Source organism: Anguilla anguilla, chromosome 1 (genome assembly GCF_013347855.1).
Source record: "Anguilla anguilla isolate fAngAng1 chromosome 1, fAngAng1.pri, whole genome shotgun sequence".
In the NCBI taxonomy this organism is placed as follows: domain Eukaryota; kingdom Metazoa; phylum Chordata; class Actinopteri; order Anguilliformes; family Anguillidae; genus Anguilla; species Anguilla anguilla.
Window position 1 is genome coordinate 67068079 of NC_049201.1, and position 143778 is coordinate 67211856.

At 40.2% G+C, this 143778-nt stretch overlaps 9 protein-coding genes across 15 annotated transcripts in view; 3 read left to right on the top strand and 6 right to left on the bottom strand.

The window, feature by feature from the left end:
• Positions 1–14859: 14859 nt before the first annotated feature.
• rhbg (Rh family B glycoprotein) lies at positions 14860–26390 on the bottom strand. The gene is made up of 10 exons (XM_035402955.1): positions 26109–26390; positions 21722–21908; positions 20723–20873; positions 20288–20435; positions 19365–19531; positions 18333–18470; positions 17813–17946; positions 17300–17421; positions 16927–17000; positions 14860–16780 (listed from the first exon to the last, which is right to left on the bottom strand). Exons 1-10 carry the CDS (start codon positions 26296–26298, stop codon positions 16703–16705), a joined length of 1389 nt encoding a protein of 462 aa, XP_035258846.1. The 5' UTR covers positions 26299–26390; the 3' UTR covers positions 14860–16702.
• A 15311-nt stretch (positions 26391–41701) lies between these two features.
• hapln2 (hyaluronan and proteoglycan link protein 2) lies at positions 41702–54343 on the top strand. Its single transcript, XM_035394500.1, has 6 exons — positions 41702–42049; positions 44096–44222; positions 44833–45192; positions 45393–45509; positions 48127–48312; positions 49339–54343. Exons 2-6 carry the CDS (start codon positions 44132–44134, stop codon positions 49614–49616), a joined length of 1032 nt encoding a protein of 343 aa, XP_035250391.1. The 5' UTR covers positions 41702–42049; positions 44096–44131; the 3' UTR covers positions 49617–54343.
• Positions 54344–55037: 694 nt separating this feature from the next.
• bcan (brevican) lies at positions 55038–69934 on the bottom strand. Of its 2 annotated transcripts, none has more exons than XM_035394479.1 (13): positions 69202–69934; positions 63882–63964; positions 63199–63621; positions 62601–62775; positions 62258–62385; positions 61127–61414; positions 59107–60720; positions 58119–58226; positions 57726–57884; positions 57312–57394; positions 56640–56784; positions 55991–56173; positions 55038–55422 (listed from the first exon to the last, which is right to left on the bottom strand). In XM_035394479.1, the coding sequence occupies exons 1-13, from the start codon at positions 69204–69206 to the stop codon at positions 55298–55300; spliced, it is 3519 nt and encodes a 1172-aa protein (XP_035250370.1). In that variant the 5' UTR covers positions 69207–69934; the 3' UTR covers positions 55038–55297. The 2 variants fall into 2 exon arrangements, with proteins under 2 accessions (XP_035250370.1, XP_035250380.1); XM_035394489.1 differs by having other exon boundaries at positions 63199–63588; positions 69202–69932.
• A 3322-nt stretch (positions 69935–73256) lies between these two features.
• On the bottom strand, positions 73257–77019 carry isg20l2 (interferon stimulated exonuclease gene 20-like 2). 2 transcript variants are annotated; one of them, XM_035423019.1, is made up of 4 exons: positions 76870–77019; positions 74887–75826; positions 74382–74582; positions 73257–74271 (listed from the first exon to the last, which is right to left on the bottom strand). In XM_035423019.1, the coding sequence occupies exons 2-4, from the start codon at positions 75664–75666 to the stop codon at positions 74158–74160; spliced, it is 1095 nt and encodes a 364-aa protein (XP_035278910.1). In that variant the 5' UTR covers positions 75667–75826; positions 76870–77019; the 3' UTR covers positions 73257–74157. The 2 variants fall into 2 exon arrangements, with proteins under 2 accessions (XP_035278910.1, XP_035278918.1); XM_035423027.1 differs by having other exon boundaries at positions 74887–75779; positions 76870–77011.
• A 47-nt stretch (positions 77020–77066) lies between these two features.
• Positions 77067–82741, top strand: rrnad1 (ribosomal RNA adenine dimethylase domain containing 1). Of its 2 annotated transcripts, XM_035423001.1 has the most exons (9): positions 77069–77276; positions 77477–77632; positions 78275–78393; positions 78486–78702; positions 79203–79265; positions 79416–79553; positions 79720–80699; positions 81277–81461; positions 81749–82741. In XM_035423001.1, exons 2-9 carry the CDS (start codon positions 77486–77488, stop codon positions 81862–81864), a joined length of 1965 nt encoding a protein of 654 aa, XP_035278892.1. In that variant the 5' UTR covers positions 77069–77276; positions 77477–77485; the 3' UTR covers positions 81865–82741. The 2 variants fall into 2 exon arrangements, with proteins under 2 accessions (XP_035278899.1, XP_035278892.1); XM_035423008.1 differs by lacking the exon at positions 81749–82741 and having other exon boundaries at positions 77067–77632; positions 79720–80703; positions 81277–81451.
• A 730-nt stretch (positions 82742–83471) lies between these two features.
• On the bottom strand, positions 83472–98145 carry tlr18 (toll-like receptor 18). Its single transcript, XM_035421803.1, has 6 exons — positions 98080–98145; positions 93798–94782; positions 91880–93053; positions 90974–91381; positions 83891–84052; positions 83472–83681 (listed from the first exon to the last, which is right to left on the bottom strand). Exons 1-6 carry the CDS (start codon positions 98135–98137, stop codon positions 83532–83534), a joined length of 2937 nt encoding a protein of 978 aa, XP_035277694.1. The 5' UTR covers positions 98138–98145; the 3' UTR covers positions 83472–83531.
• Positions 98146–101629: 3484 nt separating this feature from the next.
• Positions 101630–119826, bottom strand: si:ch211-113g11.6 (uncharacterized protein LOC559008 homolog). The gene is made up of 14 exons (XM_035386157.1): positions 119553–119826; positions 116085–116224; positions 115582–115644; positions 114801–114896; positions 114508–114607; positions 110399–110506; positions 109486–109625; positions 109138–109316; positions 108621–108729; positions 107220–107421; positions 106187–106302; positions 105842–106014; positions 105230–105285; positions 101630–105035 (listed from the first exon to the last, which is right to left on the bottom strand). Exons 1-14 carry the CDS (start codon positions 119629–119631, stop codon positions 104689–104691), a joined length of 1908 nt encoding a protein of 635 aa, XP_035242048.1. The 5' UTR covers positions 119632–119826; the 3' UTR covers positions 101630–104688.
• A 3180-nt stretch (positions 119827–123006) lies between these two features.
• Positions 123007–134687, bottom strand: lingo4b (leucine rich repeat and Ig domain containing 4b). 3 transcript variants are annotated; one of them, XM_035407235.1, is made up of 4 exons: positions 134515–134687; positions 131467–131495; positions 127706–127821; positions 123007–127356 (listed from the first exon to the last, which is right to left on the bottom strand). In XM_035407235.1, the coding sequence occupies exon 4, from the start codon at positions 127342–127344 to the stop codon at positions 125512–125514; it is 1833 nt and encodes a 610-aa protein (XP_035263126.1). In that variant the 5' UTR covers positions 127345–127356; positions 127706–127821; positions 131467–131495; positions 134515–134687; the 3' UTR covers positions 123007–125511. The 3 variants fall into 3 exon arrangements, with proteins under 3 accessions (XP_035263126.1, XP_035263134.1, XP_035263142.1); XM_035407243.1 differs by lacking the exon at positions 131467–131495; XM_035407251.1 differs by lacking the exons at positions 131467–131495; positions 134515–134687 and adding an exon at positions 129214–129491.
• Positions 134688–142438: 7751 nt separating this feature from the next.
• The window catches only part of ctsk (cathepsin K), a 7012-nt gene continuing 5672 nt past the window's right edge, over positions 142439–143778 (top strand). Inside the window, exon 1 of one of the 2 annotated variants that reach the window (XM_035392493.1) lies at positions 142439–142584. The gene's annotated coding sequence lies outside the window, so the exon portion shown is untranslated. Of the gene's footprint in view, positions 142585–143127; positions 143266–143778 lie in introns of those variants that run through there. The other variant, XM_035392504.1, reaches the window with a different exon arrangement.

The following is a 143778-nucleotide window of genomic DNA, read 5'->3' on the forward strand; positions in this document are numbered from 1 at the left end:
GCAGGTTAGGCTAATGGGAAATTCTGAACTACCTGTAGGAATGAGCATGTGACTGCATGACATGTGTGCCACAATGTCCAGGTTGTATTCCTGCCTCTTGCTCAATGCATGCTGGGATAAGTTCTCAGCTCCAGCTTCTAAAATGGATTCCACAATCTTCTAAATGGAAGTAATATTTTACCTCCCACAATTGTTCCCAGAAAAGAGTTAGTTTAACTCTGGGCTAGAGTCAATTTGATGGTCATGCATTCATGTACACATTCATTCCAAATACCACAATTTGCTGTGTGTGTGTGTGTGTGTGTGTGTGTGCGCGCGCATGCGTGTGTGAGAGTGTGTGAGACAGAGTGTGTGTGTGTTTTATTTTTTTCCAGGTGGTCAGCCACTCAGAAAAATAGCCAAAACGTGCCAAGTGCACTTATCTGCAGATCTACTTCTCGCCAGTTTTATGAACATTTTGTTGATGACTCTTTTAATTGTTCATATACATTCATTTATTTGCTTGTTTTCTTCGCAGACATATAGAGCTAATTATATAAATATTCTTTTAACGCTAGTCAAGTGACAGTAATTCATAATTTCAAAACTATCCTACATAGTAAAATGTCCAGTTTTTATTCAACTCTGAGTATACTTATAAGACCAATAGGGAACATATGTACCAGTAAGAGTTGATTTAACTCAGACTTTACTGTGTACGTTTAGAAAAAACGAAACTGATGAAAATATACACCGAATTGCGTACACCAGATTATCAATCTGACGTCATCTATATATTACGGAGATAATAAAATGGACATGCATACAATATGTTGCTCATTATGATGTTTCGGTTAGCATATTGTTTGGTTCTCCTTATTCTGGTGATCTGAATTAGATATAATAAACTAGCGTTGGAACAAGACGCTTTAGCTAAAGAGCACGGTATATACACGTCTAGAGGTTCTGAAAGGGATGTGAGAGGAGAACCAAAATGAAGCAATAATAATAATTCCTTTGATGCGAGCGAGAAGCACGTACAGGGTCGTCTTGTTTTCAAATGGAAGTCTATCGGCTCTGTGTCTGTGGTTGGGACAGTCTTAGAAAAACGACAATGATTTTACAAACACGTGAGAGCGAAATTTACAGTATTTATAATGGCAAGGCTGTATTTTTATGTCCCGCTTTACAGTCCCCATCACATTTCGCAAATCCAGATAAAGATAGCACGCCCTCTTCCGGAAACTCGAGAGAAGAACGTCTTTGTTGCTGTCTGGTTTTGGTGTTAGACTAGAGAAAGAGAAAGACATCTCACTAGATGCTATGGCAGAATATAGCCTATAAAATTGGTGTATTGCAAAACAACTGAAAACACTGCTCGTAGCATATCTGTTGCATATTTATTTATATTTATTTTCCCAATAACACATTTACACTAGTCCTGCAGATATTGTATTTTCATGGTTATGTACAGAAAGCCTATTTGTATAATATATGGTACAGATATGTAATGCGTGTATAACTTTAATATATGGCCTTAGCCAGAATTCTTAAAAGTCGTGATTGTTGACTTTTTCTGGTTCATTTAGCAAGGGTTCAGTCATAGCCTATAGCCTAATTCCGTTATATTGGCAATTTTGCGAGAAATTTCAAATGTAGTATTTTGCCGTATTTTCTCACTGGGGATACTCATTCTATGATTTATCTACCCAACACCACTATAGGTTGAACGGTTTTAAGATTCGTCGGGATCAAAAATTATTTCACCACACTGCTTCAGTTTCCCCAGATTAAATCACGTCTAGGGCCACACTCAGTTAATCTATAGGCAATCTCGCCTGCTCTGTGAGATTTTAAATTGTATTTTGATCTACAACAAATAAAATGTATACAATGTGAGATAATCGTCCTGAATAAGTAGTCTAGTTGATTGGTCCACAGTCGGAAGGGTGTGGGCATTAAAACGACAGAAGCAGGCTACTGCTTTTTTTTTTTTTTAAACTGCACTTTTGAAAGGATCCCCTTGACATGGTGGTAGAGCCAGAAATGTCTGGGACTGCTATTCCTAAAATAAATTGCATGAGTCTACAAGTGTCAGTGAATAATCCTTGAAATATTTCATAAACAATTTGAGACCCCAACAAGGTCTGCACTCGTTAACAAAGAAAGACTGTCAGTCATGTCCCTTCAACATTCCGACAAGCTCATATGATGGAATTTAGAACTGAGCCTCTTGCCTGTGAAGGCGGTAAGCTTATGCTTTACACTGCCATCTAACTTTATAATGGGCGAGACTCCATTCCTTTCATTGTGAAGCTTTGTGCCAGTACATTAAACGTACCAGGGACAGCTATATTGCAATCAGTGTTTTTATTTGGTAATCCTGGGACACAAGATTGCCATTGTGGGTACATCATCTTTTTCATTTAGACGAAGACCCTCACTTTCACGTAAATTGCATAGTAGGCATCCTCACTAAGATTAAGGCTTTGAAAATAAAGCCACGTCTCTTCTATACTTTCGCCCTACAACACTTTTGCGTGCGAAGAGGCAGCCTCATTAGAGCATAGTCTTTTGACGCATTCTTACTCTGACAAACACTGGTCCAAAGTTCAGCAATACCGTTTGAAACATTATGACATCACCCCTCCTAAAAAGCAAAGCGGAAGGCTCCCAAGACACGATAGACAAGGGTGAGCTGTGTGAGCACAATTTTTCAATCAAATAAAGATCCTTTGTTTTCCGTCCTTTTCATGCATGTGCATTCGGCAGGCCTAGCAATCGGTTACGGTCATTACCTCAAATTTGGACCCAATTAAAAAATGGGTAAAAAAAAAAAATGCTGTGTCCTTGTACCGCCTACGTTCGTTTATTTCCACGCCAAGATATTGTAGGTCCTAAAACGCGGTCTTTATTATTGAAACAGCAATTGGTAGGCCATTTGCACAGTACAGTCAAATGTTCTCATAGTAATACAGGAAGCTACTCTCTTTATCATATAGGCTAAAATTATAATGCTCAATTCATGGGAGGTCATGAATTTGATTTTGTTGATTCAATAGGGTTATGATTATTGGCTGTTCAAATTCTGTGGTTCACCACGGTTTTGATGGAGCCTACTAAATTATTATCAACTTAAGCCATACATTGTGCATCCCCTAGTTATGTTATATGCACTTCTTCTTCTGCATAGTATTATTATTATTATTATTATTACTCCAGAAATAATGGCTTCTTCCTTACAATCATCATCATCATTAGCACCATCTTCTTTTGGGTAATTCAATGGCCTATACCTTCTGAAACATTAGTCATTGTTTCATCATAACCATTTTTTAAAAATAATTACTTCACAGTAAAGTTGTAAATGGGAAAGTTTTGTAACGTGACAATAATCCAGATTTATATTCATTATTGTAAATACCAAACAGTTTTGCTCTCTAATACTTGAAGAATGTTTGAATAAGCTTGACCGTCTTGTTTGCCATCCAACTATCCAACACACAAACACACGCACACATACACATCTGTGATGTAGGCATAATAATAATAATAATAAGACGAAGAAGAAGAAGAAGAAGAAGAAGAAGAAGAAGAACAACAACAACAACAACAACAACGACAACAACAACAACAATAATAATAATAATAATAATAATAATATTTCCAGTTGAAATTAGATGCAATTATACCATCACTATACACGTTCGCATTAAGATAATCTGACCTTCGTCCTTAAAAGAATGAATTTTCAAAAGGATTGGAATTTAGCTCCAAGCCCATGAACTGTTTACGCCCCTTTATATAAAGAAAAATATTGGCGGAATGGGGTACAGAAGGGAAAAAGAGGGAGGAGAGCCACATTGCTGATGTACAGTAGGCCAATAGCACCACTTTGCGGGTCCTTGTCCACTGAGCGGTGGCTAATGAGAGAAGACAAGCGGCTGACGGGATGACGATGGCTAATTGGCAAGGAATCGTGGGAAACCGTAAACAAACAGCTGCCATTGGCATTTTGTTTTTCCCCCGCACCCCTTTCTCATGAATAGGCGCCTAAGTGGAACAGCGAACTGGCAGCTTGGAGCAGGCTAGCGGACGGGAAACCTAGGTTAAAAAACGCTGAAAGATCAGTCACTTTTCTGTTTCCGACCATGCACTGAATAACCAAGTAATATCAGTTCGTGTTGTTTCGGATACTTTCTTTTTTTATCATGGAAAAATACTAGATATTAAGGGATTCTTGATTCTGTTTGAGTGGCAAATGAGACTGCTGTAGTGACCGCCACATTCAGAAATTATCTCTCTACAAAATGTTCCGTAAGAATACATTTAGCTGTTTTCATGTGGACTGGTGGAACCATTGCATTAGGCTACTGGACTGTGTCACTGTTCGGGCAACTGTTTAAGTCAGTACACATTCAACATGTACGCTATTTACTATGTGACGATGATGATGATAATAATAATTATTATTATTTATTGCAAGAAAACATATTAAATAAATATATTAAATAAACTTTGAAATTACTAACCTTAAATTGTCGGCTTATTTTTTCATAACTTCATCCATAAATAGCAATTTTGAACGTGGAGTGTGTTATGAGGTATTGCATGTTTGTGAATGATTAGCATTGTTTCGATCACCACACATCCTTTGGATATAATCTGAAAAGCAGATTTTAAACAACAATAGACAAAACTTGTACCATATTAACAATACAGTAAAATAAATTCAATCAAATCCAGTCCAATGGAATCTTTACAGAGGGGAAGGTTAGCACGGTGATAGTTATAGGTTGTCTAGGAAACACTATGTGGGCAGTTTCACCCCTGTTCCTCCTCCAGCAGTTTTGACCTGTTGGTCACTTGCTGGAGGGGTCAAGCCCTCAATTACATCAGGACCAAGTGACTGTGTCAAGCTGGACAAACACACAGGACCATGGGTGGATGCACATGTAGTGTTATATTGTCAGTTGATTCCTCTCAAAGTGAAGGGGACCCTCTGCAATGTCAAGTAACATAAGTGGCACTAATAGGAAAGACTGAGATCTGTCCTCTGGCTTGATTTTATTCTGTACGATCCCACTTTAGAATAAGCTCCTACAGTGTATGTGCAGACTGTAGGCCAAAACAAATGATGATTCATTTGTGCATTTTTTATGTTGCAGCTTAAAACGTTATAAGGCGTTAAAATCTGTTTTCGTGATAACTATTGATGCTTAATAATAACAATAAATTATTGATAAAGTTGTATTAATAAACATTGAATTAACTTATCTAGTATTGCTGTTTAATGCTTGTGATTATTTAATAAATAAATCAAATTTGAAAAATAAGAATCCATATTATCACTGGCATCCCTGAATATTTTTCTGGATTTCTGGTAAACGTAACTCATTGAATAATATCACCCAGAAGCCACAGCTTGCTTATTTACATTGTGGTTAACTGTTGGCTAAGTATCATTTCCAATACTGCCCTCTTCAGTTTTACAGTTGTCAGGAAGGCTGACAATTTAGTGGGATTGGGCCTGCCTAAATCTTCCCGTGTGCATCATCAAGTGGTGATAGAAACAGGCCAAGTGGTGAAAGTCATTTTAATCTTTCATAACTATATCCTTGACATTGATTACTGTCAGTTTTCCATGAACCTACCTCACTTGTTAATTATATTCGCTAATCAGTTTGCAAGTGACATCCAAAGTTCTTGACAGGCTTTTCAAATGAATCTCATTGATTATATTTGGCATCTGGCCAAATTTGGCTTGTTGGTTCCTCACTTTCTGACTAGGTAGAAAACATGTTTTTTCCTATTACCTCAATCACTTTTGTTTCTCCAGTTTTAAATATAAGGAAAATTTGCAAATAAAAACAAAAATAAAGAAAACAAAATATGAAAGATTAACTTAAATTCCTTCATCTGCTGTTCCACTCATAAAAATGGCATGACATGTATTCATTTTGACTTATGTTTCAGTTATATATTATCATAATAAAGCCAATCTTAAAAAAAACAGGAAGGACTAATGTTCTCCTACATCATTATCAGTGGACCAGTGCATGAAGCTGAAAATACATTTTCTCAAGCTACAAGCGCAGTCTTTTAGCAGAAAAATTGCGGGCATGGGCTCCACCTTGGCTTTTGTGATTCCTCGCATTTGCAGCAGCAGAGCTAAACGTCCTTTGGCAGTAGCAGAAACTACGGCACTATAGGTGACATTTTCTATTACTGCAGAAATGAATAATTACAGGACTTGGGATGGAAGTCAATCCTTTTGCTGTGCGCAATGAATCCTTTAATAACTTTAATAAAGGTCAGGCCACAATTCAATCCTTTGAGTGTAATGCTTGTAATGGCCTATTCTCAAGCCTGAGAGTGGTAGGGAACAGCCTCCTATATTAATGCAAAAGACCCAGTAAAATTTCAGCTTAGAGAAGCCAATTTAGTAACCTCACCATCCAAATCAGAAATTGTACTCTCTGAGAATGTATCTAATGCACCTCATGAAATTATTAATGCCGATGTTCATTCTACTCACATGATGCTTTGTCTTGAACTTTTAAAAAAATGAATCTAAGTGTGTGTTTCTCATACATTTATTTAGAACACATTAATAGGAGCCATCAGCAAAATGAGGGAAAATTATTCTTTCTGCTAGAATTGAAAAAGTGAAATAACTGCTCAAATTTGTTACCCAGAATGACAGACAAATCAGCATGGCAATAAAGCTGAATTTGAGCCTAAATTTGTATTAGTCAGCTTTGCGTTGTAGGGATGAACTAGCGCACGCAATCTGTGGACTTCCTGACGATAGCCACAACCTGTTAACTTAGCAGAGGGCCGAGCTGTTTTCTCTGTCTGCAGTGAGCAGAGGGGCACGTTCCTCGGGCTACATTTAGGAACCGCTGGAAGAAAGCGATCGGAGCACAATCGAAGCAGTGAACCGTGCCGCGCATTCTCCCTGCGTTCGAGATTTTCTTCAAGACCCCTTTTCTTTCATTTCAGCTTGACTGGAGTCACCGCGGCGCTTCTCAGATGTTAATAATGGACTTGTCCATCACCCACACCCACCCCTGGAGTTAATTGGGACTGTGCAATGGAAGCCGTTTGTTCGCACAGCTCAGAAGTTGAGGCGTCATTAGATCAGTTGGATGTTGGTCTTTTCCCCCACCTGCTCCCGCACGGCCACACTCCTGCTGCACGGACCCTCCCCTCCCCTCTCCTCCCCGCGGCTCCTCGCTCGAGGATCTGAGAAGGCCGACCCCCTCCATTTCACACGCAGCCGGCCGCGTACGTATCACATTGTGCCCGCACGACACCTTCAGCCACGGCTACCGAGTAATCATATACGATTAATACCTTAATTCTGACTTCTGAAAAGCGATGTTTTTCTCAAGCTACCGGTATTTACTTTGGAACAGCGCTCTTAGGATCCCTTGCTGTGCATTGGTACTTTCAAAAATAATGGAAAGGACCAACTGCAAAAGAAAGCAAACGGCACAACAATAATTTGATGATAACCATTTCATTAATAAATTTTTTTTTCTCGTTTCGTGTCCACAATGTTTTGTATTCATGCTTGGTTTGACAGTTACATTGAATTTTTGTTTATTTTCTTTGAAGAATCTTGGCAGACCGCCATTTTAGCGAAATGGGACAAATAATGGCTCACAATAGATTCCTTTCCTCGTCCCAGTTATTTTCAGCACTTAAAAATACTGCAGTTGAGAGGACCGACGTGACAGATCGCGGGGACACGCATCAGTGAGCTCGGTGGACGGCAGCGCCACAAAGGCTCGGGCTTGGCTCCGGTTTCTGTGGGCCGCGCTTACCCCCCAACGCCGCCTGGGCGAGCGAGCGGCCACGCCGCCTCCTTCCTTCACCCCCAGCTTCCTGGGACTAATGGGCACCTCCGCGCGCCTCGGCCAGGCTCACATCCCCTCCAGAGCAGAGGCCTCCGCATTAATGGGCCCATTGACTCTGAAGAATGGCGGCTTTGTCGGGCGGGTTTTGAGTGGGTGCCCGCTCGCTCGCACGCAGCGCCCTCACACGCTGCGCCCGCCTCTGAACCGGGTGCCAAGAGCGGAGGTCCCGCGGCCCGCTTTCTCCCTCTCCTGTGGGAAGTGACAGAAAGACCATCCATATACATTACATACAACACTGGAGCCTCTTTATCGTGCCAGGGGAACTCAATAATGCCGCACAGCGGCGTGAGATAATCTGTCAGTGTTGCATCAACGGCTGGCATTCTGCGCGCGAATTAATTAAATTCTAACTGAACGATAATAGAAAATAAAATACTTACGAGGCTGTTGTAATTGACAAGAAAATAAGGAGATCATATACATATATGATTGATACATGGTTCATTGATACAACATCAGTGACCTGACAAACATATTGTCAGCCTGAAGAAGTAATTAGAGTATATGACTATGAAAAGGTGTAGCTACTAAGGAAATAGGTGCATGCTATAATACTGCAGTGAAGGTTGAAAATATGTTGAATGGGTATTTTGTCTAATCCTCATCCCTGAGATTAGTTACTTTACTGTAATCCACACTTGGATATATTTTATTTGCTTTTATTAATACAGATTTAAATGTATTTTGTGCAGTTACATGTGATGCAAAATGGACACTGCTTGAAGCATCTTGGAGAATTACCTTAGCATTTGAATTCAATCACGCACAATGAGATGCACACAATGAATTGCACATTTTCATTGAAATGGTCAGCTGATGTAGCAGAGATTTTGTTTTAATTACTTGGTGCCATAGCAGTGCCTTGGTGCTGCTATGTGAGATTTACTAGATTTACACATTTCCAGATAGAGGAAAGGAAAGCTCTTCTCCGGAGAATAGCATCAAATAATAAAGAAATTGCTCACAGTAAAAAGGTATTGGAATGAGCCTTAAATGGCTTCTGGCCCAATGGCACAACCTAGTGGACTTTTTGTGTATGAACACATGCAATCAAAAATCTATTCAGGTCACATGGTCTAGCTCCCCCTGAAACGTGGTTCCATACATGCATTGCTCATGTCACTTATTTATTCCCCAGGATGCCTGGCGCTCATTACCCAGCGCTGGCAATCCTCCGCCTCTGTCCGGAAGCCTCTTTGCACACGGCGTATCCTCTCGCCATTGTGGAGAAGCTGAAAATAGTCCCGTTCTTTTTGATGCAACCTTTCCACTGCTACGGCTCCTTAATTAACATGCAGCCTTGGCCCTGTCCCTCTCTTCTTTTCATTTGTCCTTAAGACAAAGGAGGATTGTGTGGGGACATCTTGCTTCGACTGCACATCTCAGGCAGTGGAATCCCAGTGTGTTTGTGTTTGTGTGTTGGGGCGAGGGGGGTGGGGGGTGGGGGGGTGCCTATGCAAAAAACAAAGTGTTGCTGCTTGTCACTTTCATGCAAATTGGCATCCAAAAAAGGTTTCCTGAACCACAAAGCCAGTCTGTAATTTTGGTGCAGGAGAGAATGGCAGAGGTTGGGCTGGGGGTTATGGGGACAGGACAGAGATGGAATTCCCATCGGAGGCTCGGGTGTCATAATGCTAAGTTTTGTCCAGTTTCCTTCTGCTTTTTTTTTTTGTCCACATTTTTCACGTCCTCCCCTAACCCTCATTCCCCCACCCAACCCTGTTATTCTCATATTTACTTATCCACAATTTGTTACTGCTTAATTAAGGCATCCCCAAAACCCTTCTTCCCATTTTTCAGCTTGCTCAGCTCTGCCTTAAATCTTTTTTAAACAGTGATATAATATTGGGCAGAAGCTTCACATACATCTTTGTTATCCTCTAGGGCATGTTACAAAGCGGATCAGTGCAGTCATTTATATGGAGTTTACATAAATTAAGATTACTATTTGTTTTAGGGCTCTCTTCAGTCATGCCATGATATTATTTGTCCTTAATATTTCATAATAAAATGTTACATATGAAGACTATATAAGTTATACAAGAAAATAATAAGGCTATATAAGAAAAATCGTCCCACTATTTGTGTTTGGGCTTTATTCAGTTGTATCATATTATTTGTCATTTAATATTTAATAATGAAAGTGTGCAAGAGTTACTATCTTCATCACTCAGACAATATATTGTGTTAATTTCGTTGCCCTACCTCATAATTCTGTGCACATAATGATAAAAATACCTCTCAATTCTACAGATCAAGACAAAGTGCATTATTACATATTACATTCCTACTGAGTTCAGTCAGTGAAACACAAGTTATGTTAACCCATTCCTTTACACAGACAAAATGGCAGCACTAAGTGATGTGTCAGTGGTCTTCATCGGGGATAGGCTGCTCCTCAGTTAAACTGACTGAGTAACACAAACAAGCACACGGTCACCTAGTAACAACTGGACTATTCACTCAAAGCCCAGCTGGAACATTGGTGATATTTAAAATTGTTAAAATATTTAAAACTGCTAACCAAATAATCCACACAAAATAACATTAAAGTTCAGCAAAACGCAAAAGGTAAATGATAACCATCCATATATTGAGTAAATCAAGCAGTATATTGGAAGGAATATCATATAAAGTAGATTATACACACATTCATAAAACATACTAAAGTAAAGCTTGGAATCATTCAGCAATTGTTCTTGCAGTAAATCACAAATAATTGTGGATAAAACACAGGGGAAAATGTTGGTTGAATCTTAGCCACAACTGCAATGTGTGAGCCAGAAGGGTCATCTACCTTTAGAACTGGTATTTGAGATGAAGAGGACACTTGGGGCCTCCGTTGACATTGTTCTCAATTAGCATAACCACCCTCTGCTCCAGAGGAACTCAGAAACCATGTCCCCAGAGAAAAGGGAACTCAATTAGGAGTTCACAAAGACTGACCTCACTTGACCTCCCCTGACCCAGAGGTCAAACACCCTAAAAAGGCACCAATTTAAAGCCATGTGGCAGGAGCACTATGGTGAAAAGGCTGAGCTTCCTATTTTTGTTTCGGTCAAGTCCAGCTCACCTTCCCCATTCAGGAGGTACAATAAAATATAATGCCTTCATTTCATTCCTGTTGTATAGGCTGCTGTTGAGGTCTTCTTGTAAATACTTGTGGTGGAGTCTGGCCAGTAAGTCAGCAAATCCACTGTGAATGTCAGTTCTTGGAGAAAAAAAATATCTCCAGGACTTTTACTGAAATTTAAGCCAGAAAATTAGCTTTTAATTTTGTTTTTGCATTTTCATTTTAATCTTCTTCATGGAAACACGCTTTAGATAAAAAAATGTTTACTTTTCTATCAGCAGTTACTTTTCTAATTAAGAAAAAACTTTTTTTCTGTATTTTTGTCAATGATTGCAACCAATCAATTAAAAGTTTTTATGAATGTTCCAGCTATGTCTTTACCACTGATCAGTCATTTCACATAGTAACAGTTTGAGAAAAAGCAAATTTTTCTTGGCCTTCATCGTTTCTATCATTAGTTAAGCTAATACTTAAACGGAACCTGGTTAGCCCAATGCTAAATGCTGGTAAAGATGGTGGTGAGTAATGGTCACTAGCATGCCAGGCCATCTTAGGCAATTTCAGATGGCCTGTTGCTGGGGGTCAATTTTGGAACATTATAGTTGACCCTTTATATCGTTGGCAAGAAAACCCAAAGCAAGCATTGTGGGAACTGGGTGACATTACCCTGAGAAGAGGTCTACCTGTTTTAGAGTCTGGAATCTACTAGAGGGGACAATAGACAGCAGAACAAGGGCTATTAATTGGCATGCCACACTGTACGAAAGCACTGGTTTGCAGTGCAGTGATTTGCTATGCTATGGTACAGACAATGACAATGTCATTGGTGCGCATGGCAGCATAGAGTAAGCAATAGCAATACCCGGGGAGGGCAGTTTCAGTCAACAGCATATACAGTGATTACTGTGTGACTATTGATGAACTGCAGATTGAAAATAATCACAGCTGGCAGCATACACCTCACAGGAGCGTATTGGCTCTCCTGAATTGGTAGAGGTTTAAATTATTGGCCTACAAATACAATTGGGTGTACCACATTGGGAGAAAAAGAAATGTGATTAAAAACTGGTCTACAAAAAAAAAGAGCACAATTGAAGAGCCTCAGTCATGTCGATCTCTCATTTTATGATTGAGCACAAGAACCATGTTTAAGAGACTGACAGGTACCAAAATTATTGTGCTGAGCCTCAAAGATTACAACTGGGTCTTTGCAAGGTAATTAAACTGAAGGGAGAACTTGAAGTTCTGTAAATGTAAGTATGTCACTAGATGAGGTTCCCCATAGTTAACTGTTGTTAAATGAACACTGTCTCCATTCTGATCCTCTTGTTCAGCATGGATTCTGACTAGAGTCTTTTATATAAAACCTGCTTTCACCTCTCAGTGTTCTAAATATCTAGTGATGGAAAGGATTCAGTTTGACCCATCAAGCATATGCCAACCTAATGCCTGCACAGAGCATGTAATGAATGTCAGTTCATTCGCAAAATATAAGTGCACACATAATCAGAAATTTATGTTGAATACACAATGACGTTTCAGTTGGAAATACGTGAGAGAAAGCTTCAGGAGCGGTAAAGAGTGTGTGTGCACATTTGTGTGCTCGTTGTGTTTGTATTTGAAAACGCACCAAGTTGCTGTGACTCCCCCCCACTCCCAAAAACCTCCCTATTCCCATGCCCTTTCATCCTCTCCATTTGCCCCAGCAGGTGCTGGGCTGGTCGATTCGGCCAAGAGGTGTGATGAATACGAGAGAGGGGAAGGTCTAGGATCAGGCTCTGCCGAAGTAAATCTCTAATCCCATTAGAACCAGCCCCGAGAGGGAGAAAAAGAGGTCTCTACCATGCCGAGCACTATTGTCCTGATCGGAGGGCTCCAGGAGGTGACATCAGCAAAGGCCCATGTCCTCTGAAAGCTTCTTTATTCCAGTATTCCTGGCTGCTTAAATGCCGGGCAGAGGGGCTTCCTTTTCCTGGTATTCATCCTGTCCGGATGAAAGGTTAACTGTGACCCCCCTATGGGCAGAGTCAAATATCTACTGGCCGGCTGGCCAGTGATCACAGACTCAAGAAAAGTGAGCAAATGAACATAAAGTACCTATCAATAGTGGCTCCATCAAACCCATAGCAGTAGCTTCAAATCAGGCTAAATATATTTACAATCAAAATGCACCTCCTAAAGAAAAAGTCATATTTAAACACAGATCATGGTATCATGTGATCATAATTCTCTTTTAAAGCTGACGAACATTCCAGGAAAAAGTTCAATGGACCTAGTTGGATATTGAGCTACCTACACTGAAAAATGTCCTGTATTTATTAAACTATTACACAGTATGAGTCCAACATGGACCATCTGTATTCTGTAAGACTTGGTGTAACTCTGACCATTTTACAGTTTAATATGTCACCCATTTCTCAACAGATTTTTTTAAACACGCAGAGTCAATATCTTGTTATAGATAGCTGCTCTCGATAGTTACGCAAAATTCATTTGAATAATTATACTAGATCATTATCGTTATCACTTTTTCTTGAATTTTAATTGGAACTACAAAGTGCAATTAAGTTCTTGGTTTTTACCGCCCATTCATTAGCACAGCTGCCCACCTGTCTCATAGTTCATGGGAAAGGACCACTGCATTAGTTCACGCCATGGCGCCATCATAGAGTGGGATTTGTGCGCAGAATAAAAACGGCGCTCTTCTCCCTCCACCATTTCACCATGCAGAGGCCCCAGGCATGGCTAATAACGCCGTATCGAAATAAGCCCCCCCGCTTCCCTTCTGTCTTTTGATCCTACTAAAGTGAAACTGTGTTAATTACACGATGGAAAAACCATCTGGATTTGGGCATTAACCCCTTCCGCACTGATTGTAGCATCATTAAGTATTCATGAGAGGATTAAAGCGCATTTTCCAGGCCGCTTTCATTCTGGAGCTGCAGTTCTGTTTCTTTGTCTAGCACGAATTGGGACGCAGCTTCAACGCCAATGCCCCGGAAATCAAGCAAACCGTGAGATCCATATTGCAAGTCGTCCAATCTATTTCGCAGAAACGATTTCGATAATGGCAATTGTGATAATACAATACGTACAATAAACACTAGTCATTTATAATCCGACTTGTGGCAAAAATCGATGACATCGTATTAATGCTATATTCGTAATCTGAATGATTTCATCGAAAGTAATTCCCCCTATCAACCTGAAGCAGTACTAGAAAGCAAGACATTACAAGCCATTGACAAACGTCGCATACGGAGCCAGGAGAAAGTGTAGGCCAGTGGTGTCAAACTCGTGCAATGGAGGGCCGTGTGTATGCAGGTTTTCATTCCAACCAATTAATGCTGCCTTAATTGAGTCCAATTACTCATTCAGCCATATGCGTTTAACTGCATTGAAGCACAGAATATAAGAAAATTTTTATTTAGACAATGCGGGTCACCATAGACGTCGGGTCACCATTGTGCACAAACCTGCATCCCTAATTCAGCAAATAATTTAACTAATTATATAATCAAGATCTGAGGCTGGAATGAAAACCTGCATACACACGGCCCTCCATGGCACGAGTTTGACACCACTGGTGTAGGCGGAAGTAAGGATGCCCAAATTGATGAACCAACGCAAATGAACCAATACAAGCTAAGTGCTATGTTACTTATTTTCTTGGTAGATATCAAATACAGCGACTGTCATAGATTGCGTTGCTCAAGGGTGTCAAGTGAGTGCCTCCCCTTACATGGAACCAGCATTTAGCGGTTTTATCTCAGGTCCTTGTCCAACGCACACTGTCACAAGTCATATATTCGACCTGCAGAAAAATTTTATCAGTGAAATATCCTCATGTATAACACTCGAAAGAAAGACTACACTCCAACATTCTGGAAAAAAAACATGCTCTTTATTTTCAAATAATAAATTTGAATTCACAGGGATTTGTTTACACTCACGTCGCAAGCAATTAAGGGTTGGCATTGACAAGTGATAATGTTAAAAAACCACAGCAGAGGTACAGGAAACAACCGAAAATAACTAATCTGTTTTACTCAAGTAACTGTTTTGGCCATGTGGAATTTCAATACTTAAAAATGAATTATTCTATCTAGTATTCTTTTAAATTGTGTAGCTATACAATAAGAATATATACTCAGACTATATAACCTAGACTCATGTTGTTCCACTGAAAAAAAGATTAAAATCTTTGGTTCTAAAAAATAAACACATAGCAGTGTGTCCAAGCAGTTGGATATTTCTGACAAATAATGTTTCTAACGTCAATATACACTCTGCATTGTAACACTTGAACTACCGCCAGAAAAATCAAGCCGTCCAAGCATCCCTATAGCAAAGAATTAAAAAAATAATGTATATATACATAAAATGGGCAATTTTGTCTACGTGCTCATTTGTCGTTTCCGCCAGTTTAAAATACGGCTCTTGGTTGCCATCTTGTGGCGATAAATACGAAAACGTAGGAGGCGAAGTTTATATTGGCTGCTGTCAACAATTTATGTGGCGACTTTAGTTGGGAGTTGACGTGAAGGACATGTAAGAAACAAAGGGCCTGATTTTAGTAAGAAAACGTTTTAGCACACGCGAAAGCAATAACACAACCCATGACTGATGCTAAACAAATACCATGACCATGGTCATTGGTTATGTTATGGGTTTTGCATGTGCTTAAAGGTTTTAGCAAAGGGCTGCCAACCCTGTTCCTGGATATATCATCATGTAGGTTTTCATTCCAACCCTAATTTGGCACAGCTGATTTTCCTAATTAGTAGCCAAACAAGATGTCTCTTGACTTAGTTGTGCTTTGGTATGGCTGAAGTGATAACTTACAAGACAGCAGATCTCCAGGAAAATGGTTGGGCAGCTCTGTCTTAATAAATCAGGTGCAAAGGCACTTACATCTACAATTCCTACCTATACAGGAACAGTGGGGTATTATCCAAGTTTAACTGTGTTTATCAATTTTTTAAAAAACACAATTTTTCTAAAAAAACATTTAAAAAATCAAGTGATTCATGTAACATCCAAAAAAGGACAAACTGTGAATTCGAATGGAATAGCATTGTCTCCTAAACACCCATGTGTAAGGTCCATGTTGCACATTTCCTTTCAAGGAATACAGGATATTAAAAGAGAAATTCTGAATACAATCTAGTACCTAATTGAATGAACAGGCACAGAGAGGACATCAAATAGACTGTAGCCCACAGATGACAGTTTTTTGTTTAACTGTTCAGATAGATTAATGTTCCATACAACCAGGCTGACACTCTGCTAAAAAAGGACAGAGGAATGAGGTGATTGTTTCCTTTTCTGTGTCTCTGAGTTAAATGCTTCTGCTTGCATGTACATGTGCTCCGCATATTCACCTTAACAGTCAAAATGTGAACCTACATCAGTACGATAACCTACATGAGATTACCATGTAGGCCCTGGAGTGGTGGGGCTGGTACGCTGACCATATCAGGAAAGGCCACTTTCATGCATGGGGGAGGATTTCAGGATTTAAAAACAAACTGACATATAAACCTGTGTATGAATACGTGTAAATGTGTATGTGTACATGTTTGTGTGCGTGTGTATTTATGTGTGTATGTGTGTGTGTGTGTATGTGCATGTGAGCGTGTCGGTCTGTATATGGGTACGTGATCCATGTCAAAGTGTATGCGCACAAGCCACATTAGTGTCTGCTTCCGCCTGGACAGGAAGCTCAGCCATTAAGGGGTTTCTCCACATCTTCCACGGGCACTGTGGTCATCTCTTCATGGGAGGCCTCCTCACCTGGCACCTGGGGATCCACCGCAGGGTTTATATTCATATCTCGATTTGGTGTACACTGAATTACTTTACCAAAGTACATAGCTTTATCAAGCTGGACGAAACAAACAACTTTGATAACCTGTTAGACACGATTAATGTGTTAATATCACCAACCTCCCAGTAGATTCCGTCCTCAAAGCAGATGGTGTCTGGTGGAGCACCATAGATGGGCAGCTTCAGAATGAAACCTGTCAATCAAATGCGGAGTCAAGTACAAGCAATACAACTGTACAAAAATATGCAGCACCAGCAGAAATGTGTGTCTGTGTGTGTGCGTGTGTGTACATGCCTGCCTGTGTGTAACTGTGTCCTACAAATGAAGCAGAGAGACAAAATGGCGGAAGCTAGGGGAAGGTTTCCATGGAAACACATGGATGGTCAACAGTTATAGGTGAATTGTCACCGCATGTTCATAGACATATGTGCTGGCAGAATGGGGTCCATTCATTCAGATGTATCCAGAAGTCCTCTGTGAACTGGTACTCACCCGCAATCAGACCCCCCAGGAGGGCGATGGCCAGCGTTACAGCCAGGGAGAGAGCCTGGCGCACACCCTGGTAGGAAGCAGTGATCTCTCCTGAGTGGATATTTGGGAACACGTCTTCCATCCTGCATCAGAAAAATAGAGATCTATCTTTACACAGGGATGTTACCTGTCTTTATGCATAGAAATGTACCTTACACTACTCTATATCCCACACATGTCCTATGGCACTGACCTGCACTCTAGCCCTTCACATTGGGGCTAGATGCTCATTTAAAGGCATTCTATTTCAGACTGGAAATTATTTTGATTTCAACATTGGTTTGCATCAATAGACAGTTCAGTATAGTAGTAAACCAATGCAAAGCAATATGCATAGAAATGTTAGATGTGAAAAACTTTGATTAGCCATAGCTACCTTGACAAAGGCATTGGCTTTACTCTGGATATTGTGAGACCGTTTGAGTGTTGACAGGGGAAAAAAAGGTAGTGGTGAGAACATGAACATGCACTCACCCTTCTCCATAGATTTCCTTTGTGGCCGTAGCAGCAGTGACGGCCCCCACAATGGCCCCCAGGACCCCTGGCATGCCATGCAGGTTATGGACCCCACAAGTGTCCTGAATACGCAGCTTTTCCTCCAGAAAAGGCTGAACGAGGGAGGATAGGGGACAGCAGAAGGATAAGCAACATGGTCTGTGTGTGTGTGTGTGTGTGTGTGTTTGTACAAGTAAATGTGTTCACTCCTCTGCATGTATATCTTTAAGTATATACATGTGCTTTTGTTTTTTACATTATTATATATTATACATATAAAATCAATAATTTCTATGAATGAATTATGAATTTATATATTGTTCTGCACTGTTTTGTTTGACAGTGCAGTCAATATTTGGCCACTCAGAAAATCTGGGAAGGATTATACAATTAAACTTCATGTACATGTATACAGTATATGCCAGTCTCTTTCTGCAAAAAGAACATGGATGTGTTGTAGACAAGTGACGACAGGCCTGTGATGCCCACTTGTCCTCACCGTGAGGTACTTGTAGCCCAGGATGGAGATGGTACCAGCCAGGAAGCCTACAATCATGGAGCCGAAGGGTGTCAGCATCATTTCTCCAGCCGTGCCCACAGCCACGCCTCCTGCCAGAGCGGCATTCTGAATGTGCACCTGCAGGGGGCAGCAACAAGCTTTTACACTGGCTGTTTCTAAAATGAGATGGACCTTATAATACAATAACAGAATGTAGTGCTGCAATAGTCATCCTGTGTAAATTAATTTTAAATAATTTAGTGCAGAAAGTCAAAAGGAAAGGTAAATACAAACTATTTTTAAAAATCCTGTCTTTAAAGAGGGACATATGCTTTTTAATTCAGTGTGAAGTTTCTTCCCAGAGTAGTGCTGTGATCTCCCACAGCCTTGTTTACAGGATGAATTTTATTTACACACTTGCCTAAATGTTATACTCCCATCTCCTTCACCAATATTGGGCAGTTTGTCACTGAGTGAAAGGTATTGATGTGCATGGTATTTGTCACTTACCTTGAATGGTTTCCAGTACTGATATGTCTCAAATCTATGTTTGGCTAACTGATGGGACTTGCTTCTTCATTGTGCTATACAAGAAGAGCCATGTGTTTTCTATAGCTCTGACGAATACTGCTAAACAGCACCCTCTGGAGGACCCGAACAACCACTGCTGCTTTATTTGGAATGAGTTCTACTAAGTACATAAACACATACCCATTGTTGAGATAATTAATTTGAACATAGTCACTTGTTCATACATTAATGAGAAGCCACGGTATACAATTTAGTTCCTCAATCTATCAGTGTGAATTCACTTACAACTCTAAAAAGCCTGTAACATAACTGAATTGTGTTGTTACATATTGTATTTAATGCTATACTTTTCATTTCACTATAACTTGCATATATCACTTTATATTTATTCAGGTGATGTATACAAAAATTGTATACTCCCCTGACTCCACCCTCATGCTTTCGCATCATCCTCAGCTTATATTATATGGTACCATAATTCAGTCCTCCAAGCCTCCTTACCATGTCCAGTTTGCCCTCATGGCTGACCAGAGCGGAGAAGCCATACGTGGCCAGTGTACAGGCAGCCAGGGAGTAGTAGGTGTTCATGGCAGTGCGGTGCTGGTCATCCCCATGTGCAGTGATAGCCGAGTTGAAGCTGGGCCAGAACATCCACAGGTAGATTGTGCCTGGCATTGGAACAGAAACACCATACGGATATCATGGATCTGACTTGCATTGGGCAAGAACACCATCCAGATATCACAATCATTGGGTTTTACTGGCACTGGAACAGAAATGCCATAAGGATATCACAATCTTGGGTTTTACTGGCACTGGAACAGAAATGCCATAAGGATATCACAATCATGGATCTGACTGGCATTGGAACCGAAACACCATCCAGACATCACAATCATAGATCTGACATCACTGAGTGAAAATCAGGGTCAGCCTAGGAAGAGCCCAGAAAGTCACTGAAGGTATCTTGTCTTTTCAAAATCATATCAAGGTCATCTTGGCATGAACGTGGAAGATACCAGGTCCTGTTTTGACTGTAATGCTGTACCCTGGGCCATTGATTGCTTTTTGTTAATATCACAAAAATCCAATATTTTGAAGTTGAATTTGAAAAAACAACAGTATTGTGACTGAATGAAAGCAATGTACGAGTTGAGTCCTGACTGAAGATTAGATGGTTATTCAAGACTTTTACTTTGAAGGGATATCGGGTCCATATCTGGAGTCCAGGGTCAATTGCACTTGTAAACTTTCTGTTGCATCATTCCTACATACATCTGCAATCAGTGATGTACCATGCCCTGACCTAGAGCACTCACAGCTATGCGGTATTGCTGTGAATAAACATAAACTCCAGGAAAGGGGGGAAGGCAGAGGAGTCAGTATCAATAGAACTGAAATATGTTTCAAAGGGAGAATCTCACCAATCATGGCAAAGAGGTCAGAGTGGTAGACAGAGCCGTTCTTGTCTTTGCTCTTGTCCAGGTGTGGGCGGTAAAGCACTCGGGCCACCACCAGCCCAAAGTAGGCCCCGAAAGTGTGGATCGTCATGGAGCCGCCCGCGTCCCTGGCCTGATGAACAGACATTTTTTATGAATCCATTTTTCAATCAAAAACTAACATCCAAAATATCACAAATTTTTTAGGTGCAGACATTTTCTGGTAGGTATTTGTGACCCATTCTGGTGTGTATGGTGTTTCTTGGTATAAGTTAGTGAGATCTGCAGTATATTCACTTGTTATGGTGTTTGTTTGTATGTGTTAGAGAGCTCTACGGTGTAACAGTGTGTTATGGTGTTTTTGGTATACGTTAGTGAGCTCTACAGTGTAATGGCATATGCATGGGCTCCTATACTCACCTCCAGGAGAGATAGGATGATGAACTCATTGACAGCAAACAGAGTCACTTCAATCACAGCCATCAGCAACAGTTGGACCGGGCTGGTCTTCCCCAGCACAGCACCAAAGGAAATGAGAACTGAACCCGTGCAGAAGTCAGCGTTGATCATGCTGCAAAAGGAAGGCGTTACAATTCACTGTACAGAAAGTCAGTGTTCCAGTGAATCACAGTATACTCTAATCCAATATTAATGCAATCCTTCACTCAAAATTCAAAACTGTTTCCTCTACAAGTGAGACTGACAGAGCTTCTGAGCTAATGATTTATGGAACATATTTCACAAGAACATAATAGTGTCTATGGACACTTATACTAATTTGTCAAGTATTGATCATCACTAAATATATAATATAGAGTTAATATAGAATGTATAATATTCACTCTGCAATGCGTCAGTGTTGATGTAATGTGACAGATACTGTATATGTTTCCACTTATGTGTGTTAGCATGTGCACATGTATGTTCCTGAGAAAAAGTGAAAGAGAGTGTATGGGTGTGTGTGTGAGAGAGAGAGAGTATGTGCATATCTGTGTGTGTGAGAGAGAAAGAGTGAAATAGACAGCATGTGCATGTTTGTGCAAGAAAGAGAGAGAGAGAATGTGTGCGTATGTGCGTGTGTGTGCGGGCGCATGTGTGTGTGTGAAGAGAGATAGAGAGAGATTGAGAGAGAGAGAGAGAGAGAGAGAGAGAGAATGTGTGTGTGTGTATGTGCGAGTGTGCATGTGTGTGTGAGTACGTGTGCATATGTGTGTGGAGAGAGAGAGAGAGAGAATGTGTGTGTGTGTGTGTATGTGCGAGTGTGTGTGTGCGTATGTGTGCATGTGTGTGTGGAGAGAGAGAGAGAGAGTGTGTGTGTGTGTGTATGAGCGAGTGTGCATGTGTGTGTGTGCGTATGTGTGCATGTGTGTGTGGAGAGAGAGAGAGAAAGAGAGAGAGAGAGAGGGGCAGGCATCTCACCTCTCCACCCCGATGTGGATTTTGCCCCCGTGCATGCCGTGGAAGAAGCCCTGCATGAGGGTGGCCCACTGCAGGGCGAAGGCCGCGATCAGGAAGTTGAAGCCCACGCTGCTGAAGCCGTAGCGCTGCAGGAACGTCATCAGGAAGCCGAAGCCGATGAAGATCATCACATGCACGTCCTGGAAGCCTGCGGGAGGAGAGAGCGGAGCATTGCTCATTAATGCCATCTACACCTGTGTACTGTAGGTGTTTTGCTTTTAATAAATTCCGGTTTAACTAGTTTGTGGTAGGGTGGGCGTGGTTTTGCGTTGGCTGCAGAGAGAGAGTGGGCGGGGCGGCTCTCGGAACTCTGCGCCACAGCTGTTGGGGATTATTAATCAGCACTGATGGTTAATTGTTTGATTGATGGACAATGTGCTGATTACCTTGACACTGAGCCTGGACGCTTAAAAAGCTGGTCTACAGAGACAGAAGCGAACGGACTGGAGACGGAGGAGGAGCTGATGGACAGTCAGCAGTGAATTGTGTATTGCGAACAGAAAGCCGCGTGGAGGCCGTAAAATAAAAAAGACGCAGTCACGTCCAAAAAAATAAACTCGTCTCTCTCATCTCTTAAACGAGCGGTGGCACTCGGCTTGCTACATAGTTCCACAAGCCTTCAGAGCTCGTTCCACCTGGAGCTGTTCATGTAAAGCCTAGTGCAAGGGTGCAGCATGCCAACTGTGACTTGAACCCACAACCTCCTGGTATCATAAAGTGTATTCGATGCCACTGTCCTGAAAAGGGCAAGCATTGTTACAGTTCACTATTTCAAAAACAAATTTGCTTTTTAAGACCCAGCTGTGGATAACCTAGAATAGGTGTAATGTGTATGGTTAAATGGGTGATGAAATTCAGCTGGCCTACATAATTGGACACAGACGGATGTGCCGTCACCTGGACTCTATTCAATTTATCTGTTCCCATTGCTCACTCAGCCAGCTACACTGTAATCTGCCAATTAGATGAAATGCATTCATGGCCTCAGTCTAGATAGTGAGTGAACAATCTTTGTCTGTGCTTGGGCCTGGAAACCGGCTGTTGGCAGAGGGAGCACTGATGGTGCCAGACTCCCTGCAGGCCAACTGTCCCAGATATCCCGTGTCACCTCTTTCACCCACCTTCACTCCTACTCTCACAGAAACACATGAACACGTTGGGGTACTGGGTCATTTACTGGATTTCAATTATACCTGCTTTTTTTCTTCTGTAAAAGTTTACTTCTTTATGCTTTTACTTGACTTGATATGTATTGCCTCTTGTGAAGATGGTATTTGAAAAAGAGCTGTGCAAATACAATTCATTATTTTTTTGTTACGACTCTGATTGTTCAGTTTAACAAGATAAAGACTCACACTCGTGTCTGTTCAAGAACCTGACTATCAGGTTTCTCCCCCTGCATGTGATTGTGTGATGTCAAGTTATGCTTTGATTATGAGATAACAGGCATGCAAGTCTTTCAGATGAGCAACAGATGAAAAGATAATAAAATGGTACTTAACTTCTTATTCCACATATTGTTTTACCACAATGTTCATTGAGTCAAATGAAATCAATATCAAGCTCCTCTGAAAATTCTTCAATCATGGTGCCATCCCAGGATATTTACAGCACTGCATTTCACTGATTTTTAATAACTATCTCCCTTTTTGTTCTTCCTCCAGGTTCTACTCACACAAATTAGACTGTGGTCAGGAGCACAGGTCCCAAACTGCTACCCTAACTTTCCATTCCTCAGGTGACTATTTGCAACTACTCAGGAATCCTGAAACAGTACAGTATGTCACCCTGATAGTGCAGCACTGCATATCCTAGCTTTAGGGCTTACTTCTTTTCAGTTTTACTGGTCTCTTTAAATTTGTGTAGTTAAATCGATATTCCTGGGAATAGTTCTCTTTGTTCTGCATGATTCCCCCATTATGTCATCAGTTTTCTGGAAAAAAAGTTCTTCATCTAAATGACCCGTGGATAAATGAAAACCCTGAGGCTGATCTGACATAATCAGCATAAACTGTCAAAAACAGCCCTGGAGACAATTAATAGAAATAATAGATTCCATTTATCAAACAGCACTGCTGTTTGTAAAACGACTTTCTTAATAGATTTAATCCAGCACTGATACATGCACTTTTATGCCAACACTCCCATCATCTTATTGTATGGATATGCCATTCTCACTGCCTGACGCTGCATGGATACAAACAAGGTTATGCAGGCACTCAAGCCTGAGCTCCATGGACACTCCCAACATCATGCTACCACAAGCCTTTTTTAAAATGAGCCAGACTAAACGCATCATGTGGCCAGGACCCCATGAGAATCACTTATGCATTCACCAGTGACAAATGAACATGTGTATAATACCTCCTCGTATAAGAATTACAACTTACATACTTAGTTACATAGCAGAAAAGTTATGACAAACATTATCGGAACTGTTGCATCGAATAGGCCATTAAACTATGCACTGTGGAATAATAATTTTGTCTTGCTATGGACTTGGCCTTGTACTCAATTTTACTCCCCTAATCAGTAAAACGCCAGAGCAGGTTGATAATAAGTTTCATGCAATGGATTTTGTAGCAAGAGACAATGCATGAGCATTATTCACTCACAAGTTCAGAAGCCACCCGCCCCCCCCGCCCCCCCCAACCACCACACCCAAACCCCTAAACCCTGAGACACTAACCAGTGTGACCTGTCTGAGGGCTGGAAACACTCCCTTTTGCATTGACTCAAATGCGGTTTCCAGTCCCTCACTGCAACCTCTCTCTCAGCCATTCTCACGCTCTTGGAGGAAGGCCCCCATTCTCACTGGGCTGCATTAACGGCTCTGTGGATATGCGCATACAGGCATTCCTCTCTCCCGTTCCCATGCCCACACCACTGTTACAGCCCCTGGCTCTGTACCTGTATGCCAGTAGTAACACCTGCATTAAAATACCCAGTGCTAAGAGGCCCCCAACGGGCATGCCCCCAGAGCAGGTAAGCTTTCAAAAGGGATTATGATTAGCCACGCCCACTCATCCAGCGCACTCCCTTCCCTCTGGCTTCCTGAATCTCATCTGAAGCCTCTCTTAAGGTGGGATTCTAACAGTCCACAGGCTTACCTGCCCAGGAAGTTTATAGATCAGAAAAATATAATGCACATCATTCAGATAAAAATTGTGTACATCTGCGCTATACTGTCGCTCCACACTGAATCTTCTGGTATGAAATGCCCAGAACTATTTAGCAGTCAGTCAACCTCCAGGTATTTGCGTTAGATTTACGTTCGCTTAGTTTCTCATTTAGTATGAATTTCATGAGTTATGCTTTTGCACTAAGCCTTAATTTAATCAATTGTATTTAGTCTGTAACTGACTACCAAGTAAATGCGAGTTTTGGGTTATGTCTTCACAAAAACAGTTTTGTGAGTTCTTTAATCCCCACAAACAACATTCCACTTGTATTTGTTCATAATTGAAATTGCTCTTCTGCATCTTATTTTGATTACATCTGTGCCAGCTACACTTGACTCCAACTGATGCACTTCAACCTGTTTCTAAAAAAACATTTATCGCCTCAGGCACCCGTCATAAATGACAGCTTAGTGAATTTCACTGCCTAATTACTGCATCTGCAATAAATTTAAAAAACTCTAAGTCGATTTTCCTTGCGGCTACCAGCAGCCCCAAAGCAGTAAGCACTAAAGGGCTCAGCCTTTGAGTAGCACAGCTGAGTTTCTGTGCAGCTTTCTATGGGATGTCAGTTTCACATCCAGTCATCACTCCTCGTTAAGTTGTAGAAGTCAAATTAATGCACTTCGCTCCGGTGACCCTACACAATGTCAAATATAGTGCTTCAGAACAAACGTTCTGAGTGCTCTACGGAAAATACAAAAAAAGATTCAAATCTACCTAACTTCTCGCACTGTACATCTCTGGTACCTGGTAGCCAAAGGAAATATGTTCATTTCTCATTAGCAGTAGTCACTCTTTCCTGTCTTCCCCTGCATCATGCATTACGTTCCACATATAGTAGCTAGGAACAATTCATTGCAATATTTCACTGGAGCAATATCTTTGAAATATTTAAAAGGCTGAAAACTCTGGTACAGTCTGCTCTTGCAGGATCTGACTATCAGGCACCTCACTATCACTGTAGATACACCACACAGCAAAGATAAACATTTCCTCAGCTCACATCATCAACCTCTGAAGGGCCTGATAGAGTGGTCCGCGTTCAAACCACCCTTTCATTTCATACAATACAGCTCACCCTGGCCATCAAAAGTCATCCTTCACCAAAGCCCTCCACCCTCTACCATCCAGCCCACCCCAGCCACACAGCCCCAGAGGTCACTCACTCGGGTAGCGGAAGTAGAACTCATTATCATAGTTGGACAAGTTGTGTTCGGCCATTTCCTTGTGCCAGTACTTGGCATTCGTCTGGTCGTCATACTCCACCAGCGTGGCAAAGAGGATGATGATGATCATCTCCAGTATGATGCAGGTAGCGGGCAGCTTCACCCTCAGGTTGGTCTCGAAGTTGGTCATGGTGTTGTCCTTTTCTCTCACCTCGTGCTCAGAACCCAGATTGGCTCCAGTGAGCAGGAGACACTTCACAGTTACAGTGAGTGTGCATGCACCACTCATGCACAAGTTCAACGGCTGTTTTGTGTTGCGCTCTTCAAGCCCACACCCCCTTCCCCCGGCATTCCACCAATCCCTTTCTGCAGGCAAACTCAGCTCCTCCCCTCAAGCATTCATCTCTTTAAGGTGGTCTGGAGAGTGTTGCAATATTTCATTGGTTGACATCAGTTATACTACTGGTAGTATTATGATAATGGAAAACTAAGTTTTGTAAAATTAAAAATTCTCATATCAAAGGTAGTTTTCAGAATATGTTTACAGTTATTTAAAAAGTCTATCTATATGGGTATTGATAAAGTACATTTTCTAGTGATTCAGCTATATATAACACAATCTTATAAAATAGTTATATAGGCACAAAAACAATAACATGTTCTGTGACAGCTACGACTGAACAAATTATGTATAGGGTATATAGGTATGTGTGATTGTTCATGGGGATTGTACACAATATGACCAAGAGTATCTGGACGCCCCTGGGTATGGGGCTATTTTTCATGGTTTGGGCTAGGCTCCTTTTGAAGAAAAATCTCCATTGAAGGAAAATTTTAATGCTACAGCATAAAATCATATTCTAGATTATTCTGTGCTTCCCCAACAGTTTGGGGAAGGCCCTTGCCTGTTTCATCATGACAACGCCCCTGGGCACATAGCAAGGTCCATATACTGTAGAAATGGTTTTGTAGATAACAGTGTGGAGGAACTTGAATGGCCTGCACAGAGCCCTGGCCTCAACCCCATACAACACCTCTGGGATCAATTGGAAAGCCATCCGTGAGCCAGGCCTAATCACCCAAATAGGTACCCGACCTCACTAATGCTCTTCTGGCTGAACAGAAGCAAATCCCTGCAGAAATGTTCCTATATCTAGTATAAAGCCTTCCCAGAAGAGTGGAGGTTGTTATAGCAGCAAAGGGTGGACCAACTTTATAAGTTTGAATAGAAAAGAGGTTGTCTCAAATACTTGGGAGATCCTGTGATGGGTGTCCTTTAGGTTGTGACGCCTACAAAAAAAAAAAAAAAAGAAAACACCTACCACACCTTGGAATAATCTGTGACAAGATTATTCACCGGGCAGCCCAATATTAAAGACCAGGTCTGAACTTATGATCTAGGTGTCTCTGCAGTCTGCTTTGGGGCAGATTGCCAGCACCACTGATCAAATCTAAACCACTTCCTAAACCAAGTCAAAACCTGCAGTTACACCTCTACATGCCCCCTTTCCACATGTGACTTCACAAAACAGATTGAAACTATTTTCTAGACTGCATGCATAATAAATACCACCCATAGAATTCAGAAACATGAGCATTTATGAATGCATAACTGTGCTTATTGTTCTTATTGTCTATGGTAAAGAGAAAAAAATGCATAAAGCAGAAGATTTCTCACATTGTTTAAACACAATATAGTTACCTCAAAATGATACTGCTGTGTTAGAAATATACTGTTTAAAAAATGTCTTTGAGTCTCTGTCGTCAGTATGCCTGCTTGCAAAATGGTCCTTTGATATTACTGTGATTACAATGCAATTGGCACATTGAAATATGCTGTGCTCAGTTTCCCTCTGTTAAATACCATTAAATTTCAGATGAAAAGAAATGTCACGGTCTGAATGTGGAGAAAGAGAAATCATGAAATAAAAAGGTAAACATTGTTCGTAAGGAAAATATGAAGTTTTCATAAATGGAGATTTATGATGATGATTTAATGGCATCCTCAGCATACCAACTCGAAAAAAGAGATCAGAAACTGCTCAAGTCAGCAGTACATGATAAATGAATAACTATAGGCCTTCAAATACACTACTGTCACCTTATAGATGTTACAAAATGGTGGCCTCCTTTGCATTTGTTCAGTGTATCAGTCCAGTTCAAAGCGTACAAATGGTACAGAAAAGCTTAAGGTTCGGACTGACTCCATTCAACCCATAGAGCATATTGTATTGCAGGTACTGTATTTGCCACTGCTTGTATTTTCCACTGCTTTCAAGCTTTCAAGAAACTTAGGCAAATGACAAATTTTCCTTAAGGTTTGCGCGTACTTCATTTCCACTTCCAGGTTAAGGAAACAAGGAAACCAACGTTATTACAATTTTTTATTTTTTACTCAGCATGTACATTGCATCCATTTATACAGCTGGTCCTACCCGGGAATCAAACCCATTACACTACACTGCCGCCCTGTAACAATTCACTGTTAAATTTATAGTTGTTGTTCAATTAAATGAAGGCCTTAATCTGACTGATAACTTCAACTGTACTTGGAGACTAATGAATCTCAATGTCTCAATGTCATCATGTATTTAAAAAAATCAAAAATTGTTTTTTGTTTTCACATTATTTACTGAGGACAAGCATGAGCATGAAGGCTGAAGCACTATATGAAAAGACAATAAGGGTAAGTTGCCCTGGGTAACTTGTTGACTTAATAGGAACAAATAGCTTGATACTATAAATAAATTATGCAGCAAACATAGAATTTGGGTGTGGTTATAATCATATGAATGTATGATCACGCGTCAATCGCAAAAAAATGAAGTGTGTGTGAAATTATTAGGGAGATGTTTTGTAACATTCTCTTCCACCGACACCCAATGGCTTTCCTCCTTTTCAGTATCTTCAATGATCTCACAGCTGAGGCGGCCTGTTCGTCTTTTCTTGGATCCCCAGCCTGATAGTAAATGTGTGGAATTTGCTTTTAAAGAATTCAAGCGTGAAACTTTCAGTTGAAGCAGGGCTTTACGCTTCTGGTCCGGGCAGGAAGGGGGCCGACGGGACAGGTTCCTGCACATTTGCGAGGTGAAAGACATCACTCACCATTGCCTCTAATCTTTCCCCGCGGTCTGTCTCCGCATTCAGAGGGAGAGAAAATATAACAATGTTGTTATGATTCGTATAATCTCGACTATTGCCGTTTCGATCCACAGGCATCCCACTGTGCGTGAAACTGGGAGCCAGACAGTTTGGGGCATTGGGCCGATGCACAGCTGGTTCTGGTCACAACAAGATGAGAAGGGACACCTCTCTGGGGCAGAGAGGCAAAACTGCCGTCCGCCTGCGGCCTGGTGGTCGAGACAAGCAAGCTGTAGAGATGCAAATGCCTCGCAGTACATGCTATGTTACTGAATACACTGCAAGTGGTATTGATGGGGTAAGTATGCAAAGGTTTTTCAGTCAATACTTGTGTTTACATTTGAAAGAGACAGTGTACTTAACTTGGAATGCTAGCAATCCTTTTCATTTACGCTCAAAACCCTGGAAGAAGACGGGTTTTTAAAATCACTTTGTAGGGGGGACATAGACTCATGAGATAAAACCAGCCCTGCAGAATTATTCACACTCTTGACAACGACGAACCGATGGCTTCATAAAACAAATAATACTTAACTATACTTTAATACTCAAACATGATGAAAATATCTTATTTCAATAATGATTCAATTTAATTAGCCAAAATGACTTTTCTCAAATGATAAACTTATTTCCCCCTTCTGTTTTCACAATGCAATCCCCTATGATTGAGATTAACTTAAAAAGTAGGATGTTAACGCTAATTAATTAGAAAGGGGTGTAAATAATTGCTACGTCAAAATTCTTTTTGGGAAAAATTGTTTTCTTTGAGCAACTGTATTAGTGTAAATCAAAGAGCATGTATAACTTCAGGGCACTAGAACTGCAATGATTTGCATGCAAGAATATTTTGTCTTTTTGCATTTGTTTTAATTTGGCCATTTTAAGTAACTTTCTGCACAAACTGAAGTCTAATGTTTTTACAAAGTGGACTAAATTATACGTTTATGTGCACAGTGGAACAAAAATTTCAATTTATAATTGTATAAACTGAATGTACTGTAAAATTCACAGAAATCGACACAAATGTAAACACAGTGTGTAAAAACCATACCACTGTAGCATTACCGTATCAGATTGCATGCCCACCATCACACTTATTCCCTGTTTGGAAAATGACTTCAATGGGAGTTGGTCAAGCATATCTCACATTGCAGATGAATGAGTGAATAAGACACACATAGAAATTGAACACATAGAAATCCACATGTCATTGGCCCATAGACAGGTCACTCTTAGTGGTAAAAAGCATGGAATTCCTCTCACTTTGAGCTGCATGCCCACTCCTGTCCTTTGGTCTCAGGTTTTTTTTTTTTTTTTTCAAGCCAAGCCGGGAATCCCGCCACGAAGACACTCACAAACACTCTTGAACCCGAGCCTTCGAAGAATTCCCTTTTAATTGACAGCAGGTTTACAGGTGAATGAAATGTACCATGGTCAAGTGATTCAGGGAGGAAACATTGCAATACATTATGATTACCACGAAAACAGTGGTGTACCATGTTGAAATGCACTTGGCCATGTGACTTTTGCACTTCATGTACTCACAAATCACTTGAAAGCTTCTGTGAAATCCATATTATATTATGCATCAGTTTGCCTATACCATCCATGACAGAAATTGAATATATTTGATAATGAATGCATTATTATTATTAAGATATACTGCTAGATATACAGAAGCTGCACATATACAAATGTATTATATATAGCAGGAGGTGGGAAAGCTACAAAGGGAGAAATAAGTCTGGCAAGCAATACATCTGTGTCTCGCTTCTACACAAATAGAACTGTGTACATGCATTTCCATTATCTGCCCAAACACACACATTTAGTAATTGTTTTAGTCTTAATTGGCAAGGTCTGTCCCTAGGTCATTTAATATTTTTATTTGTTTGCAGTATCAAGCAAAATGCTGTCATTTGATTTCTTGTAGTTATGGCGCCATGTGGTAATAAGAGTCACCCTAGTGGAGTTCAATATTGGTCTAATATCATGTGTCGCATGGGGCTACTCTTGATTGTCCTCTACAGTACAAAGCGTGTATTCCCAAAATAAACCAATGCCAACCACTAAAGAGAATGTTTTTGATAGTTCTTGTGAGAGTCAGTCAAACATTTCATGGTTCAGCCAGCTAAAATAATGCCCAGACCCGGAGGACCAAGCCCTCAGGTGTGACTTCTATTTGTGTCCCGCTCACATCTGGTTGCAGTGGGGCTTTATTGTGCAGTACAGCAGTTCCATTGAACCTGGGTGATCTGATTGGCCTGCGATACAGCCATGTCTGCTGCTCTGCAGGATGCCTGGAGTCTCTCTCATTCCACCTGAGACACTCAAGCACATCACACATGTGATAATGAAAAAAAATGTCATGTGACATTTCAAATCCCATCTCCATTTCCATCTCTCAGATTCTTTCTAAAGAGATTCGGTATTCTTCCACACAGGGGGTTACATACTATTTTACTCGTTTCTTGCAGTTTGCCTCCTGTATGTTTCATGTACAGTTGCTGACCATTTCTTCTCTCATGGATTCACAAATTGACATTTTTTAAAAGCATGTTCATATTCAAGCATTACAGTATGGCATTGATATTACCTTTAATAATGTAGGGAATTAACAGTCAGGTCATCATAACAAAAAATATTAATTGACAGAAAAAATAACTCGGACCTTACTATAGTTATGAATGTATAGTTGGTGTTTATCCCACAACATGGATATGAGAAGGTACAATAAACAGTGACTCAGGCCTTACTATAATTATGAATGTATTGTTGGTGTTTACCCCACAACATGGATATGAGAGGGTACGGAAAACAATGACTCAGACCTTACTATAGTTATGAATATATTGTTGGTGTTTACCCCACAACATGGATATGAGAGGGTACAGAAAACAGTGTCCGGGTTATAAAACTCAGCTGCCCCCGTACAGCTCAGAAGTTTAAAATGCTCAGTGAGCATTCAAGCTGAAATGTTAATGGTTTGAAGTGTCCAGCTCATAATTCCTGCAATGACCGCCACTGCACAGAAAGGTATGTGCTACTGGTGTTATCCATAAGAATTTCTTACTGAATGGAGCATTTACTGAACACCACATTATTCTAACACAGAGAATACAGAAGGAAGTATAATTAACTTTGCACTAACACAGAGACTGAAAGATTACAAAGAGACGGTGAGATCTGCTCATGAGACAGCCGCCAGTGGTGCTGCTGGAGTACAGCAGCTGCACAGACATGCGTGCGGCACCTTGTCACTTCATCTCCCCGCTGTCTCGTGGGCCCCGCAGATAAGGCGATCTGGCATTCACACAGCTCTGCTAGGGCATGAGGTGGGGGGGGGGGTTGGGGGGGTCACCTGTGGGACGCACCTTAAAACAGAACCAGCTACTGGAGGTGCAGAACCCGATTTGATGCGATAAGCGCAAGCCAGGGCTCGTCGATTATGTAACGTGAGATAAAATATCAATGGAGGTATTTTAGACAAGGCATAAAAAACATAAATATGCATCTTCAATAGAGCTCCAATTGTGCTGAGAGATGTGAGCTGCTAAAATACGCTCGTGCTAACCGTGACAAGAAGAAAACTAGACAAAATCTCTAAATGGATTTTTGCAGGGATTTGTTTCTTGTGGATGTTGTTGGTTTAAGAACTACTGAGCATACTGTATTGGAAGGGAGGGATTTGAACTTACAGTACAGTTATGCTGTTACATTCCTGACAGAGGGGCTGTTCCAGCGCTCTCCCTCTGGTAGGGCGTAGTGTGTGAGCACGGCTGGTAGAAAGTGGCCCAGTATGGCTGCAGGGAGAGAGATAAGCTGACATTCCAGCGTACGCTGGGAGATCTCTATCAAAGGCATGACTGTCACATGGGGGAGACATGTGCCCCCATTCACACAGGAGACAGATGGATGTGTGAGTAGATTTTTGTCTGCCATCAAATATCTGCAAGAGGGACAATGAGAGATAAGAGTCCCTGGAATAGAAGGCCAGGAGTCAGAAAGTCAGCAAATCTGACTGAGCCTGTAAGGGAGGTTTACAGGCAGGATAGGTTTTGGCTACAACACTGGTCTGATACAACTGATGCGTTGTGACTTACATCATATAATTTAAAAAAATAATTTACAGTTCTTAAACCTTTTCTTGGAATTGCCCCTAAGACGTATATCTGTAATTAAAGTATTTCACAATTTAGCTGGATTCATTGGTCAAAACAAAGCTTAGTCATTTTGTATCCATCCATAAATTGCCACTCCCTACATTCATTGCATAAATGCAGGAGAGACACCTACGTTATAAATGGTGGCAACTGCATTCAGTTAACCTGGAATTAAATGCATGAATTTTAAGCATCAATAGGAAAATCAATAAAAGTGATACGAACATCCACTCGAAGACTTCATCACGAGCTATGAAAATGTAGCATGAAAAAATATGTAAAACGGAATTTGAATTGAACGAAATGTATTTAAGGTCATAACAGTTTATTCAAATCAAATTGATCACTCCTGGTTTCGCCTCACGCAAAAAGTACTCCATGTATATTACAGGGGAGAGTCAGAGGGCAAATGTTGGAAAAAAAAATGTCATAGCAGAGGTGATGGAAGCTGAAGTGGCTCGAGGTTGTGGAGCGCTTTTAACCTGGCCCTCTCCTATCAACACTTCTAGAAACTGCACTCACCTCACAACTTTTCTCAGAAATGGGTGTGGATTTTTCTGTGTATGAAATGCATTTCCTAGATTCAACCGGTCATTACCTGTTCTTCAATACAGTATCAACCTATCAACAGACTATGAAAACCTCAATCATTAAGAAAACATATGGCAACATCTTGAGGACCAATATTCCATCAGGAATGTTTATACTACCCTATCTGTCATATTCAAAGCACTATTCAAGTTTACAGTGGAGAAGTAAAATGGTTCTGAGGTGATTTTATATATTACATAAAAACAGAAAACAAGTCACTACTCTACTGACATGAGCGAGAGGATCCTCATATGATGGCTTATTGAAGACCTTGTGTTGACACCAGGAACAGTTATATCTACACTACATGACCAAAATTAGCTGGACACCCCTTGGTCTGGGCAGTTTTTCATGGTTTGGCCTAGGCCCCTTAGTTCCAGTGAAAGCTAATAGTAATGCTACAGCATGCAATCACATTCTGGACAATTTTGTGCTTCCCCAACAGTTTGGGGAAGTCGCTTCCCTGTTTCAGCATGACAATGCCCTTGGGCACACAGTGAGGTCCATATAGAAATGGTTTTGTCGAAAACAGTGTGGTAGAACTTGTGGTAATATTAATGTGTGAACAGTGTGGTAGACTGGCCTACACAGAGCCTTGACCTCAACCCCATCCAATGCCTTTGGGATCAGTTGGAAAGCCAACTGCGAGCCAGGCCTAATTGACCAATCAGTGCTCAACCTCACTCATGTTCTTCTGGCTGAATGGAAGCAAATTCCAAACACCTAGTATAAAGCCTTCTCTGAAGAGTGGAGGTTGTTATAGCAGAAAAGGTTGGACCAACTCTATATTAATGCCCATAACTTTGGATGGCAGGTGTCTACATACACTACATTTCCAAAAGTATGTGGGCATTCCTTCGAATTAGTGGTTTTGGCTATTTAAGCCATACCCATTACTAACAGGCGCATAAAATCAAGCATACAGCCATGCAATCTCCATTGACAAACACTGTCAGTAGAACGGGTCATACTGAAGAGCTCAGTGACTTTCAACGTGGCACTGTCATAGGATGTCACCTTTCCAAGTTTGTCAAATTTCTGGCCTGCTAGAGTTGTCCCAGTCAACTGAAAGTGCTGTTATTGTGAAGTAGAAATGTCTAGGTTCAGCAACAGCTCAGCCATGAAGTCATGGGCCACACAAGCTCACAGAACAGGCCCGCTGAGTGCTGAAGCATGTAGCATGTAAAAATCATCTGTCCTTGCAACAGTCACTACAGAGTTCCAAACAATGGAAATAATGGCCTGGGGCTGTTTTTCATGGTTTGGGCTGGGCCCCTTAGTTCCGGTGAAGGGAAATACAATACAATACAATGACATTGCAGAAAATACTGCACTTCAAACTGTGTGGCAACAGTATGGGTAAGGCTCTTTCCTGTTTCAGCATGAAAATGCCCCCGTGCACAAATTAAGGTCCATATAGAATGGTTTGCTTTGTTTGGTGGGGAAGAAATTGACTGGCCACTGCGAGCCAGGCCTTATGCCCAACATCAGTGCCCAACCTCACTAATGCTCTTGTGGGTGAATGGAAGCAAATCCCTGCAGCCATGTTCCAAAATTTACTGGAAAGCCTTCCCAGTAGAGTGGAGGCAGCAAAGAGCAGTTCAGCTTCATATGCATGTCCATGGTTTTGGAATGAGATGTTCAACAAGTACACATGGATGTGATGTCCAGGTGTCCACATACTTTTGGAAATGTAATGTACTTTTGTCATGTGGTCTATCTCTGTGTGAATTTGGAATCTGAAAAAATAATTTTCCTTTCAGGGTTGAAGAGTTCCAGGGATTTCATCATTGGTTGACTTCGGCAAGAGCAGAGGGTTTTCCAGGAAATATACCCAACGCTGTAACTTATCCACCTGAGATCCACCTCAAGGCGCACCCAGCCTTCTCACGAACTGACAGAGAGCTTCTACCCCCCACCGAAGCTATGGCAGTCCATCACTGCCTATCTGTCAGAATGACATTTAAAACAAGAAATCAATGGATTTTTAGGGTTCACCAGAGAGATCAGAGAAATAACTCATCTGGGTTTTGAGCTAAAGGTGACAGATATCCAGATACCAGTGAAAGGAAAATGTAAATAAGCATAATTTAATGTTCTTATATTAACCCCTGTGAAGTCTACTGTATCCCATTCACCACCAGTAAATGCATGACACTTCCATCATAACAACCATAAACTGCCATTTTATGGCTTGTAAACTACATTAATAAATACAAATGATGTAAAGAGTACACTGCAAATGTTCTTTTTCTTATTATGATATTTTTCATGTTTACAAAACCTAGGGAATTAAAAAATATAATCCAGAGAAAATATGTGGTTGAACTTGCCCTGCACTGACTCTACTTTAAGGGCTATGGTGACTTGTGGGGTTTTTAGAAGTTCTGCTTTTCATTTGGAAGGCTACATAGCAATACATTCATGACATGTTTCCATCAGGTGCCACACAGGCTTGAACTGAATCAGTTTGTATGCACAATCATGCACTGCAGTTATTTTTATTTGAAGATGTGTGTCCTAAGAATGGGTTTAGGAACAAATCATATCTTCCTGACAATTTTAGGTAGTTTTCTGTTGTTGTTGGTTTTTTTTTTTTATTTATTTTTTTTTTTTTTAACAAAAATGGCTTGGAAAGTGATAGAATTTCTATTATTTGCATGGTAGCATTTACACCTCTTCCCTACAAGGGAATTCCCAAAAATCTCCACTAGAGGGCTGCCCTCCTTTATTTTACAGCCTCCGTGTTCAACGGCATGTAATATACAGCAGCATTTTTACTGCAAACCAGCAGTACAGCCAGAAATATTCATAGCTGGGCCTGCATTGAACTAGGAGGACCAGAGCTGCCTGGTCATTCACAACTGGGTGTGGTGAATCAGCCAAGATAAATAAATGGGATAGGATACTATTTAGGTGGCTCTGGCCCACTCTGGCCCACCCTCGTCTACACCAGTACTGCAAACTATTATTCCAGCTTGCTAGCACTTCACTATCTCACTTAACTGGTCATTGTCTTGATTGATCCACTTTTCCTCCCCAATTTAACAGCATTACCATTTTTAAAGAAACCAAAAAACCTGCTGGTTGCACGACTCCAGCAGTCAAGAATCCTGCAATAACAAAGGACAGAGCACATTGTTATTCTAAACTGTTAACTGCTCAATTAAGGCACACCGGAACAATTCCAGTTTTAATGTTCATCCTGTAACACAACGTCATGTTTTCTTCTGTGTGGTTTATTGCACAAGCTAAAACCCGCCATTCCATTCATACCAATTAGTCTTGCCATTCGTGTTTAGGGACTATTTACATTTTGACAGCTTATTGACAGCTTCAACTTTGTGCTTGCTAACATGAAAATATGTGCTACAATCCAGGAATGTGGTATGCGAGAAAAACAACAAAAAAAAAAAACCTAAATCATATTTTTCGAATGTACTGTATGTTTTTCTACATGTGTCCAGTCGCATGAATGAACATGTCTCCAGACCCCCAATGACCCTGAGGAATGCAACCGTTTTCTGCCAGACAGAACAGTAGCCACATTCAGCCAGGTGGTCGGAACAGTTATCTTCAAACTTTACACTTATTTCAGACACTATTATTGAAATTAACCTATTGTGAAAAGTGATGTTGTTTCATGCTCAGTTTAAGCTGTGATTAAAAACACAGGCTCTAACCCCAAATCTAGTCTCACCAGTCTAGCCACAGTCAAGAAACTGGCAAGCACCGTCTAATATCATGTCCTAGCCTGCAGAGAGTGTTTTGACATTGAACTACCACTACAATGGAACCTTACACCATGTCAAACATGATGTATGGGCTCACTGGAGATGCCTAACCATGCATATTGACATAAGAGAAAACCGTTTAAAGACAAGAACGGCACATCCATCATTTTAGTGTTCATGTTCATTAATGTTTTATTTACCGCCTACATAAAAAAATGCTCTGCACTTCAAAGTTTATAAAAATTACCAATAACTATTGCCAATTATTATTTTAGGATGGACATATTGATTCACTTGAATTTTCATTAGTCTACATTTTGAAAAAATTGTCAACCAGCCATCCTAAACTGCCCTCACTGCTTTTGACCCTGTGCATGATGAGTGTACAGTGGAATTTTAAGACATAACACCAGTTAATAAATTACTTCCTGGATTAATTTAGTATATGTGATATCTCTCCAAATGCTAGTATCTCAGTAGTATGGTTTATAACTATTTTATCACAAACGTCATAAAATCAAGTTTATGCATTTTACAACCAGTATCTTAAGATCAAATTGTACCATTTCCATACTATAATGTGTTAGAGGGAAATTAGTAAAACCAATTTAAACATGCAGAAACAATAGATTGCAGGCAAGTTGGGTGGAGGTTTAAACCAAAGAAGCTGTCTTGCACATGCAAAACATGCTTGCCTGCGGTACTAAATCCCACATATCCCTTAAAGCCATTAAGGGTTACTATGCCATTGCCATACAGATAAAATTATATTTTATCTTTATACTTTCTTCCTACTCATACTCAAATGATATGCCTTTTATCTTGCGTGACTGAGGTCTCCACGGAGATGCCCCCCTCACCCACAATCTTAAACACATTCTACAGGCTGTTAGATCAAAGATCATGTCTACTGGTGAAATATTTACAAACCCATTTACTCCTTGCAAACTATCACATTGACCTCTTAGAAGCATCAAAGGACCACACACCAGCTGCCAACACCTAAGCAGTTTCCACTGACAAACCAGTTGTATCTGGCTTTATTCAGTAACTGCTATAAACAGTGCTTTACAATGCAATTCTATAATAGCATGTTTGACAATTAAAGATAGTCCATGAAAAAAATAACGATACATTTATAAACAGCTGCAAATGTCAGACATGCACATCCACTCATGCATTTTTTTGTTCTACACCATAACTTAGGCAAAGGGTTTAAATCTGGAAAAATGCCCAGTCATCATGAGGCACTGATGAAAGATAAAGGATGCTGTATGAAACCATCAGCATGAAATGAGGATTTGATATCTGTTCTACACTTTTGTATCAGAGTTGTTGGTACATTGTAGAAATAGTTATGTCACTGCATGTGACAGAAGAAATCTACTGTGTTTTAGATTCCTAGTGATAACAGTCATGCATAAACTGCGTTATGCAGTATGGGCATGTGGATGGTGCTGGGTCAGGTAAGATTTGACAAAGGTAAGACAGCCACATTTAAACTGGGTTAGAGCAGAATGGCTCTCACACAGGTAAGGCTAATAAATATAAACATTGGCGACGTACTGAATGCATCGTCTCATACAGTTAAAGTGTGTTTTTTGAACTTTCCATATGCCAGTATAAAACAGGCATGTGGTGCCCAACTCCTGACCTTTCATTTTCATAAACTATAATGTGCTCAAATCAGGATACAGCCATGGGCAGCAGACATGTACAGCCAGTGCATCATGTGATTGATTTTATGCTGTGATTGACTGTATGCCTTTATTGCCACTTAGCTTGATTCTGTAAATATCCTACTCGTCTGTACTTATGTCCTTGTTCCTACAATTCATATAATACAACTCACTCTGGACAAGAGTGTCCACCAAATTAAAAAATAATAACTAAGCACAACCAAAGTTTCTGTGTTGTATATATTTTTCCTTGATGAGGAAAGAGTAAATAGAAAGCAGAGAGAGCGTGAGAGAGAAGGGACAGTTGTCACCTAAACGTGCCCTCATGAATACTAATTGCTGTCTCCACACGAGCTAGAAAGACTTCCATTGATAGGGCTACACAATGGTGAAGAGACACAGGGGAGACAGTGGAATTCCATTATTTGATTTTACTTAAAACCTTTTTTTCTCCCTCCTTGTGTTTGTGTGCACGCTGCTTCCTTTGAGAAAAAGGACATCACAGCGGTTACAATTCTGACATTGTTTATAAGGTCGGTGGAAAGCAGAGCTCACAGTGTCCTCTTCATGATCTGAGGTTACGAAGCACGGTCCAGGGAAACGTTAGCTCCTCTCTGAGCCCTGACATCAGGATAATGCGCAGGCTCAGGGAGGTACTGCACCTTTCCACACAAAACAGTAATACAGAAAGAATTTTTAAAAAAACAGGTACTCATTGCATGTAATTCAATAGCTACAGTCTTAATAAAGTCACGAGTGACACAATTTTTGGAAAGGCAAGAGTGCTACAGAGTGCATTAAATTAGGCCTAAATGGATTACACCAGCATGTGGGGATAGTTTCTTTTTGGTATTCCCAATGCCTTCATGTACACCTGGGGCAGCACTGGCGCCAGTCTTAGCATTTACCTTTTCTGCAAACTATTGATTTTGCATGAGAACCAAGAAACAGAACAGTCAACTGTGGTATAGCTACTGATGCCGCCAGTTGACCTAACGTTAAACCTGTGATTTCACTAAATAAAATGTCATGAGAAGGTCATGCAAATAGTGTCCCAACTGTTATCAGTTCATCTGCCTCAATTTCCATGCTTCAGTCATTTTAAAACCAATAAATTTTATGAGACATAAAAATGTAAATATGGGCTTTGGGCCATTGACTTCTGACATTTCTTGGAAGGGATAGGGGATCAGGTATTTCAACAAATAATATCTTTGCTGACATACCTCTTGAATGTAGCCAATAAGAATGCACTATTAGTGACTGTGTTGATGACTCTCAGATGCATAGGCTGGATGGCAATACAGGTAATTATCAGCTATATGATTGAAAGTTGGAGATGGCTATCCCGATATTATCAATATTGGGTGTTACATAACCCAGAAAGTTAAAAGAGGAGTTGTCTGTACTTTAAAACAGATCAAATGTTTTGCTTGATTGATGTTATTATATTGCAACCCACGCAATTGCAATTCAACCATTTCATCATAATGGCCTTACCTGATAAGAGATTAGTAAAATATAAAAATAATAGGTTTGTCAGCTTATATCAGGAAAATACTATATACATGGCTTAATATTAAACTGTGAATTTCGTTTTGGCTTTAAGAAAAATCCACATATCTACTCATGTTAAATCAGTGTACTACACTACACATCAGGCATACACTGTTGCTTTTCACTATATATCTATCAGTAAGATCGAAACAGGGACAATATTGCCCTTCTATTTAGCACATACAGCAGGAGGTAGGAGGAAAGGCACGGACTGGACAAAAAATGTCAAAATTACAACTTGTTCAAAAATGAGCCCTAAAGGGCTTCATGCATATCACATACCACACCCTTCTGAGAGAGATCAGAGCAGACATTCAGAGACGCGGCATATTCCTACTGAACAAAGACATTCAGAACTTTGAGGGCTACTTTTTGTGGGGTCACATTTTGTTGAAAGAGTTGAATCTAACCCATATGGAGGGTCTGAAACTAAGACACAGACGTCCAATCATCTGGGCAGGAAGAACAGAGAGAAGATTTCCCAAAGATGGAGGTTTAGATTAGGGGTGATTTACAAAAATGGAAATTCCTCCATATAATCCTGTACATACCACTACAGCATCACCCGTTCCCCATGTCCATTCATTAAATTTCCCATCATTCCCGGTTCTCATATTGAGCTGTGGAAGAGAGAGGCAGAAGAGCACACAATGGCCGCTTGTCACTATCTAATTAACATCTGGAGCATAGAGGAGAAAAAGGTTGTTTACGCGCCTCTCGGCCTGGGACACATGAGTCCTGACCAGAGCCCAGAGAGAAAGAGCAAAAGGGGGGCATACAAAGGGAGGTTGGGAGAGAAGACAGAGGATACAGAGAAAAAGAGATATCCAGAGAGAAGAGGACAAAGGAATACACAGGAAGAGAAAGAAAGACGGAAGGAAACATAGAACTCAGATTAATTTTTTGTTTTAAAAAAAGCTGCTGCCCTTTGAATCTGACAGGTCAAACTCCACCATCAAGTGCACCTTCAGGAACATAACATGTCTGGGTGAACGATCACCGCACTCAGAAAAATAGAAGAAAAGAAAGGAAAGACAAAGTGTTGAAAGCCACATTGGCTACATCAACTTCGACAGGTTAGAGTTTCTTTATATCGACAGATCTGGCTTGATTTTAGAGGGAGATAGTTTTGTGCTGAATAGTGGTTTCTGTGAGATCTTTGCAAATTATGTAACAGGAAAAGTGGTACTCCAGCAAATACTGTGAACTGTGAGAGTGGTAAAATGTGACCACATGAAGTTATATTGCTTAAGTGATGTTTACATTGAACCTGATGTCACTGCTAGAGGTCGACTGATACAGAATACTTGTGCCAATGTTAAAGTGAAGGTAGGCCGCAGAATGGTATATGGCATCTCAAACTGACAGAGACTTTTACAGATTGGCCAAATGACCACATTGTTGCACTCAAATAAGTAGAAATATGAGGCAGATAATAAAAAGTCTAATAAATCAATGTACATTATTGTAATGTTTAAAGTTGGAAAGTCATTCCAATGTATTACACTTAAAAGGATTCATATGGAACTCTTCAATAATCCACAATGCTTTATCATAATCCAAACAAATCACTAATAACTAACTTTGGTGCACTAAAGTGAAATTTATAGTTAATTGTATTACTATTTTCTACTAAACTGAGAAACAAAGCGTCACACGTCACACACAATGACTACTGTATTCATAAAGGTTTGGGTCCTAAATTGAAAATGAAGTGGAAAACCTGCCATGTTAAAACCATTGAACTTGCCGTTGAAAATGCACAACGGCACAATTCTACGAAAGACCGTACTATTATTTATCCAAATTTCCAAATTGTTAAAAGGAACAGGCAACTCGATTGATTTGGTCCGAAAAGATCTAATTTCAAAAGTAGTGGAGCCCTGCTTCATCAGGTAGCTACAACTCAAGCAATGACAGCCTGTTCTCAAAATTACGTAAGGTGCACGGTACAGCGGACAGTTCTATCTCCGGCTTGAAAAAAAGGGTCGCCTCTGCAAACAGGACTGTAAACCCGGTGTTGCTTTTTGCGGTCTTGATATTACTCACCATACGTCATGCAATCTATCAGTTAGTCAGTCTCCTAATCATTGTAGCTTTGTCAGCGTCTGTTACTCTAAAAAACTGTCTTTTACAGCTCCCAAGTAATCGTGAATTTTGCAGCAACGTGCACGTTCAGCATATGCGACCACGCTCATCTAGTTTGTAAAATAAGCTGATCTAGTTCACAAGATAGCGAAATCTGTTGTTCAACAATTGATGTAGTATGAATAGCCATGGCCTACAAATCTAAATGACGTAGTTAGTACAAATAATAACTGTCAGCCTTAATGACGGGCCCGAGGGGATTGTCTATGCCTAAAAGCGACCCTGGGACGAGCAGTATGTGAGGGTGAAATTGGTGAATTATTTCAATACTAGACAGTATGCTTTGTGGAAAATTAGAAAATCAATGCCCATTCTCCACTGATTGCATCCCCTACAAAGTTCAACAGTTCGTCAGAAAGCCCCGCTCCTGCTGAATGGCTGAAGCCAAGTGTAAGTGTGGGTTTGGTTTGTACTTGGATGGGAGACCTCAAGGGAAACTGAGGAAGTGGTGTTGATGAGCCTTGAGTCATATGCAATGTTATACTGAGCTCCTGAATCTCTGTGGTCATTAAAGATCCCCATGACACTTATCATAATGAGTGGGGAGTTCCCTGATGTCCTGGCTGTGGCTAGGAAATGGATTCACAAACCACCACGTGGACACAGGCTGAGCCTGACTTGCACATACCCAATCAGCAACAGCTAGCTTTTGTACAGACTATGAATACATCTACACATGTTCTCCATTATTTTTTGAGATGACTTACTGAGTGTGTTAAGCACAAAAAATTGGGGGTGGGGGGTCTGTAGTATAATGCAAATACGCATTTGTGTTTCCTTGGACACAAAACGGATACAAATCTTAAACGAACCATCATTTTCACATTTGCATTGTTCTATTTTCATTATAAAATTGTATACAAATAGCTTGAGGATATTCTACTAATACCACTGACATTTCCCTCCAAAAATATGAGGACTGTTCAGAGGCATAGTCTAAAATGCAAAAATATGTTATTGTTCTTCTGTTACAGGAAAAGGGACGATAGACATACGTGTCACGTCGCATCATGAATAACATAGCTGTGATTCTGGCTGCTGTCACCTATTTCACCTGGACATATACACCTATTTCAGCTGTATTTCACTCTCAAAGACAAGGTGAGTCACTGTGAGTGCATCTACCCTCAAAACATTTTGCCAGCCTGGATGTTAAATAATGTTCCCCCCACCCCCCCCACCCCCATCATGTTATTTAGCATGCTCGTGATTATGAAAAAGGAAAGACGAACAAGGATTCATCATGAAATATGAAAAACAAAAGATCTAGAAATTTAATATCACCATAGACAAGAAGTCATATAAATAGAGCAATTGAAATGTATGCAATAAATGTGTCATACTTTTTTTTATTTCCCAAAAGACTACACATTTCAGATAAACTCATTACTGGCATCATAATGGCTCAAATTTCAAATCAGCTCTTCAGTTGGCTAGGGCATAATAAAGGCTCAGTTGTTATAGAACTGCTCCACATAGTCAAGACAGGCCCAGAATGAGCACTGTGCAGCATCAAACTGGGAAAAGCAAGTAAAAATGCACAATACAATGCAATAAAATGCAATGCAACTACATTTTCATGTGCAATTTCCCCAAGACTACCAAGGAAAAAATATTGTTCTTGTGTATAACACGGATTAAATTCCACCTGTATAATGGTGACAGGAGTCCTCTTCGGGTGCTATTTAATATTTCCTTAACTGTTTTACAGGTGTGCATAAGAAACTTCGGTACCTTCTTGAGCCACCCGTCTATGCAGAAGTAACAGCTCGTCGAGGTGCGAACGTCACTCTTCCCTGTTTGATGCTATTTAAACCACCCCAGTATAAAGTGAAGTGGACAAAGTTGGAACCACTGCACCGTGGAGTAGAAAACATCGTTCTCATCACAAATGGTCAGGCGCAAAAGGGATATGGCTTGCTGGGGCCCCGGGCATCGTTGCGCCGAGCTTATCCATTGGATGCCTCCCTGCGCATCAGCAACCTTGAACTGGAGGATGACGGAAGGTTCCGATGTGAACTTGTCAACGGAATAGAAGACGAAAGTGTCGTTCTTACCCTGAGAATAGAAGGTAAGCTGTGATAGCCAATATAGTGGTATACAGGCGTAGCCTATAAAAAATCTGGTGTCAAACGTATTTTTTTCTTCTGCGTAACACAAAACACAATTTTACGCAGGAGCGTACACCGAGTGTTAAACTAAATTCTAAGACTTATTGTATTTATCAATTTAACATTTTGGTTAGTAAATTGACCTAGATCTGTCTTCCAGGGGTTGTATTTCCTTATCAGAGTTCCAATGGTCGTTACCAATTTAACCACCAGGAGGCCAAAGAGGCTTGCCATGGACAGGACGCTACGCTGGCTACGTATAAGCAGCTGTACAGAGGTGAGGTAGATCAGTAGACAGAATGCAATTGAGATTTATATTCTAGCAGGCTTAACAAATTGAAATTTTCCTCAAACTGCATGATGATACATTGGGGCCTTCTTTCAATATAAAGGGCTAAAGCAGTGATGTCCATTGTTAAAGAATTTCTCAAAACTTGATTATCCATATATAATTGAACTTATATTTGATACCCTTATGAGAATATGTTTACTCAATTGTTGAATAAATATATGTATCAATGTAACACTTTTTATTTTTTTTTTAAATCTTGCGGAAAATGCAATCCATCTGCACTGCTTCCCATTACTAATAGTGTCTAATTGGGAGCAATTTACCAATGACAAATGTTGCTGCATGTACTGATTTAGCATCAATTACATTATTTATATTCACCGAACCTGTTTAGACCTGTTTTTCACATTTTTAAATTATTTCACTTGTATCTGAGTATTTTATAGTATTAGTGGCAGTGAGAATCACGCAATATCCTTTACCTTGGCTGATCTCATAGGTTTGTTAGCAAATAGTTTCCAATCATATTATGTAAATATATCACATAAGCGGTAACTTCTGTTACAGCTGGCTTTGATATAGGTCCCCTCTGTGGGGCCCACTCTCTTCTTTTAGAACTGTGTCCCCCATCCCCTCGCCCCCTTCTCCATCCTACCTCCTTGAGCATTTTGTTGGCCTCTATACATTTGAGGCTAAAAGCATTTCTCTTTTTTCAGTAATAAAATTACAACTCATAATTGAAACCACAATGGTTGGGATGCTAATTAATAAGTATTTAGGTGCAGAAATCTTGAAATATTCCTTTTGGTTTTCTGCACAAAAATCAGACTGAGGAGAAATGACAGTTTATGAAGAATTCAGAAATATCAAACGCACAACAGTAAAATATTCAATTGTATCAACATACTTTTGCAGACCCTATGTAGGCCCATTAGCAGTTTCACACTGAGTCTCCCAGTTATATTGCATCACCTACATTTTTAATTAGTTTAGCTGGTGATTTCAGCAGTAAGCTGGCAAAGAAATTTGATTTTCTGATCTACACTGTCCCACTGATGTTACAAAAAAGAAAGAAGAATTGATTTTGCCTTTGAACTTGCAAATCTCAAGTAGCCTTGATTTCCCAGCTGGTATTCAGGGAAAAATGAAAACTACGAAACAGATTAGAACTATGCAACAGACTAGAAATTAATACAATCATAAAATAACTAATACAATAATTACACAGATGATTGGACAACTGTTGCCTGTTTACAGCTGCCAGGCAATCAACTCTCATGCCATACCTTATTACAAAGTGCTAATGGTACTTCCCAAGCTATGTCACTTAGATGATCTAATATTATATGGCATAATTGAGCTCTTCCAGGAGAGGTTGCGAAGTTCAGATTTCGTAATGGCCCTTTTCATATCTTCTAATGAGAAAAATGTGTTAAGGGTATCATCCCTTTTATTCCTCCATTCCAAAAATTTTACATTCTCCCCTGCTTTTTTTTTCTGCATCTTCTGTGGCCTCTTCTGATATGTTATCAGAACTATGTACTTTAACTAGAGCTCTAACTAACATGTCTGCCTTTACTTCATTTTCCACAGCTAATACTCCATAACTTTTCAATTGCCTTAAAATACCCTGAGTTGCAGCTCCTATTATAGCTGCTCTACCATTTTCAATTAAAATGTCTCCATATCTATATCTATATCCTGTTCTTTATCCTGTTTATCCTCTATTCTATATTTATATCCAGTTGTTTATATATCAATAATCTTTGTTTAATGAGGCAACAAGGTGATTGGAAAATGTATTATCCTTTTGTCTGGAACATGTTAAAATTGAACTATGGAAAAATGTTCTATGTAGTTGGCAGCTGAATGATGTTGTTACTGTTACTACAATAATTCATGAACATACAATAACAGAATAACCTTGGCTGCTTACTGAAAGCCTGAAAAATGACCTGTGTAATTGAATCGTAATCACATTGGATTCATAAATAAAAATGAAAACGAGGATATCCTATATCCCTAAGCTTACATAGATGCCTCTTAACCAGAATCAAATTGAATTTCCAACCTATCAATGGCTTCAATTATATAAAATACATATAATAAGATATATCAGAGTGGAACATGACTGATGGACATGACTGGATTTTAGCTATTTTAATAGTTAAGGGGTAGACACCTCCAGTTATCAAGGTCTGCATGGAACCCATATATAATTTGCTACTACTGTTGAGCCAAATCGACAGGTAATAACATCTCATATATAAATGTTTCCCATACATCAATTTAAGTTTAAATAAAAATTTGAATACAGAGATACCTGTGAAATGGATGGTTTAGATCAGGGGTGTCAAATGTAAGTCTTGGAGGGTTGCAGTGATTTCAGATATTTTAGGCCTTGAGAACACAGTGTGTAGATCATTTGGCCAATCGACAACTTAAATGGATCACTTGTGTGCTGAAGCATACTGAAAATCAGTAGACACCGTGGCCCTCCATGACTGGATTGTGACCTGTGGTTTAGATCTTTGGAAGTCTAGCTGAATATCCACATGACAGTTGCCAAAGTGATGGTAATGGTGCATATTGAAATCTGTAGCCTGGACAGAAGGACTTGACTGGTGTAATGCGGGATGGTTGAATGATGGGACAGTCCATTACCCCATTCTGCACCCACGGTCGCAGTGCGGAGGGGAGAAACTCCATGCTGGAATTCGCAGCTACGGCCCCAAAGACAAGACCCGGGACTACTTTGATGCCTTTTGCTTCACTTCTATAACAGCAGGTCAGTCAGTATTCTGCCCAGTTTGGTTCAAGTCAGTCTAGGAACTCCATGCTGTAGCTGTAAAATCTCAGAATATGCAGTGACAACAGTGCCAACTTTACACACTGTATGTCAGTAATAATAAATAATAAAATAATAAATCTTTTTTTTTTTTTTAAAGAAGGCCCAGAGCAAGCAGTGCAATTTTCCGGCGCATACAATAACAGGAAAATAAGTTCACGCTTTTGGGAGGCTTAATTATTTATGTGATGCTAGAAGTGTAAGTTAGGGTTAACTGCCTTCAGTCACTGTGTTTGTTGTAGAAACAGTACATGCATAGCAACCATTTAACCGTTATCTAAGCAAATATGAATTTTATGCAGGTTTTGGCAGTGTAAGGAGCGGGTTTGCTTTTACTCTGATCAGAAGTGGAACAATACGGCTGTTGTTCCAGGAATGTGGAAACCAGTTCATCTGCAGGAATGGCTTGACCTGCTTTGACACTGGAACTTTAGCAACTGAATTCTGAAAACATTATTGGAATGAAATGTTCACCTTGGAATCAGTGCTTGCATTGAGAAATCACAGCTTTTTCCTACATCATATAAATTAGATAAAGGATGCATCACTATTACATTGTAATGTAATGCTGGCTCAGACATAAAAAATATGACCAGTACATCTAGAGTTTCTTATATAAATTTCTATTCCACATGGATGTTAGCTTTTTGAATTTTTTAAATTCTCCCCCAATTTTCTTCCAGTTTTGTAATGTTTAATTCTAATAGAATGTTCTTGCTTATTGCAGCAACTCCCTCTGTGGATTTGAGAGAGTGCAATTTGATTCAAACCTTTAATCATACATGCAATAATTGTGTGTAGTGTTTTACTTGAATAAATGTGACTGTGTGCTCCAGCTTTTTATTTATAGACACCCAAAAATACCTCTTTCTTTGTGGCATGCGGGTTGTCTGCATTGATAAAAAGACAACAGCTGCAGGGTGCCTCTATAAGTGAATCCACCTATTTGTCTGTCTCCTTCTCTAGGGTATGTGTTTTTCATCGGAAGCAAACTGAACTTTACAGAAGCAATAGAGGTTTGCAGGGAGAAGGGGGCGGAGCTGGCCCGAGTCGGTCAGCTGTATTCGGCCTGGCACTTCAGGGGCTTGGACCGCTGCAACGGAGGCTGGCTGTACGACGGCAGCGTGCGCTTCCCCATCACCAACCCCAGGAAGCGCTGCGGAGACCTGCACGAGCCAGGGGTGCGCAGCTTCGGCTTCCCCAGCAAGAACCTGCGGCTCTACGGGGCTTACTGCTACAGGTAGTGGGGCTGGGGGGAAGACTTTGAAGGTTGCACACTGACTCTTCAGAAGATGTCAGCAGGAAACAACATGCTTGGGCAGTTTTAAAACAGTGGTTAATGTTTGCAAGTTTAAGGATAACTGCTTGTATTTAAAATTCAATTGCATTACCTCCTGACTTTGTGATTATGTTAATATTTATAAGCAGTGGTATTTGCTGTGACTGGAGGACATTGTCAGTGAGTATCAGGATTACATACTGCCACATGAAGGCTGAGTACTGAGAAGTGGAACAATTGTGAGCATTTTTCTTCAGTTTTAATTCAGTTCATAACAGGTTCAAATGGATTATAGCAAAATCTTTTGTTTTGTTGCTTTTGTGTTCATGCTTTTTGATCACATGCTCATGTGATCAATATAATAGCAGTCTCCATAGAATTAATATACTGTAGCTAAAATGAATGTTAATTTTCACCATGGACATGGAAGAACTTCATATGATGTTAATTTGTGGAATTCAGAAATTACCACCTTATTCATCATAAATGTATTTATTTTGTAGCCAGGGGAGACATTTATTTTAATGTGATTGTATTCAACCCTCCATTCTGTGCATAGTCTGTCACTCTGCTTGATCCATGAAGTCCATAATCTTAATTCACTGTAGTTCAAATTAATTTGAAAAGATGATTCTGTGTTTAATGTAGAAATGCATCAATAAAGTAAATAATTATATTGTAGATTGAACTGAATTCTGTTATATTAATATGGAATATTGCTAATCGTTTCATCAAAATTGTACTCCCACTTAATGTCCAAACATCCTCTGTAAACATTTTTTTTATTTCTTTTGATTCAAGCTCAGCGAGTGTTTCAATGCGTCTCAATTGCTGTACCTTACTATATGTGTGCTTTTTCAGTATTAAGAAGTTATGCCCAAATAGATAAGCATTAATGGAGTATGTGATTAAGTATGACAGCACTATACGCTATTCAGTTACAATGCCCTATCATATCTTTGAACTGGAGAAAGAAGGCAGGACAAAAATGGCAGTTGAACCTTGAATACGCGTATTTCATGAAAACCTTTATGAAACCCGTGCAGCTGTTCAGACCGATTTGAAACAACACATATTTATGACACAGTGCACAGCACGGAACACTTAAACATACTGTGGATAGTATGGGTTTGTGTGTACTTTGAATATTACAATATTACAATTACAATATTGACAGAATAGATCATTCAGACAGGCAGAATTCTTCCTCTGTGGTTCATCCTGTAACTCAGAGCCCAAAGATATTCTATGGGCTTACCTGCCGAGAAAAACTGCTGTGAGGCTGAATTCTCAGTGCTACAAGAATGCAAGATTGAGATCAGCCTTCATGGTAAAGACATAATACCAGACTTAACACTGACATCAAAGCTCCCTTTGGTAACATCCGTCTATGGGCCACTCACAAAGAGCATCTCCGCTTTGTGGGAATTACAGTGAATAGAATACCTAATAAGTTGACAAGTCAAAATTAATGGAATGCATAGGGGTGAAAGGAAAAGGTACATTCAAAAGGCTCTTTGCAGTGCTGTTTAATGTCTGCTGAAGCAAAATGTGAGAGAGCCATATGAATGAAATGTGATTGACTATGAGGGAAAGAGATCAATGACAAGTATATCAGCAGGGAGAAGATTGGTGTTGTATAACACCTGAATTGAAGTTGAAAAAGTGTGGTTAATAAATGGTATACTCCTCAATCAATCATTTTGCAGAGAGAGAGAGATAGAAAAGAGGAAGGGTATCCTGACTTGAGCAGATTCAAGCAGACTGTAAAAAGGTGAATTATTTATGTGCGCTGTAAAGACCTGTTCCCCTCATTATAATAAGGCCTTTCCATCACACTGGCATTTTTCAAATGTTCACATCAACACCCTACCACTAGTTTAAATATCAGTGGTCAGGACTTGTCAGTTGGAGTTATTTTTTGAGGGATTTTGAGTCCCCGCGTCCCATTAAATTAGCATACCTATGCAGCTTTATGGATGAACATACAGAATTCTGTCAGTAGAGGGAGACATATGATAAGAGATAGTATTTCTCATTGTTCATTCTGCCATATGTACCCGACAAAATTCATGGCAAGTAGTTGTTACCATTCTGCAAGTCATGACACGGTTATTACTTGTGATTCATTCAGCTATAAAATGTCTTTTGTCTCCATTGTACTAAATTTGGTGTGAGAGTTCACTAAAGGGGAGTGAAGTAAAGGAAGGCTGCAGTATTGCAGTAATAGAGTTACTCTGTTACAGCAGAGCAGAAGCAGATACTCACATTACCGGCCATTGCTCCTCTGAACTCATCATATTGCCACAGCTAGCATCTACTGCTGGCAACTAGCCATACTAGCCTATGAACTCTGCTGACAATGCTAAGATTGCTATTGTATTGTTTTACTTTTACAATTACAATTAAATAGATTGCTCATGTAGTTTGTTTCTTGATTTCTTCATAATAGATTTCTAGATGTCTTATATTATCTCTGTATACCTGCAAAGATTGTTGCATTTTTTGAAGGATTGTTTCACTATTTGTAACTCCCATTTTCCATTGGCCTCCCCAAGCTTGGATTCAGTTGAGCTAAATTCAGTAGCATAACCCCTTCAGATGCTCACCATTTTGACTCAACGGACACATCTGTTCTGGGATTGCCTTTCTAGCTGCTGAATCACTCACTAATCCTCATGGCGGCTAACAGGTGCATGCAACCTTTTAGGGTCGTAAACTGTGTTTAACTTAGATGCAAATGCCTGGAACTTAATTTGCGCACCTGTGAATTTAATAAATACGCAATCTGCACCCAGTTTATATTTTTATAACATTCAAGGAAACAGAATTTGTGTGTTAAATTAAATATAAAAATAAAATAACATGCATGTTTATCCTTTAGAGAACAAATAAAATATGCATACAGAGCAATTTTGAGTCAGAGGTATTTTTCACTTACTGTGTAAAAGTGAGACTACCGAAGATGGCCTCATCTGCTATTAAAATATGTGATGAGCATTCACAAAACATATTATTGGGTTAAAAACAGTATCCATGTTTTATTCCATTAAGGCTGACACACATAATCTTCAAGATCACAGGTACTCACACTAATTATTATCTGTACTGCACTAGCCATACAGAGTTAGCAAGGAGCATCAGGAAAATGACAGGAAAGGTGTTTAAAAAAACCAGCAACGTCATTAACAGTTCTGTTAGAAAACCTAGTCATTTATGAAAGTGTGTAACAGTGTGGCAAGTAGCAAGTAGGTACCATGTACCAGATGGTACCTATTTGCTTAACAATTCACCATATTCTTCATACAATTTAATTACCTGTTAAGACATCAGTTTACTGATAGGGATGCTGCACCATTACAGAAACAATACAAAGAGACTGCTTGAGCTTTGTGATATAATCATGGTTTCTATCTGAGCACAGCTCAACCTATACTTGTATGACAAGATTATCATACATTTTTGAACTCTAATTTTTGAAACATTAATACACTGGGATGAAATTGCAACTCCACAAACAAGTTAGCTACTAAATTATTGTACAGTATTAACAATAATAGAGCATGGCAGATATATGATATGTGATTTTGCCTGGATTATTCTTGGTTTATTGCTTTTGATAATAAATGTGGGCCCTTAGGAAGGGGACACATTCCAAGGATTGTTGATTGAGAGTATGAATATGATTCTTATTTGGACGGAAAACGCTGGTTTGAAAGATACTGGAGAAATGTAAACCACATCGCCAACTTCTACTTGATAATTAAATGTTAAACATTAAACACTAAACATTGTTATGCTTCAATTACAGGGCTAGTAAAAAAATATGTACTTGCTGCTGTTTTCATTTAATTACATTTGAAAATGGATTTTGTATTTACTGTGGAACTGTATTGGTAAAATAAATGATCGATGAGAATGAATTAACTAATGTTATTTTGTGAAATTGGCAATCCTACACATATTGCTACAACACAAATCTTTCCATTAAAACAATGTCATGCAGATTATCCATTTCTGAGAAAATGCTAAACATGTGATCCTTTAAATAGGACAGAGCTGACTTATGGATAAGAATATTTTCAGTGAATATTTACATTATAAAATGTTGGATAAGTTTTATAGCATTAGAAATTACGTGTAACTAATGTGTCTACACTTAAGCATTTAAATTAGAGTACTACTATTCAAAAAATCCTTTGAGGTCACAAGCTATTGGTGACCACAATGTGTTTTACTGCTCTTGTTATCAGTGGGCCTTGCTCATAACATATCAAACATCATTATATGTACACCTGGGCCCATCTACCCCCATCATCACCCTAAACACACTAGAGACATGAAAAATTAAGCACCAGATTCATAGGTCATATATGTAAATATTGATAAAGTTGGGAAAAGAAGGAAATTAAAGACAAGACTAGTCAAAGGGAAGATATCACGTGGACTAATACTGAAGATTGTTCAGAGACTTTTAGACCTGACTACCATAGTATATATCAGTTTGTCCCAAACGTTAAACAGCCAATACATTTTTGTCCATTTCAGAGATCCTGCCAAACCCCTTACTTCAAAAGTTGCTTAACTTCACGTGATTAATTTCATAATTCTAACTAAAGGACACACCACTCTGTGATGGGCCTGAACCCCATCCTTTAAATCATCAAATTTATACCCGCCTAAGAAGTTAGATAGCGGGTATATGAGACTTAAGGTTAAATGACATCATGAGAACAGTATAACCTCTGCACTGAACATAATGTCTGCAACATTACATTAAAATATCACTATTCTGAAATAAGGGAGCAATTCAACATAGGCCACGTTTACACTGCATGCTAATATTCTGTCACAATTCTTTTTTTAAAAGACCATTCAGAATAAAATATTCCACATTACACAGAGTTCTAAATGAAAAGTTTCTGAATATTAATGGGATATATCCATTAAACAGAAGAATGCTAGTAAATGTAAACATCACATTAAGCCAATAATTTAAACTGCAAGCAGATCTTTATCATACAGATAACTGGCAAAAAATATGCTAAATATGTAAAGGGTTAACAAAGATTGGTTATAACAGAATAGCAAATATAAGCATATACTTATGATGGTACATGTACCATCTCTTTAGCAATGTATATCATGCTAGTGATACAAGCATAAAATTTTGTGGTTCAGACATCGTCTGTTGTATTGAGTGTGTTTGCTCAACTGATCTCTAGTTAATGTACCTACCTGTTCACATGGCTGTTATCTCCTAAAAAGTGAGATGAATTCTCAGGTTTTCTTGAATTTCGAAAACGTATCTGCATGAAAGTAAAGTGTATGTTAAATCGTATTAGTATTATAATATAATTATAATTATAATGACACGAATATAATAGTATTCGTATCAATGGCTTCTTTGGAATATATATTCTGAATGCACTAGTTCAGACTTCTCAGTTGTTCAGAATATTGACTGCAAGTAAACGTAGCCACAGATGGGTTTTTAGAAAAGATGTGGCGAAAAGAGGGTGTGATGAGCTGGAAATGGTTGAGAACAGTTTGTAAACTAGTCCAACGTGTTGGACGGGAGACGGGGAACTGTCTCTGAGGGAGAAAGAGAACGGGGTGTAAAGAGAGGAGCAGAGGGTTAAGCATTTATAAATTCCACTTGATGTCCCAGAACTGAGGCGCTGCCTTCTCGGTGGCCGTGTCGTCCATGAGCACTTCTTCCATCTCCAGAGCGGGAGACGTCTGCTGCTCACCCTCCGTGGTCGCCGGGGCTAGACAGCACAAAGCCACACAGAGAGCGCTTTCAGCGGTGCTACGTGCGCCGCGTCGCTAACCCGCGCTCACAACACACCATCTCCAGCACACGTGCTCACATGCTTTCTGAGGCCCTTTCTGTTCCTTTTCCATCCTGACTTTGTCTCAGTTGATCGACTTGAAGTACAAACATAGCCCTAAATCCTGAAACCTTCATTGTGCTTTTCCTTCAACTGCAGACATGCAGTATGTCTGTAAAAAGGTACAGAACCATGGTTGATTCTATGGATAAATAAATACCAAGGGGAAAGCCCGCCACACAAAGAATGTATAAATGCATCCTGATAGGGCTGGTGTGTGCTTTGTGCGCTCTAGACCCCCTCCCTTTAGTGCATTCTGAAATATTAACAGCCTTTTTTAACGAAACCTTACTATACAAATATAGTGCATTAGATACCGCTAACTGTGGTTTATTGTTTTGAATAGCATTGCAATGTGAACTGCCTTTCCAGTCAACCAGGCCCATTATATTAATTATAAAACGAACAGCTGAGGTCCTGTGAAGGCCATGGCATAGCCACTCACTTGGGATACACTGGATTTGGGGTGCCTCCCACTGGCCATTCGGCAGGCACTTGATGACGGGATAGCGTCTCTGCCAGAAGCCGTCCTTGCAGTGGAAGCGCACCAGCGAGTCGGTCTCATAGCGCGGACGCAGCTTACCAAACATCAGAGCATTGGGAACGGTGGGGGGCTGACCACAGAAAGCTACCAACGATACAAAATAACCAGGAGAACAGGAAATGGCAGCCTTAATGTGAGAAACAGAGCAACAATTACGCGTTTGTGTCGTAAAGCAAAATAGCTTTTTTATGGTCATATTTTTATTACTGTTATATTTCTTGGACAAAACACAGAAACAGAGACATTTTGTACATAACAAAACTGCTGAGAAGGGGCCAAAAATGGGCTCATCCATATTCCCACAGTGTCCCGTGCATTCTCAAATGGCTCTTCTGTTTCTCGGGGGGTATTTTAAGGAGCTGTGTCTGTCATTGGTGTAACTGCAGTGCATTATCTGGGATGGGCTAATCATTTATTTATGCCAAGGATTATCTTCTGCAAACAGTCTCCCTCAAACAAAACAGCTTCCTCCCAGTAATAAAACAGAGAAAATGTTTAACAACTGAACCTTATGTTTGACAACTAGCCTTAATGGGGAAGCAGTACTCACAAGTGCCTTTCTTGCAGGTGTAGGGGAGGTGGTAGTTACAGGGAACATCACTCCAGCGCCCATCGTCGAACCACACCATCACCACACAGTTCTCCCCAGACAGGAAGTAGCTGTCGGGCTGCCCACGGTACCAGTTCTCATACAGCTGGACAAGGAAAGGGGGACAGTGCCATTTCAGTTCAAGCAAAGCAGCACAAATCATTCATACAGGACAAATTAAAAATCAGAAGCGCTAGTCAGTATTTTCAGAAGTAGGCATGTGTTCACTAGGATTAGGATATCTATCCTGGAATAATTTCTCCCAATAACTCATTATTTGATTGGATATAAATACATGAATGAAAGTTTCAGGTACATAAAAATGCACCTTTGACTCAGTTAATCCACTGGTAGCTGCAGCATTCTGCTTTTGGTGAAATTCATTTTACTGATTTTCACAGATTACAACACGTTAATAACAACACTGCCCACCATTACAGCTGATCCCCAGCCAACACAGGAAAATATCATTTAATAGCTTAAAAAACTTTAAAAATAGCTTAAACAGAAAAACAGGAAAAAGTCCACTCATGGCCACACGACAGCATTCTCTAAACTGATTTATTAGAAAGTTGTTCAGCTGTTATTTTGAAAATATAGGTTTGACGGGATTTCACATTGAGTGAGACTCACCAAAGGGTTTCCATCAGACCACTGGAAGTCTCCCTCTATGGTTCTGTCATTCAGACCAGTCCACTGATACTCCCTGAACTTGTCTAAGAAAGGAGTGAGACATCACTGCTCAGTGCTGCTGGAATGCAAGACAGATCAACCCGCAGGAGAAAAACATAACCAAACAAACTTTGTATTTCAGAACAATAAACATGTGGGCTACTGCTTGTGGGGAACTGAGTGAAAATTAATGAACCAAAATGGCTGCATAGGGGCTATTTTGCAGAGCAGCTTTTACTGCAGCTGATACTACAAACAGGGACAAATGAAAAGCTAATAGAATTCCCAAATGCAATCCCCAAGTTGTGCTTGAATTTCAATTTAAGAGGCCTTGACCTTTCTGGGGCACAGCCTTGTATGTTGTGTGTGACGTACTGTTGACAAACTCCTGCTCCTCGGGAGTCATCACAGACACCAGGTGCCCCCCGTACAGGCGGCAGTGCTGCTCTGCTACCTCCCAGGCCTGACGCTTGTAGAAGTGCTTATAGCAGGAGCCATGGAACTTCTCCCAGCCGGCCTCACACTGCTCCAGGTCTGAGAAAGAGAGAGAGAGGGAGGGGGGGGGAGTGTGGGAGTGAGGAAGAGAGAGAGAGAGACAGACAGACAGACAGACAGAGAGAGAGAGAGAGAGAGGGGGGGAGTGTGGGAGTGAGAGAGAGAGAGAGAGAGAGATTTACAGATTTAAGGAGACAGAAAGAGATATTTACATTTACAGAATTATTTATGGCAAAAATGATCTGGCATAAATGATTTGCTGGGATCCCCTACCTGCCTGACAGAAGTCCCCTCCATAGCCAGGCAGACAGAGGCACCTGGCAGACACTCCGCTCTCTATGCAGGTGCCTCCATTGGCACAGGGGTTCTCCAGACATGCATCTGAAACACAGGAAGAAGAGGCAGTGCTTTTCACAGAAAGGACTAGAATGCGCCTTATTCTCTTTTTTTAACATAACATTGAATGATAGCAAGTGGTAAAAACACTAATGATTTCTTAATAAAACTGCGATATACTGTATAGAATGCTGTGATGCAATGACTGTTATCCATGTTAAAAACAGGTATTAGGACAGTGTGAATAAGTTAAGTATGAAACCTGCATGTTTTTCCAGTGATTAGATACGACTGTCCCTGCATTTGTCATCAGTCGTACTTCAAACCAAAAAATTCAGTTTGATTGCATTTTTGTTTGTATTTTGTTTGTTTTAATGTGCCTACAACAGCGAACACCATAAATCAAAGCTAGTAAATTATCTCATAACTAATTATAAATTAAATCTGAATGTTTGTGGAAAGGGTATTTTTCTTGAATTTCCTGGTCCTGCATAACTACACATATTCAACTTCAGGTGTACTTATGGTAAATAATGTTTTTGGATGGTCATGCTGATATTGGCCAGTAGAGGGAGACATTTGATTAGTTATACGAATTTCCAATGTCTGCATGAACATGAAATCACCAGAATATCAGTCCACCATGCCAGTGCAGAGGGAGTCCTGAAGTGAAAGTAACCTGGGACAAGTAATATATAAAATGAATTACTGAATTTCTATTTGTTCCATGTTATCAAAAAAAAAAGTTCAATAATTTAGTGGTTGTAGTTGGTGTACATATGCTACAGACAATGAGAATGTGCAAGATATCCTTTTTTTAAACAGCTACACAGTAGAGGGTAGGATGGGGATTTTAAGATTTTAACATGTGAGAGGGGAGTATTTAGAGCAGTCAGTGCGCAGGAGTTTGAGTCACAGACATTACCTGAGATACTCCCTGCTGCTTCCAGTACCTGCCTGGGGTTTGGCACTGCGGGTGGCTTTGGGTGCAGCAGATCCCCGCTGTACTCCAGGTCTGAACGGGACTCCTGCGGGGCGGTGGGAGAGGGCTGCATGTCCCAGCTGGAGGTCTGCGACTCGTCAGGGAGAAGCGTTACGTCCAGGCCTGTGACGCTAGCCTGGGGTTCGCTCGCCTCCTCTGTGTTACTGGAGGTATAGTGAACGGTCACCACGGTGGCGTTCGTGCTGTCGTTGGCTCCCTCGGTGAAATTGGTGAAGGATTCGGTCGGGTACGGGAAATCAGGGGAGCCGGTAACTGCTGAGCCCTCACCGGCGCCGGAGCCAGAACCAGAACCGGAGCCTGAGCCCGAGGGCTCGTCCATACCAGAACCGGACCCTGACGCTCCGGAGTGATCCAGCGCATCTCCGGACGCGCTCCCAGACCCTGTGCTGCTAATGTCATCCCCGGAGGCGGCCTCGCTGGGCTGCTGCGTCGGGTGCAGCACCTCCGGGCTTCTGCCCAGCCCTTCTTGCTCCACCTTCCCCTTCCTGTCCTTTAATACCTCCGCCCCCAACACCACGCTGGTCTCTAGGCCTTTGGAGGTTTTGGACTCCACCTCCACTGGCCAGCGAGGGGAGGTGGGACCGAAGAGCATGAAGGGTACAGGGGTCATCAGGGTGACAGGGATTTCCCCGTCGCTGGACCCGGTCTCCATGGGAACGCCTGCCGTGCTCTCTTCCTCACTGATGGGGACCAGCCCTACCGAGGATGATTCCACGGACCGGTCCTCTGCCTCTGGTTCTATGTGCACGGGGCTAGTGGAATCTGACAGCACAGCCTGGTTTGAGTCCACTCCAGTCTGACCAGACTCCTCCCCAGAGGCAGCCTCGGTGGTAGAGGTCTGGTCGGGAGGGCCGGTGGACTGGTCGGGGGAGCTGGAGGACTGGTCGGGGGAGCTGGTGGACTGGTCGGGGGAGCTGGTGGACTGGTCGGGGGAGCTGGTGGTCTGGTCGGGGGAGCTGGTGGTCTGGTCGGGGGAGCTGGTGGACTGGTCGGGGGAGCTGGTGGTCTGGTCGGGGGAGCTGGTGGACTGGTCGGGGGAGCTGGTGGACTGGTCGGGGGAGCTGGTGGACTGGTCGGGGGAGCTGGTGGTCTGGTCGGGGGAGCTAGTGGTCTCAGCCGAGAGACTCGAGTCCAGGCCTGGAGTTAGAGTAGAGACAGAAGTTTCCTCTGCTACTCTGGTGACGGCTCCCTGGGGCCTCCTCCTTCCGGACTGGTTCTGGGAGTGCCTATGACGCTTGCGGGGGTGAACGGACTCCACTCTGATGTCACTGGTGGGCCGGGAAATAGACACGGGGGTGATTGTGTAGGGGAGCGCTTCCCCAGCTGCCTCGGTGGCCCTCGCCGGTCTCTTCCTGTGGCGCCGCCCGGTGGAGATGGAGAAGGACTCCGGGGGGCCCTTAGCTTCACCCTCCGCCTGCTCTGTCCCCTGGCCAGTCTCCTCCAGCGGCTCTGACTGGGTCGCCAGGTCCAGATTCGTGTGCTCTGGCTCTGTGGACAGGTAGTCCGGGGGCGCGTCGGTTTGGGAGTTCCCGTGACCTGTGCAGAAAACACATCCCCGTACAGATCTCAAGCTCCAGGCCTGGAAAGCAATATGTATGGGGTTTCTTTTCAATCAGTGGCCAATATAGGCCTTGGGGTAAGGTGTGTACAGGCTTTATCCAATCAGTGAATAAAATTAAGCACTTAAGGGCTGAAGTACACCAAATACTAGCAAACACTTTGATCCAAAAATACACTTGTTATTCTTTTTTAATGCCATAAATCTTCCCAGTTCTGTGAATGATATATCTGAGGACATCTGCAGTCACAGCCACTTAGACCCAGGACTGGAACTGTATGTGGCATGGAACAACCAGTGAAAACACACCTGGACCTGTTAACCACATTTTTAACCTTACAGATACTGTGAGTGAACTTTCCAGCCCTTCCTTTCTCCTGTCACCTTGGAAGCAGTAGACGCCATGGTGACTGTGGGGCTCGGGGAAGCCCGTCTGGTTGCTGTGACGATAGACGGTGTGGACTCCCGGTTGGAGTCCTTCGCAGCGCTCCCTTGGCGTGACTACGGGGAAGCGCACACTGCCGTCCGCCAGCCAGCCAGGGCTGCAGTGGTCCAGGCCGTCGTTCCAGGCTGCGTGGAGCTGAGCAGGGCTGGCCAGTCTCGCCCCAGCTTTCTGACAGAAGGCCTTGGCTTCCCCCAGGGTGAGGTTCAGAGGGGAGTGGAACACCTCGCCTGCACACACAGGCAATCGGTCTTACTCAGGTGACCCTGGCCCACACTTAGCTAATGCATGACTGTACTATGATCTTCCTATGTGAATGATTTCATTTTCCTTTCCAATTTGGCTTCAACAGACATACATTTTACACCAAAATACAAGATTTCCCCCTCAGTTTATCACCACACATGATAAATCGCCTGCACTGTATGCTCCTTACACCCCACAGCTGTAGTGGAGCCACACATTGTAATAGGTTTGTGATACATATCAGTCTAAACCTAAAACCTAACTTCACTCCACCAGCTGATAATTCAAGCCACACTTTACTTCAAACCAGAGATGACCAGCTAGTGTTGAGGAGATACAAACCCAAAAACACACCCCCTCCACCCACCTTGCTTTAGTAGAGCAGCCTGTCTCAACTGAATGAGTACAGTCTAGGTGTAGGTTCATGCTCCTTCATGAAGTACTTGATACTCGTAAAACACATACAACTTTACATTTTTACCATAGTTTTCCTTCATTTAGTTCTCTAAGTGAGAAGGGAAAATTAACTTGAGCCACAATTACAATCAATGAAACTTTTATTGTCTTTGAAACAGAGAGAAGGATTTATTTTGTAATCAAAGAGGCGTTTTGCAAAAAACGATTCAAAGCCTCATAAGTCATTTTATTCAAATGCTGCCAAACACCTCCTGAAGTGTTCACCCCAGTACATTTGATCATTTCTTCGATGACATCCAACAGTAAATTATGGGAATGTGCTAATAAAAGTTATTTCACATTTAAAATGTGCTTAATATAATCTGTGAACTTATTATGATACCAGGTTGAGTCTGGATTGCTCCTCTTACCTTCAATGTTGTCTGCATAACAGTACACATCAAAAAGTGTCTCAGGGTCCTGCATCCCACTGTTCCTCACTCCTGGGTTCCCATTCATGTCCCCAAAACATCCCTCCCGTGGCGCGTGGATGGGGTATCTGAGGAGAAAATACAAGATATTGTCTGCATGACTACACATTTGCACCCCCCAGTTTGCATTCTCACTACCCAGGTGGGTGCTACAATCATCATTTTATGATGTTGATGATGATGATGATGATGATGATGATTATTATTATTATTATTATTATTATACAGGATGTATAATAATAATATGTTGATGGTTGATGTTGCTTGAGGCTTTCTGACACACCTGACAGTCTGGTCAGCAAGCCAGCCGGCATCACAGTGCTCAAATCCACTGTGGTAGGCTGCCAGGAGCTGCTCCGGGGTGGCCATTTTGGCTCCGATTTCCTCACAAGCCTGCCGGGCCTCCCAGAAGGACAAAGCATGTCGACTGGAGGCATGTCGGTAGTGGAACACCACACCTGTACACACAAATCCACAATCAAGGAAGGAACCATGGCGTGCTGTGTAATGAAATGGTCTGGGTGCTGGGCTCATAAGTGAAAGGCTGTGGGTTTGAAACCCAGCTGAGGCACTGCGATTATAACCAGCAAAGCACTTCACTTGAACTGCTTAAAACAAAGAATAATTTAGAAAAATGTCTGTAAATTTGTTGATAACCCACACTGTCTCAGATAAGGAACTGATGAAGCGAACTACAGAAAAAAACACTTTCATTTCATCTAAACATTCACACAAAGGAAAATTCCTTTATCTCGATATCCAAAGAGACTTTAAACATTTACACATTAAATGCAAAATAAGACTTATTTTATCCCAGAGTTGTAGTTAGCGTGAGAAGTGATTTATCTAATGTCCGAAGCCTCATTTCCCCCCCACGTTACCTTTGACCTTGACCTCAGCAAGGTCATGGGCATCCTCCAGGTCCTGCTGCACCTCGCAGCGGTAAATGCCTGTGTCATTGGAGCGGAGGCCCTCCAGCCTGAGGGTGAGGTCGGCAGGGGACGAGGCGTAGTTGGGCAGCGACGCCCGTCCCGAGTAGGCCTCACTGATCTTCACCCTCTCCCCCTGGGCCACCAGGATCTCTGCGTCCTGTCCCGAGGACACCAAGCTCCACTTGACCCGGGGCAGTGGGGGGGTGTGGTCTCCCAGGAAGGGGGGCGAGGGGGGCGGCTTGGTCAGAGACACCAGGCAGGGCAGAGTGAGAGAGCCGCCCAGGACGGCAGGCACAGGGGACAGCAGGGGGATGATCACCTGCAGAAGTCTTGAGTCATCTGGAGGAGGTGCAAAAGGTTCCGGCTCAAGAGCTAGACAACATACAGATAATGGGAGCAAGGCCAGTTTAAATCAGCAATGACTAATCGTCAAAACACACTACATATACACCACGTCAATTGCTATCTTCTTTGTCTTCAAGCATATGAGTAGTTTACCCAGCAGATGTAAGTTATAAGACTAGTCAAATCGCATATGTCACATTACTGCTATAGTATCACATATAGTTTCCTGTAAAATACGAGCTGTGCAAAGTGGGTCCAGACTGTGTGTTACATGAATGAAGGGGTACCTGGTCCTGGGTCCGATTCCGGCAGCGATGCCAGGATAAATGGACAGAGGGCACACAGCAGCAGTGGTAGTGACACAGTCAATCTGACAAGGTAATGGAGAATGGTATAAAATGAATGGTTACTGGTATTAACCATACATAAAAACAGGCTACCACAAGACAGTTTGTAAATCTGGAAAACTGACATGCAAAAAAATAATCAAAAGTATTGCAATAATAGTAATAACGACATATACAATTACATTGACAAGCCTGACACAGCACAGAAACAACAGTTCCCTGTGGCTGTATTTGGTGGTGTGAGATGCCGGTGTGTGTGTGTGTGTGTGTGTGTCTTTCTTTCCTTGGTGTAATCCAGCTGGCCTGACATAGCCTTTGGGTGTTATTGTGTGTGAGGGGAATTCTGATTACCCCAATTTCCTAGAATGTCAGATGCACAAACCAAAGTTTCATTTCAGCCAGCAGACCATTCACTCACTTCCCTCTCTCCCTCCCTCCACAAACACTTCATGTCACCCCTGAACAAAGACTCAAAGACAGAACTACATACTGTATGTAAGATATGTTCAAAGCAAATATAGATCTGAACTTTGAGGCAAAATGAGTTGAACCTCTGTGACAAGAGACAACTTGTGTTGTAAGTTGGTAAGTGGGAATTTGAGGGAAGGGCAGTACAGATTTGTGATGAAGATTTATCTCATAATAAGTAACCTAACCCACTCATTTGATATTTTCACCAATCACTGAACATTTATATATAATTTCTATCCAACACAAAATCATGTAACAGAACAGAATTTATAAGGGTCATTATAATACTGACAATTTGCAAAGATTTATGAGAGAAATTAAGAGTGTATAGGAGTGTTTGCCAATATGAGATGAAAACAAGCCAAGGAATGCATATGGTGTAGAAATAAAAACTTATTGCAAAACGTATCCATCATGGTCATTTCATAATACGTGACTTGCATTCCAAGGCAGCCTCCAAAATACTGAGAAAAACCAGAAGGGCAAAATTAAGAGAGAAGTCTTGCAGTGGAGCTATCAGTTTAACTATGAGAAGTTTCAGTATCAACATACAAGATGTAACAGAACACTGTTTTCTGTGCTGCAATTACCTGTCACTTTAGTCGTAACGCGTGATGAAGTATGTGTCCATGACCACATTTCCATAAGCCAAGGGGAAAGCAGTCAGCTTCCTGAGGGAAGTGGAATGGGGCAGCCTGGCAACTACAAAAGTGCTTAGGCAAGCATCATCGCCGATGCCTGCTACTGAGAATACCAATAGCTTCACCCTGAGACACAGCTGAGGAGGGAGCTCATAAGATTTGGGATAGAGGGCCAAGTGAGGCCGGTAGGATGAAGACCGTCTTTCTCCTCTGTGTTCATATGACCGCCCCAGTTCACTGCATGGGGGATGTTCCAGCTGTTTTTCTGTTTGTTCGTTGGTCTGTATAAACCGCTCTCCTCTCTCTGGCAGCAGAAAATGGGACAATGAGCTCATTCCACTGACTCAGCCAACATGGTGGTCGCAGATATCTCTCGCCCTTTCGCATCTCTCTCCCTTAGGCACCGCCAACCCGCCAATCCTGCCTCTCCTAACCTCGGATGACTCAGTCTGCCCATCCCCAGGGGCAACCTGCTCACTCTCACAGGCGCAAAACTGGCAAGAAATTAAGGAGAAAGAGTGGGAGAAACTGAGCACTTGGTTATTCGGATGTAGCAGATTCAGCGACTGCCTCTGTGGGCTGCATCCAGAAGAGGCCTGCATGACAACAGCACCCTCCTATGCCAACTTATCAAACAAGCAAGCTTGCTACCTTGCAATTCATGAAGTGGTACAATACCGACAACTAGGGTTTCACTGTCTGTGGAAATTATGCAGATACTTGCATAGGAAAATAAAACCAAACGATCAGTGAAAGTACAAAGGGTATAACCAGTCGTCTACCTTACAAGAACATACGTAGTTTGATCTCTAACCAGGTTTAAATATGCAAAAGAAAAATATTTCTCAGACCATTTTCTTTATAGTTATTGATTGTTATTTCTCTGCTCAGCAGGTAAATAAGGACCAAGGTCCAGAGAACAGACAAGGTCTGCAGTCTGCCTGTCATCTAATTACATGGCTGACATGATTCAGGGGAAATACATTCTTTATTACCCAACCCAGTCTTGACAAAAAAGCAAAACTACATGCCCTTCTGCACAGCCCGATAATACATACTTAAAAGATACTACTCTTTTACCAACTGGACTTCCAGCTGTAAATGTTCCATATAAAAACGAAGGCTGAGACACAAAGCCCATTTGTAAACTGGAATTACTTCCGATAAGTATTTTATAAGGGCGGGTGTGGGATCTGGCAAAGGAGGCTCGACTGAGTGGGTTTTCCCCCGGTTGCTGCAGCCCAGAAATCGAATCTATCCTCCGGTGCCAGACACAACAATAATGAGTCCTTGGAAAACATGCAGCCCTGCGATGCAGGAGGTTTAGGCTAACGCTGACAAACACAAGAGTTCAGCCTCAGAGCCAGTGAGAGGCTTGAGAGAGTGAAGACAAGGTCAGTGCAAGGTTTCCTTCTTTACTGATTTGTCGTTGCATTCTGCCAACTAACTGGTTTACAAAGTGTTGTACCTTCATTCTATAAGCAGGATCACTGTATTTGAGGTCAAAATTGATTCTAAAATCCTTTCAGATCTCCATGCAAGTTAGGCCAAATTGATTTCTTCTAATTTTCTTATGAAGGCTGATTTAACAGTTAAATATTTTTCTAATCAGTCAAATAAGATTTTGGACTATTTATAAATATCAAAATACTTATTAAAGTAGGGCCACATAAACCAGGGAATTGACACAGGATTAGGACATGATTTGCTATCTCAAATGCCACCCAATTGTGTGTGTGTGTGTGTGTGTGTGTGTGTGTGTGTGCGTGCTCATATGTGTTTATGCACTTATTGTACGTCACTTTGGATAAAAGTGCCAAATAAATTAAATGCTTATGCGTGTTCATTACCCTTGACGGCCACACTCCAAACCACAAGTGCAGTTCTCAATAATGCCAGCAGGTGGGCAGAGGAGGTCACAGTTCTTCACTTCCAGTTAATGCTCTGAAGTCCATTCTGTATTCAGATGCATGAGCAGCAAGAAGTAAAGCTTACATGCTGGAGAAAATGTTATTGGGAGGATGGATTGCCTGTCACTGGGTCAACAACACAGAGGTGTGTAGCCAGTGTGGACTACATTCCGCCACGTGACAAGAACTCCTCAACCCAGCAGTCATACATCTCACAATCCAGGCGCTCTGCCAAAAGTTGCCAATGTCAAAAGTTGTCTCAAGGGTCAAATGTTCATTACAAAACACTGAAAGTACTACACAAGTCCTGCAAAGTGCTTCTCGTTTACAGACCACATGCCACCTCAGTGATTAACAGCACCAGAGTTTTGCCATCTGAAATACTGCAATGCTGAAGCCAGGGATGTATACAGTATGCAACTGGTTTAAGGAAGGACGCAAGCATTCGCTGCATGTACTGCAACACGGTTTTCAGCCTGACACTCAAGTACAGCATGCTGACGATGTAAGACTAACTCCACATGTGAATGTGAGTGAGAGAGAGGGAGAGCGAGAGAGATGGGGGGGGGGGGGGGGGCGTCAGTAAATGCCTTAATATAAAGTTTACATCAACTGTAATTGTGGCTACAACTAAGATGCTAAAAGGTGATAAAGGGATTTAATTTATTTTTCATCATAATATTTATTTTGTAACATCTTTAATGAGAGAAATACATTTTCCTTTAATCCTGAAAGTAAATTGCAATTATTTTTTTTTAAGGTAGAAAAATTAGTAATTAATTAAATACATAATCAAACAGCACTTGAGTGTGGAAATACAGTCTAGAGGGTAATTAAATGTATTGTATAAATGAATAAGAACAATCCCATTATTAAATCCACTGAAACCAATGTCTCTGGGGAAAATAGAGACTGAACCAGAACTGAGCATAAACACCTAGTTCTGACTTACAGGGGAACTTCAGTCATATATCAATACAAATGTGCTGGTCATCACCTTGAGAGTAATTAAATTATCCGTTTTTTTAAATTTCACAATTTCCCATGTAACACCTTAGCCCACAATAAAGAAAATATACAGAGCTCTACTCCAAACAATGATGTCATCCGGGTACTTCATCTCCCCTTTTCCCACTCTGTTAAGGATGGATACAGACAATTTTAGAGCTTGCAATTGAGATAAAACTCAAATAGACTCCAAACCTCCACTTGAATCTTTTTTTTATTTTGCAATATAAATATAGAGAAAACCATAGATTTACACATCATTCTCCAATTCAAAAGACACGTGCACTTAAATAGGAGGGGGAGGAGTTAGATCTCAACGACACCATCACTTCATCACTTAAAATGTCCTTTGGGGATACAGATGACAGGCATAGTTGGTTTTTGACACATGATAGGTCATATCAATTCTGAGGGAAACATGGATTTGGGTGTACATTTTTGTAGAGTAACCCTTGAAAAATGGACTCTGCTAAGATCCAAGCAGATGGCTAGGTCAGAGATGCTGACAAAGTCCAATGATCTTGAATGGTCCACCACACACAATGACATTTGACTTGAATATTTGAAACGGATTCACTTGTGTATTTTATGAAAGAATTGGGAGTTTTGACACCAAATGTGGGGTCTGTGAATTTAGTGTGTCTGGTGAAATACATACGGGTGTCAATGGTTTTAAAGGAGGCATGAGAAAATAGTCTTGAAAATCCAAATGGGAGTCGAATGAAGACTGAGAATTTTGACTAATATTATGGGCAATATACATTACATACATTGAAATACTTCAGTAAAGAATTTCAGTTCTTTGTTTTGTTTATTATACAAGCTGAAACTAGAAATGAAATAAAAGTTAGCGGAAAATATAATCTAGGCTACTTTCAAGCTAAAAACTGATCCATGAGAATTTCAATGCACATTCAAAGGAAATAACACTTAAAAGAACCTTAAAAGTTGTGCTACAGCAGTTATACTCATTGCCATTATACTCAATTTTAAAAAATGAACCGCATGCCTTTTGTCAAACAATTTAGTAATAACTTTCCAAACGTAAAACAGGCAATAGACTACACTTTTGACAGGAATTTGTTTCAACTACCATCCGCCTACGAAGGAAGGCTATATTCAGGATTCTAATTATTAACAGCCTAAAAAGCTTCAGAACTATTACTAGGCGTATTAGACGATACTACTCTATGATAAAATGAACATCAAATAATACAGTAGGGTACTTACCGCATTCTTCAGACTGAGTTGGCAATTTATGTTGTCTTTTACAATGCAATTTTGCTTTAATGTTTTTTCGACAGGTGTAAATCTTTCCCACCTGGCGAAATCGGCAAATTTCTTGTCGAATACCGGCTTTCCCCCAAATAAATACACTCAAAGGTGTAGGTTATTAAGTCCTGCGCACCGTCTGCTTGTGAATAAGGTAAGAGAAAGATCGAGGAACGAAATTAGTCAGAGAAGAAAAAAACTTGAACAGCCCACTTTTTTACTCCAACATAAAAGGTCTTTCTTAGCCCATTTGTCTTACATGGGGATGGAGGGCAAGTGGGGTGGGAAGACCGTGGAAAATGCGGGAAGTAATCACGTCTCTCTGAATCTATTCATAACGTACCATCGGATGGCAGTCCAGTAGTGCTTGAATAAAAAGGGTCAGACAACGAAGGGGTGAGTAATGGGCTGGTAAAAGCGATTTCAGGTCAAATGGCCCGTGGGGGAAATACTGAAGAACTAAAGAACAGAGCAAGCACGCTGGGAGATAAGAGAGCCTTGGTGTTTGGGAGAACGACAGCGCAGTAACGATGAAGTTGCTGATGCTGCAGGGAAGAGCTCCACACTCACGCACCATTTGTAAAGCCAAAGGCTACATTTCCATTAAAACTACCGGTCTACTGGCAAGAGTCGATATAGGAAACAGTGCGACTGTATCAACGGTAAGCTAAGGCTATTTCGAATGCCCTGAGAGCATCGACCGGAAACTTTTATTCGCCAACACGACAGGAGTCTTGCTGCATTCATATGCGGTTAGAACTGAAACAATGAACTTAGTTGGTAAAAGAATTGCATCAAATACTGAGAGACTCTGGATTAATGCTACTCACTTATTTGTGTTTAAGCACATACCAGTAAAAGTAATTAAACAAATATAATTTTCCCTGACTACACAACACGGTATTAATGCTAAATGATACATTAATTCTGTATAGACAGACTGCTGAAATCCTGCATTAATATTTGAAAATGTATTGGATTTCCACGTTTAAAATGTTTCCCTGGTCAAAGAATAGCCATGCTATTATAGCAGATAATGGAACATAAAATATTATCTTAGAAATATAATTGGAATGGAATACCAAGAGAGTGACATCTGCTTATACTGCATTTGCAAAACATTAAAAAAAATATCTAGTCTGTTACCTCCCACACTAAGGCCATGTGCCATAGAGGCCTCAAATCTTTAAGATATATCAAAAAACATCACTGTGGAGTGATGACAAACACTCCAAATATATGTATATAACCTCTACAGCACTCTGTAGCCTTACATAAGTCTTTCACCCTGTGAAAGCATGTGTCAAGTCTTGATACCAGAAGAAACCAGCACCACTGTGTATGAAAATAAGTTGCAATCAGAGCAATTACTGTCAAACTCCACAATCAGCAAAACCTTGCACATCTCAAAAAAAAAAAAGAGAGGAACTTAGGTAGCCTGAATCCAGACATCTTGCTCATGTGCTAAAACAAATCCTGCCTTGTGATTCATGTCTGGATCCAGCTACATCTGGACATAAGGGCAGGTAATGCCACCCTCAAAGACGTTAGGACAGATGAGCAATTTGTTTTGAAGGGTAATGGTGAAGAGGAATGGCCAATGGTAAGCAGGGAGCGTGAATTCTACTTTCTACATCCTCCCCCACCCCCCAATCTTACAGTCATAGCCAAGTGTCAGGCCACAGAGGAATTTAACATATAAGCACTGGTATGACGGTCAACAACAGGGATAGGAAGCTTGCGAGATGTGAAAATCAGATCTTGGGCTAAGAGCTAAGAGTGAGGATTAAGGTTATGCCAAGGGTCTGCCGAGTTTCATGTTGCTTGTTAATAACAACTCACTTCAAAGGGAATGTGCCTTGCACGCGATCGGTGCGTGGCTGGCAGCCTGAAAAAGCATGGCATAGCTGCTGATGCCTTCCCATACGAAATGTGAAGGTTTGCAAAGGTTTGGCAAATAGGCGTACTGTTCTGGATTTATAGACAGTCCTACTGCCTTCCCGGATGACCTAACAGTAGATGGCACTGCAGCAGAATCATACAAAAACAGTGGCCCAGGTAGAACGCCAACTGAGTGGACCATTGAGGAGGCCATGCTGACTCAGATATCTCATTAGACACACAGGCTCCTGTTCTTTAATATATATTTTTGAATTTATTAATTTTATCTTTATTTAACCTTTATTTGGAAATTAAAGTGGATAATGAATGGAAGGGTGTGTGTACCCAAAGAGATCTAGGGGAATAAGTGGCCAGATGTATAAAGTCAGTTCTGTGGAAAGTACCTTCTTCAGCAGAGAGGCCCACTGCTGTGCTGAGACAGTGTACCTCAATTTGGTCCAGAGGAAAAGGTGCCCCTCCCTGGCTGACCAACATCTTTTCCAACAACAACAACCTAGTAGTCCTAAGCCTCTTAACAAAGTATTAATCAAGTCTTCACCTTCTTAACCTCAGCTGTTTGACATGAGAAAGCCACAAAGTAGTTCAGCTGCTTATAAACTACATTTTCAAATGAATTATGACACAGCCATTTTCAACTTCTTCCCAGGAGAAATATACTACAGCAGATGTTCTTAATGAAATATTACTATATCTAATTTAAGCTAGTATTTGGCATCTGGTGACCTTCAAGAATTGGGGTTACAGACCAGAGTAACTGACAACACAACACTGAAAGTGTTGAGCATATAGTATAATATAGGTGGGAAATGCCCAGTTAATGAGGGACACTGGGTCATCTGTTTTAATTTCCAGTGGCTATCCTTGTAGCATCATTAAACTAATTTACAGAAAAGGGTAGACTTATTCCTGGGTTTGAATCCTGGCCTAGGCCTTTCTGTGTGGAGTGCATGTTCTCCCCATGTCCGCGTGGGTTTCCTCCAGTTTCCCCTCCATCAAAGTGACATTTTTATTATGTTTTTATTGTCATTTACTATTTCCAGTATTACTGTAGCTCTTTCATGGATCTCCATCCATCTATCATCCATCCATCCATCCATCCATTACCCATTTCATATACCCACTTATTCCTGGTCAGTGTCGCAGGGTTTTACGGATATTTTTGTCTTTGTTATGTAGTAGCCTACTTTGTATTACAATCTTTCACGAATGGCACTATATAAATACATTGTTATTTTATTTATGAAATATCACCGACAGTAACAGTCACAGTATATTATTTGACACTTTTTGTGTCCATTTTAACCACTGTTTCTAATTTTGGTGTAAACATGAAATATAGCAAGATGTTGCATTTTTATTTGTATTCTTACTTGAACTTGATCATAGCCATTCTTTCTGTGGACGCACCGCAATTCAGCCTGAAGAAAATGGTGTTATGTTGATGTTTCCTCTCATTCCACACTTGCCCAAACCATTTCACATTACTGTTATATAGACATGGCCCCATTTTGTCAGCTTGAGTGCAAACAGGCACGGATTCATAGAAGACTCCTACTGACACGTTACTTTATCATTCCAGACAGGAAGGGCTCTGCGGCAGCCTCATTCAGCTCTGAAAGGGCTCTTTTCAGGAGTCCACTTGCACACCAAGTCAGGATCAAAGAGCGTTTCCCACAGTATTGACCACAATAAAAATCCCAACGCCCCAAAAATAAATCAGTAATAATAATAATAGTAATAATAATAATAATAACCTGAAGTTGTACCAAACAATTGAGTAATGCTACAATTGGCTATTTTCTCAGATAATAATGCATTAAAAAAAGAAAAAAAAGAAAAACTATCATAAAAATTGAAGGTGAAATAGATCACAGAATACACCTAGTTTCTCCAGAGGTCTACAGGGTTGCAGTGTGGAGGCGAAGATAGATAATTCATACTTTTGCAAAGAATTCTCAACCTAGGAATAATGCTGACCTGCTCTCGCTTTCTCTCATAGCAAGTACGGTGCTATAAGGGAAGAGTTTGTCCAAAGGAGGAGCAAAGTTCATCTTGGGCAAACTGACAAAGCCCAAGTTACCCTCAGTTGCAGTAGACAAAAGCTAATATAGTCAACTCTTAATATGCTGCTTTAATTGCATCCAATGGCCAAAACAACAGAGGATATCATATTGTGATTATCCCAGTCCAACATCAGAGCAGAATCAAGACACTATCAGCATACTCCAGACCATGTCAGTACATTAGAGTTTGTTGTTATAAAAATCACTCAGAGACTGAGACTAAAAACACCTAGCAGATGGGTGTGTGAACAAGGAAGGTAGACCTGTAACAAGAACTGGGATTTAATGTCTGCGCATCAACTATTATGACTCTGAGGATCAGAAAATCATTCCAATGAAAATTACAATATATGTTTTCTAATTACAGTACTGACTTCATTCATTTCTTTTTCATTACACTTCATCACAGAACATGTTGAAAATACACAGTGTGTTTCATTCATAAATCATTTGAAAAAGAATTTGTAAGGAAAACTGCTATATCTTTTAGAGGAAAATAGCACATCATATAGCACCACTCAAGACAGTGGAAAAGTTTGACCACCCTCTTGTGGCCACATAAGATAGATTTTACAATCCTTGTGCAAACTTCCATTTGGAGTCTGATTTTTGATGCAGGTGGCTGAAGTTACAATGGTGTTGTAAAGATAAACAGAGCTACGTTAAATGAGCAGATGAGTGACATGTCTCAAACAACTCCCCACCCAGAATAAAGCAATGCCCCTGTAAACGACCTGCAATACTACTAGTAATAATAATAATAATTATCATTATTATTATTTTATTTGTATAGCACCTGTTGTATAGAGGCTGAATCACAAGGTGCATCACAGACCATAAGAGTAAAACAGAGGATCTAAAATCTAATCAACGCTGTAATAAAAGTTTATAAAAATTTACTAAACCTTTCCCTCCTGAACCCGACCCTCACTGCTCAGTGATCTCTGTTTTATCTGCCCTCAGATTTACATGCCAAGGTTCTCTCCCACTCCACCTCCACAGCCTTATACAGTTCCATCGCTGCTTTGGCATCTTCGACTGAGGAATGGCCTTTCTTCCCAACCTGTCAACAAAATGGTATAACGTTTACTTAAAACAAGGACTATTGTGACACACAGACAACATATTCCTAAAGATTTTTCCTTCAATATCCCTTCTCATCTCCCCTTTCACCTGGATATCCTGGTTTAGGAGGGCTTTGGCTAGCCTCTTAAGGGAAACAGCCTGGTTGTCTGGAAAACCAGCCTTCTTGTTGAGCAGGGGAATGCGAGAGGTGTCCCGTGTCAGCCCAGCTGGATGGCTGTAGCTCAGAGACTTGAAGTCATTGTGGACGGCGTGTCCCACCACCACTTTCCCAGCCAAGATCTTCACGATCTGAAGGGAAGGACCCACAAGGATGAATATCAGCTGAACTAGAAATTAACCACTTCTATCTCACCTTGCACTTGTTTAGTCAAGATACAATTTTTGAGCTAGTGTATTATTGTTTAACGGATGGTAATTAATAGATTGTAATGAGAGATCTTTTGTTGTTTCATTTCTAAGAAATTATGAAGTGATGCATTGTCAAACTGGGTGAAAGTACAGTAAAGTTCCCAGCCCCAGACTACATAACAGCTGAAACAACTCAGCAAATGAATTACAGTTCCAATGCTAGTTACCCATACCTTTGTCTCACCTCTTTCTTGGCCTGCATGAAGGGAGTGGCATTGTAGAGGTGCTGTCGGCAGATGCCGCTCCACTTGGTGCGGAAGTCAGTCACCGGGTGGGTTGGCATGATGTACTTATCATAGACCACATCCCCATGGTAGGAGACAATGCTGCAGCGGGCCAGCTCACTCACCTGGCCCTTGGGCCCCGTGCCCACCATCTCACAGTCAAGGGCCAAATACTTCAGAGGGTTTCCAAATGGGGGCACTGCTCCAAAGCCCTTTGGGCGAGCTGAGCCAGAAGCACGGCTGTTCGTAGCGGCGACGCAGGTGCTGAAGCTCGGAGATGAGCCAGCAGCAGAGTCCTCGTACTTCTGGTGTGTGGAGGATCTGGAGCCGGTTTCGAAAAAGCCAGATGCTGTGGCTGTACTGTTCTTGGACAATGGTGGATTGGGCAGGCTACTGGAAGGAGTTGGTTTGGGGACAGGGCTTTTGGAAGGAGTTGGTTTGGGGATCGGGCTTTTGGAAGGAGTGGGTCTGGGGACAAGGCTTTCGGGATGAGAAAGACTGGGTGCAAAAGTGTGCTTCTTTTTATTTTGCCAGGGCTGGGGTCCATGATTTAGGTTTTTGGGTCCCTGCGTTTTACTGCACTGATTCTGCTTGTCACGAAGGAGGCCTTTGCGCTCAAGAAATCGGCGATTCTTGATAAATCTCTGGTGCTTTGAATTACTGGCAGACTCCTTTTTCATCCCAACAAAGCTGGGTTCACCATTGTAGGACAAATCCAGGTTCAGCGTCAGTCCTGACATTATGGCCAATTATCTGAGCAAAGACCACCAAGTTTCACGTATATGAGTTAAAAAGAGAAAAAACGTCCTCCCTTCAGATGATTTTTTTTTCCCACCAAGGCTTATGTCTTCAGCTTGAGGGGGGGTTTGACAAATTGGGAGATGCATCAAAAAACATCAGCTGAGAGTATTGGAAAAAACATCAGAAATATTCAGTTGAATTACCTAGCAGTTAGACTTAAAAATATAAGATTTGTAGCAAAGGTTTGAACATTTATGCTCAGTTTTAGAAGGCAATGCTTCATATGGTAATATGTCCTGTACTCCTGTTAGAAGGAAAGGTACTGCCTTCTGATAAATCAATTCAAATTAGGGAATTAGGGAATATTGAAGCCTTGCAGACAGGATGTGATTATGAAGCTCATCTTCCATATCACCCAGTCATCTCCAGTTTCTATGGTAGAGCCACATGTTAAACAGTTTCCTAAATTAAAACCATCTGCACATCAGTTTATCATGACTGGTGACTTCTGAGCCAATTTCCATTCCTACAAGACAAACCAGGAAGACTGGAAGGACAATATTTTCTAACTAACGCAATGCCACTAACAACTAAGATACAGAAAATGATATTGAAATCCTGAACGAGTAGTAAGCCACTAATGCTCACTGGGTGTTTAAGTTACTTTTGAATTTTATTAACTAAAAAGTGGGCCAGTTTAGTCCCAAAGATGTCAACGTCAGAATAGCGGGCCTATACTTAAACTTCACCTGTGGCTTACAATATTCTTTCATTCATTAATTTCTAAGGGTGTGCATTATCCATTATGGTTTTAAACGTTTCATGCTATTATGCAATTAACAGACTCAGCGGGTGATAGACGAGTGTGTTTTTATTTTTTGATGCATGGTTGGTTTCATCTAAATTCAGTGACAGCATATAGGCTACCATTCTAATATAAAATTGTGCCACCGTTTTAAAACATTTCTACGCTAGTGGACAGGCACTTGATTTGGGCATTGCTTGTGCGAAAGTGAAGCGACGGTAACAACGACAGATTCGCTTTGCAGTGATCGGGCCAGAATGCAGATAAGTAAAGGATTCTTCGAGTAAGAAGAAATTTTACGACACCGTTGGGTAGGTATTAGCCACCAACTGCAGTTACAGAAATACCAGCTGGTTTCCTAATTCAGTTAATGTGTTTTTCAAGTTAAAGGTCTTACCTTTTATCACGCGTATAAACAGCGGTTTCCATCTAGTGTGAAACAATTAAGTTAAAGATCAGTGATTTGATTGTCAGCTAGCTAGTAAGCTAACTAGCCAAGCCCGTTGGTAAAGCATGGTAAGCACGGTCTTTGCTAGCTGCTCGGCTTCAAGAGGACCTACGTGTTTCCATGTTGGAAAAGTAACTTCCGGGTTCAGAGGTCGCGTCTTCGGCGTGCTTCTCCGTGCGAATGTTGATGATGAAGCTAACTACATGAATTAGCAAAATAACTTTTTTGCATACATTGCATATCCCAAGTAACACCTATTTTAATATTTAGAGCGAATAGCATACGAAATAGAAGAATCACATAATTTTTAAATTGCCAAGACTTGATGAAACATGCTTAGCTAGTACAGCTAGGAGGTATGAAGAGGCAACGATAACGTTCCTGGCGTTTTATTGTGTAGTGCTTATTTTACTGCTTTTTCTGTAATTACCTGATTAATGGACGACAGTAATGCATAGTTGGTTTGCTAGCCGTTCGCGATTTATCAAAGTGGTCGTTCTGAATGTTAATGCACCTTGTAGTTGAAGTAAGCTGACTACTTTTCCACCTTGTGAAGAAGGTTAAAATGGGTGAAGAAATACCGATTGTTGGCACGGTCGTTGATGTGATGATGACCTTCCAGTCTCTAACAGCTGAAGAGAAGAAACAGCTGGCGAGGAGCCTAACTTCCTTTCTCTCCCAGTACAAACAAATCTCCGACTCGTACATAATTGTGCGTACTCCTCTTTCTTGTGTTTGATGCTGTGAATTACGCATTTTCGTGAACTTTCCATATAATTTTGTAACTATATTTAATGTTTTTATTATTTTTTAATGTTATTTGTTAATGAAAATAAGAATATACTGTATTCTTAGTCTTGCAGGAATAGTGTTAAATTAGGTTACGTGAGAAGACACAAGACATGGTATAAGATGATTGGGAAAAAAGGACTGCTTGATATAGCATAAGATACCCAAGGATATGGCCGGTACACATTAGATAAACGACAACCCTTTTTTTTTGGGGGGGGGGGGGGGGGGGGGGGTTTCACTGTTCTGCAAGAAAATAAACTGAATATAGAATGTAAATCACAAACGCATTGAAAGCTAAACAAATTGAAATCTTTACAGTAGGCTAAGTGATGCATCAGCTCAGATATATTTGCTCAAGATGTATATTTTCTTCCAATTGTGAACCTTTGATGGAGTTCAATGCATAAATAGCTTACAACCTCACCATGTAAATACCTGACATAAAGAGGGTAACCATGCTGGAAATACTTTCAAACGAATGGTACTGTTGCTCAATTGTTTTGTGTCGTTTTTTCAAATTCTTTGTCTAATAATTCTCTTGTATTTTCCATTACCTCTGAAGGAGTTTTTTAGTGAAGGTTTGTGGGACACATTGCCCTCTGCTTGGACGGAGGCACTCCGTGACCTGTCAGCCCCCCAGATAGCTGACCTATTGCTAGACAGCACCTGTAAAAATAGGAGGTAAGGGGGTTCTCTGTATGGATACGCAATATTTTGATAAAATTGTCAAAAAATCGATTCAGCTGAATGTCTTGCTGAACACTCTGTTTCAGATATCCTTCTGTCTGGCCTCTTTCCCTTCTGGCGTTCCGGGCCACAGCGTATGCCTTGGCTTTTCCCAGAAGGACCCACGGCAGTGCGGTACAGGAAGTAGGCACCCGGGGCCTAGAGGAATTCCAGGAGAACCAGAGCCAGAGCTCACTGCTGGGACACAACTTCCGGAAGCACGTCAAGCCGAAGAAGCAGCACGAGATCAACAAACTTGGCAAGGTACGTTCACCACACCATCCTGTCAGTGCTGACATTTATCAGCACTGATTGGAGCAAGGCTTGTAACGTTTGCTGTTCTTTCAAAAGGTCAGTAATGGATGCATTCAATTTATTAATTCTGTTGGTTACTAGATATAGTGTTTTGTATTCTTTTCTTTTTTTGGTAGCCTTGTTTTACTTTACATTTATTGCATTAAGGTGAGATTCTGAAGATAAAATACCACTAGAAATGCACCCATGGACATGAAGAACATTTGGTCATAGCAAGACAATTAACATATTACTTTTTTAGCTAAAATGTATTTCTAAAATCAATTAGACATTGGTTAGATATGCCAAAAAAAGCAGCAGTGAATCTCCTGTTGATTTTAATTCACTTTAATTAAATTATAAGATGGATAAACCACTTTGACCACAGTAGGAGGAACTCATAAAGCATGCACAAAGTTATCTGAATGTGTTGGGTTGGAATTTGCCACTAATCACTGTCTTTTCTACAGCTGGTGAAACAGCTCTGTGGTCTGACGGAGTGTGACAATGTTGTGGATGTGGGTTCAGGACAGGTAACCAAATCAAATTTGGACTTTGTGTATTAGATACTTGTGTCAGCAGTTTTGTATATGTTCCACAACCCTATAGTTTCGCAAGGCAGTTAACTATAACATGTTGGATCAGGAATTCTTAACATTTCCTTTGACTATTATTTCCATCAGGGCCATTTGACACGTTTCCTGTCATTTGGACTTGGCCTGTCAGTCACTGGTATTGAGGCTGATCCTGCCTTGGTTGCTATGGCTTCCAAGTTTGATGAACAACTACTGAGCACACTGCAAAAAAAGAGTTTGAAAAAGGTGAGAAGCAGAGGTCCCTTGGTTTGTTACCCTTTCCCCTAGTGATATTTTGCTTTCAAATTGGGCTGCAATTCATATTTCCCAATGCTGTGAATGTCGGCATGGGGTTGTATAATGTGATCTGCTCACATCTTTCTATTTTACTCTTCTGTTCATTCTCTTTCAGAATGTGACAACTCAGCAATTACCTGCCCCTGGGCGCTCACCCCGTCATGTGGTTGGCTGGGTCAACCCCACCGCATCATGGGAGGACTTTGTCGAGCAGCTGAAGAAGGGAGGATCTTTGTGCAGTGGTCCTACGTGTACAGTTTTGCCTAGAAAAAAGAGACCCTGGGAATCGGCATCAAATCCAGATCAGCGTCCTGACAGTGTGATCCTGCCTTTGACCCCAGCACAGCCCTGCCTTAGCAATGCTGAAACTGACTGTTTGGTATCATCTCAGGCTAAGAGCGATGGCAGGTGGACTAGCCCTCGACCCAATGTCAGCCCACCACCCTTACAGGGCCCTCCTGAAATCACATGTGAGCCATCTTCCCACACAGCCTGCTACCCGAAACGCCAATGTAAGTTTGAGACGGGAGAGGGGGTGGGTCCTGTAGCCTGTAAATCACACACTTCTCCCTTCTCTTGCTGGACTTCAAGTCCACCACCACATCCAGACTGTGTGGACACGTCAGAGTGGGAGGAGCAATCTGAGGATCCAAGGTTCATCTTGACAGGCCTTCATGCGTGCGGAGACCTGAGTGCCACACTCCTCCGGCATTTTTCCAGCTGCCCCCGTATCCTGGGCATCACCTCTGTGGCCTGCTGCTACATGAAGATCACTACCTGTGAAAACCCCACTCCTCCTGGTGTCCTGATCCCCCCTTGTCCAGCCCACCCAGAAGAGCCCTCTCACTCAGTGTTTGGCTACCCAATGAGCTCATGGGTGCGGGGGTTGCCAGGACACCAGCTGTCCTATAAGGCGCGGGAGGGAGCATGTCATGCTATGGAGGACTATCTCCAGAGGCTGCGAGAGGAGAGTGAGCTGCTGAGGGTACACTGTTACCGAGCGACCCTGGAGACTGTGATTCGAGGGGCTCGGCCAGACCTGCGTAGGGCAGGCATCCAGACCATCAAGAAGGCTCATCTCCTGCCATTTCATGAGTTGGTATTACCAGTATTGACTGATTAGATACCTTGTTTTAGGAAAAATTGAGTATTCTGTCTTTAATGTTGGCTATTTTATACCGCTCTTAGTCTGGGCTAGGTAGATGTAATAAACACATTTCTTATATTTTTGCATTGACAGAGTATAGCAAAGAGCAATGTCCCTGGCTCATTCTGTGACCATGCTGCACTTATGAAGGATTGGTCTTTCCTTTCACATTGAGTCCTTAGGTTTTTGGCTGTTGTCTTTAACACAAATCAGTTTTCAAGACAGGAGTTGTGGAACCTCAGTATATGAATGTTAAGATGCATATTTGGGTGACTATGTCCCTTTTTATTGGCATATTGTTAAAATATGATATTTTGATTGTCGTCCTTGAGTGGCTCGAGTGGCATACTGTGTGATGTAGGCATTGAAGTGTATTTCTATACAACTGTATTCAATTAAATTGCTGTGTAAGGATACTACACCATTTGCACTGCCAGGACCCAAACCCATAACTGAGGAATGTGCCTGTCTGAGCATTAACAGCAACTCTGTGTATCATTACTGTAATAGTGCTTTTGCCCACAGATATGCCCGACTGGGCCTACTGCGAGTGGGACTGCCGGCTGACCTCCCACTGGACCATGCTGGGCTAGATGCCATGTTGAAGCAGCAGTGGAGGGTGGTAGTATACTTCAGCCTGGCACTGCTGCTGGCACCAGCGATAGAGACCCTGGTGCTGCTGGATAGAATGCTTTTCCTGGAGGAGAAAGGTAAGAATGGAGGGGATTATCCATCACTTTCATACTTGCTTTGGGACACATGTGGGACATGCTCTAACAAGCTTTATGTGGGGCACATGGATCTTACCCTGGTTTGATCATTATTCATTATCTATAAATGCTGGTTACTACATGTGAAATTATTTAGTACACTTTTATTGTGAAGTATCCTTTCTTTTTTTATTTTTATGCAGACATTGCACATACCAACAACAACAGCTATTTATGTGAATGATAATGTGTGAAATGGCTTTATTCACCTTCCTCCATATGTACAGGCTTCCAGAGCCATCTGGTTCCTCTCTTCGATCCCACGTTTTCTCCTCGAAACCTGGTGCTGGTGGCAGTGAAGCCGCAAGAGGGTAGCTACCGCACGCAGTGTGGAGAAGCATGAACTGTACCACCAGGTCTGCCATCCACAAGTTCAACACCAAGGCATTTGCTAATTCAAGAAGAGAAGGTTCCAGAAGGGACCGCGATGTGAAAGTGGTAATAATCACATCCACGCCAGCCTTGTAACAGGGGTTAATCAATTAGATTGAGATGACTGCAATTTACAGGGTTGTGTGATTACACCGTGCCCTTCAATTCCTCCTACACATGCTTGTTCTTTTATGGGTTCTTTTAAACTTTTTGAATGAAAGTAAATTGGTGCTAGATCCAGTTGGAGGACTTTGCTGGAATGTTTTGCACTACAGTGATTCACATTCTTCACTTCCCATTTGGCTTCTCTTCTCCCTCCCTCCCAGTCAGTTTTGAGTTGCAGTAATACCAATGACCACATGATGGTCCATGTTACCTCTGTTTTTGGTTTCAAGAACAAGCGTGGACATTTATTTGGGCCTGTACAGTCCTTTCTCTAGTAGGTTTGGGTTCAAAGTCACATTTACAATCAGTCTTGACTGTTTTAGACTCAAATTGAAATTGACTTAATTGAACAGTTTACAATTTATCATTATTGTAATTATTATTATACATAGAGTGTATCATTATAACTGGCCAATGGATATGTCAGATACATTTTTTCATGAATTTGCTGTCCAGCCCAGGGCTGTATATATCAAATACCCACCCCAGTCTCAGATTGTATGGTGGGATCATCATGGGTTGGTTGCACTCAAATGATTTTGTTGCATAATTAAAGTAACTGTCAAGACGGTCTCAGACCAGTGGTTGCACACAAATAAATGATTTTCTGCATAATTAAAGTAACTGTCAAGACTGTCTCAGACCAGTGACTTCTGTATTAAATTACACGCAGTTTGAACTTAGACCTTTTGTTCCTTTAACTTCTGAATTACCTGATTGTGCAAAGTCTTTAGGCATGCACTTAAGATCAGTGCTGTAAACATCTACTAGGAGTCAAAAGTGAAACCAGTTCAATAAGGTATAATGTGGGGCAGTTTTATGTTACTGGGAATGAAAACTACTATGAATGCATAGAACAATGCACAATAATCATGCATCCAGTTTTCAAGAAGTAACACTTATTGCTGATATGTAACCCATCTTTTCAGACACTGCAATACATTTGAATTAAATAGATCTTGTTCCATTTGGAACAAAATATCTCAGGTACTTTCCTGGTACCGAGGTGTAATACTGCAGTCTATCAGCAGAGATCACTGTTGGTTTACTGAAGAGCTTTATTTCATGATGCTGTGCACCATGAAGTGTGTCAAATGTGCACAATGAGGAGGGACATGGAAGGGGGTTTTGAGAGCAAAAATTGGTGGCTTAGTTTATATAAATGTTCATTGAATGGTCTATGCAGGATAAAGCTTTACTTATTGCTGGCTGACAAATGTATCTAGACACCAGATAAGGCTTTTGGCTGGTTAATTTAGGGAATTCTCATACGACAGGTCTGCAAGGATATGATCATTAGCGTACATTTGTCTTTAATATCACAAGCAGTCAGGAATAATTAAACTGTATTAGAAGCTAGAAATTCATTATTAAACCTGGACATTCACCCCAACAGCAAGAAGCAGAAAAGGGTTGGGTTGAAAGAGTCATTTTTATTAAGGGGGAAAGGAAGGGGGAGTTCACACTGATGTTTCACTGTTTCATGCTTTCTACAAAGAATTCATTACAGGCCACAGTCAGTGCTGCCACCAAGACCACAAACTCCTGAAAGTCCACTTCACCATCCCGATTTTCATCCAGGTCTGTCATAATCTTTTCCACCACCATTGGATCTTTACTGGCCTGGGAGATTGGAGAAGACGCCCATAAAACTTCAGTTCAAAATCTTGTAATATTTAACACGCCAATACAGGTAGAATAAAATTGGTAAATTCAAAATAAGTACACAAATGTAAAAGTCAATCAATGTTCAGTTAAGTTTACCATGGAAATGTATTGCCGCATTAAGACACCTACATTCGCAAACTCTCACTTCACATTTTCCATCTTACCGTCAAGAAGTCACAGAGCTCTCCCTGCAAGAGGCTTTTCAGCTCCACTTTGCTCAGCTTGTACTTGTCACCCTCCTTTGATGAATAGTTGTGGAATACTCTTATGAGGCTCTCCATTGCATTCTCCAGTTTGGAAACCATTATATTTGTTTTGTGAATTACCTGGGCAGAATTAGAAAAAAAGACAAAGTCAAACAGGGCAGCTTGATGGATATGTACAGCATACATAAATTGCTGCATGCAGCTGCAATGCAAACATTTACAAGGTAGCCTGTAAAATTTGCTGCCTTCAAACAAATGTATTATTTTTTTTAAGTATATGAACAGTGCGGCATAGGCAAGCTGCTGATTTCCAGCTATAGAGGGACAGTCCACATCAATAATGTACATCACTCTTTTGTGGGGTTGAGGGGTTCAGATAGGCCTATCCTGTATCTCTACAGCAAACATGAGACCATGCCAAAGGCAGTTTACAAGCAAAAGCATTTACACACAAACAAATGTATATTCAGTCAAACCAAAAACTGTACAATTTTGAAATTTGAGATTGAAACCAATCTTAGCATAAGCACTTCAGCATAGAAAAGTGCTTTCTAAGCAATTTGAATTATAAGCAGTTTTACTGACATGATTCAACATGAGCAGCAATGCATGCTGCACCATTCAAGTTATTGTGTAGGTGTAACGTATAGCTACACAAAAAGGTGACTGGATTGTTGATTAATCTCACTAGTCGACAATTTAAAACAAACGGCTAATCATTGATATACATAAAATGTGCATGCATTTAAATGAACTTATACGGGGACATCTTTGGTAACCAAACAATGTCATTAAAAAGATTTGAAAACAAATTAGTACTAGCAGACCAGAGGTGTTAGATATTAAAAACACCTTTGAAAAATAATCTCAATAGGTTTCCCTTTGATTGCTCATGTGAAATTGATAAACCAATTACATACAAAATAAACTTATCTTTGTGGAGGACGTCTGTATTGAACATGATCATGACAGAACATTCAAGTAGGCTGAATTACCATCAATTGACATTAATCACTCAGTCTTCTAAAACACTTGTACTTGTAAATAAATAATGGCTGGTATTTATTTCATGAAAGAATATTCCCTGGTAAAACTTACAGAAACCAACTATATACACATACAGCACTTTCAAATAAATCAATTGCTTTCTAATTATACAAAATTAGCTAGGCCGACCCTGATAGTAAGACTGATGACTCACTGATAGTATATTTTGCACGTTAGAAACATGTAGGCAACCTAGCAAACGTAATACGAGAAAACAGGATTTCGTTTTAAGCATTTTGCCATACCTGTTGCGCTTTGTCATAGTGTGATTTTACCTTTCCATAAGACACACAACCAAAACATCATCCATATTACAATTTATATGAGGCAATATAAGATAAAACGGGTGACTGCTGTAAGTAACTTACGTCACAGGTCCAGGCGCTGATTACTCCAACGGAAAGTGGTACAGTGCTTTCTAACCTCCCTCACCCATTATATGGGAGCTGCACACCTGCGCTCGAACATCAGAACGAGGCGCCTCCCTCTGGTTCCACCTACGTTTCAGTGTCGTGCAATGCACAATTTATGGCGCAGGATGATATCGGGGTAGACTGACAAGTGGTGAAAAAGATTGGTCTTCATATTGTTCGACGTACCCGCTTTTACTGAAGGAAAAACTAGTTGCTGTATGTTGATAGCGCTGTCCGTGTTGTGTACCACAATGTAATGTATGAGTGATTTGACCTCATCGAGCAGGTGCGTTCATTTACTGCGTCACTCACGACTTGAATGGTGTTTCCTTCCAGTTTTAGTTTTCGACGTTTACATACGTTTCTGACGACCTGTCCCCTTTACTGTGGCTAGTGTAGGGGTATTTTTGGGTTCGTGGTAAAGCAAGAAAATGCACTTAATGCACATCCAATGCCGTGTATACAGCGGCGTTGTTTCCAAAGGCTGCGCATGCACATTCATTTTATGCGTGTGACTTATTAGCTTTTATATCACGCCTGCAGGGCACTTCTTTCATCTTGCGCAGTGGTCTCAATGGCATGTGCCATAGGAAATAGGCTAGTTCCAACTGAAAATAAGATTAAACGTAATTTAAAAAATATTGATAGACCACACAACATCTGGATGCATAACTTCAATGCACAACCTGCTTTGGACTTAAAGTGTGCTTATCTTTCATAGCACAGAGAAACTATCTGAGCCAAAAGAAAATATGCACCGCAACTGAAAAAAAATACATGAAACTGAACTATCCGTGGTCTCTTCCTCACTCAAGCATGTCACATTCACAGGCTTGTTTCTGCCTTCGTGAAATGTGCTTTCTAATTAATATGTCTCCTGAGGCAATTGCCTTTCGAGCATAAGACGGGGATATAGCTGAGGCGTAAACAAAATAAAAATAGCTCATGGAGGGTGCTTCTGATGCTCCATGGGGTTTCTGTGTCCCATTGCCTTTTGGGTAGGGTCATGACCTGACGAGAATGCCACAATGGTTATCACAAGGGGTGCACTGAACAATGAAAATATAGCCAATGAAAGCTCATTTCTTCATACTCCCATGTAAAAACATGCAGTTACTATTTCAGTTATCCCCCATCAAAAAGGCGGAAAACATTTCATCATAAGTAGCTCATCTACTCTCAGGGGCCCTGGTGCATGGAAGAAATTGTAACTACCTATTGTCACACCTGCAGATGTTTTTTTCCACCTCTCCTGAGAATTAGCAAAATTCCATTTCACTTTTCTATTTTTTTGTAACCGCATTGTGTTGTGAAGTCTGAATTTTGTAAGTTATTTTAACAACTGTAGGTAATGTACATTCTCCTTAAATGTGAGGAGGACGCAGTTTAATGCATAGTTGGTGTGGTTGATTTATGATCGCTCAAGCAACATATACTTCATCCTTTGTACAGACATACCTATTTGCATAGGCTACCTTTGCAAAATCACTTCAGCTACTGTGAAAACTGTAGGTGGGGTCAGATGTTAGGAGTAAGGGGGGGCTGGAACATCAGAGAGGCGGTGATGAGTCGGACTTAATAGCTAGTATGTGGGGATACTTGTGCTTGTCCATAAAGTTATTTAAAAGGGTATTGGGCCTACCACGTGTGGCCAGCATGCGCTGTGGCATGGTCTACATTGAAAATTCTATGTGATACATAAAATGTTATAGTTCCAAAGGACCTGGGTTTTCTGATAACATAACCCCCCACTTCAGAAATTATTCCACCACATGTAATTCTGACAAGTCACGGAGCCCACCAGCATAAATTGTACCTGGATGTAGCTGCTTATGTCATGGTACTGCCTTATCTTTGCCGCAATGGGTATAGGGGTTTGTGTCTGTTGCATACCAGCTGTGCTAGCTGCAGTGTAATATCATCCTAGCAAGAAAACTGCTGATGGGAGGACTAGTCAGGGCTCCACAACTGTTGCTACAGTGTTTCAGGCCTTGTTTATCTGTTACTGGGGAAGTAATGAATCCTCTTTTCTTCCCTGTGGAGGTAAGTCGTAATCACAATATACTAACAGGGAGCAAAGAGCTCACATAAATTGAAAATTATTGCACATTGATTGAACAAGAACGGACATATTCACATATCACTGATGTCTCAAATAGTTAGTGGCAATGAAGTTACAACCCATAATAAAATTCAAACCATGGAAAACCAGTATTTGGTCATCCTGATTTTTTTGCCAACATTAGTCATTAGTCAACATTTCCCATTGTTTTTCAAATTATATGAATATTCTTTTATTTATTGAGTTTATGACATAATGCATATGCATAGTGCATAATCAATGGTAAACCTTTGCTCATACCAAGACATTGGTGATCTCTAGCCAGTGAATTGTTTCATATTTCTAAACAGAATTTTCAACTTGTTCTCTCATTACCCTAGTATGGTCATAAACAGTCCAGCTCACTATGCCTGTTGCCTAGCAACTCCCTGGCAGTGCCTGTGAGAGGGTCCTTTGCTGACACCCACAGACAACACCCACACTGACACACAAGAATAGTACTCAACATACAGCAGTTAAATTGACCACTAGAACATGAAATGAACTGTACTCACCTACCACATAACAAAAATTAATTATGTAACATAACTTTGAAACATTAAAGTGGACTGACAAGACATAAACCTCAGCAGACATGTTTCCCATGCTGAAAATTGTTTGAGGTTTGTTGATATAGTTGACGATATGTTTCCTGACATGGTTATATTGCATATGGCCAATAGGCTCATAAATGTCTGCATGCAGAAAAGCCATTACTCTTTATTACTCCTTTATAATCCTCAAAAGATGCTGGTAGGTTCACTATGAGATAAGCTTTATGTGTGAATTACAATTATGTCGGTCAAGCCGTTTTGCATGACCTCTCTAACAAATGCATTCTACAGGCATCTTCTTGCAATCAGTTTTCTGTGTAGAATATAACAAAATAACTACAGTCCTATAACCAATTTCAGGAACTGTTTTCTATTTATTTACTTAATCGTTTGACTTAAAGGATACAAATCTACAGCCCAGACTATTGAGGTAGTGTATAAAAAGAGTACTTAGTTGATGAATGCTTGACATTCACTCTATTTGAAATTACATAGTAATAGTACATAGTAGGCACGTTTGCACTGCAAAAAAGGAAATTACTTGGAATTTTACAGTAAAATATCTCCAAAATAGTGATAGTGTACTGCATCTTTAATATTTACACTACATTATTTTTCTGTATTAGTGAACGTCTTGCTTCCTCAATCCTGCCGGTTGCCAGACGTGGTGAGGACAAACGTGGCCTGGTGGAAATCATTCATCTCGGCCCTGTTACGGGCGAGCAGAGCTGCATCTGCGCGCGTTGCCTGGGTGATCCCAGCCCCATGGAGGTCAGTCTGGTTGACCTAGAAAAAGAGCGCCAAGCTTTCTCTTTTGTTTCGGAAACTAAACCTCCCATCTCTAATTACTGTGTAGTGTGGCATTTAAAACAACCTGGTCAACTGTTGCATCTTCATCATAATCATATTGTTTGTCATTGTTTAATTACTGCAGAAGGACATTATGTAGGCTATAGCCTTACATCATATTAAGATATGGTCAGCATAAAGGATGATTAAACAAAACTGTTTTAAAACAGTAATACAATTATTAGTTTTTGGCAACAAAAAAATAAAAAAAGCTGAAAAATGTTTCTGTAGACCAGGGCTATTCAACTGCAGGTCTTGTGGGCTGCAGTGTCTGCAGGTATTTGCTCCAACCATGCTCTGCACCACCTGATTTCTCTAATGAGCTTACTTCCTGGACCAGGGTGGGTAAAATAATTAGTGAAATCAGGTGGTGCAGTCTACTAATATTGTCTACATTAAAGACCTCTAGCTTAACTACACTTAGGGCTGGCTTATATTCATGTATGAAGTGTCATTATGTCCTGTTTGCTTTCTTGGGTTGAGGGACTGGAGGACGGCAGGTACCGTCATAGCCTTTCCCTCCTCCGATACCCCCTAGAAACACCGATCATATACATTCACAACATCTGACAACAGGTGACCTCTATGCACAAATAATGCTGTTAACTTGTTAGGCAAAACCACATGCAATGCTACAATGTATCTGCTTCAGTTGCTTTGTGGTCTCTTTTCTCCATATCATTTATGTCCCCCCTCCTATAAAACCTTTTCTGAGCATTTGTTTGCCTCCCCATATGGTGATTAGGGAATATCAGGGTCAGGTACAAGAGCTGGAACTTTGCATGAATGACGTGCATTAACACTTTAAGGCAAATCAGCAAAAATAATGCATTTGAACACAATAACAAGTGAAACAACCCAGCACTGTAAAAAGTCAGTTTATTTTACTTCATAACAATTGTATAAACTGTGTATAAACAAGTAGTAAAGTAATTTGTGCAGTCAACAATGAGGTAATGCAGGAAGTTAAAACATCAGATTCACAGCTTTATATATTGCAGACAAAACTACAAGACACTGTAAAATGGCTCCATCTTTTTTACATGTCTGAATTCAGTGCTTTGTACAGTGCGCCATCTAGTGAATGGCTAGTGAATGTTACCAGCAGTAACAGTAGCAGTGGGGTATGCACATTAAAATAATGTACCTATTGTGTTTCAATAGCTCATGTCCTACTGTGCAGCTAATTGGAGTTTCCACCCTAAATGCTATAAAAAGAAATACAATTTGTGCATTAATATGCACTAGCTGAATTATTGATTTTCTTAAAAGGCTAGCATCCATCAAGTTTACTTAGCAAGAACGGACTCTCATGCACAAGCATGAAAATGATTAAATCTGTGTTGTGAAGGTGGAGGAAGGCATTGCATTCATACAGGACAATATACCTGTACAAAAAATGAATATAAAAAGATGAAAAGATGCATAATGAAGCAATATCACTAACACATCAATTGCATACAGATACATTATACATATATATCAAACTAAATCAACCTTCAATTACACATCTGGACAATTAGGCATTTTTGAAAGAGACATTATTCCAACAGTCTGCACCATGATGTTATTAAGCTACAGATATTGCTAGCCAGAGCTATATCTAGTTGTTTTGTTGGTGTGTGAGCTTCATCATTTTGGGGATGCAGGAAGGATTGAGAACAGAGGAGGAGACTTTTTGATTGTAAACACAAGAACAAAGCAAGAAAAGAAATCCTGCTTAGTATATCTGTAAGATTTTCAACACATAGTATTCCTTTACAGGAAGTACATGGCATCTTGGGTGTTTCCTCTTTAAGGCAGTACTAAGAGTGGTGTCAAAAATGTAGTGACACAGTCATACATAGAGTTGAGACATACAGTTTCCATAAATATAATACTGAAGCTCCTTTGTCCAACTGAAAACAAGTTGTATACCTTGGCACTTTATTTCACCATTTCAAGGTTTCAGGATGAGATGACCACAGAAAAAACTTCCTGATGCTGAAACACAATCATGTTTCCTCATACCATTTCTACAGGGCTGTGTCTGGCTTTTTTACTTCCATCTTTCCTAAATGGGAGAAAATCATCTTTCTAAAACTTCTGGAAGGGCCTCCCCTCCTCTATCTGCAACTGGAATTATCTCTGCAGGTATCCCTTCCTCCAAGGGGAGTTCCACCACAGACACATTGACCTCTGAGTGTGGACTCCGGGTGCTGGAGGCTCGATCTCTGGGGATGCTGGGTTTTCCCAGCACACTTTTCAGCTGAGCCCAGAAGAAGACCTGGTGCTTGGCTTCATGAGGCCATTCCAGGTATGTCTTGGTACTCAGCATCTTCTTTAGCTTGCAGTATTTGTTGGGCAAAGAATTTGGCTCGATAGGCTCCTTGACCACAAGTATGACATCATTGAATGTCTTTCCAATGGCTCGCTGATTGGCAAAATAGAGCTCGTAGTTGCACCATTCACTGTTGACAAAATTCCGTGACAATACAAAGATTACCTATGTGAGGAAACAGACACAAATATGTCAAAATGTAAAACATTTACACTGGACACTACTGATCTAGGGATACATTTTTTATTTTATCGTAAATGAATTCTCATATCCAACATGCAATATGGATGTCTATTTGTGCTATAGTACTCTCTGCAGGATACAATAATGGCTGACAACAGCATTATGAATCAAACAGATGTATTAACTGAAAATGATTTTCTGAAATGTATGCGAAGAAAAATATGATAATATCAAGACTGTCTACAAGTCAGTCTTGAGTACACCAGTTCATCTTTCTCTCTATGATAGATCTGAAAAGAATTAACCTTAAAATAACTGTAAGCCTAATTTGTTTGTACACAGTATAGTTCTCATCCTTATGGTCTCATAACAGCAGTGTAAACATTTCAGAATCCCTTAACACGACATAACAGCAAGTGAAATCAAATGTCCTATTTTTAGAATCGTTTAACTTCCCTCTGCAATTCTTGAAACCCTTACCTTCCGGCTGTTCTCCATGTTTTCAATAATGTTGTCAATGATCCACTTGCCTGGGAGAAAGTCCCTCTCGTGGATACAGAGATTGTAGGGGGGCTCACTGTTCTCCAAGCAGGGCAATAACTTATCCCTCACCCAATCAGCATCTGAGTGGCTGTACGAAATGAAGGCATGGTAGGCATAGGTTTGCAGCACTCCTTCCCCTTCCTTGTGGGCCCTGTATTTGGCTCTGAGGATCTGATAGGTGGCTTTAGCATACCATGGTACATTAAAAACATAGCACAGCACCATTACAGCCAGAACCACAACAGTGGTTGTCACCACAGAAATGACAATAACAAGCCTGATGTCACAGGCTATGCGTCCAGGGAAGAAATTAGCCACTACTGTGTTGAGCCATGCCTCAGGGTGGTAACACCTGTAGTTGTCTGGCCAGTCTGTGATGTTGACCTTCCCCTTGGCCGTAGTCTCCTGGATGAAGGCATGGAGGTCACATGTGCAGTGGTAAGGGTTGTTTCCTGCTTTCAACCTGGATAAACTTGGCATGTTCTTGAAGGAGCTCATGCTAATAAGTCCAAATGAGTTCCCGTCTAGGGCCAGGGATAGCAAGGCTGGATTACTCCATCCAGAAGGGATGAATTTAATCTTGTTACCACTAAGGAGGAGCTCTTTAAGGTTTGTAGCTTGTTTGAAGTAGTCCATGTCTACCAGGTCCAGGTTGCAGAAGGAGAGGTCTAGGTACTGCACTGTGGTAGGCAGACAACTGAGAGTGCTGCTGACAAAGTTGTTGTGGTGAAGGATCATCCTGGTTATATTTGACTTCCAAGTGCAGGCACCCTCCTTGGAACCTAGTTGGTTATAGCTGAGGTCCAACACTTTCAGCTTCCAAAACTCTGTTGTTAAAGATGCTATGTCACTCAGGCTGCTCAGTTCGTTGGTGCTGCAGTTGAAGGAGTGGAGAGATGTCATAGCCCCACTGTACTGGCACCTCCTGTTGTAAAGGTAGTGGTCTTGCAGTCGATTGTTAGAGACATCCAACACCTCAATCATACCCATCTCATCCCAGGCATCACACGGTACAAAGTTGAAGTTGACGTTCTTAATGGACAGTCGACGGACCTTACTGAACCAAGTGAAGCGCCAGTCAAACCGCAAGATGTCTGGATTACTGATGTCCCTGAGGAATTACAGAAATAAACCAACAGATTAAAACAAGAATACACCATTAAAAGAGCTCATGTACTGTATACTCCCCATCAGGCAAGAGCAGGCCTGTAATATTGATAATTCAAGGCTCAGTTAACTTCATAGGAATAAATAATATAAATTGTCCATGTTTAACTTTAAGATTTTTACAATGACATCATGTTGGTTAGTTGTAGTTGACTAGGAATCATGTTGGATATATTTGGGGCGAAAAGCATGTATGCTTGTATGAACTGTATGTATGTACATTTGCCACATAACATTAGGTACAATATCTATGCTTGACAGTAAATTATATTTCCCTTTTATATAGACCAAAATGAAAGCAGTTGAGAGGCCATAATACAAAGTAATGTGCAGTGAATACTGAATTGGTTGCTAGGTTGTGCTTTCCTCCAGTGCTCAGATCAGAAAAATATGCCTAAATATAGGGCTGACAGCTTCCTGGTTACTCAGTCTGATCATTCACGCCAATCTCTCAGTGCTCAGAGAAGCTCGGTGTCAACGCAAATGTTTAGTGTACAGCTTACTCTAATTTGAACATTACATTAAATAAAATTCAACTATACTCAGCTACTTAAAGTACAAGTAATAACTGATTTTGGTTCCTCTGCCCTCAAAATATTTTGAATGTCCTTGAAACAACTGTAGATTTGCAAAAAAATGCATTTGTGCCTCTGAAAACACAGAACATTGAATGCATAAAGAGACTAACCACAAGACCAGATCATCCAAAGCCAGGGCCGTCACACTGGAACCCACGCCACTGTCCACGAAGGTGGGTGACCGGGCAAAATCAATGAACAGAAGTCCTAAGCCTCTGATGGGAGAGACCTGAATGTTTATTAGTGCCATCCTCAGAAGATGTTCATTGAATTTGCCACGGTAGAAAATCAGCTGATGGGTTTTAATATCTGCTAAGCCTTGGAAAATGTTCATCTCACCAGAGTAGTACTTGAATTCAAAAAGGTTACGAAAGCGAAGTACAGCAAATGTCTTGTTAGCCAGATCTCCTAGCATCACAGGTAGAATGTCTGGCTTTTGGTCCAAGGCCACGTCAAACCACATGTTTTTGGTCTGGATTACTTTTAAACACCCTGGCTCATAATTCTGTAGACTGGATGCAGTTTTAATAGCAAAAGTATCCAAAGGGATCTTCTGCAAGGCCTGAAAATCCCCTTTCTTCAGACTTTGGATAAAAGGACCTCCAAATGACAATTCCTTGAGATGAGTGAAACTAGCAAAAATGTTATCCAGAGTGGCCTCAGTGTAGAAATTGTTGGACATCCTCAGGATTCGCAGCCTAGAAGCGGGCTTGAGGGCTTCAGTGGGGATAGCTCTTAGGGAGTTGTTGAAGACATCAAGATATTCCAAGAGGGGATTGAAGCGAAAAGCGTCATCCTCAATCAGGGAGATGTTGTTGTACTGTAGTTGGAGGACACGCAAGCGGTAAAGATGGGAAAAAGCATCATGGTGAATAACCTGCAATGCATTATGGGACAGGTCAACCTCCTCCAAAGATGGAGGAAGATCCTTAACAGGGACCTCAGCTAGAAGACGTCCCCTACAGTCTGCCAAGCGCTGGTCACTGCTAATTTTACAAATGCTTTTGTCAGAAATGATTGTCAGAGTGGCTTGATCACTGAGAAGACTGAGCAGCAGAAGTCCTATCATCATCCACTTGTGCACCCGCATTTCATCTGTGAAGAGAAGCAGAAGCCAAAACTTCATTTTAACACGCATGTCAATATGCCATACAGAAAGTCCGATCTAGACATACTGAAGAAAGAGCAGGTAGTATCCTTCACACACATTTCACTTTCTCAAAAAATTTGAAACAAAAAAATGATAAGGGCTTTATGGTTTTTGTCAGTTCTCACCGTTTTATCATTGCAAAGCTTTTTGTTACATAAACGGGCTAATATGTACTGTATGCCTTTACAGAATTTCAGGTGCATACATAATTACAACATCTACTTTTATTGTAATTAAAAATGTATTTTGTGAGATATATTTTATACTTATTCGTTTTTTTCTGCTATATAGATTCAAACCTACTTGTGTTGTTAGAGCATGTGATTCATCACAGCATCCTTCCCTGGCCATATTCCCAAGTTACCAGTTCACTGACCTGATTCCACAGTAGGTAAGTTTAGTTATTCACATACTGTCTGAACATACCCCAGGGTGGACTATAGGCTATATCTTATTTTACTGCCACTCATAGCAAACTGAAATATATTAAAAATCAACATTTGGCAGAAGTATAAGTGAGGTGAATCTTTACAACATGCTTGTTTGCCTTAAGCTTGCGTGGAGAGAACTTCCTTTGGAAGCTGATCAGCCCTCATTAATTCCCATCTGTTACCTTGTATGCGTGTGTTTTTATGACCTATAGCATGTAGCCTATAAATAATGCAAAGTTAATTTCCGCAGTTCTTTTCGGTATCATTTTTGTGGTTTTAGCATACTGTGATGGATCATTTTCATAGTTTCTTTGAATGTTTCTCACTCATCTGAAATATCACAGCTATTCACATGACAAACAGGCCTAAATAGCTTTTAGTGTTGCACTGCTGGTCTGATAAATACTGGGGTGTCACATGTTTGAGCCCCAGCCCCATTTCAGAAATCCTGTACAACTGTACAAAACTATAAGAAAAAATATTTCATGAAATTTCAATCAAAGTGCTGCATTCTTTCATTCTCTCTGGTATACAATTTTGAGTTTAAACTAAGAATGAACCTTACCTGTTACAAACATTGTAAAATGCATAAATTACTAGTAAATTAGGGAGATGTGTCTATGGGCCTCTCCCTAATTTGTAGTAACAATTTGTGCTTCTCAAGTCAATTCAAGGACACTCAAATCTATGCTAGGAGCACAATGCACTCTTTCACCTGCGAGCCAAGAACAATAGACTAAATGCCACATAGTACAACAGATGTGCACTGAACAGGAGAGAGGTGCAGCTTTCACAAGTGAATCAATGGGGTAAAAATGGCCCAGAAACAAATGGGTTAATCATTAGTTAATCATTTAATCAAAATGTCAATAATCAACAGCATACTACACAATGACAATCTATTAAAAACCAACATAAAGTACTATTTTTAACTTCCATGAGCATAAAACACAAATACAGAATAACATGGAACAAGGATGTAAAGACACATGCTAAAATACATTCTAACATGGTTTAACGTGGTTTGTCGACAATTATGAGGAATCTCCAAGAGAGTTTTCATAGTTGACCAGCTTATAAATAGTTAACATTTCTCAAATATTTGACTCAGGTCCGACACAGCACTGTGGAAGAAATTGAACTTGAACACTTCCACACTTCCCGACTAAATGCATCATATGTCGGGAAAAGCACATTGTGTTCCACTCAAATGTTCTCTTTGGCTAACACGGGAAATAATTATGCACAACGGTGTACCGACATTGTAGGCTACATACGTAGGCTACCTGTGATTGCATATGTGATTGTATGAGGCTGTCATGTTGTTTTTAATACTGTTCCCTAGACCGTGACATTTTTTTTAGGTCAGACAGGACTGTTGACACAAGAGTTTTTTAATGTTTTTATTCCGTGCGATAACAGCCCCTAGTTACCAGAGACTCAGATATCGCAGTGTGTTACTGAAACAAATATCTGAGTAACGTGGTGGGCTCTGCTTGTAAAGAATATTAGTAGGCTACAGTTACTGTTTAATTAATTATAGTAGGCCTAATAAATGTTGTTGAACTAATACAATACAATCTAATGCAACATTTTATACAAAATCCGTTCAAATTCCTGCACATACACAGTAGCCTACCTTCACACAAAACAAGTATGTCCAGAGCAATAACTGCCTAATTTACCAGAAGGAAACAATGCTTTGCCAGTACTGACGCCTAGCCTACACTTTAATTGGGATCTAGCCTAAAGCCTGAGAAATCCAACAGTTATATCTGAAGACAAACCACGGACTGGTGTGTGGATAAACCGTCATTTGTTTTTATCTTCTCGTTGTTTTCAGTAAGCATATAAAGCATTAAGAAAATCATAACACGAATAGACGTTTCCAAACATAGGATAGCCTACAGCGACAGCCCAAACGCAGCAACTGTACAGTCAAATGGCTACAATACAGCCGTGATATAATAGATCTGAAAACGTTTTCTTGCCAAAATTCCCACCTGTTTTTTAAAAATCGAAGAAAATGCTTTCCATTTTCCATGCCAATATATGAAAAGGTGAGTAAAAAGCAACAAACAACAAAACTTTTTTCGCTAACTTGTCTCAAGGCAAAGTCGATCCGAAGTAATAGTCCTACACCACATAGGCTACTTTAGCTAGTGAATGATCTAGTAAAATCTTCAGATTCAGTTGTTTCCGTCATTGAGTAGCCTACGTTTCTGTTATTTTCCCTTCCACGCTTCTTTCTTATCTCAAGAGCAAAATAGTTATCTATTCGAGCAAAGTAATAAGACTTTAGAGTTAATTATAGTTCGTTTAAATTTTGATACGAGATTATTTAGACATCTTAAGAACAAACGTAACAAGGGTTCCCATATTGTTCGATAGCTACTACACGGGCCAATACAATTTTGTTTTGGATTAAAGTTTTCCAATCAACTACATCGTATTAACTGGATAGGCTAACCCTACTACTTGGTGTCACTGGAAAAATAATTACGAAACTCGCATTTTTACATACCTCATTTACCTCCGTTTGGTTTTAAAAGTTGGAAGTTTCTTTAAAATTGTAGAACCAGATAGGCTACCAGCTTTAAAAAAATCTGCCCTTGGAAAATACCAGATTTGAAAAGTCAATGTTTGACCATCGCATCAGTGCAACGAAATTCTCAGACAGCTACACATCCAGAAACGAGAGTAGCCTACGCTACTACTTCAGGAATGCCTACCTTGCTTGCTCCAATCTATGCCCGAAGGGAAAGGGTGTGGTGTAATCATAGATTGTGTAAAAAAATACTCGTAACTCACGTGTTTTGGAGCGACAGTAAAGAAACAAGGCAGCAGACGATCGGCAAGAAATAGGCATGGCGGGGGGCGTGCTCCCCCAGATGAGCAGCCGTGCGGAGCCCACTAAGTAGGACTTAGACACTAAATTAAGCATAATTCATTAAAAAAAACATTGTTTATTGAATGTTGACAAGTGACGCTGTGTGTTGTTTGCGTTTAAAACACACACACACACACACATAATCACAGTTGACCTTGCAATGTGTCGAATCTTTATCATTCATGCCTTCCACCCATATGTATGACAGACTACGTCCGTCCCAGAAAGATTGACATATAAGCCTACAAACAGTCAACTATGTTGTTTGCATGTTCTTCCAGTATCTAGCTACACAGTTAGGGTGGCATTACATGACAACCAAGTTGTGCTATTTAAGTAGTTCAGTATTTGAATCAATAAAAAAAGTATTTTTGCTGACTCTGGTTTGAGCCTTTCCACAACAATCTCAATAATGATTCACAAATGTCAATGTATAAAAACAACTTTCCAGTTCATGCAGAGACAGAGACTAGGGGTGTTCAAATCCAGGCTTAGTGTAGTACTTGATGGTCTGAAGGTAGCCTGAAAATATAGATGGCCTGAATGGCCTGCTCTTGTCACTATATAGACCTGCCTATTGTTGTATTCTTGTATAATGTGTGTGTGAGAGAGAGATTTCACTTTGTTCTACATCTGGGCAAGATGCCACTTATTGACCTCAGTGTGATGGCCACAGCTTGACTGACTTAGAAAACACTAGGAAGATGGAAACAACGCTTAGGTACATTGGATAATGAAATGTGAAAAATAGGCATTCTCAGTACATTTCCTTCATTTTCTAAGTGTTGGCTTTTATTTAACAAGTGTAATACTGACAGCAATATTTATATCTAATGTATGTTTGTAGATTGTGACCATTTAATGAAATATTTGTTAATATCCTATATATCATGAGCTATCTGCAAAGTAAAATGTATGTCTTTTGTTCTTGTTCTAGCTGGCCACGAACTTAAAGCATCAAAAAAAAAAAAAAAAAAAGGTACTAATTGACTATAAAAGAATATGAGTGCAGTTTGCAGGAAGTAGTTTGATTAAGCTGCTTTTTCAGGTTTGAGAACATATTTATACTATATTTATATTATGTATTATCACATTTATGGTATGTACTAAAATAACTTGTCAACACTGCCATTATCACATGACTGAACGTATTTAGCTCCATGGGCTTTTATAGTATCAAGGAAGAACACTGAAGAAAAATAGCCTGCCCACTCCGGGGGTAGTAAAAAAGAGATAAGGGTTTTTTTTTAACCACAAGTACTGTATAACAAAGGCTTAACTGTCTCCTCTAGCAAGCTTCATTCAGGTATTTTTTTAATGGTTAGTTGAACGTGACTCAGACATTGGTCATATTGCAAAACCTGCCCTATTTCTGTCACTTTTATCAAGGTTACGCTTAAGCTTAAAATATTATTGTGTTCAGTGGCAATGAAGATGTAGAGCAGTGCCTGACAAAGAGAACAGGTTATTCAAGCCTGTTGTGCAAAATGATGAACATAGATGTTCCTGTCATCATCATTCTTCTGAAACACATTGATATATAAGTGAATATTCTCAGTTCACACACAATTATTCCTTGTTGGAATACACATGGTAACTGATCTTCACTTTTCATTGCATGGACCATGTATGAACCAATGTGATACTACCCAGTCATAAACCAATATGTGTTGTGGACTCCAGGTCTCCAGGTGAATGGTTGCAGGCCGCTGATGTAGAACAGAAATACTGGGCTACCTGTGTGTATGACCTGTGTGTACATGTGTGTCTACCTACACTTTCCCAGGTTTATCATGTGTTGGAATTAGTGAATGAACACCAATTTTCACAAAATGATAAAAAAATTCAGTAGAATGCATCCCTATGCTACAGATATGCACTTAACAGAAGTTTGCATGAGGTCTACACATGGCCACAGCTTGAGGCACATACCTCACTGTTCAGTCTAAGTTGCATTAAACTTTGCATTAAACTACATTAAATCATTTTATTGAGCAATTTACATGATGCATATGAAATAATTTAGACTATGCACACCAGCTCTGTTGTTTTATTATTGCAACTATTCAGAGCTTGAAACACTCTCCAGAAAATAGAAAGTGCATGCATTGGAGATATTGGGAGTGGTTAAGTGTCCTTAAAATGACATACTTACATGCTGTTCATCATAGTTATGGGTTAGCCACATTTATTCAGTTGTTGTTTAACATATTTTGAGCCCTGCAATAAGGGTCATCCTGGAGGTAACAAGGTGAAATATGCGAAAGGGTTTTGTGTATCATTAGAACAGGATACAAAGATTGTCCAATAAGCACACATACGGTATGCCACTTTGTTTGTACTAATAGCAATAAATGATAAGTTATGCAATTCTGGATTGAGCAATCCCCAGTAGGGACAATGGTTCTATTAATCAATGCCTGCTGCACATTTGGTAAAGAAAAAAAAAAGACAACGCAGCAATCAAGCAAAATTCCATCAAGGGGGAGGGTGCAGTGAGGAGCCAAGGACTCTGAGGGCAGAACAGTTTCCATGGTGATTGGAGGCAGACAAAAAAACAGTCAGAGACTTACTGTGCCCAGGTAGACAGGAAATCTACTCACAGGGCCACTATAATTAGTGTCAGCATGAATGCGAGAGTGAGATTCTGGAAATGTTTTGTGTATGGATATTATTGGAGGAAAATTAGGACGGTTGTGTGGTGCGTAATTGTTAGGGAACCGATTTTATAGTCTGAAGATTGCAGGTTTGATTGCCTGACTGAAAGTTCTTTCCAGATTCTTTAATAATTTTTTTGTCAATTTTTTCATCATCAATAACAACCTAACATACACACAAAACAGAACAAAGCAGCTGAAACTTTTTCCACTGTATATTTTTCTTGTTTTAATTCATTTAAATGTCCAGTAAATGGAATCAGATGGCATAATTAATTTGACTCAGTACATATACACATATTTATACTGTATAGATAGATCTTTTCTTGGAAAAACAAACATATGTAAGTATGGGCAATGAAGGCATGTTGCAATATCACAAGCTTTTGGCGCATACTGTTTCAGAGGCCACCCATGCCAGACACGACTCTAGCCTTTGAACTCAAGGGAGCAGAAAAAAGGGAGGGATTTCCACCTCTCTTTTGCTCAAATGCAGCTACCAACAGGCTTCTTAAATGCCAGCAAAAACATATCATTGAGTGCAAACCATAAGAAATCAAGAATACATACATTGGTTGGCCAAATTTTGGCTTATGGCACCTTGGTTTGAAGGGAAAGCACACTTGGACATTTGGTTACATCAGGTATAACATATCATGGTACCGCATCATGGTACAGACACGTACTGATCTGTTCAAGGTCTTGGGGGCATTTACAAAATCTATCCTGGATGACAGGAAAACACTGCATCAACTGAATTAATTCTGTTTTTTTCTTTGAATAAATCTAATAGTGTCCTCACTCTGGGCCTATGAAGAGGCCAATAAAATATCTTGGGTGGCAATTGTTCTGCACGACTTTATTACTTTTTTTTTTTTTTTTACAAGAGTAGAGCTGGTTGAACTATAGCTGGGGGTAAATACGTCCCGTGGCACCTCCTGGTTTTGGCACACGTTGGCATTTTTGTATAGACCATCTTTTTGAGAGCAGTCATCGGTCCATTCCTATTCACTAAATATGTCTAAAATACACCTTCTCACAGTATTTCAGCCTGCCTGGTATACACAGTTGTGAAGGAAAATAATATTTGTCTTCGGGCGAGATTTCAACTGAAATTTGCCCTTTAAATTTAAAATGCGGGCACTAGTGACAGGGATATTCGCAAGGGCTAGCCTGTTGTAATACATATAAAAGTAAATAGTTGCAGCTATGTGAGTGAATCTGTACACAACTAAAGTGCTCATGGGAAATTCTCCCCATCTCAATAGCTGAATCATCGACACAGTCACAAGTCATATCCTGCCAGATTATACGAAACCAGGTTAACTGAATATAATATATTGTTGAAGGTTGTGTTATTAATTTATTTGTCTCTGACCTCTACAGTAATACCAGAAACAGGTTCTCAATCTTTGTCTTGGAAAAGCATGTAAGGCTTCGCAACTGGCCGTGTAGGCCAGTTGCACGTTGGCAGATCTCTTACAGTATCTTCATTTCACAGCTTTAGAAACATTGGCTCAGTACACAGAATAAAATGGCACAAACAACACTGAGCATTCTGGACTGTATGTGGGAAGTGAGGGTGGGGCACAAGTGAGCATGTGTTGTGTGTGTGTGTTGTGTGTGCGTGTGCAAGTGTGTATGTATGTGTATTGTGTACATGTTATGCATGTATGTGTGTGTGTGTGTGTGTGTGTATCAAAAGCATGACAGCAATTTGGTAGACAAGCACAGAAGGCAAAGTGACTTGAAGCTGCAGGCGGATGAGGCATCAGCATAGTATGGGTTTGACACAATCAACTGGCTGCCTCAGTGCAGTGCAGTTAACTGTGTGAGAAACCCACACCAGAGACACAGCAACACAAGGCCCACACCAGAGAGAAAGACAGTCAGTGTGCCTAGTGCCTTTCCTAACCAATCCAGCTGCAAGAGTGCTGGTCTTTTTGGCACTAGTTGGGTCATACCATCTTCTAAAGCAGCGTAGAAATATTAAGATAAAAAGATATCAATAGAGCATATAATGTGCACTAAGCGTACAGTTAGCATGTTGAAAAATTTAATTAAGAAACACATTTGGCACATAGTGGGGTTATGCCAATTTCTATGAATGACTGGGGTGAATGATTTAGTCCATGAATGAGCGATAGATTCCAAACGATGAGTCTGTTTCTAATGCTCTATGACACTCATAAGTCCATTAATAAATTATAATCTTCCATTGATTTACAGATTCAGCAAAGCCTTGTATTAAGTGGAGCCAGGATGATTAACAAATGCTGCCTGCACAATGAAAGAGCTGGGCTGAAACCTGGCATATCATACATTTAACACAGACCATTGGGGGCTGATGCTATAAAAGAGGATAACTAGCAAATGGAAGTACTGTTCCATTTTTATCCATCTATTAAATGTGCCTGGCTGTAGTCTTTCTCTCCAGAGAGCAGCTATTTCCCATGCTCCTCCTAAAAAAGAATCCTGTTGAAACTTATAGAGCCTTTTTCTCAGAATATTAATAGACATAATTATAAAATCACAATTTCAGTCGTATCGTGTTATGCACTGATTTCCCCTCAGTTAGTCACATTCAGTGGCATACTGTTTTTTAGCTCTCATTTATTCTTGATAGCTTCAACATTGTAAAATTTGAAATATACATATATATATATATATATATATATATATATAAGCATCGGATAAGTAAATAGCAATGGTCAATGTGAGCATTTGCACTGCAATAAATAAAATATTTTGTTTATAGCGTATAACTGCATGTCACTTTTCACAGTGACAACAAAATGCACATCATTATGTTATCTACACATATTTGGCTTCAGCTGCCTTTTAACCAGTGTTTCATGTGGGTTATCGGAAATGCCATAATGTATGAATTACTGTACATTTTCATCAAAAAACCAGAGGGCTGCATTGCAGGCACAAGCCTCATGCTGACCTATTGCAGCTACAGAGTGAGTTCTCAGATTTCTATCAGTAAACCTTCTCTAAATCATGATGATAGGACTCCTGCCCTGGATCTTGTTCAGGCTGTGCGCAACACACAAAGCCTATTTTGGCAGACTTTGCCGAGCTCTACTGCATTTTGTGCTTAGTAGGTATGTAACATACATATTAAGGCTTCTTACTTTTTTTCAATGCGTGTAGTTATATAGCTATATGAATTTCAACAGGATTGTTTTTTTTTTTCCGTATTTGTCTTGGAGCAACATTCCAGCAGTACGTTTTACACAGAATGGCACAGTCAACTCTAAATCTGTACAAAAAACAACAGAATAAAATAAACAAATCAGCCTGGCAATTTACTTCACCAAACTTCAAAAAATTGGCTCATTTGAGTCTGAAAGCCTTGGTTCGCAAAGCACTCATTACAATCGGAAACTGATGCCAGCTTCTCAAATCTTTTATCATAGAAGGTAGATGTAAGTTCATAGGATCAAAACAAAACTTTGAATATACTGTATAGATGTGCCTGGAGATAAAATTGTTAGTGTTTGTCTTTTTTGTTTCAACTGTGTATAAGCACACACACACACAATCACACACACATACAGACACACACACACACACCCCTATCCTATTGCTTTGTAGTGATGTTATTCTGAGGGTAGATTGCTGTTAAGGCAATTTAGTAAAAATATGTCCTTGTTAAAGAACAACTGACTGCACTGTGAAGTGTGACATGACTTGTAGTTACAGTATAAAAATCTCAGCATGCAACAGGCATTTTTCTTTTGCTGACATGTTTCCCAACGCTGTTGTTTAAGTGCTCTGCGAACCTGACCGAGGCATCATGACTCCACTGATGGCACATATTGTAGAGGGGAAGGAAGGGGGAGTTGGAGGGGGGGGGCTGAAGGCCTACATCAGCCACAGCGTGGCCGCAGCCAGCAGGAGGGAAGGAGCCAGTGTAGAGGCAAAGGAGGCGGGGAGGGGTCCGCCATTGAAGACCAGCCGATAGGAGACCACCTCCTCTTTGTAGCCGTTCTCCAGGGACATGCAGCGGAAGATGCCTGCCTCGAGCGGCAGGTCTGGGCTGGGCGCGAGCACGCAGGAGCCCCCGGAGATGGAGCAGGGGTAGCGTTTAATGCAGTTATCCTTCTCCCAGCGGTAGGAAGCGTGATAGGAACGCACAGGACAGGGGAGCATAACCGGCCCATCCGAGTCCACCACTACCTCCTTTGGTGATGTGCTGCGAACCTTCAGGGCTGTGGAAGTAGTAAATATCACTTGCATGGTGATAGAACCTCATATAGTTAAATAAATAGTCTAAGGAATGACACTGGCCTGTGTGTAGACTAACAACTCAAAAGATCTGAAATCCCAACAGGATTGGTTAGATATTCATTTTAAGGCAGAATGAGGAATGAGACAGACACAGAGTCTATTAGGTTGTACTTACCTGTGGCCTCTCCACAAACAGACGTATTGGACTGGTCAAGACTCTGGAGGATTGTACTATAGGTTAAATAACAAAAACAAAATTAAATTAGCTGGAGCCCCATAAATCTTATCTGTGTATGTGATTTCATGATGATGATCTCTGATTGTCTCAATAAATCTGCTTCCTGAATGGAAGTCATTCCGGATACGAGGAAGCCCGACCTTCTTTAAACAGGATATTGAGATATTATTACACCAATCAAGGCCAAGAACGACCTCATTCATTGTGTTTGGACTGAACCTTTTTTTTTGCCAGCATACATCATTGAACATACAATAGAAATTGAATTTTAAAAAATTGATAATGCCTGTGTGTGCCCAACGATGGACTGGCAAACTGTCCAGGGTGTATTCCTGCCCAATGCGTGGTGGGATAGGCACCAGCACCTCCCGTGACCCTGACCAGGCAAAAGTGGGTATAGATAATGGATGGATGGATGGATGGATGATAATGCCTGTTTTTGCAAATATGGATTCTAAAGGCTGTCTCTGTTATGTACTAATTAGGAAAACTGATTTGGTCTTGCTGACTAAAGCTTCAGCATGGAATTGGAAGTGCCAAGTTCCATACCCTGTGCTGATGTTGTAGCCAGCAGGGATGGCGGTACACTTCTTCTTTGCTCGTTCCCACCCACAGTAGGGGTCGCGTGAAAGAATGCACTCCCGACAAGTGTCACCATAGCGACGGCAGTCGGCTAGTGGGAGACGCTGTACCTCCATGGCTTGGCCCACATAGAGATGGCCCTGAAAAAAACAAACACTTAACCATTAAATGATTGTGCTTTTGTTTGCAATAGGAGATTGCATACATTACTTCATAGTAATTCAGCAACATATTGTGGCAACTGCATTCAATGGGAAATTTTCCAAAGCACATTCTGTGAATGGTGAGGGGCAGTGTCTGTTAATGTCTTACCCTCTGGGAGTCAATAGCCATGGCAGTGACAGGACTCTCATTGTGGAACAAAGAATACTCAGAGATGATGAAAGCTTCCTCTATGGTGTGAAGAACCTTCAGGACTTTCCCTTTTTCTGTGGAAATACAAAGACAGGGGGACCTAGCACTTACAGCGCCTGCATATCATTGATCTTCAGTATCAAAGTCATTTTGTGAAGTATTAAAAACAATGTAGCAACTGAGAGAATAGTCGTGCTCAATTATTACAAATACAGCAAGTTTCAAAATGGCAGGTTATAAATACCATTCCTCTTTCAGGAGATCTTATCAACACTTAATCTTAAAATTACATTTGAATTAATCAAGCTGTAGCATTAAATTCTTCTAAATGTTTTGTTTTGCTGTTGCTGTGCCTGCAACTTTATTGACTGAAATAATGACAATGTTTTGGAAATCTCTGCTCTTGGTTAGTCTTAGAATGAATGGTAAAAGATCCTCTTATAAAGACTTCTCATAGTTAGTTCCATGATTGTTGATCAGCCAATGATATAAATAGATTTTCATAAGAATCCACCATTATCTATGTAAAGAAGTTAGATAATGGTAAATTCTTATGAAAATGTTGTATTGATGTCATCGGCTGATCACCAGTCATTTTACCATTCATTCTAAGAGGTGTCTAAATTGAAGTCATTATTTAAATAAATAAAGTAGCAAGCACAGCAAGAGACAGTGTTACACAGTGTACTGTTTTATTATTGGATTTTGCCCTTCTCCAGCACCTGTGGTCTACATACTCAGGTGTGAAAATGTTCATTCTTATCTTTTTATAGTTGAAAGTCTGTGTTCCACATAGAGCACGTGGCCAGCTAAAAATACAATTACTGTAAATGAAATAATTTTTTGCCATGTTGACATTTACAAGGGACTCAGAACAAATGCAAAGTCCAGGGTTTACCTCACTATTACATTAGTCTTCCTCATGCCATGTTTTACCACCTGAAAGCCATATCTGGCACTATGGCTCTCTGGCTCCAGCTCATCCGCTCACCTGTTCCTAGATACAACACACTGTAATGCTCGTCGTTGACCGCCAGAACTGTGTCAGCAACTGTCTGGGTAAACTGGTCATCAGTGGGCAGGTCCAAAGGTGCTTCCCCAACTGGCGTGATGACATCCTCAATCTCCGGATGGTCCTTTATCACCCCAAGGGTTTTGACGCCGAGTGACGATGTCACGTTCTTGTGGACACACTGGAGGAAGGGTGGGGAATAGGAATACAAATTTCGTGCAATTCCTATTAATCGATTGTGGACACCCATTAATCGATTATTAATGATCTACGATATATACGCCAGTAAAAAATTACTCAAAATTTTAGTTTGTTGTATATATAAGAGAGATTTAAGACATGTCCCAACAATAATTAGAACAGGATTTTGCATTGTGCATTAAAGCCATAATGGCAAAAATAAATAAATAAATAAATAAAATAAAATAAATACAAACACGGATTCACGGACTGAGAAATTTTCACAGGAGAGAAAGACTGCTGACATTTTTATTACAGGCTGACTGAACTGCCACTGGGATGGAGACAAAAGGTATTGCTTATTAATGCTGCATATTAATGCTTAACTTTGTAATGAACAAAAGAACCATTTTTTTGTCTTTCTGACACTTTGTAGCTGCTAATGCGGTCTAATAATAAAAAGAACACTTCAACAGCCTCAACAAAAGACTGCTGATAGGCCATATTCCTGAAGGCTGTAACATATAGGCGTAACAGGAACAACATAGCCTGTAGGCCTATGCCATTGCCTACCTTAATACTTTTGTTAAGAAATATGAGCATGTCTGTGAGCTATGGGATAATTCTGGTGCCCACTTTGCTGAAGGTGAGACCAGCAGCTGAGAAGACGAGGGCAGACGGCACCGATGTTCCAGGAATTGACAAATAGCATTTTGCTAATGCTGCCAGTTCAGGGAAGCGTGGCTCATTAACTTTCCACCAGTCAAGGAGATTTGTGCCTTACAACTGAGAAACGTCTTTCTAATCAAAAATCTAATCACCGGTGTTAGGTTATTCATTGAAACGGCATATTTAAATTTAACAGTTTAATCAATAAAATGAATCCATCAACATTCTTATTGGCGCTTAACAGTTCATCAGTTAACTGTTAACATCCCTAGTGGAGAATGAATACCAAAAGTGTGAATGGCACTCAAATAAAAACAGGATGTTGAAATTACTGAAAACACAAGACATTTTCTTTTTTGTGGTATTTTTCGTATAATAACCCTCGTGTTTACTTGTATTTTGGGACCTGGTGTCAAATTCTGACCAAACACTGTTCGTTATGTTGCTGCTGCAGTTGTGTTTTTCCCAAGTGGTACTTTTTTCTACCATCAGCAAATTTGTCACAGTCCATTCTATGCTGGGTGGCCTTACTGTCCCAGGGCGGTGTCCTGTCAGGGGGCTGCTGTAGCCCTTCAGCTTAGAGGTGGAGAAAGCCTGGTCAATGTCTTCAATGGAGTAGGCACACACCACTGTGGTGTCCCTGGAAGAGAGGAGACACAATGCTGAAGTTAAGAGTAGATAATTAAACATGTCACAATGAGGTATAAAAATTAAACATGTAATCACTATAACTCCAGGATACAGCATAACCATGTTATAGTATATTGTACTATTGTACTTAAGCTTAAAGAGTGATACACAGATGAGATGCAATTCTTCTCCTTTTTGTGCTTTTGAGCCACACATTCTCAGCCTGGTTTACATCAGATTTCCAAACAGACTGCTACACAAACAGAACTCAGTGCTTGACAGAGACATGAAATATATGTTCTGCCACATGCCAGTAAGTTCACCATGGGATAGGTCCCCTACCAGCCAAACACTCATTGCTGAGGCCTGGATGCTATCCCCTGACTCTGGCCCTGGAGGGGCTGAAGTACATGCTCACCAGGAGTTGGAGAACAGCCCGTACATCACGCCCGTTCTCCTCTCCTGCGCAGTCAGCACAAAGGCCTGGCGCAGGTTGTTATACTGCTGAGGGGTGGAGCCCACTCCACACATCACCCGTGCCTTCAGGAAGGTTGTCCAGGAGTCTGCTAGCATGTTCTTAATGCCCCCCTCGTCCACCTGGAACAGGAAGAGGGTGTGAGTGTCTTCCGATTGCAAATGCTCATACAGTAGGATAGATGGGATCTAGCCTAATTCAAACTTTGTAAAGATATGATGGCATTTACGTGCACGTGTGTCAGACAGTTACATGATTATAAATTACGGTTGTGCCACTTTGTGCGCATACCATGCAGACACGTCCAATGCGGGCCCTATATGGTTGCTCATCAACTCCAGCTGTATTGTTGATCTCACTAAAAAAGAAGTAGATTTCTTCTTTGTCCTTTTGGGACCCTGGGATTATTGCTGCCCCAGCAAACTGAGGATCTACGGGAAGAAGGGCACTGCATCAGGTAAGCTTATCTCAGTTTTCACAAAGCAGAGCAAAACATTTATCAGAGTCCCATGAAAATGAGTCGAATTAGCTAAGCAGTTGCAAATGATGCATCATCAGAACCTGATGAAGTACCATGTGCAACTGCGGATTGTGTGCGTATTCATTCATTCATTTATTCATTCATACATTTATACACAAGGGAGGTACATACAGTGATTGATTACCCAATAATATAAAGCTGAACAAAAGATGTTTAGTGCTTGTTATGTTAATCAATCACTGTGTATAATACCTCTGATAGTGAATTTTTATGCAAGGCACTACCCTTTACACTTTAGTTTACTAATGTTTAGAATCAAGATGAGATAATCTAAAAGTTTATTGTTGTAAATATGTTGTGACATACAGCCTCCAAATGATCCATTAATTATGTCTCGTGTTCTGTTTTATAACAGAGCCTTAGCTGGATTGTCCTCATCCAGAGACTTACATTCATTTTGGAAATGAGGACTTGTGGAGCCTTTTTGATGTAGTATTTCTGTTTTATTTATATCTCTATTGTCTCTACAGTCGTTCTTTATTTTAATGAATTTATAAATGAAAATGCACATATGTGAAGCACTTACTAACCATTGAATAGAATAGAATGTGCTATGTAAAGTAATTTATTAATTCACCATTCAAAACTCCACCCATTCTCCTCCCCTTTCATGCTTGCCCCCCTTCTACCCCATACTGTTCCCCTCCACCACTTCCCACTCACTATGTAACCATTTGCTCTCAGTCTTCAGTAGCTTGCGAGAACCGAAGATCCTGCGGATTGAGCCCGGTTGGTTCCCCACAGCCGACAGAGCAGAATACAGACTTCCATCTGGATAGAGCAAACAAGAAGACAGCTTGGTGCATCATTCACCTCTCTTTTGCACAGAAAAGTATGGATGCGCCAAAATTAAAATAAGGAAACACTTGGCCGAATACCGAGTACCGGTATTTTTTCATGTATTTGCCCATTTGTACCATTGCATAAATTAAATCAATTTTGCTTTTGATTTATGCTTTTCAATGACAAAATTAAATTACAAAACGACAAGGTGATGAAAAAACGTTTATTAGTCTACTGAACATTCAGTCCTTTCCAGCAAGCACTATACTAAAAAAGCACAATAACAGGGGTAATGAACATAGAGGGCAGGGAGTGTTCCACAGAAAGCTGATATACTAGTATAATATTCAGTAAAAAATCTTTTTGGGAGGTAATTCAAGATCTTTATTATTTTCCTTTGTACAATACAAGAATACAATAACTAAAATAAATAAATAAATAAATAAACGGAGAAAACACAGATCATTCAACCAACATGATTTCCAACCACAAATGTTCACCTGTAGCCTAACGGTGGAATATATATTCCATTTCTACCGAACGTAATTTCAAAAGATAAATCAGTGCCGATTGTTGACTAATCAAGGGAAATGTAAAATACCTCACAACTGTACAAACAGGCTACTAGCTGCATGCTGCGAGTAGCCTATTACGCCGGGCACCCACCGCACGCGTAGCGTAAGCGGCGCGTAACGCCGGGCACCCACCGCACGCGTCGCGTATGCGTCGCGTAAACAGCAGGGCGAAGCAGCACGGCGCGACGCGTAGGGTGTCTCCACTGGTTCCGTTTGTGTCGCGCAAAGGCTTGCGTAAAAGCTATATATTCCTAGTAGCTCTCGCAGTCTGCAGTGGGCTTTTACATTGTGTATTTCACGTTTGTTCACGACTGTTGATTATGGGTTAAGTGAATACTTTGGTGAGAGACCTTTTTCAGTTTGTTAATTTGGTAATATTTCGTTAACTCGTAAATAGCCTACGTGAGAAAGTAAACGCTTTCAAGAAGTACCATAAACTTAAATCGCAACGTAGCCTGCATAACAATCAATCTCAAACTGTATTAATGTATTTGCTTGGTTAACAAGCGTGCCAATTTCATGAAGAATATGTAATGATCATAATAATAATAAATAATCCGTAATCAACCATTGGGAATTCCCGTGTTGTCTTGCCATTCACGTCAAAACATTTATAGGATCAGATTTAGTAAAATCAGCTAATCATGAAAAAGTCAGTAACAGTTTTAATCTTGAAGGGATATGAACACCACAACGCCATGAACACCGGAAGCTTTGAAGTACAAGTGCAATGAAGGCTTGCTTACAACTTCATTTATAAAATAGGTGCATTTTCATCGGCAAGACCACTAAATAATCAGATTTTTTTAAGCTCTGTGGATTATCTGATTTTTTTTAACAAGCCCTTTTTGAAAGCACGGCGAACGAAGACATCGGAGAAGTCAAATAGGCTGAGCAATGGTTGGTTAAAAACTACCTTCCAACACTAGAGCTAACAAACCGCTGCTCGGTGCATTCACTTCTACGTCATTCAATAGGCTACGTCTTTCTGTGGTGTATTTTCAAATTTACCCCACCCCCTCCGCAAAATAAGACAGCGAAACTAAGTTAGCCTTTTCCCCAGGTTCCAGTTATTTATTTATTTTTACAAAACGAAAAGGCTTGCATTTTTTAAAACTGCTTATAAAATATCTGGGAGGTAACTAGGGACACACCCGCAGTAATATAAGGATGAAATATAAATCAGAGCATGTATACCTAGCATTTTAGAGCATATTTCTGTGTATAAACAGGCCATCGTGACGCGCGACAAGCCGAAAAAATAGAACAGAAGCGAAAAACTACGCTTCAGTTCGCTTGTGTCGCGCGAGCTTCGCAGCCGGTTTGCGACGCGTTCGCTTCTGGTGGAGACGACGTCGCCCGCTGCCATTGTAATAACAGTACTTCAACTACGCTTCAGTTACGCGCGTAATACGCGCGTAGTGCGCTCGCGGTCGATACGCGTGCGGTGGGTGCCCGGCTTAAGCTTAAGCAGCACGGCGAAGCAGCACGGCGCGGCGCGTAGCGTGTCTACACAGGTTCCGTTTGTGTCGCGCAAAGGCTTGCTTAAAACTCTATATTCCTAGTAGCTCTCGCAGTCTGCAGTGGGATTACATCGTGTATTTCACGTTTGTTCACGACTGTTGATTATGGGTTAAGTGAATACTTGGTGAGAGACCTTTTTCAGTTTGTTAATTTGGTAATATTTCGTTAACTCGTGTAAATACGTGAGAAAGTAAACGCTTTAAAGAATTACCATAAGCTTAAATCGCAACGTAGCCTGCATAATAATCAATCTCAAACTGTATTAATTTATTTGCTTGGTTAACAAGCGTGCCAATTTCATGAAGAATATGTAATGATCACAGTAATAATAAATAATCCGTAATCAACCTTTGGGAATCCCCATGCCGTCTTGTTATTCACGTCAAAACATTTATATGATCAGATTTAGTAAAATCAGCTAATCATCAAAAAGATGATAACAGTTTAAACTTGGAGGGATATGAGCACCACAACACCATGAACACCGGAAGCTGTGAAGTACAAGTGCAATAAAGGCTTGCTTACAACTTCACTTATAAAATAGGTGCGTTTTCATCGGCAAGACCACTAAATAATCTGATTTTTTAAAGATCTGTGGATTATCTGATTTTTATTAACACGCCCTTTTTGAACGAACGAAGACATCGGAGAAGTCAAATAGGCTGAGCAATGGTTGGTTAAAAACTATCTTCCAACACTCGATCTAACAAACCGCTGCTCGGTGCATTCACTTCTACATCATTCAATAGGCTACATCTTTCTGTGGTGTATTTTCAAATTTACCCCACCCCCTCCGCAAAATAAGATAGCGAAACTAAATTTGCCTTTTCCCCAGGTTCCAGTTTTTTTTTTTTTGTTGTTGTTGTTTTTTTTCCTGCAAAGACAATACAAAAATGAAAAGGCTTGTATTTTTTAGCTGCTTATAAAATATCTGGGAGGGAACTAGGGTCACACCCCCAATAGCCTAATATAAGGATGAAATATAAATCAGAGCATGTATACCTAGCATTTTAGAGCATATTTCTGTGTATAAACAGGTCATCATGACGCGCGACAAGCAGAAAAATAGAACAGAAGCGAAAAACTACGCTTCAGTTCGCTTGTGTCGCACAAGAGATGGGATATGAGATGGGACAGTGCTCTGAGATGGGGCATTACTCTCAGATGGGGAGGTGCTGTGAGATGGGGCAGTGATCTGAGATGGGGCATTGTTCTCAGATGGGGCGGTGCTGTGAGATGGGGCAGTGATCTGAGATGGGACAGTGCTCTGTGATGGGGCAGTGATCTGAGATGGGACAGTGCTCTGTGATGGGGCAGTGATTTGAGATGGGACAGTGTTCTGTGATGGGGCAGTGATCTGAGATGGGACAGTGCTCTGTGATGGGGCAGTGTTCTGAGATGGGACAGTGTTCTGTGATGGGGCAGTGTTCTCAGATGGGACAGTGCTCTGTGATAGGGCAGTGATCTGAGATGGGACAGTGCTCTGTGATAGGGCAGTGATCTGAGATGGGACAGTGTTCTGTGATGGGGCAGTGATCTGAGATGGGACAGTGTTCTGTGATGGGGCAGTGTTCTGAGATGGGACAGTGTTCTGTGATGGGGCAGTGTCCTGAGATGGGACAGTGTTCTGTGATAGGGCAGTGATCTGAGATGGGACAGTGTTCTGTGATGGGGCAGTGATCTGAGATGGGACAGTGTTCTGTGATGGGGCAGTGTTCTGAGATGGGACAGTGTTCTGTGATGGGGCAGTGTCCTGAGATGGGACAGTGTTCTGTGATGGGGCAGTGATCTGAGATGGGACAGTGTTCTGTGATGGGGCAGTGTTCTGAGATGGGACAGTGTTCTGTGATGGGGCAGTGTTCTGAAATGGGAGCGTATTTTAGGCCATACCCGCTGACAGGCTAACAGATCTCTGAGAAGGGAAGCGCGGGGAGATATCAGATGATGAAATCTGCCCATTAGTTATTTCAGTCAGCACAGTGTCATTCACCTGCACAAAGAAAATGATGAAACAAAACAAAAACAATTAGCACTGATATATTGCTTCAATAAATTCTGACCTGCAGTAAGTAGGACTGAAGTGTATATTCAAATATATACACTTCATCACCTCTTAATCATATAATGACAAGGACATGGAATAAGAGCAAAACAACAAAGAACTTTAAATGCAAACAGCTTACCAATTGCCAGCATTTTGGGGTGCCTGCATTTTTACCACACACCACCAAGGTGTCAGTAACTTTCTGAATGAGAGTGATGAAAGTGTAACACTCCGTCTAGAGGGAAAAGACGCAGTAGATAATTCTGTCAGTTAAGCAAAGAACATACACACGGTAATAATTTATTAATCATATACTGTGCAATTCATTATAAACAGGCAAACTCTGTATACCTGACTCATTTGAGTGATGTAATGTAGGCAAATTTAACCTTTGGATAAAGCAACCCGCTACCTGAAATTATGTATACAAAATCACCAAGGTTTTGTCTGAAGATCCATTATAAGATGCCAACATCTCACATTCCCTGTTATTATCATTAGGATGACCTTAATGGAATTTAGCAGACTTTCTTTAACAAGATATCATTCAGTGCTAACACAAGTTCGCAGACTAGGGATCGAAGTGTAGCAATTCCATAGAGGGGTAAAGTATAGTCCCATGAGAGGCAGTAAGTGGAAGAACTGCAAACTTAATTCACAACTTGTCAACTACCCGTTAGAACTATGTTATTAAAAACACTGACGGACTGGGTAGACATCCGACCCAATACAGATTTAAACAACTTTGACTTCATACTTCTCACGTATGCAGCTAAACATCTTATTTTACGAATTTCACTACTGCGACCAGGAGTAAAACATTTATAACCCTAATGGGATTTGAACCCGCGACAGTTGAATAACAAGCCAAATTCCTTAACCCCTCCACTGCTGAGTCTGTATCTTGCAGGCCCTCCCACCTGTGGCATTGCAGATTTGGAAAGGCATGACTCCTTTGCATTCTCCTCTGCTGGGACTGCAATCTGGAATAAAAGAAAAAAAAAACATTTCACCTCTCCAGTAAATTATATGTGTTATTTAGCAGACAATGCATACAGTATTTCTTGGAACAAAGGCATTGGAACATGGAAATACATTAAAATGAAAATGTAATATTTTTAGAGAGATTTCAGAGAGAAAAGAATGAGCGTTCAGACAAGGGCGTTTCCAATCACACAAAAACATCCGAGGGACAGTGAAATGAGGCGCAGACAGTAGGTCAATGAAAGAATGATGTCATCTCCAGCTACAGTATGTTAGAATCAGGAGCATGTTAAATGATAAAAACCAATTAATTTAGAAGGTTAAGTGTATCTATAAATATTAATACCCCAGGGCACTGAAACTATGGCTGCCATTCACAGGGTCAGCAGTAGGGCAACAGTATCATGTGCTGATACTGGGTTGCTCCGTCTTTGCCTACCTGAGTGTCACTGACACCTTTGTCAGTGAACGTCAGCATGTAGATCACAGCCTGACCCCCCACGTAGAGCACATTGCTTCCCTCCTGGTGGTACAGGGTCATGTAGTATTCTGGCTTTGTAAAATGAAACCTGGTTGGTTCTGTAAAACAGTTTAAAGAGAAATATCGCCAGTTATTTCATTTATTTTTCAATCTTCAAAGTGAGAGTCTTAAACCAAATATTTTTTTCCTGTTTTAAACAAGTAGAAGGCAAGAAGCCTACAGCTACCACATTATATAAGTTAAAAATGTATTTATGTTAAGTCAGGGCTGATATCTTGCTTGAGTTCTGAAACTGGAAAATTAGCATTACCACTACATTTTTCAGCATGGCTATTATAACCATAAGCAATGAAAGATTTCTTGTCAGAAGTGCAAGACATTTGAGAAAAAAAATATATACCATTTACTTTTTAAAAATAAATATCCCCTGCCATTTATATAAAGCTGCCTGGTTATCAATTATCACTCTGAAGACATTACATAATCAAGGACCAATGTGCTCTCTCTTGTCTGTGTTTTTGCCTTAACATTCTATCTTTAGTGTCATCAGTATCTTTTTTCCTTTGCATGTTTGTTCTTCCAAATGTCTCTTACAGTTTATTTGTGATTGTGTGTGACCTAGCTGGCAAAAACAGGTGCTGGAATCTTACAGAGATGAGTGGTCATCTTCAATTGGCTGTGGTAGTCCTTTCGTATACTTTGTGAAATGTCACATTCAAGGATAATCTTGTGGAAATGCTTCTTATTTTCAAGAAATGAAACCTAAACTCCATGTCCGAAGCCAACAGAGCACCTGCAAAGCACCTGACACAGCAGATCTATACTTAGAGCCAATTAACAATTTCAACAAGCATATCATGTGCTGATTTCATCCAAGCAAACTCTTGAGGTAGAATCAATGTGGTCCTCAAGGCTTCAGTCTGTTTTACACAAGCACAAATTAGTGCTAACTTATTCTAGTGTTTCCGAACCATATAGGCTAAGACTTGCAACACTGCACTCAGATAAACAGAAAACTAGTAGATTCCAGTGGAGTCTACACTATTCCTCCCTTTGCAGTTTTGTACCCCTAATGTTGTAATTTCCTAACAATGATTAAGGAGTTAATTAGAAAACTTCTAATCATCATATTGTAATTGTGAATTTCAACGACGCTACATCTGAAGATGAATAACACAACATTATAAGTAAAAATTTTGTTGCACAATGTGAATTTTGTGCTAAGACAAGTGCTATGTGTGTACATATGTCATCATTCTTGAGTGCTGCAGAACAGCATGAATTAAAATGCTGCAACCCAAAACCATACGCAGTTGGTTGCCATGGCAAAAGCACTACCGTGACCACACCATTGACTGACGCGTTCTGGCTTTTTGATATGCAGCAGACATGATTCTAAAACAGACGCACGCTGACCGGAGGCCGCTTACCCTGGCAGATTCGCACTGCTCAGAGAAGTGGGTGTCAGAAACGCTGTAGGCAAATGGCTCAGTATCTCCGACCTATTTACGTAAACTGCTACTCAGATTGAAACCTTACACCTCCATTTAGTTTAAATGATCAGGCTACACTGCATTTACACTTTCAAAATAATAATAATAATTATTATTATTCTTATTGTTCGTAGTAGTAGTATAGGCCTGAAGATGAAGTAGCCTAGTAGTAGGCATACTAATATCATATGAATCCCTGCAAATATACTGGAAGCATGATGGGTTTATTGTAAATTTAAAGAACTTACAACCGACATCGAGTACTGTGGATGAAAGCAATTCGAAATATGTTTAATTAATTCATCGTCGGCGTATCTAAAGTCGAAAAACGATCCTTCCTATTGATTGTGACTACATTTCGAGAAATTGCAAGGTATGGAGGCGTGCTTTGAATTGTTAATTGCGGTTCTGTTGGAAGAGTGGAATTTTCCACAGTCGTGTGTCGATGTTCTATCGAGGTCGTTGATGCTGCCGCTCCATCCTCAGTGCGCCTTGCTACCGCAGTACCATCAACCACAGCAGCGCCAGCACCTGCATTGCAGTTCTGCAGCGCGAGCTACGTAGCTACGTATTTCAATGAAACAGTTTTCCAATCATTTTATTTAATTGGTTTGACTATAGCCTACGTCCAAAATTGATTCTATTCAGTTCAATTCTAAAAACGATTTTTCTTAATATATGTGATATATGCTAACCTATTACTTGTTTTATAAGTATCAATTCGAACTGACTGATTTGATTATTAGCTGCGACAAGATGCGCGTATTGGGCTACAGATGGTGAATACCAAGATATAGACTGAAACCAAACGTCTAGTTTTTTATTGGCTAAAGAACGAATAGAATCTGTTTCCATGACTACTGCACTACTGCAGAAATAACTGAAAGCAGTTACTTCATTTCACTCCATTACATATGCCAAATATTGGGCTATCCTACATATATATGCTTTAGCTACACACACACACACGTGTCTGTTTACGTATGCGGCAGCATAGGCTACTACATCAAATGTATCATATGTGAAACTGAATGATACAGCTGTTTCAATTTTTACACCCACGTGATATAGAATGATGAAGAGAACTAATTGTTTCACTGAGTAGGCTACAAATGCATCCACATGACCATATACGGATTACATGTGGATGTAAAATAGATATCCGGTGATCGGCCTGGCTAGTTAATTTACGACGTCCATTAACCTACCCAGAAGTGTAAACCCACCGAAGCCATGGTGTGCCTCAAAAATTTCATTACTTCGTCAAAATAACTCAATTTGGCCTAGCTACTGGTCCCAGTGAAACTGGACCATCATTTTTTCACATCTGTAGGCTAGCATCATGTTTGATATTCCCCACACTTCATTGATATTGCAAGTAACAGGCACCCCTAACGATTTAAAGAAATTCGGGATTTTGATGGGTAAGAGGAAACCGTTCGTGGTAAAAAAAAAAATAGAAAATATATAGCTATATATTTTTTAAACCAGAAGAAAAAAACTATCATATAATTTGTTTTTGTAACAATTACTCAAATAATTTCCAGCCGACTATATTTTTTGCAACTGGCTCGAAGCTCAGGATACCCTAATGTGCGACGCCCTACATAACAGCCAAGCAACCAATTACGAATACCGCAGCTCGACGAGAAGCGTCGATTGCAACACACCGGAGCCTACATCACCTCAGCTGGATGCATCCTTCATTAATCATATTGAAATTTCATCCGGCTAATTTAGAGTGGAAAATACAGTCCTGTGACATATCAGCGAACAAACGTCAAGCAAAAAAAAAAAAAAAAAAAAAAACAGAGCTAAATGTTCTGTGATGTTCCTTCAAATAGCTTTGCTATAAATGATCATTGTTTAGCACAGCATATCTACTAAAACATAACAACACGGTAGGATAAAACACAGTATCTGAAACACTTACCTTGAACAGTGAATTTTAGCCTTGGAGAGTTCCCAGCGAAGACCAAGGAGAAAAGCGAAGCTAATATGATAAAATTCATATTTTCTCGTCAGATTTTCTTATCTTGTCTAAACTTGTAGAACGGACCCCTCAAGAGGCGATATTCTGTTCAAAAGACGTTCTAAGTGCTTCTGCTGGTAACAGAAGTGATATCGCGAACTGAATTGCGATATGCTACTCGGTCTATTGCCGTCACCTTCCGTCGCTTATCTGGTCTGTTTCAAGCATAGCAAAATCCGAAGTGGGGGGGGGGGGGGGGGGGGGGGAGCAGACTCCACCTAAAAAAAATACATAAATAAATAAATTAGGAGTGGATGGGGTGGCCCCGGTGGCCCAAGAAGACGGCAACAACCAAACTGAAAATATCAGGTAGCCTACATAACTAGGTGTTATCTGATAAATATTGTCCGGATGTACAATGCATCAAACACGAGAGAATGGTTACTGATGTGGACTCCACTGGTCCTGCCTGACTTGTGGATTTAATTAATTCCATTACAGGTTTCCCGCTTCATGGATTAATCTTAACAGTTAAGAGTGTGCCGTCGTTTAACAACATAGTTTCGTAAGGGATGGCATTGATCGGTTATGGGCTAGATTCAACCAATTTATACTTGTTCATGTTCAGGGCAGCGACTTTGTCAGGCCATGTTTAATCTAAATTTAAAATAACTTGTTATTGTGGCAACCATGTCCCTAAATAGTCCTGTAAAACTGTTTCAGATAAAGTTGTTGTCTCGCATCACAGTCGATTATCTCCCTCAATATTTCTGTTTGTACAATTGCATGATCTAAAAGCCAAATTAATCATTAGTGATTCAGTGAAATTTAGTAATTTCTTGTAATCCACCCTGGCAAAATTCAGTTTTGACAAAAGGCAATAGGCTATCTACCATGCCAGAAGTTAGCTAACCTGGTACATATAAAAAAAAAAGTTTAACATATTTGAAATTTCAATGACTACTAACTTTGTTTTCAAACAGAATGGGAAAATAAACATTTGTACCATTTGGCCATTGACATTGTACATCACCTGTCAAATGATGGACCATCAACCAGAAAACTGTTGAATGTTACTTAATAAGGGCATATGAGGAGATAGTGTTTATTTTTAAACATGGTTCAAGAATAACAAGAACCATAACAATAAGTAATTCTCACGGATAACATTTCTGCTATATTTCGAATGTGGAATTAATAACCTAAAAGAGTTGGTTGTATATTATAACAGTTGTTTAATCAATACAGTGATGTTGTTAACTTAATATGTATTTTATTAAGGAACATTCCAAACATATTGCAGTTAAAATTAATTTCACATATACATTTCAGTGTTACTGCATAAGATCCTAAACAAAAACTAAATAAACAGCAATTTCACTGTGTAAATGTTTTGATTTTGTTTATATCATGGAAACTGATCATTGAAATATTAAAAAAGCAATCACTTAGTCCATGAAATCAAATTAAGACGCCAGTTCACACATAGTTCATCATCCGCTTTTTTCATGGTAAGGTGAAAACGTCGTAGTCATCACTTCATTTAGTCTGCGTGTATGCTCTCCAGGGAGCTGTTAATTCTATTCAATCACTATCTGCCTATAAACAGTTGGACACTCGCAGCAATGATGAATCGGCAATGTATTTCTGCCGTATGCGCAGCTTGTGGGTTTTAATCGACTTTTTAAAGGCTACAAGTAGGCCACTGTAATTTACAGCTGACAGAAAACAGTTGGACAGATTGTTCTGTTAAAATATGTAGATATATGGTACAGGCTGTAATTTCCTTTTCACACTAATAATGGCCCCAGCCAACATTTAACCTCATCATTGGCCTAAAGAATAATTATGATAATGGAGATAATTGATATTATAACAATAAAGACCACATTCTTCTTCATATTATTATTATTATTATTATTATTATTTGGAGAAGTAATAGTATCTGTCTTCCTCATGATGTGATTGTTGCCTTAAGAACTATTCAGTTTCAATTCATTCCACTGTGAAGATTAACAATATCATAAACCATCTGAAGTATAAGCATTAAATTTAACAACATATAATGATAGTGGTAAGAACCCAAAGTAGATCAGCTAGTCAAATTGCCTTGTGTCATCTTGAGTACGGCAACATTCTTTTTTTTTTTTTTTTTTGTGAAGCTAAAGCAGTAGAAATTAAATTTTCCCCATACATAAATATCCTGAAATTATCTTTTGACTTTAAACTTGTGAATACTCAAGCTGTAAAATATGTTACACACATAGGATGAACCCCAAAATAATGGGGGAGTTAGTCCTAGCATATTCCTCCAACCTCTAGTATCTAGTGCCACCTTGTGACCACAACTGCAAATAACGAAGGGAGGATCTGTGCTGTTGAATACATTATGTTAAAATATCAAACTGAAAACGGAAATTAGAGACCTTGTTTCATCAGTATGGAGTACTGTACAGCAGTAAGTGTTGCTCAACATCACGTACCTGGACAGGGTTTGAATGTGCATTATGTCAATCAACTAAAGCAGTTAGGGCAGGTCAATCTTGTTTATATATATATATATATATATATATATATACCTAATTGCTTTGAGCCTAATTATATATATATATATATATATATATATATATATATATATATATATAATTAGGCTCAAAGCAATTAGGTCTAATGAATTAACATAATGAAAAATAAATATTGGACTGCACTGAAAATATATCTGAAACATGAATTCTGAAGGGCTGGTGGTTCATGATGTAATGGAAAAAGAGATTCTATTAATTTCAATAATTATACATATCTATAACATATCTTACATTTATCTGTTTCATTATTCATTAATTCATTTTAACATAACATACAACACAAGTAGACATAATAAATATGGGAAAATATGGATATTTCAACAGGGAAATTTAATATGGATATGGTTGGCGGGGGGGGGGGGGGGGGGGGGGGGGGGGTGGGGGGGGGTGGTAAGGAAGTCATTGTGGTACCATGTTCAAGCAATCAGGCAATTTTCCCATAACACAACCTTAGAAGTTGTCCAAATGGATGTGATATATTGTGTAACTATGTGGAAAAGGTGTTAATAGACCACACTCACATTAGTTTTGCTGCACCAGTTTCAAAGGAACTGTAGTCTTTCTTAACAAGACCATTTATTTTCGTACCTATTTTCAAAGCAGTGTCACTCTTGTGCACAAGTATCTGATATTGAGGCAAGTCATTTACAAGGTACCTGTGGAGGCATAACATATCTGAATGGGCACAGTGAGTAGGAACAGCACTATAAGCAATGAGCATTTTTCAAATTATTGCCGTTAAATATGCAGTTCTGGCACGGAACTGCCAGAAGACAGCTAGCCCCAAAGAGATTATGCTTATCTGCAGGAGCACTTATTCAACCCAAATATCCTGATATATTCATATTTTATTCATGCAAATTGTCTTTGTCTTTCATGACTTGTCAAATTACATGATTTTCAATATACTGGTGAACAGGTTCAGGGGAGAAATAAATCAGCAATTCTTTCAGTGGCTTGCTTAGGCTGAGCGATACATTATATTAGGCCTACCACAAATCTGCATTTTTCTTTCAGGGTTTCACTTCACATAATGTACAACCCACACGACTCATTCTTTGCAACAGAATGTATTTCAGCCACTGTTTTCATAACCTGAACAATCCCTAAATTCAGGGGGATTACAAAGACAATGCAGTGCACAATGGGAGTTTATATATAGCCATTTAAAGAATTTTAAATGAAGAAAGATTACATTTCACAAGTAAAATACCAACACATCATAGGAAAGTATATAATTAGCATACGTAACCAGTTGATAATCTGTGCAATTGATATACTTAAGTGCAAGATTAATTGTGGCAATCTGAATACTGTCCACATATTCTTGAATCCAAAACATTCCTTAGATGTTTGTTTGATGTTGCCAGATCATCTCATCTGGTACTAAACAAAATACTGTGTTTAGAGACTGGAAAATAGTGTTTTCTTTATCAAGACTGATGAAAAAATTGTCAACAAATGCACAAAAGTATTATCCGGAGACCTTGAACAGTAACATCCCTGCCTACAGTATAATATCCAAACACCTATTTTCCATCTCCCCAACAGCAATCTTGTTGTTTCTTTTCTAGGTATTATCAGTTTTAAAAAGCTTTTGACATCCATAAAATGAGCGATGTGGAAAACCGTGAACTGTGAATTTCTATGAATTATGGTGTGAAAACCTAGAAAAAAAATTTGAATGGGCAAGACACATCTAAGCAACTTTGACAGTGGTATGATTGTTGGTGCCAGACATGATGGTTCCAGCAGAAACAGCTGTCATGCCGGGATTTTAACACACTACAGTCTCTATAGTATACAGAGAATTTTATGATAAACATGAAAACATCCAGTGACTGGCAGTTCTGTGGGTGAAAACACCTAGTTAATCAGAGCGTTCAGAGGAAAATGGTCAGACTGGTTCAAAAGAAAGGCCACAACAGCTGTTTACAGCAGAAGGGCATCTCTCAACACACAACACATCAAACCTTGAAACAGATTGACTACAGCAACAGAAAACCATGCTGGGTTCTACTCCTGTCAGCTAAGAACATGAAGATGAGGCTACAGTGGGCACATGATCACCAAAACTGGACGATTGAACACTGGAAAAACGACATCTGGTCTGACGAATGTTGATTTTTCCTGCTACATGCAGACGGTAGAGTCAGAATTTGGTGTAAACAGCGTGAATCCATGGATCCTTCCTGCCTTGTGTCAATGGTAAATGCTTGGGGTGGTTATAGTGTACTTGTGTGGGGAATGTTTTCTTGGCGCACATTAGGCCCCTCAATATCAACTGAGCATCATTTGAATGCTATAACATACCAACAGTAAACATTGTTGCTGACAATGTGCATCCCTTTATGGCCACAGTCTACCATTTTTGAATGGATACTACCCATAATATTGATGCTTTGTATGCTGATTGTAATATGCCTTAAATGCACTGCTTATAACCATAAATACATGCATTCCACGCACTATTTCTTGAATTTATTTCTTGAATTAATACATAGATTAATCAGTCCTAAAAGCAGCTTTTGTATTAAACTGTATTTTGCTCATATACACTGAATTTCAAAATGGAATTACCTTAACAAAAAGATAAATAATATACATATATTGATAGTCATGTCAATACATATTGTACCAAGCGAGGGGAAACATTAAAATCTGATCAAATTTATTCCTATTTTTAACAATCGATTATTATAATTACTTATTGATCCTATTACAGAACATGCCTACCACGAAAATGAAATCTGAGCTGATTCAATGAACTGGGCTATAAAGTTTGTAACTCACAGGCAGAAATAATAAATATTGGAAGGACCATTTATTGTTTCCAGAATTGAGTCAATACATTTAAAATAGCGGTCTTTGTCAGGACTTCCATTTTGTTTTGCATTAAGGTGAAAAGATAATTAACATACTGTAGTATAGTCATGTTTGACAGTGATTTGCATTGTTTAGCTGTTCATTTAACTTCTAGCATTCCTCATAGTGTTATACACATACTATTTACTTGTTACACTTCCCCCCTTAATTTCATTTTTGGGCAAACTGCCCCTATAAAATGTTATAATCTTATGTCATATCATCAAGCATGATGTGCATGTCTCATTACAGAAAGGCTAAGCATGGAAGTATGATGTGGAGATAACAATACTCTGATTGCATTGAAACCCTGCTTCTCATCCATGTCTGAGAAACCCAAGCCACTTCATCTACTGCATTGTTCCTCGTTAACATCAGTGGTAGCTGTGGTGTCCACCCCTGACAAATTCACAGCACCTTGCATCTTAAATTCACTTTGTGTGTTGAGAAGGGCCCACTCTGGGCCATATTTAAATCAGCTTCATGGTGAACCTGCCTGAGTCATTACCATCCCCACCGCCGCCACTCTTCGAGGCACGGGGAACAAAATTGATGGTGGCAGTGTGCTTGATCTGTCCCTGGCTCTGACTCCAGACGAACATGAAAACAAAGCAGATGATTACTGAGCTGAGGAAGGACAGGAAGCCCATGGTCATGGCAATAATGAGAGTCTTGGCATCAAATGGGAAGGGGTCAGGGGCTGGGGCAGAGGAGTTGGTGGCAGTGGGAGTGGAGGGTACTGTCCATACCACTTCAGAAAAGTAGGGTGCAGTGCGGTTCCGGGAGTTGGGGACAGCTGACACTTGCAGGCTGACAGAAAAACTGTCATTCCCAGCAATGTTACTTGCTGTACACAGATAAGAGCCACTGTCCTGAACTTGAGCATACCGTATCTCCAGTGTCCCGTTGGTTGAAACTCTGATCCTGCCAGTGTTTAAAAGGACAACATGCTGGGAGGTCATCCAGGTGATGGAGGGAGGGGGGTCCCCATTCGCCATACAATGAAAGAGTGCTCTGCTGCCCTCTTCCACCCTAACATCCTGGGGTTTGTGGTCCAGGATCTGGGCCTGTCGACAGGTGAACAGGTCTGGCAACTCAACCTCTGTAAAGTCCCAGAATGCACGACCCCGCACAACAGCTGGGGCTGAGCAGTAGGGCTGGTACCCATCAAAGTCCAGCTGCAGACGACGCTGTACCACCCAAAGCAATCGGCAGTCACAGGACAGAGGATTGTTATCGAGCCGCAGGGTCTCCAGATTCCCTACAGAGTGAAGGGCTCCCTCCTCCAGTGTTGGCAGCTGGTTTGAGGAAACGTTGAGCAGGCGCAAGTAAGCAAGTCCCTTGAAGGCCTCCGGCTCGATCCTGACCAGGCGGCCCCCCGCCAAGTGGAACTCCTGGAGATGGATCAGGTCAGCAAGCAAGTTCCCACGCACCACAGTGATGGGATTGTACGAAAGATCCAAATAGCGGAGGAAGACTAGATGCTGGATAGAGGCATAGGGGACAGTACTGAGGTTGCATTTATTTATAGATAGGGAGGTGAGGTTAAGTCCAGTGAGACTTTTGCTGGTCAGAGTGTCTAGAGAAGCCCACTGTGAGATTCTTAGATCGCGCAAGTGGCTCAACCGGTGGAAGGAGGCGCTTGGCAGAATGCTAATGCTTAGCCGGCGCAGGTGCATTCTTGTGAGATTCTGGAGCTGAGACAGGGCCTCAATGGGAATGGAGGTCAGGTTGCAGCTGTCCAGGTTGAGCTCCTGCAGGTTTTGGAGACCCATGAATGCCCGTTGTGAAATGAAAACCAGGTCATTTTCCCCAGCCTCCAGCTGCTGCAGACTGATCAGCTCACGGAAGGTGTAGTCCAGGAAAACCAGGATTTCATTCTTGCTGATGTCCAGGGTACGTAGGCTTGACAGTCCTGAGAAGACACCCACGGGAATGATCTTCAAACGGTTGCTCTTGATCCGAAGGATCTGAAGGCTTTGCAGACCCTGGAACGCCTCAACCTCAATCATGGAGATTATGTTGTTGCTCAGGTCCAGCTCCTGTAGCTGAGCCAGGCCCGAGAACTGCCTACGGCTGAGTGTCTTCAGATGGTTGTGAGCTAAATCCAGGCGCCGGGAGTCACTCGAGACACTCTCGGGCACAGAAGTCAGCTGCCTCCTGGAACAGTTCACCTCCTTTGTCCCCTGGTGGCACTCGCACTGCTGAGGGCAGGGCCTTGAGAGCTCGGGAGCTGTAGATGCCCCTGCCACCCACAGAATCAGGATGCTCCACGCCCCCCACTGGACAGCCTCCAGAAACATGTTGCCTCCTGCCTGCAGAGTGGGGCAACAAGAAGATCACAAGCTGTGAAGCGGTCATTACACAATTTTCATCATTGCACTCCTTCTAGTGTGTAAAAATAGCTGAAATGTCAGCACCATATTACCTGAAATTTGATCAGCCAGAGCCAGGGGAGCATAAATATTTAATAAATATATGGCTATGTCGATATAATGGCCTTGGTTGGTTTATTTAATATTATGCATTTATTTGAAAGCAATTCACAAACACAATGTCCTTCATATCAAGTATGCAAAATGTAAACAGTAAAGTGCTTTCCCTTGAGATTTAATGGATACCATGCATGCATTATCATGGCTGTGAATTTCTTTAATGACTCACCAATTTGCTATGGGGATACACGTTCTCATAACCAGGTTAACTCAGGTGGAGAAATGGCTGCAGTTCAGTTTTATCTGGGTCCATGCTTTCACAGAAACAATATTCTTCAAGGAAACCTGTGAAAGCATCACAATGAAAGATTAGTATCTGGAACCTGAACAGTCATCAGAAAAACAATATCATGCTTAGGTTTTAACAAACAAAAAGACTATAACAGAGCATAACCAAATCTGAAGTATTTACCATTTATTTCCCCATTAACTATTCACAATTAAAGGTATATATGTCTTTTTACCAACCAGTAATAAAATATTATTTTTAGAACCACATGGAGTAAATATTAATTATATTCACTCCAATAATTTTTGTTTGTTTGTTTGTTTTTTAGGAATTCTGTGTTCAATCAGATATATAGATATTAAATATTGTGTTCTATTGGGAAAGTGAATTCAAAATAAACAAGACATAGTCCCAATGCTCCCAATAAAAATGATTAAAATGCATTACAAGCAATAGCTATAATTAGCAGTTACAATAGCTGTAATTAGTAGTTACAAAGTGACCTGTTCTGAGGAGCACATGCCATCTGGGTTAATTAAATGATCTCTTATCAGCTGCCAAATGGCTACACCAGTAAATTGTTTGGGTACAGACAGGCTGGGCCTACTGTTAGACATTGCAAGTTTATTAAGCCAGGGAGTCTGCAGCATTTTAAAGAAAATTGTAAATAATCTACTTCACATCCACCAATCAACATTGGAAGTGATTATAGTATAGCCTACTATTCAACAGATATTCAACTAGATGTTCCGTCCATTCTAAGTACCGTTATGCCACATGTGGTACATCGAATTTGCAAGCACTTGAACACACAAACCAGCCTTTCATTGTCATGTCTGTCGGACCTTGTTAGTCTGAGTCCATGCCTTGTGATATCCACACCATTAGTAGTCAAAAAATAAAATCATCAGGCTTGTTAAACACTGCCACCACGGCTCTCACATCGTCCTCGATCAGACAGTATGGGTCATAAAAGTTTAGGCCAGTGGAAGGAGCAAGTTACTTTCCTGACGCCTAAAGACAGACGGACTTGTGGTTATATTGCCGACACCTCGTTAAAACTAGTTTGACACAACACATGTAGACAGAACGGTTTTGTTTTCCCCGTTTTTTGACACGAATTCACTGTACTTATTTTTCACACAACAGCTGAAAATGTTGTCTAACATGACATCTTTTTAAAAAGAAACACAAATTCTGGTTACATGACTCGATAAGACAGGAGCATGCTACTGATGTTTTTAATGTTTCCTTTTGCATAAAGTGTCACAACAAAAACATCTGATTAATTTTCATTTTCGTATACACACTTGCACTAGCCTACTACTGAAGAGATATTAATAAACATTAAAATGAACCCGTTTATAGTGTTTAGTGCTGCCTCGGATCAAACCTTTATTAGTTTTAAGTCATGAGAGTTGCCCATAACAATTCCAGTGTAATCTAACCTTTGCGTCAGTTGAATATCCTCTTCAAGGCCAACAATCGGTGAAGTGTATCCTCTGCATAAAGAGCAATATTCCAATGTGGGAGAGCTGTCCACTTGTACAGTATTACTCGATGGTTTTATAGAGCGTCGGAATCGCCGGCTCATAATCCTCTGTTGGCTTTGCAGAGTTTGGAACTGGTGCTGCCACTACAATATTTACTTTGTATGCACCCGTGTAGAGTGCGATAAAAATGTGAAGTGTTGATTCCATGGTGGTGACTTGTGAAAGACGGAGACCGGCAGGTGCACGAGATCACCGTTGTTAGTAGTGCGTACGGTAGGTCTTTCTAGCTCTCTGTGGGCACGGATAGAATTCCTTGCGGAGTATTGTTTTACAAACACTATGGACCCAGATAATACCAACGCCGTGGCACGTAAACGATCAAATAAATACAAACATAAATAAATACTAAGATAAATGCTGCTAATATTATTGTGCCAGTTCTCATTCCGCTTAGAATTTAAACCAACTTGGTACTTGAATACATGTATGCCTGAAGGGGATGATAAAATATATACCAATGTTTTTCTACTGTAGTATAGAAATTACAAGGGTGTCCTAAAGGCCTGGGAAACATGCAAGAACTCTAAGCACTCGTTCGTTCATTTATTCATTCATGGCATGATACATCATTATTACAAAATATTTCATGTATCATAATTCAAATGTGAAATAATTAGTTGGATTTAAGCAGAAAAGCTTTATGGGTAAATAGCTAAAGTTAAATTAATCAGAATTCCAGGTCTAAAGCCTCATATTACAAAAAACCTGCAGCACCTGAGCCAATCTGATGTAATGTCCACATGGGCAATTCAATTCAAGCAGACAGCAGTGTAAACATATATCACCATATCAACATACAAGACTTATGTCTTGATCTAAGTGTTATTGGTAGCCTTTGGTGACTGCTTATTGCACTTTTGTTTCTAAAAGTAATTCAGATGTCTCTCTTTTGTTAGATGCTCTGCATAAGAGTGTGTGCTAAGTGAATGTATAATGTCCTAGACTGGACTTGCATAACAGAATAAAAATGCACAAAATTCTTCCCATGGGGCTTAAAGCACCGGTTAAGCCATAAAGGCAGAATATTCATAGCTCACAATATTCTTTTACCTGATCAGGAGAAATATATATATATTTTAAATTATATATACTTAAGCCAATGTGTCTTATAGAGTGTTTCAAGCAATGTAGTAAATAAACAGATTCCTATATGCAATTGCATGTCCACTATCAGTTCCTCTTTTACCAAAGAAAAGTCAGAACACAATGTGCCAGCTAAGCTGCAGGCTCTGATGCTCATCATTGTGCTATTCTTAGTTTAGGAGTGAGAAAGACCAAGAGCCCAGCTTAAATCCCCAATTAGGATTTTTGAAATGAATCAACACTGGGGAGCAGGGAGCTTGTGCGTGTGCGTTTACGACTTCTGGCACCTGACTCCAGTACTTTCCCTTCAAAAACGTAAGGCTGCACCTCAATCTGGTATTAAAGGGATTTAAAATAGAACAGCTGAACAGGGTGCGTGGTTGGAGGAGGAGGGCTGTTGGTATTTTGGGCGTGTGTGGGTGGTTTTTCCTTTTGGTCCCCCACAGAAATGAAGTTTAAAAACAGAAAATGCTGATCACTAGCCAAAGCACAGAAGCTACATACATCCACCCCTCCCCCCAAAAAAGAAAATACTATATTGCAATGGTTAAAGCTTGTAAAACACTGCTGATTTGTGAAAGTATATGTTAAAGATAGGAAAGGAGTAGGCAGACAGAGAGCATCTGAATATGTAGTCATGTCAGTATATAAAATGACTGACAACAGTGTGTATGTGGGTGAATGCCTTTAAGTGCACGTGTGTGTGTGTGTGTGTGTGTGTGTGTGTGTGTGTGTGTGTGTGAGTGTAGGTGCAGAAGGGCACTTTGCCTGCATTTCCGCAGCATTCTGTTAACACAGCCCACTCAATCCCCAGATCTTCTTAATGAGTAACTGCTCAGCTAGAGACAAGATTATTTATTTGTATGGTGCAATATGTGTCTTATTCCCATGTGCAATGAGCTTTGATTCACAAAGAAATTAATGAACACTCATTTAATGGTAATATAATACCTTAATGTTGGTAAATTAGTTATCTTGACATTAACTGAATTCTTTTAGTTTGGAGGGAAATGTATGGTAGAATCCAGGTATGGAAACATTTGCAGCATTTGCAGAAATGATTACCTTTCTAGTGGCTGTGACTGATACTGCACCTTCGAGCAAAAGAAAGAAAAGAAAAACTTCACTTCACTTCAAATTTATATAGTACATTTGAGCTCCATTAGCACATATTTTAATAGTAGGAAATCTTGCTGGTCTGCATGCAGATAAAATCTTCTTTGGCTAAAAATTGTTTACAGATACACATCTACACATACAATTTCCACTTTTCTGTACAGATGCAAAGAAAGTGCCTTTATAACCAGTGATTAACACATACTTAAGTCACTACACTAATTCCACTAATTGTGTTTTTAAAGATACATGCTCACCCATCTCTTCCTCTGTCTCACTTAACAGGAAATGGGGATTTCCTTCATTAATGAACTTCCCAGGCAGGTTAATAATCTGAGCTGGTAAGCGCACACACATAATTTAAATATTTAACAAATATAATATATAAATGTTCTGAATGAAATTAGCATTGGCATTAAAGGCCCCAAAATGGGCACAACTGGATGCCTTGTCATCCTCTTAGTAAATGAGCAGTTTCATCACAATCTTTGGGAGTTGGACGGATAACAACATTCATCAAATATGCAGGCATCCACTGAGCTCAGCAAAATACCTCACAGGGGCATTTTGGAAGTGCAGCATACTGCTTTCTACACTGGAATGTGTCTTTTATCTGAAAATAATATCCTTTCCAGACTGATCAATCCAGTACAAGGGGGCAAAAAACCGTTTATTTTCTCTTAAATAATGAAGTATTCATGGATCCAGCAGTACGCGGCTTTACGGTACAGAATAAACCGTGGTGAACAGAGGATTAATTTTTTCTGTTCACTCTAATGTGAACCCAACAATAAAACAGGGGTCGTCGGAGTGACATTGAGCCTGATTTTGTATTGTATAGTGGTGTTCTGTATAGACAGATGAGAGGGCAGGCCCAATGGCCAGGACAAATTTTAATAAGTGTTCACTTCAACCAAATCCTGGCCGTGCCTATAAGGATTACGAACACATAAAGCATCCCAGAAAACCATGTGCTTGTCGGTGACATCCAATCACGGTCAGAGAAAGGGTCAGGAATGAACGCATGGTTCCAAAGTAAAGAAAGAAGGATTTCAAGGGTAACTGGAGGCATGAAGCATGTTTGTCTAAAGTTATGCAACTGGAAGCGAGGCAGCAAATACAGTACAGAGGCATGTGCATAAATGTCACATGTACTTGCCCCTGCCTCAGCAGAGTGGCAGATGGAAAGGCTGAAATAGATTCTAGGTGTTTTTAATGTGATACGCTGTTTAAGACCTGTCCAACTGCTTCACGAAAGGGTAGAGTACTTAAATTGACTATTCTATGGACCGCATACTGATTTAAGCTTGTGAATTACAAGCAAACACAGGGGGTATGGTAGTCTTGCTGAATTCTTCACCTCTTGATGGATTCTTTGTCTCTGCTTGAACATAAAATTATATACACCAGATGAACACTGTCTGTGTGTACAGTGCTACTCTAATGAAGTCGGACTCTTGGATTTCCACCAATCTTCTCTCCCTTGTCAATAAGAATCCTCTTCGTCACACTTCACTTTGTGATGGCATTTAATCCAACACATCTCTAAAAGACTTTCTTCTGATTGAGTGGAACTGAATTACTAATGTGAGCTAATCACAGATCATGCTGTGTGGAAGGGTTTGAGCATATTATCTGTCATGAGCCTGTAATTACCTAATTGCATTTTTTATTGGATGTGTTAATCTTTGGAAAAGCTGAATATGTAATGGAAAAATTGTCAGACAAAATTCTCCACAAAAAACAATGCTTATGATATATGAAACTCACGCAAGGGTGACTCAGGTCAACGTCTGTCTGAAGTCACTCCACCAGATCCCTCAGTAGGAGTAATCAACATCAAATATTTAAAGCAGCATTTAGTTGAGCATGCTCTTGCCGTAGCAGAACAGCTGTTGTGGACATTTGATTATTCTGATGAGGTAACCAGACACATGCTGCTGATCTTGAGAAATATCCTCCAGCTTGCAAATAGAAATGTTACCAAGCTGTACAATGGATCCAGTGTTGTGTAATCTTTTGCTAACAAAGGGAGCTAGTTCATCTCCTTAACAGTATTCCACTCAGAGGGAAATCAGCTGGCAGGTGCCACTGCAGAGTGAACAGGATAGGGTTACATATCTTGGAAATAAATGGAGCATGTATGTGGGTTAGTGGAGTAGTTTTAATCAATTAAATTTACAGTAGTTCATTGTACTTATTATAATTTGCTCTTCTGTTACCAGTTATAGAATAAAATAACAGCTGGGACGAGCCCAAAGAACACGAACATCAATGAATATTAATTAATTGATTTATTTATTTGTAATTCAAATAACATATCCAGATAGGATATATATGTGATTAATATGTGGGTATTATTGCCTCAAAAATAAAAATAATGGTTTGACATTTTGATAGGTCTTAGTAGTTATTATGAAATACATTCATTTTAAACACTAACACTTGTTAAATATATCAGAAGTGCCTAGCATTGGGAATCATCTGTAATAAAATAAAGTGTTCATGTGCTTGTGAACATGCAGTCGAAACCCTAAAATAAGAAGTACAATGTGTCTGTATAAATCCCGAGTTCTATGTATTGTACAATTGTTGGATGTTAATTCTGGTGTATTTCATCTAATCACAAGTCCTGGATGAGTGAGGGTCAGTACTGCAGCACAGATGGTTCAGAATGCCCATGGCCATATGTAGATTGCGATTCTTTAATGGCATTAATTTCCACTTGACCTCATGAGGGTATTGGTAATCTTGAAGGATTTAACTCTGCTAGATGCTGCTGTGATATATTATGATGTACAACAAAATATGTGGCTTAATTATCTCACAATTAAAATCTCCTAAAAATGGAAAATGATTATATATCTTACAAATAATAAAGCAGCCCATGCAAATGCAAACTACGAATGTCCTGCACAAATACCGTCCATACAACATGCTAACTTATGATGGTTATAGAAATATGGTGGGAGGTTGAGAAGTTGAGAGGTAACTCACCTGCGGGACACACCGCTTTAGACTTAATACGGAAAGGTTTCCATAAATTTCTTGATGGTCCTAGTGTCAAATATCACATCTGTATCTTGACATTTCCCATACTTTCTGTCTGCAGCAGTTCTTGGCACAGTACCGTGCATATGCTGTAGGCAACTGTAGGTGTGTGATTTGTCTTTAAAATGGTTGACGACCCCGAATCTCTTTTTTTCTTTTTTTTTTTTTTACTCAGCTTGATATCTCATTAACATCATTAGTCTACCTCCGCTAGGGACTAACACATTAATTATGTCATTGAATTTAATGTAGGTCAACTTTTTCATGGTCGCCTTTTCTGGAACTTCACAATATCTTCTGATTACTTTGGCTATGTATTGTTATTTTTATTATTCATTATAAGACACAACATCTCCTGGTTGCTGTTGGCATAAATGCAGAGGGCATTGAAAAGGCCGAAAGTGGAAGCACAGTGGACTGCATGAAGTCAAATAATGGTGAATAACTCAACTTCTGACGTCCGTTTTGTGGAATAATGGTGGTAAGAAAATGGCAGTGAACATTTCCGTACCTCTTAACATCCTGCAGAATGCGAGTAATTATTCAATAAACACAGGGACTGGATCCAGTCTGTACGATAGCTATGTTACAATTATGGAACATTTCCAAAGGCTTTATGGGTAGATATTGATGGGTCAGACAATTCTGGCGATTTAGGTAAAACCCTCTTGAATACAAAATTAAGTGAAGATGTCGAATGCACTTTCTTGCCTTTGAGTTTCAATATAAATATCAGGATGAATTAGTAAAATAACTGTGGCAAACAAGCCTGCTACAGGCCACCGAAGTGGCTTTCCTAGGGGCCCTCCAGCACAGAGACACAGGGAGATGATGTTCAAATAGTCTACATTTATTTACAAGGTTGGCAAGATGTTACCGCCAAGGAGCAGATGTAAAACTGTCATGACAGAGGCTTCCCTTGTGTGGGTGGGGATGGCAGATTTAACCTGTGCGCACTGATTACCTCACTACGCACAGGTGCAGCCACCCCTGTTCCCAGGTCCAATTAGCCTGGCCAATTATCTAATTCATAACCAATTATCTAACTAGCCAGGTCTAATTAGCTTGACCCAGGGCAGGTGTGGCTGTTTAAACCAGCCATCCCCACACCACAATAACACCCAGCTATTTTCTCTTTTTATGCCTTTCAAAGTACTCATGAAAAAGTTTGTGTAGTGTGTGAGTGTAAAATTATTATTGAACAGTGAATTATTTGCACCAGCTTGCTCTGTTGCCTGTGTGTCCATGTTCAGTTGATGCTGTGATTGCAACAGCTGTGTAAATAGGGTTCATTAATGTGGCATTTCAGGGTTTCTGTAGCTGTGCTATAATTAGGTCTATATTGTATGATATTGTTCAGTGGTTGTGCAGTCTTTTATAGGTGATTCATGGTGAACCATTCTCGGTGCCCTTTAAATGTATTCAGTTTAACTATCTCTCATTTCAGAAGCGATCATTTGAAACCAGTTTTAAATTTTAAGTAGTATTTTCCATTTAAAAAAAGAATTCTACTCAGTATCAGGAAGCAAGAACAGCATTATTAGGTCGTTTCCTGCTCTCAATGAAAACATATCACAGGATGTGTGTGTGTGTGTGTGTGTGTGTGTGTGTGCATGATTGTGTTGGATTTGTGTGTGTTTGTGTAAGAGAGAGACTATGTGCGTGTATATGTGTGTGCAGTTTATTGCACTGAAACTGTGGTGTCCATTAGTGTTTTTGGAGGACAGTAGCAGTCTTGACAAATCTTGTGGGAATTTAATTAAATCTAAGCTCCGGAGGAAAGATGTCGAAAATGAAGAAAGGGAGTGCGAGCTAAGTGTGTCTTCTCAGAAAGGTTCACCTCTTTCTTTGTTAGGAACTAAATTTCTAGCTCTCATTGGTGTCAGGACAAAAATGTTAGCCTAATTTTCCTCTGAAACTTTTACAAAATGCTACTGTAACATTTAACAGGCAAAGATATGTTACCCCAGCTAATTTCACTCAATCCAGCTCAATTCCCTGACAGTCTGTCTCTGTCACACAATAAACATCTGTGGGAAGTAAGCACAATCATATAGTGTAAGCTTTCAGTATAATCCTGGCTGGCCAATTGTTTGCCAACAGAACCTGACTGGTCTTGGATCAGCAGTTACTCTCGCAAATAGGACTGCCACACATCAAGTTTTCACCTGGATAGTCTGGCTTTCAGCTTCTTTGTATAGATGGCAAGTCAGAATGCCATTTGTATGTTTTTTCAATGGTTTTTAAAGAAATATTACACTGTTCGTGTTCTCAACATCACGCAATGATTTCATCTCCCCCACCCCTTTTCTTGTTGGTTCCAACATTAATTACCACTGCAATATAAAATATAACCAATGTATCCTACTGATTTGACTTATTTCAAAACTACAGTCTGTAATCATAAACAAAAATATTAAATGTTTGATGATATCAGCGCAGAATCAAAGTCCACACAAACTATAACACTATACCATATGTTAAAAAATCTGGTAAAAAGAACAGTACTGATTTGGTTTGACTGTTGAAAAGAACACATCGTACTACTTTTGAATAGTTGTTCAGTGTTTGGTCAGATGAAAATGTGACAGCCATACCTGCCTTTGACCATTCCTCCTTGCTGAATATTTTAAAAACTCTGAAACAGGTGTTATGTTAGATGAGTCCAAATTTGATGTTTATGGTCATGAACACCATAGATATGAAAACCTAGATGCTCCATTCGCTCTGTTCAGATGCATATTTGGGCCAGCAAGATCTGCATCTAAAAAACAAAAAAGTAGTGTATTGAGAGATATGGACTTCCCTTGATAAAATCAACTGTAAATCACTTGATACTGATAATTGTCAGAAGGTTCTGCATAACACAAATTTTGTAGAAGTGCTATTTGTAAAATTCACTTTTATATTATACATATACAAAGAACAAAATAATGGAACAATAAAAAAACAAGATGGAAAACACCATAAGGGCTTATACACCCTACTTGGGAAAATAAAATAAAAAATGGCTTTTCTTTCCTTTTATTGGGACAAATGGCTTCACGGGTGTTTCTGATTAGTCAGGTGTGATCAATGGCTTCCACAGAGCAGGTTAGAAGAGCTTTCAGTATCTAGTCTTGAACATGAGGACCAGAGCTGTGCCAATGAGAGTCAATGGAGTCAGCGACATAGTCAAAACGTTAGGCTTACCAAAATCAACTGTTTGGAACAAAGAAAGAGAGCACTGGTAGGCTCAGTAATTGCAAAGGGCCTGGTAGGCTGATGACCGGTGTAGGCCTCTACAGCTGATGACCAAAGAATTCTCACCATAATGAAGAAAAACCACAAACACCGGTGGGACAGATCAGAAACACTCTTCAGGGGGCAGACATGGATGTGTCAGTGATTACGCTGCAAAGGACTTAATTAACAAAACTACAGAGGCTGCACTGCAAGATGCAAACCACCAATTAGCAACAAAAACAGTATGGCCTGGTTACAGTTTGCTAAGAAGTACCTTAAAAAGTAGAACAGAGTTCTGGATAAAGGTCTTGTGGACAGAGGCAAGAGCAAAGAGTGGCAGGCAAAAGGAATTGCCCAAGATCCAAAGCATACAGCACTACCTTATCTGTGATACATGGTGGTGGGGGTGTTATGGTTTGGGCATGTATGGCTACCACAGGTACTGGCTCACTTGTCTTCATTGATGATGTAACTTCTGATAGGAGAGGAATGAATTCTGAAGTGTACAGAAACATCTCATCGGCTCAAGTTCAAGCAGAGTATCGTCACATTTAGGCAAAAACCTGACATCTGTTTTCCATAAAGCACAAACTTTCCCACAAATAGTTCTTTCAGCAAGACAGTGACCCCAAGCATAACCCCAAAATGACCACCTCAATGGCCACCTCAGTCTCTAGACTTGAACCCACAAAAGTTGTGATTTAAAACAGTCTGATGCATCTGTTTTCATAGACATAAGAATGACAGTTGCAAAAATAGCATTTTGTAACATTAGACAAAAAAAAAAAATGTATGAGAGACCATTTAGGGTGTGACTAGTTAATAGGAGATTGTTTAAAAAAAAACAAACAGGAATGCATCAGCACTTTGCCTTATATTTCAAAGTTGACTATATTGTGCCTCACTACAATCCAGTGACAGCTGCTGCTGCTTGACAGTGAGCCAATAGTTGCCAGAGACTCTTTTTCCAACTTCCAGTTCCCTCTACTATGACTGAAGATCATATTAAACAAATCCCCAAAGAATAACCCCAGAGATAAGCTGGCACATGATGAGGTCTCATCTGAAAATCATGAATGTGTTAGCATTTAGTAAATGCAGAATGCTCTGCTTGTCATGTTCCGGTGTTCCTGTCTGCGTTTTCCCTGTTGGGCCGCCAGATGGCGGCACTTCTGTTTTGTGTTCTGTTCCCCCCTGTTAATTGTATTATTGGTTGTCTCGTTATCCCATCATTGTTCCCACCTGTGTCTTGTTATCCCCTCCTTCTGGTTTGATTGTTTTTTGAGTTCACCTGTGTCTTGTTACCCCTTGTCTATTTAAGTTCTCTGTTCCCTTGACTCGGGTGCTGGTTCCTTGTGTTTGTTGCCGATGAATGTTCAGACCTTTTATACCTGCCTGCGTTTTTTTTACCTGTTTGTGTTTGTTCCCGAGTTGTGTTTGTTCCCGATATCTGTTGGTTTCAAGCGTATGTACCTGCCTGTGTTTGTTCTGACTTGTTTTGTTTGACCTGCCCTTGTCTGCTACCTGCCTGTGTTCTGCCCTGCCCATGTTTGTGAGTTCCTCTTGTTTTCTGTTTTATTTAGATATTTTTTGAGTTTGTGTTTTTGCCCTTCGTGTCCTTTCTGTTCCCTGTTTGTTTGCCTTATTTAGATTTTTTGAGTTTGTGTTTTTGCCCTTCGTGTCCTTTTCTGTTCCGTGTGTTTGCCTTTCTGTAAGTAAAGTCTTTGTTAATTTTCTCCCCTTTGAGTTTCGTGTTTTTTCCACTCTGCGCCTGGGTCCCAGCACCCGTACCGTCACACTGCTGGTATGAAACATACAATACATTTAGTTGCCATTGCTGCTTTCCAGGACCTATAATCTTTTTGGCAGTCTAAAGCTGAATCTACATAAATGTTATCATACTGTATTGCTTTTGTTATTTCCATGCATAATAATTTACTTTCATAAGAAAAATTACTTTGTGGGTTTCTGTAGATATTAAAAAGAACAATATGTCCTTTGGAGACTTAAGTAAAACAGTGGCATGATGTAATAGCTTTTGTTTTCTGCTTTATTCATGTTGGGCATGGCCAAATCTCAGATAAGATGACTTTGTCACAAGACCCATCACATGACTGGAGTATAGAATCATGGGAAGACTGCTGCTTCCAGTTCTGTTATCCTGCAGTGAGAGGTATGCACAGTAACAGGAAACAGATGTGGCCGTAGCAACTTTGAACAGGCAGTGGAAGGATTTTTGGAAAGCGAGGGATTCAAATCTAACTTGTACTTTAGACTGTTTAGTGCTGATGTTTGCTTTTTTGACCAAAACAAAGCATATTCCTATTGGGCTACAGATGAACCGGTTTAATATCCTCTGCTCAGTTTATAATATTTTTAAATAACTATAGGTTTCCATGATCTAACAGAATTACCAGGTCAAATGCCCAGATTTATCCAATACAGAGTGCTGGAAATATGTCTATGGAACTGTTAATGCAGAGGTTTTTTAGTAAGAAGTTGTGTTACCTTCATCAGATTATCATTTTTCTGATGCAGCTTAAAGAAAGAGTTTGGCAAAATGAGGAATACATGGCCATGTGAATGCTTGAACAAAACCATTTCTGCTTTTACATTATAATTCTCCACAGGGAATGGGCACACAGGCTTCTGAGGCCCATTGTTGATATATAAAGGACACACATAACTCTTTCTAAGGGACTTCTTAAATGCTAATAAAACAGCACTTTGCTTAAACCCAGATCAGAGCTTCATAGATCTGTGTGTGAAAGAACAGCATGAAAGACACACCACCTCCGTTTCTGGAAATGCTGTAATACATGTTTGCTTGTTGATCCCACCTTGAAACTTTAACTAATCTATTATATGTGAATCATGCTTGATATACTATAGCTATCTACTTTGTTGTAACTTGGTCTCTTCATATTCATTCTATTACCAAAATTGTCGAAACCATTGATGTGCAGAATGGCACGTGTGCATTGGCCTATCATTATTGATCTTATGACAATTAATATTTGCAACACGCTATCAACACATCAAAATCCATTGAAATAAACATCTCAATGGTGTGTCATCGCATTTTGTTCATTAGCCTGCCTAGTCTGCCTAGTGTGTCAAAACTAGATGAATGGGATTTCTCATCAAATCCTTTCATGTGTTTGTGCTATTTAAAACAATATGAGTAATCATCATTGAAGACTGCTTGAAGGCCTCTTCTGGCTGAAGGTATGGTAGGTCATGCTGGGTGGCTATCTCTGGGCTTCCGAGAGGGGTGAGCTAATCACAGCAGCAACAGCGACAGTCATGGCTGCCTGTATATATACACACACCACGCGACATTTGTCATGTATACACTGAGACCTGACACATAGCCCTGAGACCACAGGGGGCTGAGTAAGATGGGGAAGCTGGCTAGAGCCAAACCCAGACTCATGACTCTTATTTGCATTAAGAGCATTCCCAACTGGTTGACCTGATACCTGGGAAAATCCCATCAAAGGGTTTACATGCTAAGTGCTGTCGAATATGGATGAAATTTTATTTCAAAACATGAAAACTCATAATTGTTACAAAAAAATAAAGTTATTTTCAGATTTGTTTTGGCTATGTGATGTGTACATTTTTAATGCAATGGCACATTTGTGTAGGTATGGGGAGTGGGGGGTTTTCTTGCTTGACTGTGGTGAGAGAATGATTGACTAAGTAACCTGATGTCCTTTGTCTGTGATTTACTTTATTAAATCACAGACACCATCACAATGTAACACCATTACATTTTGTGGTTGCCTGCATTATTTAAATCTACACTCTCAGAAAAAAAAAGTTCTTTCTGCTTCTCTTTATAGGGCAAACCTTTTTAGATAAGTGAGAAATCTCTCAGACTGAACCATTTTGCCCGACAAAGAACCCTTGAACTAGATAGAGTGCCCTGCGTGGAGACACAGGAACCTTTTGGAACCCTTTTTTCTATGAGTGTACCTGAACAGACTCTAAACGCTCCACCTCACTTTGTACAAAATATAATGCATGTACTATTTAATGCATTGCTCACCAGATAAATCATTATATGTGGTATAGTCAGAGATGTTTGCGATTGTAAACTGAACACTTAAATTGCTAGTCTGTGCCACCCAAAATTGGACCCAGAATGAAATTAAAACAGCATGTTTTCCGCCAAAGCATATTTCTACCGAGTCTTTCTGCTGGGTTTATATAGCATTCACAATATAGCAGGATTTCAACTTGTTCCTGTTCTGAATTGCCTACCTACATGTGTATGTCACTAGCAAGCGCTCATGCATGGCATGCAGGCTAGTTGCATGTAATTTAGTGGAAATTATCAATATAGAAGTGCATTTCAGTCCTTAAAAATCCAAATATATTGTATTAATTATAATACCCTCAATCTGAAGGTAATAGTTTTATCAATAAAATGTATTCATTTTACATACATCTTCATGTATTTGTTCATGTACATTTTCAATGTGATAAAGAAAATGATAAAAAGTTTTTTTTTTTGTTTACAGCAAATTGATTGAAGATATTTTTAAAAGGGACATGAAGAAACATATACCATTAGACATCAATGAATTGCATGCTGTTAGTTGCACTTACAAGTTAAACGGTTCCATATGGGATTCCGCTTCCCTAAAAACATTTTCCAACCCTTCGGAGTAGGCTACTTCCTCAAAACTGCAGCGTATATAAAGTCTGACTGTGACCCACTTACAAAGAAGGAGCCGCTCAACTAAGAAGTCTCACTCTTTACTTCCCTCTGAAAATATCGAGGTAAGCCTTTCTAACTTTTACGAAAGTCATTTTAGTGTAATAATTCAAATAATTGATAGAAACATACACACATATATACACGTATATTCGTGTAGAATAAATATTTATTTTGTTTATTTGATCGCCCTTAACTTTGTTCAGCTATATGCTTGTTCCAGTTTCACTTGGATAGTTATTATTCGTGATTTTAGCATTACAATTTAGGCTTGCATACATGCTTTGTGTTACAGTAACTGAAATGAGCACGTATAACGACATAATGTACAAGATAATTTTCATTAAGTCATTGTGAATATATATATTTTCATACTGCTTCATTTTAACATGGCAATCAAGCGCATTGTTGGACATCAAAATTGTTTATATGCATTCCATAATCGAGCTAAACCCAGCCCTTTGAAACAAAGGGATCTGAACTGTCCGGTGTCAAATGACAGTGTTTGAACAATCTCGCGTCTCTATAAATCGCGAGACTGGCATTCCAAACCGAGAGTGAATATGTTTTCTTTCCACCACCGGGAAGTCGTAGTTAGCACTAAACATATTTTTGCAGCGACAAGCTACAAACCAAGACAGCTGTGAGGACAAAAAGCAAATATAGCTACTGCCTTCATTTTGCTATGAACAAACGTAGCAATCTACAGTAAGGGATAGGCCTTCAGTCATCAAATACTCGATCAGGTAGAAACACCTCATCAGCAGGCAAAACTTGGTAACGTTACATTTAGCAAAAACTATTTAATCCAATTGGTCTGAACACAAGGTATGAATGTGGCATACAGGAATTTGGCATACAGATTTACAATGCTGTGACTGAAGAGGCTAGAATGTAGTCACACAGCAAAGCGTCTCTTGCATGCTTATACTGTTTTAAGAAGGTTGGTTTCACTTTAAATCAAAATAAGGAAATGAAACTATGAAAAATGAAATGAAATTCTGGTAATATAGTCACCAGGTTTCTTAGCATAGATGATATTCATAAAATATTCTACGGCACACTGTGTTATACAGTGGATTGCAATTATTATACTTCAGATGACAGAAAATATACAGAAACATTTTAAAACACATTGTTTGACATTATTTCTACGAAAGCATCAAGCACATTTCCCCCTAACAGAATGCCAACATTTTCAAGTAGCATTTCTCAGGCTGTTGTATCAGTTAAATACATTGTATGGGTTAAATTGGTTC

What these genes read in the sequence shown, in the direction of transcription:
- lingo4b (XM_035407243.1), bottom strand. Translation starts at nt 127,344, where the DNA reads ATGTTTCTGGAGGCTGTCCAGTGGGGGGCGTGGAGCATCCTGATTCTG.
- isg20l2 (XM_035423019.1), bottom strand. Translation starts at nt 75,666, where the DNA reads ATGTCAGGACTGACGCTGAACCTGGATTTGTCCTACAATGGTGAACCC. An exon ending in TCATGCAGGCCAAGAAAGAG is followed by an intron (nt 74,583 to 74,886) that starts GTGAGACAAAGG and finishes CCTTCCCTTCAG; the next exon opens with ATCGTGAAGATCTTGGCTGG. An exon ending in TCCTAAACCAGGATATCCAG is followed by an intron (nt 74,272 to 74,381) that starts GTGAAAGGGGAG and finishes TTTTGTTGACAG; the next exon opens with GTTGGGAAGAAAGGCCATTC.
- rhbg (XM_035402955.1), bottom strand. Translation starts at nt 26,298, where the DNA reads ATGACCAACTTCGAGACCAACCTGAGGGTGAAGCTGCCCGCTACCTGC. An exon ending in AAGGAAATCTATGGAGAAGG is followed by an intron (nt 17,422 to 17,812) that starts GTGAGTGCATGT and finishes TTTCTGATGCAG; the next exon opens with GATGGAAGACGTGTTCCCAA. An exon ending in AGGACGGAATCTACTGGGAG is followed by an intron (nt 16,781 to 16,926) that starts GTTGGTGATATT and finishes GTGGATCCCCAG; the next exon opens with GTGCCAGGTGAGGAGGCCTC.
- tlr18 (XM_035421803.1), bottom strand. Translation starts at nt 98,137, where the DNA reads ATGCCTATTTCTTGCCGATCGTCTGCTGCCTTGTTTCTTTACTGTCGC. An exon ending in TTACTGTCGCTCCAAAACAC is followed by an intron (nt 94,783 to 98,079) that starts GTGAGTTACGAG and finishes TTCTCTTCACAG; the next exon opens with ATGAAATGCGGGTGCACAAG. An exon ending in ACATGGAGAACAGCCGGAAG is followed by an intron (nt 91,382 to 91,879) that starts GTAAGGGTTTCA and finishes TTCCTCACATAG; the next exon opens with GTAATCTTTGTATTGTCACG.
- si:ch211-113g11.6 (XM_035386157.1), bottom strand. Translation starts at nt 119,631, where the DNA reads ATGAATTTTATCATATTAGCTTCGCTTTTCTCCTTGGTCTTCGCTGGG. An exon ending in TGAGAGCAAATGGTTACATA is followed by an intron (nt 109,626 to 110,398) that starts GTGAGTGGGAAG and finishes TTCTTCCCGTAG; the next exon opens with ATCCTCAGTTTGCTGGGGCA. An exon ending in TGTGTTGTATCTAGGAACAG is followed by an intron (nt 106,303 to 107,219) that starts GTGAGCGGATGA and finishes GTATTTCCACAG; the next exon opens with AAAAAGGGAAAGTCCTGAAG.
- hapln2 (XM_035394500.1), top strand. Translation starts at nt 44,132, where the DNA reads ATGAATAACATAGCTGTGATTCTGGCTGCTGTCACCTATTTCACCTGG. An exon ending in GTATAAGCAGCTGTACAGAG is followed by an intron (nt 45,510 to 48,126) that starts GTGAGGTAGATC and finishes TGAAATCTGTAG; the next exon opens with CCTGGACAGAAGGACTTGAC. An exon ending in CTTCACTTCTATAACAGCAG is followed by an intron (nt 48,313 to 49,338) that starts GTCAGTCAGTAT and finishes CTCCTTCTCTAG; the next exon opens with GGTATGTGTTTTTCATCGGA.
- rrnad1 (XM_035423001.1), top strand. Translation starts at nt 77,486, where the DNA reads ATGGGTGAAGAAATACCGATTGTTGGCACGGTCGTTGATGTGATGATG. An exon ending in TCTCCGACTCGTACATAATT is followed by an intron (nt 77,633 to 78,274) that starts GTGCGTACTCCT and finishes TTACCTCTGAAG; the next exon opens with GAGTTTTTTAGTGAAGGTTT. An exon ending in AGCACCTGTAAAAATAGGAG is followed by an intron (nt 78,394 to 78,485) that starts GTAAGGGGGTTC and finishes ACTCTGTTTCAG; the next exon opens with ATATCCTTCTGTCTGGCCTC.
- bcan (XM_035394479.1), bottom strand. An exon ending in CTTGCTGACCAGACTGTCAG is followed by an intron (nt 62,386 to 62,600) that starts GTGTGTCAGAAA and finishes TTTTCTCCTCAG; the next exon opens with ATACCCCATCCACGCGCCAC. An exon ending in CACCTGCAAGAAAGGCACTT is followed by an intron (nt 56,174 to 56,639) that starts GTGAGTACTGCT and finishes TATCGTTGGTAG; the next exon opens with CTTTCTGTGGTCAGCCCCCC.